Raw genomic sequence first — 144,179 nt, 5'->3', positions numbered from 1 at the left:
GTTGGTTATAACATGGTTATAACGTGGTTGGTTATAACACGGTTGGTTATAACATGGTTATAACATGGTTGGTTATAACACGGTTGGTTATAACATGGTTATAACATGGTTGGTTATAACATGGTTGGTTATAACACCATTGGTTATAACATGGTTGGTTATAACATGGTTATAACACGGTTGGTTATAACATGGTTATGACATGGTTGGTTATAACATGGTTGGTTATGACAAACTTGGTTTTAACATGGTTGGTTATAACAAGGGTGTTCATAACATGTTTATAATATGGTTGGTTATAACATGGTTATAACATGGTTGGTTGTAACATGGTTGGTTATAACATGTTCATAACATGGTTGGTTATACCATGGTTGATTATAGCATAGTTATTATAACACCGTTGGTTATAACATGGCTATAACATGGTTGGTTATAACATGGTTGGTTATAGAATGGTTGGTTATAGCATGGTTATAACATGGTTGGTTTTAACATGGTTTGTTATAACACGGTTGGTTATAACATGGTTGTAACATGGTTGGTTATAAAACGGTTGGTTATAAAACGGTTGGTTATAACATGGTTATAACATGGTTGGTTATAACACGGTTGGTTATAACATGGTTGGTTATAACACGGTTGGTCATAACATGGTTGGTTATAACATGGTTATAACATGGCTGGTTATAACATGGTTATAACACCGTTGGTTATAACATTGTTATAACACGGTCGGTTATAACATGGTTGTTTATAACACCGTTGATTATAACACCGTTGGTTATAACATGGTTATAACACCGTTGGTTATAACATAGTTATAACATGGTTGGTTGTAACATGGTTGGTCATAACATGGTTGGTTATAACACCATTGGTTATAACATGGTTATAACATGGTTGGTTATAACATGGTCATAACACGGTTGTTTATAACATGGTTATAACACGGTTGGTTGTAACATGGTTGGTTATAACATGGTTGGTTATAACATGGTTGGTTATAACACGGTTGGTTATAACATGGTTGGTTATAGCATGGTTGGTCATGAAAACGTTGGTTATAACATGGTTATAACACCATTGGTTATAACATGGTTGGTAATAACATGGTTTGTTATGGAATGGTTGGTTATAGCATGGTTATAACATGGTTGGTTTTAACATGGTTTGTTATAACACGGTTGGTTATAACATGGTTGTAATATGGTTGGTTATAAAACGGTTGGTTATAAAACGGTTGGTTATAACATGGTTATAACATGGTTGGTTATAACACGGTTGGTTATAACATGGTTGGTTATAACACGGTTGGTCATAACATGGTTGGTTATAACATGGTTATAACAGGGCTGGTTATAACATGGTTATAACACCGTTGGTTATAACATTGTTATAACACGGTCGGTTATAACATGGTTGTTTATAACACCGTTGGTTATAACACCGTTGGTTATAACATGGTTATAACACCGTTGGTTATAACATAGTTATAACATGGTTGGTTGTAACACGGTTGGTCATAACACGGTTGGTTATAACATGGTTGGTCATAACACAGTTATAACATGGTTGGTTTTAACAGGGTTATAACATGGTTGGTTATAACATGTTCATAATATGGTTGGTTAAAGCATGGTTATAACATGGTTGGTTATAACATGGTTATAACACAGTTGGTTATAGCATGGTTATAACATGGTTGGTCATAACATGTTTACAACATGGTTGGTCATAACACCATTGGTTAAAACATGGTTATAACATGGTTGGTTATAACATGGTCATAACACGGTTGGTTGTAACATGGTTGGTTATAACATGGTTGGTTATAGAATGGTTGGTTATAGCATGGTTATAACATGGTTGGTTTTAACATGGTTTGTTATAACACGGTTGGTTATAACATGGTTGTAACATGGTTGGTTATAACACGGTTGGTTATAACATGGTTATAACACCGTTGGTTATAACATTGTTATAACACGGTCGGTTATAACATGGTTGTTTATAACACCGTTGGTTATAACACCGTTGGTTATAACATGGTTATAACATGGTTGGTTATAACACAGTTGGTTATAACACGGTTGGTTATAACATGGTTATAACACCATTGGTTATAACATGGTTGGTAATAACATGGTTTGTTATAGAATGGTTGGTTATAGCATGGTTATAACATGGTTGGTTTTAACATGGTTTGTTATAACACGGTTGGTTATAACATGGTTGTAACATGGTTGGTTATAAAACGGTTGGTTATAAAATGGTTGGTTATAACATGGTTATAACATGGTTGGTTATAACACGGTTGGTTATAACATGGTTGGTTATAACACGGTTGGTTATAACATGGTTGGTTATAACATGGTTATAACACGGCTGGTTATAACATGGTTATAACACCGTTGGTTATAACATTGTTATAACACGGTCGGTTATAACATGGTTGTTTATAACACCGTTGGTTATAACACCGTTGGTTATAACATGGTTATAACACCGTTGGTTATAACATAGTTATAACATGGTTGTAACACGGTTGGTCATAACACGGTTGGTTATAACATGGTTGGTCATAACACAGTTATAACATGGTTGGTTTTAACAGGGTTATAACATGGTTGGTTATAACATGTTTATAATATGGTTGGTTAAAGCATGGTTATAACATGGTTGGTTATAACATGTTTACAACATGGTTGGTCATAACACCATTGGTTAAAACATGGTTATAACATGGTTGGTTATAACATGTTCATAACACGGTTGTTTATAACATGGTTATAACACGGTTGGTTGTAACATGGTTGGTTATAACATGGTTGGTTATAACATGGTTGGTTATAGAATGGTTGGTTATATCATGGTTATAACATGGTTGGTTTTAACATGGTTTGTTATAACATGGTTGTAACATGGTTGGTTATTAAACGGTCGGTTATAACATGGTTACAACACCGTTGGTTATAACATGGTTATAACACCGTTGGTTATAACATAGTTATAACATGGTTGGTTGTAACATGGTTGGTCATAACATGGTTGGTTATAACACCATTGGTTATAACATGGTTACAACATGGTTGGTTATAACATGGTCATAACACGGTTGTTTATAACATGGTTATAACACGGTTGGTTGTAACATGGTTGGTTATAACATGGTTGGTTATAACACGGTTGGTTATAACATGGGTATAACATGGTTGGTTATAACACGGTTGGTTATAACATGGTTTTTTATAACATGGTTGGTTATAGCATGGTTGGTCATGAAAACGTTGGTTATAACATGGTTATAAAATGGTTGGTTATAACATGGTTATAACACGGTTGGTTATAACATGGTTAGTTGTAACATGGTTGGTTATAACATGGTTGGTTATAGCATGGCTATAACATGGTTGGTTATAACACGGTTGGTTATAACATGGTTATAACACCATTGGTTATAACATGGTTGGTAATAACATGGTTTGTTATAGAATGGTTGGTTATAGCATGGTTATAACATGGTTGGTTTTAACATGGTTTGTTATAACACGGTTGGTTATAACATGGTTATAACAGGGCTGGTTATAACATGGTTATAACACCGTTGGTTATAACATTGTTATAACACGGTCGGTTATAACATGGTTGTTTATAACACCGTTGGTTATAACACCGTTGGTTATAACACCGTTGGTTATAACATGGTTATAACACCGTTGGTTATAACATAGTTATAACATGGTTGGTTGTAACACGGTTGGTCATAACACGGTTGGTTATAACATGGTTGGTCATAACACAGTTATAACATGGTTGGTTTTAACAGGGTTATAACATGGTTTGTTATAACATGTTTATAATATGGTTGGTTAAAGCATGGTTATAACATGGTTGGTTATAACATGGTTATAACACAGTTGGTTATAGCATGGTTATAACATGGTTGGTCATAACATGTTTACAACATGGTTGGTCATAACACCATTGGTTAAAACATGGTTATAACATGGTTGGTTATAACATGGTCATAACACGGTTGGTTGTAACATGGTTGGTTATAACATGGTTGGTTATAACATGGTTGGTTATAGAATGGTTGGTTATAGCATGGTTATAACATGGTTGGTTTTAACATGGTTTGTTATAACACGGTTGGTTATAACATGGTTGTAACATGGTTGGTTATAACACGGTTGGTTATAACATGGTTATAACACCGTTGGTTATAACATTGTTATAACACGGTCGGTTATAACATGGTTGTTTATAACACCGTTGGTTATAACACCGTTGGTTATAACATGGTTATAACATGGTTGGTTATAACATGGTTATAACACGGTTGATTGTAACATGGTTGGTTATAACATGGTTGGTTATAACATGGTTGGTCATAACATGGTTGGTCATAACATGGTTATAACATGGTTGGTTATAACATGGTTGGTTATAACATAGTTATAACATGGTTGGTTATAACATAGTTATAACATGGTTATAACATGGTTGGTTATAACATAGTTATAACATGGTTGGTTATAACACGGTTGGTTATAACATGGTTATAACATGGTTGGTCATAACATGGTTGGTCATAACATGGTTGGTCATAACATGGTTGGTTATAACATGGTTATAACATGGTTGGTTATAACATGGGTGTTCATAACATGTTTATAATATGGTTGGTTATAACATGGTTGGTTATAAAATGGTTGGTTATAGCATGGTTATAACATGGTTGGTTGTAACACCGTTGGTTATAACACCGTTGGTTATAACACCGTTGGTTATAACATGGTTATAACATGGTTGGTTATAACATAGTTATAACATGGTTGGTTATAACATAGTTATAACATGGTTATTACATGGTTGGTTATAACATAGTTATAACATAGTTATAACATGGTTGGTTATAACACGGTTGGTTATAACATGGTTATAACATGGTTGGTCATAACATGGTTGGTCATAACATGGTTGGTCATAACATGGTTGGTCATAACATGGTTATAACATGGTTGGTTATAACATGGTTGGTTATAACATGGTAATAACATGGTTATAACACGGTTGGTTATAACATGGTTATAACATGGTTGGTTATAACATGGTTGGTTATAACATGGTTAGTTATAACATGGTTGGTTATAACATGGTTGGTTATAACATGGTCATAACTCAGTTGGTTATAGCATGGTTATAACATGGTTGGTCGTAACACGGTTGGTCATAACACGGTTGGTTATAACATGGTTGGTCATAACACAGTTATAACATGGTTGGTTTTAACAGGGTTATAACATGGTTGGTTATAACATGTTTATAATATGGTTGGTTATAGCATGGTTATAACATTGTTGGTCATAACATGTTTATAACATGGTTGATCATAACACCATTAGTTATAACATGGTTATAACACGGTTGTTTATGACATGGTTATAACACGGTTGGTTGTAACATGGTTGGTTATAACATGGTTGGTTATAACACGGTTGGTTATAACATGGTTATAACGTCGTTGGTTATAACACGGTTGGTTATAACATGGTTATAACATGGTTGGTTGTAACATGGTTGGTTATAACATGGTTATAACACCATTGGTTATAAAATGGTTGGTTATAACATGGTTATAACACGGTTGGTTATAACATGGTTAGTTGTAACATGGTTAGTTGTAACATGGTTGGTTATAACATGGTTGGTTATAGCATGGCTATAACATGGTTGGTTAAAACATGGTTATAACACGGTTGGTTATAACATGGTTATGACATGGTTGTGTATAACATGGGTGTTCATAACATGTTTATAATATGGTTGGTTATAACATGGTTGGTTATAAAATGGTTGGTTATAGCATGGTTATAACATGGTTGGTTGTAACATGGTTGGTTATAACATGTTTATAACATGGTTGGTTATACCATGGTTGATTATAGCATAGTTATTATAACACCGTTGGTTATAACATGGATATAACATGGTTGGTTATAACATGGTTAGAAAATGGTTGGTTATAACATGGTTATAACACCGTTGGTTATAACATTGTTATAACATGGTTGGTTGTAACATGGTTGGTCATAACATGGTTGGTTATAACATGGTTATAACGTGGTTGGTTATAACACGGTTGGTTATAACATGGTTATAACATGGTTGGTTATAACACGGTTGGTTATAACATGGTTGGTTATAACATGGTTGGTTATAACACGGTTGGTTATAACATGGGTATAACACGGTTGGTTATAACACCATTGGTTATAACATGGTTATAACATGGTTGGTTATAACATGGTCATAACACGGTTGTTTATAACATGGTTATAACACGGTTGGTTTTAACATGGTTGGTTATAACGTGGTTGGTTATAACACGGTTGGTTATAACATGGTTATAACGTGGTTGGTTATAACACGGTTGGTTATAACATGGTTATAACGTGGTTGGTTATAACACGGTTGGTTATAACATGGTTATAACATGGTTGGTTATAACACGGTTGGTTATAACATGGTTATAACATGGTTGGTTATAACATGGTTATAACACCATTGGTTATAACATGGTTGGTAATAACATGGTTGGTCATGAAAAGGTTGGTTATAACATGGTTATAAAATGGTTTGTTATAACATGGTTATAAAATGGTTGGTTATAACATGGTTATAACACGGTTGGTTATAACATGGTTAGTTGTAACATGGTTGGTTATAACATGGTTGGTTATAACATGGTCATAACACGGTTGTTTATAACATGGTTATAACACGGTTGGTTGTAACATGGTTGGTTATAACATGGTTGGTTATAACACGGTTGGTTATAACATGGGTATAACATGGTTGGTTATAACACAGTTGGTTATAGCATGGTTATAACATGGTTGGTTATAACATGGTCATAACACGGTTGTTTATAGCATGGTTATAACACGGTTGGTTGTAACATGGTTGGTTATAACATGGTTGGTTATAACACGGTTGGTTATAACATGGGTATAACATGGTTGGTTATAACACAGTTGGTTATAGCATGGTTATAACATTGTTGGTCATAACATGTTTATAACATGGTTGGTCATAACACCATTGGTTATAACATGGTTATAACATGGTTGGTTATAACATGGTCATAACACGGTTGTTTATAACATGGTTATAACACGGTTGGTTGTAACATGGTTGGTTATAACACGGTTGGTTATAACATGGTTATAACATGGTTGGTTATAACACGGTTGGTTATAACATGGTTATAACATGGTTGGTTATAACATGGTTATAACACCATTGGTTATAACATGGTTGGTAATAACATGGTTGGTCATGAAAAGGTTGGTTATAACATGGTTATAAAATGGTTTGTTATAACATGGTTATAAAATGGTTGGTTATAACATGGTTATAACACGGTTGGTTATAACATGGTTAGTTGTAACATGGTTGGTTATAACATGGTTGGTTATAACATGGTCATAACACGGTTGTTTATAACATGGTTATAACACGGTTGGTTGTAACATGGTTGGTTATACCATGGTTGATTATAGCATAGTTATTATAACACCGTTGGTTATAACATGGATATAACATGGTTGGTTATAACATGGTTAGAAAATGGTTGGTTATAACATGGTTATAACACCGTTGGTTATAACATTGTTATAACATGGTTGGTTGTAACATGGTTGGTCATAACATGGTTGGTTATAACATGGTTATAACGTGGTTGGTTATAACACGGTTGGTTATAACATGGTTATAACATGGTTGGTTATAACACGGTTGGTTATAACATGGTTGGTTATAACATGGTTGGTTATAACACGGTTGGTTATAACATGGGTATAACACGGTTGGTTATAACACCATTGGTTATAACATGGTTATAACATGGTTGGTTATAACATGGTCATAACACGGTTGTTTATAACATGGTTATAACACGGTTGGTTTTAACATGGTTGGTTATAACGTGGTTGGTTATAACACGGTTGGTTATAACATGGTTATAACGTGGTTGGTTATAACACGGTTGGTTATAACATGGTTATAACGTGGTTGGTTATAACACGGTTGGTTATAACATGGTTATAACATGGTTGGTTATAACACGGTTGGTTATAACATGGTTATAACATGGTTGGTTATAACATGGTTGGTTATAACACGGTTGGTTATAACATAGGTATAACACGGTTGGTTATAACACCATTGGTTATAACATGGTTATAACATGGTTGGTTATAACATGGTCATAACACGATTGTTTATAACATGGTTATAACACGGTTGGTTTTAACATGGTTGGTTATAACATGGTTATAACATGGTTGGTTATAACATGGTTATAACACGGTTGGTTATAACATGGTTAGTTGTAACATGGTTGGTTATAACATGGTTGGTTATAACATGGTCATAACACGGTTGTTTATAACATGGTTATAACACGGTTGGTTGTAACATGGTTGGTTATACCATGGTTGATTATAGCATAGTTATTATAACACCGTTGGTTATAACATGGATATAACATGGTTGGTTATAACATGGTTAGAAAATGGTTGGTTATAACATGGTCATAACACGGTTGTTTATAACATGGTTATAACACGGTTGGTTGTAACATGGTTGGTTATACCATGGTTGATTATAGCATAGTTATTATAACACCGTTGGTTATAACATGGATATAACATGGTTGGTTATAACATGGTTAGAAAATGGTTGGTTATAACATGGTTATAACACCGTTGGTTATAACATTGTTATAACATGGTTGGTTGTAACATGGTTGGTCATAACATGGTTGGTTATAACATGGTTATAACGTGGTTGGTTATAACACGGTTGGTTATAACATGGTTATAACATGGTTGGTTATAACACGGTTGGTTATAACATGGTTGGTTATAACACGGTTGGTTATAACATGGGTATAACACGGTTGGTTATAACACCATTGGTTATAACATGGTTATAACATGGTTGGTTATAACATGGTCATAACACGGTTGTTTATAACATGGTTATAACACGGTTGGTTTTAACATGGTTGGTTATAACGTGGTTGGTTATAACACGGTTGGTTATAACATGGTTATAACGTGGTTGGTTATAACACGGTTGGTTATAACATGGTTATAACGTGGTTGGTTATAACACGGTTGGTTATAACATGGTTATAACATGGTTGGTTATAACACGGTTGGTTATAACATGGTTATAACATGGTTGGTTATAACATGGTTGGTTATAACGCGGTTGGTTATAACACGGTTGGTTATAACATTGTTATAACACGGTCGGTTATAACATGGTTGTTTATAACACCGTTGGTTATAACACCGTTGGTTATAACATGGTTATAACACCGTTGGTTATAACATAGTTATAACATGGTTGGTTGTAACATGGTTGGTTATAACATGGTTGGTTATAACATGGTTATAACATGGTTGGTTATAACATGGTTGGTTATAACATGGTTATAACATGGTTGGTTATAACATGGTTGGTAATAACATGGTTGGTCATGAAAATTATGGTTATAACATGGTTATAAAATGGTTGGTTATAACATGGTTATAAAATGGTTGGTTATAACATGGTTATAACACCGTTGGTTATAACATTGTTATAACATGGTCGGTTATAACATGGTTGTTTATAACACCGTTGGTTATAACACCGTTGGTTATAACATGGTTATAACACCGTTGGTTATAACATAGTTATAACATGGTTGGTTGTAACATGGTTGGTCATAACATGGTTGGTTATAACATGGTTATAACGTGGTTGGTTATAACACGGTTGGTTATAACATGGTTATAACATGGTTGGTTATAACATGGTTATAACATGGTTGGTTATAACATGGTTGGTTATAACACCATTGGTTATAACATGGTTGGTTATAACATGGTTATAACACGGTTGGTTATAACATGGTTATGACATGGTTGGTTATAACATGGTTGGTTATGACAAACTTGGTTTTAACATGGTTGGTTATAACAAGGGTGTTCATAACATGTTTATAATATGGTTGGTTATAACATAGTTATAACATGGTTGGTTGTAACATGGTTGGTTATAACATGTTCATAACATGGTTGGTTATACCATGGTTGATTATAGCATAGTTATTATAACACCGTTGGTTATAACATGGCTATAACATGGTTGGTTATAACATGGTTGGTTATAGAATGGTTGGTTATAGCATGGTTATAACATGGTTGGTTTTAACATGGTTTGTTATAACACGGTTGGTTATAACATGGTTGTAACATGGTTGGTTATAAAACGGTTGGTTATAAAACGGTTGGTTATAACATGGTTATAACATGGTTGGTTATAACACGGTTGGTTATAACATGGTTGGTTATAACACGGTTGGTCATAACATGGTTGGTTATAACATGGTTATAACATGGCTGGTTATAACATGGTTATAACACCGTTGGTTATAACATTGTTATAACACGGTCGGTTATAACATGGTTGTTTATAACACCGTTGATTATAACACCGTTGGTTATAACATGGTTATAACACCGTTGGTTATAACATAGTTATAACATGGTTGGTTGTAACATGGTTGGTCATAACATGGTCATAACACGGTTGTTTTTAACATGGTTATAACACGGTTGGTTGTAACATGGTTGGTTATAACATGGGTATAACATGGTTGGTTATAACACGGTTGGTTATAACATGGTTAGTTGTAACATGGTTGGTTATAACATGGTTGGTTATAGCATGGTTGGTCATGAAAACGTTGGTTATAACATGGTTATAAAATGGTTGGTTATAACATGGTTATAACACGGTTGGTTATAACATGGTTAGTTGTAACATGGTTGGTTATAACATGGTTGGTTATAGCATGGTTGGTCATGAATACGTTGGTTATAACATGGTTATAAAATGGTTGGTTATAACATGGTTATAAAAGTGGTTGGTTATAACATGGTTATAACACGGTTGGTTATAACATGGTTAGTTGTAACATGGTTGGTTATAACATGGTTGGTTATAGCATGGCTATAACATGGTTGGTTAAAACATGGTTATAACACGGTTGGTTATAACATGGTTGGTAATAACATGGTTGGTCATGAAAAGGTTGGTTATAACATGGTTATAAAATGGTTGGTTATCACATGGTTATAAAATGGTTGGTTATAACATGGTTATAACACGGTTGGTTATAACATGGTTAGTTGTAACATGGTTGTTATAACATGGTTGGTTATAGCATGGCTATAACATGGTTGGTTAAAAGATGGTTATAACACGGTTGGTTATAACATGGTTATGACATGGTTGGTTATAACATGGTTGGTTATGACAAACTTGGTTTTAACATGGTTGGTTATAACAAGGGTGTTCATAACATGTTTATAACATGGTTGGTTATAAAATTGTTGGTTATAGCATGGTTATAACATGGTTGGTTATACCATGGTTGGTTATAGCATAGTTATTACAACACCTTTGGTTATAACATGGATATAACATGGTGGGTTATAACATGGTTGGCTATAGAAAGGTTGGTTATAGCATGGTTATAACATGATTGGTTTTAACATGGTTTGTTATAACACGGTTGGTTATAACATGATTGTAACATGGTTGGTTACAAAACGGTTGGTTATAAAACGGTTGGTTATAACATGGTTATAACATGGTTGGTTATAACACGGTTGGTTATAACATGGTTGGTTATAACACGGTTGGTTATAACATGGTTATAACACTGTTGGTTATAACATTGTTATAACACGGTCGGTTATAACATGGTTGTTTATAACAGCATTGGTTATAACACCGTTGGTTATAACACCGTTGGTTATAACATAGTTATAACATGGTTGGTTATAACATGTTTGGTTATAAAATGGTTGGTTATAGCATGGTTATAACATGGTTATAACATGGTTGGTCAAAACATGGTTGGTTATAACATGGTTGGTTATAACATGGTTATAACAACGTTGGTTATAACACGGTTGGTTAAAGCATGGTTATAACATGGTTGGTCATAACATGGTTGGTTATAACACCATTGGTTATAACATGGTTGGTTATAACATGGTTATAACATGGTTGGTTATAACATGTTTATAACATGTTTGGTCATAACATGGTTGGTCATAACACGGTTGGTCATAACATGGTTATAACATGGTTGCTTACAACATGGTTATAACATGGTTGGTTATAACATGGTTGGTTATAACATGGTTGGTTATAACATGGTTATAACATGGTTGGTTACAACATGGTTATAACATGGTTGGTTATAACATGGTTGGTTATAACATGGTTGGTTATAACACCATTGGTTATAACATGGTTATAACATGGTTGGTTATAACATGGTTATAACATGGTTGGTCATAACACGGTTGGTCATAACATGGTTGGTTATAACACCATTGGTTATAACATGGTTATAACATGGTTGGTTATAACATGGTTATAACATGGTTGGTCATAAAAGGGTTGGTTATAACATGGTTATAAAATGGTTGATTATAACATGGTTATAACACGGTTGGTTATAACATGGTTGGTCATAACACGGTTGGTCATAACATGGTTGGTTATAACACCATTGGTTATAACATGGTTATAACATGGTTGGTTATAACATGGTTATAACATGGTTGGTTATAACATGGTTATAAACTGGTTGATTATAACATGGTTATAACATGGTTGGTTATAACATGGTTATAACACGGTTGGTTATAACATGGTTATGACATGATTGGTTATAACATGGTTGGTTAAAGCATGGTTATAAGATTGTTGGTTATACCATGGTTATAACATGGTTGGTCATAACACGATTGGTCATAACATGGTTGGTTATAACATGGTTATAACATGTTTATAACATGGTTGGTCATAACACGGTTTGTCATAACATGGTTGGTTATAGCATGGTTACAACACGGTTGGTTATAACATGGTTGGTCATAACACAGTTATAACATGGTTGGTTTTAACATGGTTATAATATGGTTGGTTATAACATGGTTATAACATGGTTGTTACAACATGGTTTGTTATAACATGGTTTTAACATTAAATCAAATAATGCAACAGCACCATTGCCTTTAGTCCATAGTCACATATCCCACAATTATATATTATTAGATATTATTCTTTAACATGTCAATGTTGTTGAAACAGGAGCTTTAGTGACCGTCATACGGTCTTATTCAGTGTTGTGAACGTCAGCTCTTTCAGCTGCTAGTGAGTGAGGCTGTGAAGTTGTGTGTCAGCTGGAGGAGGCGAAAACGGCACTCTTCCAATTGATACTGTTGCAAGTGAGTACCAAATCCGATAGTAATGTTCTTTTCAGTATCGATTTGTATCGCCGAGTATAATTTTTTTTTGACAACCCTAATTGTGACATTCATGGTTTGGTTCTGACATTAAACTGGCCGGTGACACAAAAAAAGGTTGTGGACTGCTGTGTTGCTCTTTCTTTATTGATTTCTTTCATTGATCTTGGTTGACATAGTTAGATAACAAATACGTAGAAAAATGTGTGTACATGTTAATAATTAATGGCGGATGAGTAGATGACATAAAAGCAACCAAATGAGATCATTTGTCAGAAGTCTGTTAAGTGGTGAAATTTGGAAGATGAATCTCAACAGTTTATTTTTGATTTTGTTGTTTTGTGGCCTGGCTGTGGCCTAGGATACTATCAAAACCAATGCCATGACAGAAAAATTAAATTCTTTGGAAATCAAGATGATGAACATTGAAAGCAAGCTGGAAAACTTCAGCTGGGACAAAAAGGTAAAGAATAAAGCTGAAGCAGACGTTTTTGGGTTGGGTTTTTTTGTGATTTTCAACATCTGGAGAAATAAAATGATGTGAAGAATCATACTTTAACACATATCTGAAATAAACATGTTTTTTTTTTCTTTTTTTCTTAGAGAGAAACACGGTCATATTCAGTGTTGGAATTGGAGTGGATTCACCATTTGGGCCCTTTGACACAGATGTAACTATGATCTACGATTACACATTTTTAAATATTGGAAATGCCTACAGCCCAGTTACAGGTAAGATTCTTCTTCACATTTTTGTGTTAGTCAAGTAAATAAAGCCCAAAAAATGTGTCATGTGATTATGCATGTTTACATTCAGTAATAACATTTGCAGATTCGTAATACTGAAACTTTTTCGAGAATTTTGAAAAAATGAAAGAGATTTAAAGATATTACAAGTGTTCAACTGAGGTGTTTCTTGCATTTATACGTGTAAAACTTGCTTCTTCAGAAAATGACAAACAATTAAAGGAGTTTACTTTTTTTTTCTCCAGGTGTCTTTACAGCACCTGTTTCAGGTGTGTACTTTAACATTTTCTCTCATTCTGGAGGTCGCCATAGAACATGGCTGCATTTATACAAGAACAATGAGGTGATCTTACACATCCATGATCACCAGTCAACTGACACAGCTGATAATGGAGAAAATGCGGCATTCCTGCAGCTGCAGCAGGGTGATACAGTGTATGTGTTTAAAGGCGGGTACACATGTCTATAAAGCCAGCACAGTAACAACTTTCAGTGGATTTTTGGTCAAACAAAACAGTTAAAAAGAGACGTACATTTCTTTGAAATTGTGTTTGGCTGCAGTGGTTCTTGTGTGTGCTCCAATAAAACACATTTAAATCATACATACAGCTGAATATGGGGTTTACTTCACTTTTGTGTTGTTAAACGATTTTAATGCTTATCAAACTAGTAAAAGACTCTTTAAATGTGGCGTGGAAATGCTAGTAAACTTGTTTTTGATGTATTTGTAACTAGTAGATGAACAATGTTATGTTTGGAAACAGTTCATGGGGAATATTTATAAAGGCCAACTGAGACATTTTTTCTACCGCTCTTTGAAACCAGGATTGAACTAAAACATTATTTTGTTCATCTCCGTCTCAGAGAAAACCAGCAACAGCTCAGAGTTACAAGATGCAATCTTGACTTATTTACAAAAGTGGCTGTTGATGTATTGCAGTTGCCAGAAAATGGCAATTCCAATATAACTGTAAAAAAAAGAGGAGTAATAAAGATGGCGTTGTAACAAAGTGACAACCAGACTGGTTTAGTATAGCTGTTGCTTCCTGTGGTGCATCTTTCAGAAATATGGCGAGCATTACATTCATGCGAGTAGCATGATTTATGCTGCTCTCCAAAGAAAAGCTACAAAGTGCACAGGCTGTGTGGATATGATGCAAATGTCAGGAAATACATAACAATCTGTTATCAGCCTCATTCACTGTTTGATACAGGGAGAACACAACTTCCAGTTTGTGTGAGTAAAATCAGATTTTTTTTCTCTTTGTCAGTTTAACAGTTTCTGTTTTGGCTGTCACTGTTCCCTGTCTGTTTTCTTACCTGGTTCTTCCTGACCTTGTACTTTCTCCTCACGTTCCCCTCTTTCCTCTTTCCCTCTTCGGACTGACAATCATACACAAATAAATTGTATTCAATTAGATGAAAAAATTAAATTAATATGAAAAAAAAATTCTATCAAGAATCATCTATCAGTGTACTTTCAACCAAAAGGCAAATAACCAAACCACATGAACATCTAATAAAAGATATAAATATTGAAACACTGATCCAACATTATTCTTGATTAACGGATCATTTGATTTTACACTTTTACCTGAATGTGGCTCCTTTTTTTGAAAAAACTTCCTTATATCCATTATGAACCTGGCTGTCTCTCTGTACACACACACACACACACACACACACACACACACAACAGGAGTTATAAGGTTAATGGGCATTCCGTCAGTTAGCTAGTTAGTATCCATTTCAAACAGGACAGTGGTAACAACAGTAGGCTACGGACAATTATAAGTTTTAGATTTTAAATAGGCTGTATACATTTCAATGGGAGCAACAGGGCGGCCAAATGTCACTGATTTTACTACAGAGCAGGACGGATTGTAGGTTAGCAAACATTGTCGGAAAACACGTTTTCAACACTGCAGGTTAACTGGGTGTAATGTTTTTCAGCTAAAAAGAAACATGGCCTGACTCCTACCTAACTATATAAAGAGTAACTTAGGGTTAAATGGAGCTAATATGTCCTGTTTTAAGCCAGGCACTTACACCTCCGCTCCGCTGCCTCTCAGCCACCATCGCGCTGGCAGAAAGGGTGCTAGAGCCAGCGTAGGGGAAAGACGAGCTGGAACAAACCATTTTGGGAGAGGGTGGTTATCTATACTTTTGTTGTTAAAATGTTACGTCTCAACCAAGTTCTGTATGCTTTTTATATTTTTAGTAGTGTGACACACACAGCAAATATTGTAAAAAAAAAAGTAAGAAATCTTTGGGGGTGCTTCGATTCATTTTGAAAAATGGGCTAAAATCGCCCCTGGTCTGTCTTATAAAAAATACACATGGACTGACTCAATTCTTTCACAGCAAAGCAATAAGATCCAGTTTCGTTTTCATGATAGTAAGATTTTGGATCAAATGCTTTCTTAGCCTAATATTTGACAGCTAACTTGGTGTTAGATATTACTGTTAGTGGTTGTATGTTAGCATTTAGTTAGTGGTTATTCTATGTATTTTATGTTAGTTGTTGTATATTATGTGTTCCTTTTCCAAAGACTCTATACTGAATTCCCCATTTTACAAAGTTTATACATACTACTTCATTATCTTCTCCTTTGTCGTTTTAACCAGGTTTCCTCTGTACAGATATTTTCTGTTGTCCTTCCTTTGAAATTCAGTGATTCCTTTAAACTATTCTCCAATTTTCTCCAAACCTTTAGTGTCCCACTCTAAAATAATCATATTGTCTTCTCTTCTGGTCCTCCTGCCTTCTTATCTGTCTTGGTTCACTTATTAACTCCCAGAGCGTGTCTTTTATACAAAAAATTTATCTAATCCATTCACAGTTTTTTCTGTTGTTCTGTTTCTGTCTTGCTGTTTAGTGTTTCAGTTGGTCCATGCAATTTATCAGATAAGCAATCAGCAAAATCATCTTCTGCAATGTAAGTGTACAATGACTTTCCTGTCAGTCATATGTCTATTTCACAAAACTTTTTTCGTTAATTCTTTACAGCTTCTATGCAACTTATACTGTGAACTTCTTTAACTTCTATTTCTATTTCCATATCTTTTCTCCTAACCTCACATCCCCCATAGGTCACCCTGTGCTGCCTACCACAGTTATCTTTTGCATTATCACAGTCTCCATATCTGTGCTCACCCCCACACTTAGAGCACCTCTGCTTCCATTTGCACACTGCAATGCTCATATCTCTGACACTTGTAGCACCTGAGGGGAGGAAGCACAGAAGGTCTAACCTGAAAGTTCATCACCCCCCCCGACTGTCTAATCTGTACCTTTGGAATGAATTCCAAAGGCACTGATAAGTTATCAGCTCTCTCCCCATAGTTGTTTTAGACGATTTCTTCAGTCAGTAATTCTCACTATCATGCATGTTTTGTTTAGGTTTCTCTAGATCGCTGCCCACTGGCATTCCTGTAATCACTCCCCACATTAATTTAGTCCCTCTAATATTCAAAAAGGTTGATTCTGTTCATCTGGACATAGTGTTTTCAGTGGGAGAAATGTTTCATCACTCATCCACGTGAACACAATAAACGTTTTAGGATTTCCTTACCTGAATGACTGAGCATGTATAAAGACACCCTCTCCCATTATCTTTGACAATTTTAGTTAGTTGCCTCTCCAAACTTCTTTTTTGGTTCCCTAGGCAAAACTACTGAGTATTAATTAATCTTACTTTCTAAATTTTACGTCCCTTACATCCATTTCTATTTTATCAACCACCCCTCCAGTTTCTTTGATCTGTCATTCACCTACAAAGTCATCCCATATAGTCATGTTAGTGACATATTCAACTCTGGTCGCTTTCAAGACAGTAAATAAAATTCTTGTCCTCTCTGCTGAGTCTCCAGACATGATCACATTTTTTGTTAAACTGACCTCCCCTAGCCCTAAACTTTGCATGTCTCTACTTGGCTCTCTTCTCGCTTCACCGATTTCCCTGCATGAAATCAAAACGTGTTGTACTATTTATCTTTCTTAACACTGATTACAGTATTAAGTTGCATTCTTACGCAATTTACGTGCCATTCAAATTACTGCATCCAGCTTGAAGTCTGCTGATAATCACATGCTCCTTCCTCTTAGAGCCCCTGCTTCTCTACACGCATTAATGAGATGTTTTTTGCCTGTTCAGTTAAACGTGAATTATGTGATAAAAATTCGTAAACCATCTCTAGGTGCTTGCTTGCTGTCCCTGTATCAATAGACAATAATGCTGACAGTGAGTGAATCACTGCATTTTAGCTTCTTACTATTCCTCACACCTTCAAGCCACTGCACACAAATCCTCTACATATACACTTGAATTAGATGTTCTTCTCCCAGTGATGATCTTATGTGGAAATAACAGTTGTTGCTGTCTGTGGCTCCTTAGACCCATCTGTGAAAATCTGAATGTAATCGCTGTAATCCCTGTGCCTGTGATGTTCCTGGACCAAATCTGGTGCTTTATGGTTGTTCTTAATATTTAACAATTCAGTTTCTGTATTTCTTGCACTACCACTGCACCCTATAATACCAATTTGGCTAACGATCCATACACTACAAATTCATACTCTGACTTTTGGCTTTATTAATTTGACATATGTTCTTCAGCAGCATCTTAGCAGCTCCCCAGCGTAGATAATATTAATAAATAATTTAATAAAGCTTTGCTTTATTACTCTGCTAAACTGATCGGTAGGTTAATCTTTAGTCAAAATACAGCCACAGAAAGCAAAACTATTTTAACTGTTTGAGTCATATCTTTAAAATTCTTTCTTCCATTTTTTTTCTTGTTTTCAGAGTTCATATCTTTATTTATTTTTTTCACTAACAATTTAAAACTTCACTCTAGTTCCCATGTTTGCTCTTGGCAATTTTCTTCCTACAACTTAACAACTTAACTGTCGACCCATCGATTTTTACTGTTTATCTTGTTCAGGGTCACTGGATATGAACAGGTCAGCAGCTTGTTGCATTGCTAACACAGAGAGACAAACAGCACATCACATCTACAAGCATTTTAGATCATTAGCCAATTAACCTAAACCTACTAACTGCATGTGTTTAGACTGTAAGAGGAAGCTGGAGCATGCCCTGGTCAGGACCTTCTTGCTTTGAGGGAACAGTGCTAACCACTAAACATCAGATGTTCAACGAAATTAGAAGCAACTCCCTAGCAGCAATATTTGCAAAAAAAAATCAATAAAAACAAATCTAAAAATACCAGCTATACAGCTATAAATGTAAATGTAGAAAATAGATGACTGAAAAATAATAATAATAGAAATGAAATTATAATTTAAGGTAACCTTATGTTACCTTAAATTAACTGACAGTGATTCTTGTCACTGATGGATGCTTTGTTGGTAGATTATCCACCCTTTCTTCCTGTGATTTTTCACCAAGGATTTAAAAACTATATTCACTAATAAAATATATGGGTTGACCTTAGCTATGTAAGGAGCACATGCTTGTAACTTGTTTTCACTTGGATATGGAGCTACTGTGTGAATGCACAAGGATCACAAGGATCCATGGTTAATCAAAACCTTGAAGTAAAGCTCTGATCCATTCTTTTCACGTTTCATTCATTCGTCGCTGTCTGCCAGAACTGTCCTAACATTAGAATGTTTTTAACTATACTATATGTTTACCTGCAATATATAAAATATTTTTATAGTATATTTTTATATAAAACCTGCAAGTGTGTACACTATATGAAAAATACTTTATTCAAATTATGAAAATCAAAACAATTCCAAACAACCTTAAACTTTCTTCAGCATTAGATAGTTGTGCTCTTTTGGCTTATTACATTTTTTGCAACACTGTTAAGTGTGAGCTGAGATACCAAAGAAGTCAGATGCACTAAAACCAGCATCAAAGGGGAAATAAATGAGTACCTTAAAACTGTCCTGCTGACTGTTACTTCTTATTTCTCCAGACATGAATACAATTCAAGCATTATTCAGTTATAAACACCTAGGCAAAATAGAAACCATGACCAAGGAGTCTCTTTGTCTCTCTGTTTGAGTATGTTTTGTAGTTACATAAAGAAAGCCATAAATAAGTGTTAAAGTCAGCAATCCCAAGCTGTTTTACCTCCTTTCAGTCAACTCAACATGGTGCAGTGCACACTGAGAAGAACATTAAACCAAATCCTTTCATAAAAACAGTTGCACTTTTTCTTGTCAAGCAGACTTCTAATAGCTGCAACTTGGAGACCACAACTTAAACTTCAAGGCAGATAATGGCATATGCGCTAAAATATAAAGTGATACAGCAGATAGAGTGATAACACTCCAAAATGAGAAAAAATAGTTTGTATAGTATGTTTTGCATACTGTGAAAAGGGATTAATTTATTAACCAATAGAGCTATGAATTGAAAAATGAGTGTTGTTTCACGCTTATTTTTCAATTTCTTGTGCTGTGCTGTTTAAAATGCCAGAACTAAAAGCCTTAGTCATTTTGTGCTCTTTGGTCAGCAGTGCTATTTAACGTCAGTCATTAATATGACATAATCTAAAATTTCAACAGCACAAAAATTCTGTCAATTAAAAATAAACAAGAATAAAAACATAGTCTGTTACATTAGATTTACACATATTTAAAAAAAACCCAACAAAAAACATCCATTCACCGCCCCATTCCCTTCCACTTACCCTTATCAGGGTCATGGGGGAGCTAGAGCCTATCCCAGCTATCAGAGGGTGAGAGATGGGGTAAAAAACTATACCCCAAATAAAACTATAAATATATATTTATAACCGTCGATTCCTACATATCAGACTATCGGAATAATACGGTGGCTGGGAAGTGCAAATCGCAACAAATTAAAAACCCATAACAAATTAAAAAACCCCGCAACAAATTAAAAAAACCCACAACAAATTACAAAAACCTGCAACAAATTACAAAAACCCACAACAAATTAAAAAACCCCACAACAAATTACAAAAACCCGCAACAAATTACAAAAACCCACAACAAATTACAAAAACCCACAACAAATTAAAAATCTTTGACGGAAAGGGATTGTCTGAAATACCGGAAGTGACGCAACGATTAGCCTAATAGGGCTTTTGGAGCGTGGCCATGATTTTTGGTTGAGGCGCCATGTTTCTGCGCCAAACAAAGCGCTAGCGAAAGAGGAGCGAAAGCACATGGATAACACCAGCTATGGTTCGTACTTGCTGTGCGGTCGGTTGTAAAGTTAGATCGCACGACCGGCAAGGGAATAAGGTTGAAAATGGTTTATCTTTTCATTCTTTCCCCACCTGGGCGCAACATGAGACAGCTCTTGTATCAGAGTCAAAGGAGCTTTCAAAGAAAAGCGTCTGGACTTAAAGTCAGCAAAGAGGTACAGAAAAAAAGACCAGACACCAGCGAGGGAGGATAAGAAGGACAGACGCAACAACATTGTCATCCCCTATGTAGCCGGTGTATCAGAGAAACTCAGGAGAGTTTTCTCCAAGCATGACATCCCAGTGTATTTCAGACCCAACAACACGCTCAGACAGAAACTGGTTCACCCGAAAGACAAAACGCCAAGACACAAACTTAACAATGTGGTGTATGCTGTACAGTGCAGCGAGGAATGCCCAGACCTCTACATTGGAGAGACCAAACAGCCACTTCACAAGCGCATGGCACAACACAGAAGAGCCACCTCCACAGGACAAGACTCAGCAGTCCATCTGCATCTTAAGGATAAAGGACACTCTTTCGAGGATGCCAATGTTCACATTTTGGACAGAGAGGACAGATGGTTTGAAAGAGGAGTGAAAGAAGCCATCTATGTCCACTGTGAGCGACCATCTTTGAACAGAGGCGGGGGTTTACGACACCAACTCTCTGCCATCTATAATCCAGTTTTGAGATCCCTTCCCAGACGCCTTAACGCCCACTCACATCCTGGGCCATCTGACCTCAGGAATTCGCATGATAAGGTGGGGCCAGGTTTCACAATGAACACACCTGAAACTCTGGCTGATTTGGACCCACGCCCAGTTTCACACCTTGGCTCAGGCGATTAGAGGATCATCAAGGGGTCCTTTTGTCCCTCTTTGGGGGGGGTTACTCCCACTAGGTTTATATCTGGGACTCTCCACCATTTGACCTTAGAACTGAAGAAGCTTCTCGGATGAGAGGTGAAACGTCTTCAAGCAACTTAAAGAAGTCCAGACGCTTTTCTTTGCAAGCTCCTTTGACTACGATGACCTAGATGACTGAGAACCTTCACAGACCTCTTGTATCAGATGTTACCAAAAGAAGGCGTCTAGTCTGGATAGCAGCTGTGAGACGAGCTGATATCCAGTTCTCTTCCATCTCCAAATATCTGTTGGTGTGCTCCAGACATTTTCATTCCGGTAAGTTATAGATATGTTCATATCACTCTTTATCTGGTCTTTAAGTCTGACGTCACTAGCATGGGCTCAAACGGCTGCTGCAGGTCCATAAATCACTGAGAGTTGAAAAACTATCTAAAGTCTTTCATCTGTAATAAAATGATCAGCGCTCTGCTCTACCATGTGTAACAATTGAGTTTATCATCCAGGCAACCATGAAAACGAAGCGGAATTTATGACATTTAACAGAGTTAGAAGTTAGCAGGAAGTTAGCTCGCTAGCTTCCATCTAAATGAGGGATTTTGGAAACAAATTCAAACGTACAGCTCTGCTATCACTTTCAACATAAATGAAGGCAGAAAACTAAACAGCAGTGACGTTTTCTAGGGTTACTGAAGGTTATATATAATGATTTGCTACGTCACCACTAGCGACACAGCTATGTTAGCATAATATAAACAGGCTAACTTTTTTCCACTTGATAAAAGTTATCGTTAGGATTCTCGGTGGTCTGGAACAAATATACAGTGGGGCAAAAAAGTATTTAGTCAGCCACCGATTGTGCAAGTTCCCCCACCTAAAATGATGACAGAGGTCAGTAATTTGCACCAGAGGTACACTTCAACTGTGAGAGACAGAATGTGAAAAAAAAATCCATGAATCCACATGGTAGGATTTGTAAAGAATTTATTCGTAAATCAGGGTGGAAAATAAGTATTTGGTCAATAACAAAAATACAACTCAATACTTTGTAACATAACCTTTGTTGGCAATAACAGAGGTCAAACGTTTACTATAGGTCTTTACCAGGTTTGCACACACAGTAGCTGGTATTTTGGCCCATTCCTCCATGCAGATCTTCTCGAGAGCAGTGATGTTTTGGGGCTGTCGCCGAGCAACACGGACTTTCAACTCCCGCCACAGATTTTCTATGGGGTTGAGGTCTGGAGACTGGCTAGGCCACTCCAGGACTTTCAAATGCTTCTTACGGAGCCACTCCTTTGTTGCCCGGGCGGTGTGTTTTGGATCATTGTCATGTTGGAAGACCCAGCCTCGTTTCATCTTCAAAGTTCTCACTGATGGAAGGAGGTTTTGGCTCAAAATCTCACGATACATGGCCCCATTCATTCTGTCCTTAACACGGATCAGTCGTCCTGTCCCCTTGGCAGAAAAACAGCCCCATAGCATGATGTTTCCACCCCCCATGCTTCACAGTAGGTATGGTGTTCTTGGGATGCAACTCAGTATTCGTCTTCCTCCAAACACGACGAGTTGAGTTTATACCAAAAAGTTCTACTTTGGTTTCATCTGACCACATGACATTCTCCCAATCCTCTGCTGTATCATCCATGTGCTCTCTGGCAAACTTCAGACGGGCCTGGACATGCACTGGCTTCAGCAGCGGAACATGTCTGGCACTGCGGGATTTGATTCCCTGCCGTTGTAGTGTGTTACTGATGGTGACCTTTGTTACTTTGGTCCCAGCTCTCTGCAGGTCATTCACCAGGTCCCCCCGTGTGGTTCTGGGATCTTTGCTCACTGTTCTCATGATCATTTTGACCCCACGGGATGAGATCTTGCGTGGAGCCCCAGATCGAGGGAGATTATCAGTGGTCTTGTATGTCTTCCATTTTCTGATGATTGCTCCCACAGTTGATTTTTTCACACCAAGCTGCTTGCCTATTGTAGATTCACTCTTCCCAGTCTGGTGCAGGTCTACAATACTTTTCCTGGTGTCCTTCGAAAGCTCTTTGGTCTTGGCCATGGCGGCGTTTGGAGTCTGACTGTTTGAGGCTGTGGACAGGTGTCTTTTACACAGATGATGAGTTCAAACAGGTGCCATTCATACAGGTAACGAGTGGGGGACAGAAAAGCTTCTTACAGAAGACGTTACAGGTCTGTGAGAGCCAGAGATTTTCCTTGTTTGAGGTGACCAAATACTTATTTTCCACCCTAATTTACGAATAAATTCTTTACAAATCCTACCATGTGAATTCATGGATTTTTTTTCACATTCTGTCTCTCACAGTTGAAGTGTACCTCTGGTGCAAATTACTGACCTCTGTCATCATTTCCATTGTCATCATAAAATAAACATGGCGGCGCGTGCACACGCAGCAGCTTCTCTCTCTCCCGAACAAACTACTTTTTCGTGTTTTTCGTCCTGTAAGTTGCAGTGTTTTTGTAAGTCTTTGTCGCGTCTATCTGTGTGCAAGCGAGGATATGCCCGAACACTTCTTCTCGACATCGGCAGTCCATTTGCACTATTTGCCTATTTTGCACCACTATGCCTTCTTACTTGAATATTGTATATTGTATATTGCATAGCTTTTTTTTTTTTTGTTATACGTAAAATTGTATTGTATTTATTTAAATTTTTACTTTTTAATTATTTTATTTGCATTTTTCTAATCACTAGGGTTTGAGAGTAACGCAATTTCTATTCTGTGTATGTCCTGTACATGTGGCAGAATTGACAAATAAAGTTGACTTGACTTGACTTGACTTGATTTTAAGTGGGGGAACTTGCACAATCGGTGGCTGACTAAATACTTTTTTGCCCCACTGTAATCTCATGGCAGGTTGCTGTAAAAGGACCAAACTTCAGCCAGGAGAGCAACTGAGAGAATTCATCCACAAGGATGTATAGGATTAGTCATTCATATACTGCTGCATAGGCTGGGCTGTAGCTACATCGTAAGGTTTTAAAAACTGAGCTTTCAAATGATTAGTGGTGATAAAAGCAGAGGGAGGCCAACAGTGATCACTGACTGCTTTTAGGAGCGCTTTGTTTGGCCCAGAAACATAGCGCCTCAAACAAAAATCATGGCCACGCCCCCTCTCGTGACATCACGCTCCAAAAGCCCAATCCGGTTGTTCAGTCTGACGTCACTAGCCGTGTCTGGACCTAAACTCCGCTGCAGGTCCATATATCAAATGATCACTATGGCATTACTGAGAGTTGAAAAACTGTCTAAAGTCTTTCATCTTTAATAAAATGATCAGCGTTCTGCTCTACCAGGTGTAACAATTGAGTTTAGCATCCAGGCATCCATGAAAATGGAATTTATGACATTTAACAGAGTTAGAAGTTAGCAGGGAGTTAGCTCGCTAGCTTCTATCTAAATACAATATAGCAGAGGTGGGACCAAGTCATTGTTTTGCAAGTCTCAAGTAAGTCTCAAGTCTTTATCCACAAGTCAAAAGTCAAGTCTCAAGTAATGTCAGGCAAGTCAGAGTCGAGTCTCAAGTCACTGGTGTAAAAGTCCGAGTAAAGTCACAAGTCTGAAATTTTGAATTTCAAGTCGTTTCGAGTCTTTAAAAAAAAAACGAAAAAATAATGTTGCAGTTATATGCTAAATGTAAATATTAGACCATGTAATTTTTAAATCTGTGTTTTTCTCAACACATGACGAAATAGTGAACGTAGAAAATATACACAAATTGTGAAATTGCACCTCTATAAAATGCAGCTCAATTAAACCTAGCTCCTAGAATAATTTTCACCGACGGTTCTGAGATAAGCTGCATGTTATTCTTGGATGCGGTTGTAGGACTGGCTTTAAAATCGCTTGACAAAAATATCATATACATTAAAAAAACTGCATCACCAACGTAGCCTGGACAACATTTGCTAGTTAGATGAAGTCAGCTATCTCATCGTAGCATATTTATATGCATATTTATAATCATACGGTTCTTGGAGTGAGTGCATACACTCATGAAGTTTAGTAACTTCAGGTCACTGCAACAAGCCCAGGTACAGTTTACCGACAGATGGGTACAGGACCTTGAAATGCACAGTGTAGAACGAAAGACCATCGTACCTATCATAAGTTTACCAGTCTCACAAATCGTCGTCATAAATACACATTCGTTAACCGTTTATTAATATAACCTTTGAGCTCAATGGTAATTAATTAGTAGTGGAAATAATTTCTGGTTCGCATTACTGAAATGTAGCAGTGACAATAATATTGTATGGTGTAATCGTACTGGGCAATTGGTGATACAAAAACCTGTTTTACCCTGTGAATAAAAGTATATGTTTTTGTCAATGTACCATGGTAATAACAGAAGCGAAACACAATATTGTGTCAGGACAATTCACTATTTATGCACAATAAATAAAGGAGCATAGCGTGACAATTTCTGTTCAGCGCCAGACTTGCTTGTAACCTATATCACCAATTATGTTAAGAAAAATGACGTATTAACTACTACAAAACTCTGACCTTTGTGGGAATGCTTGGAGCAGACTAACCTGTGAGCTGGAGTGTTCTGGGACGTTATATTTTGTCTTTGAATGGCTGCAATCCAGGCCATCCGTCGCCTCTTTGTTACTTTGGAAACATGGCTCGAACAATTTCTCTTCAACGACGTAATCCGATAACAACCGATCTCTTTACCCGTCGGCTTCCCGTGGCTGTCATGCGACCGGCTATTGCAGTTAATAATACAACAGCTTCTTGACATTTTTGTGTTTCTTTTTATCGCTGTGTGACTGATTTCAATTGAAAGCCTGCGTGCGCTAATACCTCTTGCCACGAGTTCCCAGAATCCTTTGTGGTTTTACCCCTGAATGACGTCACATTTTCAATCTCTATATAATATGCATGTTAAATTTTATATTTGGGGTGAAATATCAAGTCTTTTCAAGTAAACCGGTTCAAGTCCAATTCAAGTCCCAGGTCATTGGTGTAAAAGTCCAAGTCAAGTCACAAGTCTTAGAAAATTTTTTCAAGTCAAGTCTAAAGTCATAAAATTAATGACTCGAGTCTGACTCGAGTCCAAGTCATGTGACTCGAGTCCACACCTCTGCAATATAGCATGTCCTGACTGCGGGGTTTTGGAAACAAATTAAAACGTACACCTCTGTTATCACTTCCAACATAAATGAAGACAGAAAACTAAACAGCAGTGACGTTTGTAGGGTTACTGAAGTTGGGCTAGCTGGTATATAATGATGTGCTACGTGACCGCTAGCGACACAGCTATGTTAGCATAATATAAACAGGCTAACTTTTTTTCCACTCGATAACAGTTAACGTGAGTGTTCTCGGTGGTCAGGAACAAATGTAATCGCATGGCAGGAGGCTGTAAAACATAGGTGCCAAACTCTGGCCCGCGGGCCAAATCTGGCCCGCAGCCTAATTACATTTGGCCCAAGAAGCCATACCAAATTACTATTGGAGCTGGCCTACTGGTATTATAGAGCTAATATATATATTGTTTAGTATTAAGCTTTGCTTGTTCCATATTCAGTTTTTCAGCAAAACTTGTTTGAGTCCATAAGAAAAGATTCATTCTTATATCTAGAGGAAGATTTTTTTTCAGTAAATATTAACGTTAGCCCGCGACTTTGTTCCAGTTTTGAATTTTGGCCCACTGTGTATTTGAGTTTGACACCCCTGCTGTAAAAGGACCAAACTTCAGCCAGGAGAACAACTGAGATAATCCATCCATAATACGAAGTTAGTCATTCATATACTGCTGCATGGGCTGGGCTGTAGTTACATCCTAAGGAGCTTTTTGAGATCAAATACAAGAAAATACATAGCATTAAACATGTTAACAACACAAAAGCCATATTAGGCCCGGAAGTAGGATTCGTCGCGTCATCACTGAACAACCGGATTAGGCTAATCGTTGCGTCACTTCTGGTATTTCAGACAATCCCTTTCCGTCAAGGATTTTTAATTTGCTGTCGGTTTTTGTAAATTGTTGTGGGTTTTTTTAATTTGTTGTGGGTTTTTGTAATTTGTTGTGGGGTTTTTTAATTTGTTGTGGGTTTTTGTAATTTGTTGTGGGGTTTTTAATTTGTTGTGGTTTTTTAATTTGTTGCGATTTGCACTTCCCAGCCACCGTAGAATAACCTTAGGTAGCCAAGTTTAACTAGCAACAAAAACAAAATCTTAACCATTAGAAAAACCATAAAAAAATTCACATCAGTTCAACAGATATCATTAATTACAGCAACATTAATGAATGGTTTATTCAATCAGGATTTATAGTATATTATAGCACAGAAACAGCAATAGTAAAGGATATGAATGATAACTTATGGCCTCTGGCAGTGGAGTCATCTCTGTGGTTGTTCTACTAGACCAACGTTCAATACTGCTGACCACAGTATACTACAGAGTTTTATTACAGAGATTAAAACACCATTGGTACTGCACTGCAATGGTTTGTATCATATCAATCTAATCGATTCCAGTATATGCATGTAAATAGAGTCTTGCTCACACTCAACAGTTAGTCACAGGGTTCCACAGGGTTCAGTGGTGACATCGATGAATTTTATATTCTAAATGCTTCCCTTGGGCAATATAATTAGAAACCTGCACATATTTTTTATTGCAGGGTCATCAGATCCAGCTGTAAATATATGCTTTGTAAAATTAGAGAGGATGTTTGTCTCCCAAATTTACTAACTTATTCTGTTCACAATTCTTTTGTGAACAAAATAAGTGACAATTTTTATTGCACAATTTTAAAGCATTTCTAGGTGGTGGGAGGCTTCCACTTGGCCAGTCTCTGAATATCCTCTCAGTTTTTCGTGGATGATGTGGTTCTGTTGGCTTCATCAGGTGGTGGACTCCAGCTCGTACTGGAGCGGTTCGCAGCCGAATGTGATGCGGCCGGAATGAGAATCAGCACCTCCAGGTCTGAGGCCAAGATCCTCACCAAAAAAGGGTGGTGTGCCCACTCTGGGTCAGGGATGAGCTACTGCCCCAAGTGGAGGAGTTTAAGTATCTTGGTGTCTTGTTCATGAGTGAGGGGAGACGAGAGCTGGTGCTGTGGCTGCAGTGATACAGACATAGTACCAGTCCATCGTGGTGAAGAGAGAGCTGAGCATAAAGGCAAAGCTCCTCTCCCAGTCAATTTACATCCCCAAGCTCATCTATGGTCACGAGCCTTGGGTAGTGACATGGATACAAGCAGCAGGAATTAGCTTTCTCCAAAGGGTGGCTGGCCTCTCTATTAGGGAGTCTGCCAGAGTAGAGCTCAAAGTACTCTAGAGCGGCTCTGCCACATCGAAAGGAGCCAATTGAGGAGGTTCGTGCATCTGACAAGGATGCTTCTGTTCCGGGTATGTCCCACCGGGATGAGGCCCCAGGGTAGAGCCAGGACACGCTGGTGAAATTATATCTCTTAGTTGGCCTGGGAAACCCTTGGTGTTACCCTGGACAAGCTGGAGGAGGTGGCTGGGGAGAGGGAGGTCTAGGTTTCTCTGCTTAGGCTGCTGCCCCCGTGACCCAGCTCCCGATAAGTGGAAGAAGATGGATGGATGGCTGGATGGTGTGTGTTGTCTGGCTTCTGCATAACAAAAAACAAAAAAAAGTAACTTTAGTGGTTGAATGTTATGGGTGATTAATTAATTTTCCAGTTCATTGTTTTCCCTAATAAATAACAATATTAGTTTTAGTTTTAAAAAAGGTTTAGATAGATTTCTAAAACATTTAAGTTTTCTTGTTTTACGAGAGGTGGTCAAATAAATTTGTTAAGCACTGTTACAATGAGAAATGCAGAATCAAGTCTAGTTATAAGGTGTTTAGTTAAAGAAGGCAAGGTTTCTATAGGAGAAATACAGAAATCTGCATTTAAGCTTCTGAAATGCTTTATTGTTGTGTGAGCACTTAATTTTTCCATGTTGGACGTAAAATGCATAATTATGTAACGTCTTTGAACTAGTTTGCTCATGATAGCACTCGAGGTCAATCTCTTTATCACTGAGCTGTTGCAAATTAATAGACCACAAAAAAACAATTCTAGGAGAAAATAAATTATATTGCTTATAAGGAAAGATGATTGTGCGTCACAGTAAGTTTCAAAAGTTTTTTTAAATTAAGTTTTTGCCTCAGTGCAGTGAGCAAAATACAATGATTTGTGATTTATTTTAATACAGTTGCAATTAGTGTCGGGTATCGTAATGTGTCAAGTGGAAACATGGTATCCATGGATCCAATCCAAAGATGAACATCAAAAGCTGAAATCTGCCACTTTGTTAAATTCCTTAAATATTTCACCTGCAAATATTTGATAACAGTATGATTCATGTGTAAATAAAGATGCATGTGACAAACTTGCTTCGCTATTCTCAATAGGTCCATCATCACACAACAGCAGGCACATGACCCAAAGTCAGAGTAACTAGAGCTCACACTCACCCAGCAGCAGTCCAGAAAGTTTTCAGAGCCAAAGAGGAGATTACAAAATAACTAAGCCGTTCTCTTTCTGACTGCGATAGTCAGCATTCCTAGCGAAACTAGGGAAATGGGTTATTAATGTTGTCCCTTTTATTTCTGTGCTCAGTTAGAGATTTACTCCCACCTTGTGTGTTTTTGTATTTATGCGGAGTTTACAACACCTTGCCTGATTTTCCACAATGCATCTCACGACAGAAGAAACAATAGAGCTTGGACTCAATGACCAGGGGACAGACAATCCTGCATTTGGGGTAAGTGATGTGTTGTCTTTATCTGCTCTAAAGTTTCCACATTGATTTTCTTTCTTCTTTCGGCGCACCGGCTGATCTTGATTGATTTTTTTGGTGTCATAAGACTCCAACTCTGTCACAAAGACAAATGGAAAACATATAATAACACAGAGTCACTACTTAAGATTTTGACAATGTTGTATGTTTGCTTATATTAGCAGACTAGAGTTAAAAAAGAGCTACAGTGTGATATCCTTTCAATACAGCACTAAGAGCTAAATGTAAGCCACTCTGGAATGTGAAATCAACAAAGGGTGCATGTGTTGCCCAAAAGGAGGGATATGTAAGTGGAGCGGACTCCATGGCTGTTTGTGTATAAATGGGGAAAAAAAAGTTTAGACTGCATGTGGTGTTCAAGTGTACACAGCTGACTTTAAGGCTGATGTTTTCCTCTTCCTACCCATGGCAATTGACTGAAGAAAGAAAATTGGAACATAAACAAACTCCACTGCAGATGGGCAAGCACGTGAATCTGTCATCATCTGCAAAACTGGGCCTTGTTTATCATATTTAGCTAACCTTGTATTATATATCAAAGCCTCCTCCTTTGGGGAAAATCACATCTTCATTTCACGTCTCTCTTTTAAGTTAGTTTTATTAAAGTGCATTGTACACAACACGCATCTACAATTGTCAAAGTTTTGTTTTAGCCTTTTTGGAAGAAAGGTCTACTTATATTTTTCTCTTAAATTTTAACCTCTACAATAGTTATCTGGCAAAAACATGCTAAAAACAAGTGTTATAAGATTATTGTGTCCCTTGAGTCTGTAGGATTTATAATACATTTATGATCCTATGTGATATTTCATTTGAGCAACAAAGTCACTTTGAGAGAAGGAAAATCAACACACACACACACACAAGCACACACCCCCACACACCTTGGAAGAGCAAGAGATACACGACTAAAGTAATAACAGCTCGGACATCACCTGTCTCAACAAGGCCACTTTTCATCAGTATGTCCTCTTGTGGAACCAGGACATATTGATAAAAAGTGTACTGTGGCATCCAAACCCATGAGTAGTTATGAATTAACAGACGACCAATATCCACACTGACCGAGAAGTACCTGGCACCTGGTGCAATCAAAGCAAGAGATCCAGAGACTACAGCCAGCACAATGGGAACAATAGTGAGATGCATGGACACGATAAGCCAACTCTGGTAGAAAACAGCATTTTAACTGAGCATCTGCTGAGCTAAGGATAAAGCAACTGCCTCGTCTCAGGTATGAGATCAAGTAAATAAATGGTAAATGGCCTGCATTTGTATAGCGCTTTTCTAGTCCTTAAGGACCCCAAAGCGCTTTACACTACATTCAGTCATTCACCCATTCACACACACATTCACACACTGGCGATAGCAAGCTACATTGTAGCCACAGCTGCCCTGGGGCGCACTGACAGAGGCGTTGTGCATCAAGGATGCAAGTAAAGAAAGCCCCTGTGGTGAAGAAGAATCAGGAAAGCTAATGTTAGTCGGTCAATTGAGACAATACTAGCACATTGCTGAAGAAGCTAACAGCAGTCCACGATCACTTGGCAGAACTTGATCACCTGACCATCAGGCAACTCCTGTACATAGCTTAACGGTTGAGGTTAAACGTTAAATAAACAATCAGCTTATCTATGAATAGCTCACTTGTCTCTTTAACTTCTTGTTTTATTGTCGTCTAAATCCAATTTTAATGTATTCCAAGAGCTCTGGAGCAAAAGTGGTGTGGCACTGTATTAAAATGACCCTTTTTTTGGCTGTTTAATGTGATCAAACAGTGTTGAGATTACTTTTAATGGGAGAATGAAAAATCTAACTCAGTATATCAAAATCATCCATCCATCCATCTTCTTCATCTTATCCGGGGCCAGGTCGTGGGGACAGCAAGTTAAGCAGAGAAGCCCAGACCTCCCTCTCCCCGGCCACCTCCTCCAGCTTATTTGGCACCAAGGTGTCCCCAGGCCAGCCAAATAAGAGATATGATCTCTTCAGTTTGTCCTAGGTCTGCCCTGGAACCTCCTCCAGGTGGGACATACCCAGAACACCTCACTCAAGAGAAGCTCAGGAGGCATCCTTATCAGATGCCTGAACCACCTCAACGGGCTCCTTCCGATGTGGAGGAGCAGCGGCTCTACTCTGAGCCCCTCCCAGATGGCTGAATTACCCTTGGGAGGAAGCCCATTTCCGCTGCTTGTATTCGCAATTTCTCCAATCCTGCTGTCTATCTCCCGCTCCCTTCTCCTGTCACTCGCGAACAAGACCCTGAGATACTTAAACTCCTCTACTTGCGCAGGAACTCAAACCTGACCCAGAGTGGGCACTCTACCCTCTCCGGGTGGAGGTTGGAGAGGATATCAAAACCCAGACATGGTTTTGTAGCATATTGTTTGCCTCAGTTTTGAAAGGATGTAGTGTATAGTCATTTTATTAAGTAGCATCTTACATAATAAACAAACCTAAAAACATTATCAAATAGACTTTTGGCAGTTAATATTGAGATGTCTGTAGAGTGAAAAGCATTTTAAACATTAAAGTGAGAAATCTGACTCAGTGACTCAAAACCCAGACAAATAAAAACAATGCAGCAACAGCTGAAGATTTGTTCAGCTGACCCTGACGTGAACAGCTTACCCACATCCAGTCATATGTATTTCTGTTATCTGTAGATGCTGGGTTACAGGAAGAGAGCCACTAGATGGAAGCAAATAATAACTGAAGCAAATGTCTGAAGATGCTTCTTGCTGGAGAGGAAATGTGGTACAGATGGGTTTGCAACTGAGTGGTTGAGACTGATGGAATGGTGACATTCACACAACAAGGTGTCAACTTTGTTTGACGAGATGAGTGCAGAGCAGTCAAAGGAGCTTGCAAAGAAAGGCGTCTGGACTTCTTTAAGTTGCTTGAAGACATTTCACCTCTCATCCGAGAAGCTTCTTCAGTTCTAAGGTCAAATGGTGGAGAGTCCTAGATTTAAACCCAGTGGGAGTAACCCCCCCAAAGAGGGACAAAAGGACCCCCTGATGATCCTCTAATCACATGAGTCAAGGTGTGAAAACGGGTGTGGGTCACAATCAGCCAGGGTTTCGGGTGAGCTCATTGTGAAACCTGGCCCCACCTTATCATGCGATTTCCTGAGGTGAGATGGCCCAGGATGTGAGTGGACGTTAAGGAGTCTGGGGAGGGAACTCAAAACTGGATTATAGATGGCAGACAGTTGGTGTCGTAAACCACCGTCTCTGTTCAAAGATGGTCGCTCACAGTGGACATAGATGGCTTCTTTCACTCCTCTTTCAAACCATCTGTCCTCTCTGTCCAAAATGTGAACATTGGCATCCTCGAAAGAGTGACCTTTATCCTTTAGATCCAAAATGGACTGCTGAGTCTTGTCCTGTGGAGGTGGCTCTTCTGTGTTGTGCCATGCGCTTGTGAAGTGGCTGTTTGGTCTCTCCAATGTAGAGGTCTGGGCATTCCTCGCTACACTGTACAGCATACAGCACATTGTTAAGTCTGTGTTTTGGAGTTTTGTCTTTCGGGTGAACCAGTTTTTGTCTGAGCGTGTGTTGCTGGGTCTGAAATGCACCGGGATGTCATGCTTGGAGAAAACTCTCCTAAGTTTTTCTGATACACTGGCTACATAGGGGATGACAATGTTGTTGCGTCTGTCTTTCTTATCCTCCCTCGCTGATGTCTGATCTTCTTTTCTGTGCCTCTTTGCTGACTTTATGAACGCCCAATTAGGATAACCGCATGTTTTGAGTGCTACATATGTGTGTTCCTTCTTTTTCCCTTTAGGCTTAGAGGGAACATGTTCTGCCCGGTGGTGTAGGGTCCTAATTACTCCAAGTTTGTGTTCCAGAGAGTGATGGGAGTCAAAGAGGAGGTACTGGTCCGTGTGTGTGGGCTTCCGGTAAACTTCGATGTTGAGGTTGCCATTCTCTTCAATGTGCACAGCGCAGTCCAGGAAAGGCAAACAGTCGTCCTTTGTGTCTTCCCTAGTGAACTTGATGTTTTTATCCAAGGCGTTAATGTTCGCAGTGAAAGATTCCACTTCTTGTGTCTTGATTTTGACCCAGGAGTCGTCTACATATCTGTACCAGTGGCTGGGTACTCTTCCTTTGAAAGAGCCTTCCTTTCCAATTCCTCCATGTAAAGGTTGGCTACAATAGGTGACACAGGGGAGCCCATGGCACAGCCACGTTTTTGTCTGTAGAAGCCTTCATTGTATTTGAAGTATGTTGTGGTAAGGCAGAGGTCTAACAGTGTGAAAATCTGATCGGGTGTGAAGTTGGTTCTGTCTTCTAAGGAGCTGTCTTTTTGTAGTTGTTTTCTGACAGTCTCCACGGCCTCCGTGGTGGGTATGCAAGTGAAGAGAGAGACTACATCAAAGGACACCATGGTTTCATCTGGATCCAGGCTAAGTTTCTGGACCTTGTCGGTGAATTCGGTGGAGTTCTTGATGTGGTGTGGGGTGTTCCCCACGAGAGGTGCAAGGATGGTAGCAAGGTGTTTTGAAATGTTGTAAGTAGCTGAGTTTATGCTACTGACGTGGGACACCTTCCTTGTGGATTTTAGGAAGTCCGTAAAAGCAGGGTATGGCATCCCCTGGGTAAAGGTGGTGATATGTAAGGCAGTCAATGATTTTGTCCTTTTCAAGGTCTTGAAGGCAAGCTATAACTTTCTTTTTTCTTTTTCTTTTTTATTTGTAGCTGCTTGTGGGGTCTCGCTTTAAGGCTTCGTAGGTATTGTTGTCACTGAGGAGAGTAATGATCTTTGTGTGGTAATCTGTAGTGTTTAGGACCACAGTGTATCTTCCCTTATCAGCTGGTAAAATAGTGATGTTGTGGTCTTTGCTCAGGGAAGCGACGGCCTACTTTTCTTGTATTGTGAGGTTGGACGGAGGGACTTTGGCACTGGAGAGGGTGGCTGAGACTTTCATCCTGATTTGCTCTGCTTCTGTCGGTGATAATTTATTCATCTGTATGGCAGTTTCTGTGGCTGTGATGAGGTCCACTATGGGCAACTGTTGTGGAGAAATGGCAAAATTGAGTACTTTGGCTAATACTCTCTTTTCAGGTTCAGTGAGATTCCGGTCTGAAAAGATCTTTACCCATTTCTCCTGTCTTCAGGTGTGTTTTCTTCTCTGAGTTGTGTAGGTTCAGAATGAGGAGTGTGTGTTTTTGAAAGCAAGGTGTGAAATTTTCTGTGTTGTCTTTCTTTTCCTTTAGAGCATAGGTGTCAAACTCTGGCCCGCGGGCCAGATTTGGCCCGCAGTGTAATTACATTTGGCCCGCGAAGCCATACCAAATTACTATTAGAGCTGGCCTACTGGTATTATACAGCTAATATATATTTTGTTTAGTATTAAGCTTTGCTTGTTCCATATTCAGTTTTTCAGCAAAACTTGTTTGAGTCAATAAGAAAAGATTGATTCTTATATCTGGAGGAAGATTTTTTTTCAATAAATATTAATGTTAGCCCGCGACATTGTTCCAGTTTTGAATTTTGGCCCACTGTGTATTTGAGTTTGACACCCCTGCTTTAGAGTGTTGGGCCTGCTGAGCCTTGTCCACAAACTTGTAAACCTCTTCTAAGATTGGAGAGGGTAGAAGGGTTTCCAGTTCCTGCAGAGTCTGGCTGATCTTGATCTGGATGGCATCTATAGTGAAATGGACCTGTCTTATCCTTTCACTTAAAAGCTGATTTTGGCTCAGACAAAAACTGTAGCAGTGTACAGTGTAGCGAGGAATGCCCAGACCTCTACATTGGAGAGACCAAACAGCCACTTCACAAGCGCATGGCACAACATAGAAGAGCCACCTCCACAGGACAAGACTCAGCAGTCCATCTGCATCTTAAGGACAAAGGTCACTCTTTCGAGGATGCCAATGTTCACATTTTGGACAGAGAGGACAGATGGTTTGAAAGAGGAGTGAAATAAGCCATCTATGTCCACTGTGAGCGACCATCTTAGAACAGAGGCGGTGGTTTACGACACCAACTGTCTGCCATCTATAATCCAGTTTTGAGTTCCCTCCCCAGACTCCTTAACGCCCACTCACATCCTGGGCCATCTCACTTCAGGAAATCGCATGATAAGGTGGGGCCAGGTTTCACAATGAGCTCACCCGAAACCCTGGCTGATTGTGACCCACACCCGTTTTCACACCTTGACTCATGTGATTAGAGGATCATCAGGGGGTCCTTTTGTCCCTCTTTGGGGGGATATTCCCACTGGGTTTAAATCTAGGACTCTCCGCCATTTGACCTTAGAACTGAAGAAGCTTCTCGGATGAGAGGTGAAACATCTTCAGGCAACTTAAAGAAGTCCAGACGCTTTTCTTTGCAAGCTCCTTTGACTACGATGACCTGGATGACTGAGAACCTTCACAGACATGAGTGCAGAGCACAACCTCTGAGACACAGCAGGTTTCAAAGACAGTTGTGTCCCACTGTGGACCTAGTGATGAAGACTTTAGTGAATTTTAGAACCTTCTGGTTCTAATATGTGAAGCACGTAGAAAGAATGCTGTTGCAATAGTATAGACCCTGTTAATACATAGTGATTAAGTACACTGACAAAGCGATGGATGGATGGATTTCATGAAGATTCCGCCATAACAACAGTGTCCAATAGTGTCTTTGCTTTGTCCTTGGTTGTTTTGGTTGGGTTGTCTTTCTCTCTTTTCTTTTTTTTCTTTTTTGTTGGCGCACGGGGCGGGAATGTTGTACAAGGAGAGGTGTTAGAAGTAAAATATTGACCGAATCACTGGATGATAATGAATGACATAATGAATGAGATGAATGACATGTCCATACCTGTTTGGTCGGGGGCCAGGTTCAAAATGACTTCATCTCATAATGTTGCCCAATAGGGTGAAAACTGTGCCACTTTTGTCAGAACACAAAAGGTGAGAAAGGAGGGAAGGCATGCTAGGAGGAAGCAAGAGAGAAATAAGGCTAGAATTGCAAAGGTGAAAGTGGTGAGATTCTAAATGAAGGGACTATGACTGGTAAAAGAAGAAGGAAGCTAGAAAGATTGTATAACATGATATACAAGGTCAGACATTTAAAAAAAAGACAAGAATTAGGTGGACAAGTTCGAATTTATATTGGATTTCTTTAAACCATACAGGGTTAAAAACATACACACAGGCTCATATATATATACATACACTCACTTAGATATTTTAATAAATATGCTGAAGGTTCTCAAGTGTCTTTTGATTTGGCAGGTTTAAGGCCTGTTAACTTTTTATTAGTGCATCATGATTGAATAGAATTCGTAGTTTCTCTTTGCAAGAATGAAAAGGATTTCTTTGAAAGAACTCACTGGTTCAATAAATACTCAGATGAATTTGAAAATTTTAAGGAGGCGGCATTATTCTTAGAGCTTGACTCAGTGAAGCTCTATGATCTACAAAGTTTAACATCGTTAAACTGGAAAGATGCAGACTAAAAACGAAGCCCCTGCTCCAGTATAAATACCTTCAATCACAACTGAAGTGTATGCTTTCTGGAGAAGATTTTTAGGGTAAGATGAGACAACAATTAAGCTACAGTATCTCGCCAGAATGGCAAGAGGTATACTGGTGGTTTAAAGGTGAGGCTTTCAAACCTCCCTGTATCAGCTATCAATGATGGTGTTTTTTTCACTTAATGGTGGCCTTCTTCACATGCTCCAACATCTGTATGGACTTCATTTTGAGAGTTCAAGTGAAATGTTATCAAAAAATGAAATTCTAATCCAAAATCAAGTACCTAGGCATGCAGACTGCTTCTAGAAATGTTTGTGAAAGAATGGGTCGTTCTAAGGGGCTCAACAAATTACAGTGTGATACTGTGGTAGGATGTCCTGTGTCACAAGTCCAGTCATGGAATTTTCATACTATTATTCCACAGTCAACTGTTAGTAATATATAACAGAGTGGAAACGATTGGGAAAAACATCCACAAAGTGGTATTCCACATTACAGTTTTTTCTGAATGCTTAAACCCTAACTGTGATTCCTGTAGCACAATCTCTAAAACTATTCAGACTTATAGCAAAACCACTCACTGAGTTTGCAAAACTAAAAGCACAAAAACTGCTTTGCACTCAGTTTGCAATTTTGTAACACACACTTTGCACAACTGTAGGCACAATTCACTGCACAACACTCAATTACCAAATTTCCAACACACTCCTAGCAAAAGTATACACATGTATGGCTATCATTAACACTAATTTGCCAACTGTCTGGCACACTTTCACATGTGAAAACTTTTTTAGATAATTAGTTCACTTTGCAATCAGCCTAAGCACTATAATACAGGTAAGCTGTGTGTGCGGAGTACAATGGAGGGAGCAGAAAGAGTGAGAAGTAGAGGAGACCGAGGAAGAGGACGTGGAGGTGAAGAAGTAGGATGAAGAGGACGACAAGGACAAGGAGGAGCAAGAGGAAGACGAGGAGGGAGGAGAGGAAGATGAGGAGGGGTGAGAGGAAGGGTAGGAAGAGTAAGAAATAGAATCACTGATGACATCAGAGCTACAATAGTGGACCATGTAATCAACCGTGGAATGACCCTGAGGGTAGCTGGCCAACGGGTCCAGCCTAACTCGAGCCGCTACACTGTAGCAAGTACCATAAGGACATCTTGAAATGAGAATCGGTGAGTATAGTCACTTCGCACAAAGATTTGTAGCACTGCCATATGCCAATGAGAAACACACCAATACCATTGATGTAAAAATACTGAAATTGTTACTTTACAGAATTGCTAGATGACCAGATGCTGGGGGCAGAGGAAGCATGTTCACTGCAGACCAAGTAACCCATATAGTCATTATGGCGATTGCAAATAATCCTATACTTGGAAATAAACACTTGTGTTTGTTTTGATGTGTTTGAATAAACACCAGTACTTGAAGTTTGGATCCCTCTATGCTTATGGATCTATGACAGAAGTATGAGCTCAAACTGACATAGCCTACCTTGTGCACAGAGAAAGCAAAAGCCAGATGTGTTTTGTATTCATACCATCAGTGTGCAGTTGGCGCATTGTGTGCTTAGTAGATGATGGCTTGTGTGTACTGTTTGATACGGAAACACCATTTTTACGAAGGTGTGAAGAGTTAATCTAGCTGTGTTTTCTTTTACAAGAGAACTACAATGTTTTGATTATTGGGTGACAGGTTTTCTTATTTGTGTGAAGAGTTTTGCAAAATTAGCCAATAGTTACAATAAATGTGCTTAAGCAATCAGAAAAAACTGTAAATCACAAAGCAGCGTCAGCTGATGCTCAGGTGCATAATGGACAGAGGTCACCACTTCAGAGTCATTTGCTACAGACCTCTAAACTTTATGTAGCTTTTAGATTAGCTCAAGAACGGTGCATGGAGAATTTCATGCAATGGATTTCCTTGTCAGAGCAGTTCCATCTGAGCCTTACATCACCAAGTGCAATGCAAAGCATCATATACAGTGGTTTAAAGCATACTGGCACTAGACTCTAGAGCTGTAGAGACATGTTCTCTGGAGTAAAAATTGTGCGTCTCAATCTGGCAATGCAATGGACAGGTCTAGCTTTGGTGGTTACCAGAAGAATTGTACTTATCTGGCTGCACTGTGCCATGTATAAAGTTTGGTGGAGGCAAATTATAGAGTTGGGTTTTTCTCAAAAGCCGGGTTCAGCCCCATAGTTCCAACGAAAGGAACTCTTAATGGTTCAGCATTTCAAGATATTTTGGAAAATTTCATATTCTTAACTTTGTGGGAACAGTTTGGGGATGGCCCTTCCTGTTCCAACATGACTTTGCACCAGTGCACAAAGCAAGGTCTATAAAGATATGGATGAGCAAGTTTGGTGTAGTGTGGAAAGACTTGACTGGCCTGCAAAGAGTCCTGACGTCAACCCAACAGAACATAGTTGTGATGGATTAGAGTGGAGACTGTAAGCCTAAACCCAACACTCCAAAACCTAACAAACCTAACAGCCTAACACCCCTAAACCTTGTGGACAGGCTTCCCAAAAGAGTTGATGCTGTTATACCTGCAAAGAGTTGTGCAACACGAAATTAAATCCTATGGATTAAGAACAGATTGTCACTCAAGTTCATACAGCTGTGAAGCCAGACAAGCAAATACATCTGGCAATATAATGTCGCTATAGCTTTGTGTTAAATGAGGTTAAACTGCGGTTTATTTCTTGTTTGAGCTGCTCCAGGTTTTCATATTATTTTAGAGGACTTTGTGAATGACACTTTTCATTTTGGATTTTAGGTCCATACTAATGTTCTCTAAATCCAAACAAACTTTGGCAGCATAGGTGGTTGGACCCGTTCACTCTCAGCACCCCTTTTGTTTGACCTGACTGTCTGTTGGCATTACTATGAGGGTAAATATGTTGTAAATGTGAGAGCTTGTAAAATAAAAGGAGAGAATGTGTAGAAAAAATATGAACTTGTAATTTGAAATGCTTGCGTGTAAAAAATGTTCACATACTTGTGATTTAAATTTATAGAAAAAATATTCACAAATTCAAGGATGGACATTTTCTCAAATATATAACGAGAACTGCAAATTTTTGTATTGTTATTTGTTTTACTATGTACAACTGCAACCATGTGATCAAAACCAGTCAAAAATAGAGTCTTTGTAGAAATGGTGCACAGTGGCACTGCTTCGGGATATTGTGTTGCAGCCAGAAATAATAAAAAGCACTATCTGCTTGGATGCTGGTGAAATTGCTCAATGAGGTCCATGCCAATGCATTCAATGGGACCTCCATTACAGTTTTTGCCCGTTGCTTGAACACTATAAACCCATGCTCAGACTAAAGTAACACAACGTGAAGCTTTTGTTACCATACCTCAAACACATGTACCCATACCTTAAACAAAAGCGCTGCTTTGCACCCCAGTACCAATTATGCAACACTCCTACTCCTTTATGCAACACACCTACCCCTTTATGCAACACACATGGTCCTGCATGCTACACTCTATTTCATACATAAGACACTTCGCTCACAAAATGAAATCTCAGGGTGCCATTCGGAAAACACATGTATCCAAAATACAAAACACATCGGATAATTGCAACCACTCAAATACACACCTGAAGGCACGTACTTGCAAAACCGAACACCAATTAGCCAACTACAAAAAGCCCTCAGCGTAGCCATTTCAAGAACTTTGCAAGCATGGATGGAGGGAGAGCAAGAGGAAGAGGTAGAGGAGGAGGAGGAAGAGGAGGAGAAGGCCGAAGAGGCCATGAACGGACCCATATTTCTGATGAAATAAGAGCAACTTTGGTGGACCATGTCATCAACCATGGCCTGACTATGAGGGAAGCTGGGCAGAGAGTCCACCCACATCTAAGCCGCTTCACAGTGGCATCTGTAATACGAACATTCCGACTAGAAAACAGGTATGTCTTCACCTCCATACCTTCTGCTCTACTCAGATGGTTTTATAGCACTGTTCTACAGTATATCACATTACCATATCAAGTGTACGGGGTGCTAATGCTCCTTTTGCAGCCAAAGTGGTAGTTTCTGTGAAACATACCATGATTACTTATATTGAAGTACAGTGTTGTACAGTGGATGATACAGTATATACAGTGAAGTACTGTAAGAAAAATAAGCAAACCGATGACAATATGTGGTTGTATTTCTCTAGAATGACTCGAAGACCTTCTGGGGGAGGACGCCAACGCCTGTTCACACAACGGCAGGAACTTGCTGTTGTGGACCTAGTGAGGGCAGACAATGCCATCCGTCTCCACCAGCTACAACGGAAAATACTTGCAGACAGGCGAGTGTTCAGCAACATAGACCATGTGAGCATCACCACCATCAGACGCATCTTGGGTAAACACAGCATCACCATGAAGCAGCTCTACAGAGTCCCATTCGAGAGGAACAGTGACAGGGTCAAAGGACTTCGAGCTGAATATGTACGGGTACGTGTAACTGTCCCTTACATTTACAATAGAGTATTGGTGAAGTCCAGTAGCAGCTGAATATGTACCATATCAGTACCACATGGATCTATTCTGAGAGCTACACAGGTACCTGTGTGATGGGGTGAGGGTGCTGTATGTGTAGCACTGTAGTACAGTGATATGTTCCCCTTTTTTTCAGAGAATCTTGGCCATGGATGGAGCTGCACAGCCTCATGAATACATTTTCATTGATGAAGCTGGATTCGACCTGAGCAATGCGGCGACATTCAGGTGACAGCAATCCATGGATGGTTTTGACATGGAAGAGGATATTTTCCCCAGTGCCTAGCGGGAGAAGACATTGCTTGCGATGTTGATGAGGTCCTGTGGCCAGACCCCAACAGACGGCGGGATCCATGAGCCCACGTATGCACAATTGTCATGATTTTTTGTTTACAGTATAGTGTTTTTTCTATTACTGTATTACTGTATATATATCGGGTGGCTGTAGCTCAGGTGGCAGAGCAGGTCAGCCACTAATCAGAAAGTCGGTGGTTCGATCCCAGGCTGCCTCCTGGCTGCATGCCAAATATCCTTGGGCAAGATACTAACCCCATGTTTGCCTACTGGTGGTGGTCAGAGGGCCCGGTGGCGCCAGTGTCCGGCAGCCTCGCCTCTGTCAGTGCGCCCCAGGGCAGCTGTGGCTACAATGTAGCTTGCCATCGCCAGTGTGTGAATGTGTGTGTGAATGGGTGAATGACTGAATGTAGTGTGAAGCGCTTTGGGGTCCTTAGGGACTAGAAAAGCGCTATACAAATGCAGGCCATTTACCATTTACCATGTTTTTTTTTTGGTTTTTGTTTTTTTTGCTTTATCTGAATTCATGGTACTGCGATGTACACTATTGAGTAGGTCTATTTGCGTTTTTGGTTGTTTGGAAATGTGTCTCCTGTAAATGTGCCTTCTGAATACACAATGGAAATCAAGGACTGCAGTGTTTTATGTAAAGAAGACTAGTGTGTTCCCCCTGATCTGTAAGTGTTTGCATATGATGCAAGTATGTGTCATTTTGTCAACAGAGTTACATTTTGACAGAGGAATGTTAGGTTTTGACAGCAGAGTTTAGGTTTTGGGAGTGGAGTTTCATTTTGGCACAGATGTGTATGGTATATTTCCCAGTGTTGTGTCGTGTTTACTTGTGTTTAGAGTTTTGGCACAATGAGCGACGTTTTGCCAAATGTGTTCAAGCAACGGGCAAAAACTGTAATGATAGCAGGTGCAAAGACGCTAGATGCCAGGACCGTGGAGAGATATCAGAAGTGGAAGTGTGATTAAACGTTGGACTCCACTGGCTGCAATGGGGATGCACCACAGGGCCTCCTTGGGGCTGAGATCGGCCATCAGCTGTGGGTCCCTGCCAGCTCCCTGCTGCAAGGTGATCCTTAGCCAGCATTATGGCCAGCTTGAGACTTGCTGGCTGATGACAGCCAAACTGACTCTGCTGTTTATGCTGGGAACCCCTCCATAAGCTGCATCAGTGTCAGCATGTTCAACAGCTAAGCTTCCACCAGGCTACTCAATTGTGGAGCCTCCTAGTGTAGGCGAATGGCTAACCTCTCACCCCCATCTCCCCTTCCAGGAACCAATAGCAGTGATGCTCATGCAAGAGTCCCAGTCGGTCCATGATGATTTGCTGGATGTTGAGAAAGCAATTCCTAACAACCACCTAAAGGCTAAGCTCTAAGCTGCCACTTCTACCAGAAGCAGCAGCCACAGTGAGCATTCAAATATCCTTGGGCAAGATACTAACCCCATGTTTGCCTACTGGTGGTGGTCAGAGGGCCCGGTGGCGCCTGTGTCCGGCAGCCTCGCCTCTGTCAGTGCGCCTCAGGGCAGCTGTGGCTACAATGTAACTTGCTATCGCCAGTGTGTGAATGTGTGTGTGAATGGGTGAATGACTGAATGTAGTGTAAAGCGCTTTGGGGTCCTTAAGGACTAGAAAAGCGCTATACAAATGCAGGCCATTTTTTTTTTCATTCTCGGGTGCCCAGCACGTCTCCGCCGTGGCCTGTAAAACTTCAGGGAAGTCCTGGGGGTCCTCCCTCTTGTCCATTGGGTGGAGCGTCAATGCTCGGACTCTGGGGAGCAGAAACAGCGGTAGTGAGGAGCCAGCCCAAGCAAGCAGACATTTGAGCAGCCTTATCTGCCGCTTGGACTGTTCCTGCCGCTTGTCTAGAAGATGGCGCTGTGTCCCCACCAGGTCAGTCACTATCTTGGCTTGCACCTCCACTGGCTGAGCAGACCACGGATCCATCGGGACATGCCTAAGTTTTTGGAACGCTATAGCAACAACCCAGACAGTTTATCCAGTTTATATAATGCTTTTTAAACACTCTTTCTCCAGCCGACACCACAAAACTGAACACACTGGTCCATCCCTCCCCTAGAACTGAGCCACAAACCACACGCCTCCACAGTGACTTAAAGTGTGATGTACTGATGCCCCTGAGTCACAATGCTGTGATACAGAATGAGGGCTCTGAGGTGAAGTAAAATGCGCTTTTACTGCCAACAGCGGAGCAAACTGAGTAAAATGACTGCTGAAATATGGACAGAATGTCTGTCAAATTTCAGAGCGAAAGCTAATGTCAGGGCAGCACACTGATCAGTGTATTTATGGATGTGAGTGAAGTTGCCCCCCCCCACCTTCTTCAAATCCAACAAAAGTGGTATCAAACGTTTGTGCTACGTTTGTGCTGGTTTGTGCTGCAAAAATTTTCGTTTGTGCTACTATCATTTTAAAGATATTAATAAAAATTTCTAGAAGTCATCAGAGGTCAACCAGCCCCCCCACATTAATTAAATCAAACAAAATGGGTGTCAATCAACTGTGCTACGTTTGTGCTGGTTTGTGCTGCTAAAATTGTCGTTTGTGCTGCTATCATTTTAAAGATATTAACAAAGATTTCTAGAGGTCAACAGAGGTCAACCAGCCACCCCATATTAATGGAATCAAACAAAATTGATGTCAAACGTTTGTGCTGGTTTGTGCTGCAAAAATGTTTGTTTGTGCTGCTAACATTTTAAATTTTTAATAAAATAACATCTTGATGCGTACTTAATCATCCAGGTAAGTAAATCCCAAAAGGTTGATTCTGTTTATCTGGACATTTTCAGTTGGAGAAACGTTTTGTCACTCATCCAAGTGACTTCTTCAGTCTCAGCTGACTGCAGGTTTCCCCAACCTTATAAACAGTACACATGTGAGTGAAATTGGCCCCCCTACCTTCTTCAAATCGAACAAAATTGATGTCAAACATTTGTCCTGCAAATTATTTTGTTTGTGCAGGTTATGTTTCCCTAAGAGTGAGAAACATAACCTGTGAGAGAGAGATGTTACATCTGTCTTCACTTGCAGCCCAGTCATAGAAGCGTTGGAGGTAGTTCATAAGAGATTACAGGATCACCCCAACCTCAGCAACAGGACCACTCTCAGCACTGATCAGTTGTGTTTGCTTTTGGAACTGTGTCTTAATTCCACTTCCATTTTGCATAAGGGTCAGTACAGGCGGAAACCTAGGTGTACCATGGGTTCCCACAGGCCCCTGGTCAAAGTCACCAAACCAGTTCGTAAGCAGGTACAGGTGTGGCCAGAAGGGTCCTCAGAGGCACTGCAAGACTGCTTTTCCACCACAGGCTGCTACACACGACAACACCACAGACTTTAAGGAATATACAGAAAGTGTTACTGCCTACATCCCAAAATGCATTGATGATGTCACAGAGACCAGGTGTCACGGGTTGCTTAGAGGATCCACTCGCAGGACTCATGAGTAGCGTTTAAACAGAGACGGTTTATTTACAGATCTTCACCAAGTGTATGTACTATATACAAGACGTGAGGGGCAGGGCTCCAGGGAAAACAGGGAAATCACACACGCGCTCAGTTCAACCTCTCTCTTCTCTGCTAGCGACCAGTCACTCCTTCCACACTCCACATGGGGAAACACGGGGAATCTAGGAACAAAGAAACACTCGTTAAGTCTCTGAGACGGAGGCACAGGAAACTTGAGCTAGACGTGTACTGACTAGAGCCTTCACAACAATCCAGCATTGAACAGCTGATCTCCTCCTTCTAATATACCAGCTGGTCTGATGAGGCCCAGGTGTTCCCAATCCAGGAAGGCGTGGACCGAGGGCGTGAAGCCGCCATGCGTTCCGCCCCTGCAAAACAGGGCAGAGAAGAAGAGAGGGGGAGAGAGAGGGAAAAAGAGAAGAGAAGGAGGGCTAGGAGTGGAGAGATTCTGATCAGCACCTTGCCGATCCTCCAGATCTTGACACCAGGCCTATCACTGTCCGGGCCAATCAGAAACCATGGCTCACAGGTCAGGTTTAAATGCTCCTAAGGTTGAAAAATGCAAGCCTTCAGAGCCGGGAATTAGGTGAGCCAAAGAACAGCAAGGGCAAACCTGTCACGTGGCATCAGCTACAGCAAAGCTTCAGCGACAGCAGAGATACTTGAGGCAGTGGCAAGGAATACAAACCATCACAGACTACAAGCCTACTCTGCAGACCGTGGTGACACAATCCCCAGACAGTGTGTGGAGATCCCTTGCCAAAATCAGTACTGTCGTTCCCACATGCCTCAAAGCCTCCAACATCATTACTGTTCCCAAGAAGTCATCTACCTCCTGCTTTAAGGACTACCGTCCTGTCAAACTCACCTCCATCATTATGAAGTGCTTTGAACGGTTAGTCATGCATCAAATCAAATTATCGCTTTCGTCAAAATGCTCAAGTGATGATGGAATTTCAACTGCCCCTTACTCAGTCCTCACGCATCTCAACACTAGAGACTCATATGTCAGAGCGCTGTTCATAGACTTCAGTTCAGCCTTCAGCATCATCATTCCCCAGCAGCTCATTCACAAACTGGATCTGCTGGGGATCAGCACCTTGCTGTATAACTGGCTGCTAGATTTCTTGACAGGAAGACAGCAGACAGTACGGGTCGACAGCAACAACTCCAGCCCAAGAACACAGAATACGGGGGCTCCCCAAGGATGTGTGTTGAGCCCCCTTCTCTTTACTCTGCTGACCCACGACGAGATCTACTACAGGGGTGAAGTTAACCATCTGGCAGAGTGGTAAAGCAACAACAACCTGTCCCTGAATGTGGAGAAGACCAACAGCGACTCTACTTCCTGTCACGGCGGGGTGCGCCGATGTGTGTGGAAACAGGACCCAAAAGCAGATGATGACGAGGAATTGTAATGATTAACAGAAAGGTGAACCTTTAATGCGATGACGGCAGGGAAATGAACCAAGAGACCAAAAACAAACAGGCAAAACACTAAGAAACAAAATACTAAATGGTACTGAGACCAAAACCTAAACTATGACTGTGGTGGAAAAATAATAAACAAAGACCATGACTAAGACTGTGACCCTGGTGAGATAAACAGACGAACCGACAATGGCATGAAGAAAACAAAAGGCTTAAATACAGACATGAGGTGATCAGGGGAAGTGGGGACACATGGGGGAACAGCTGACAGACAAACCTAATGACAGGACCAGGAGAGAAAGCTAAATACAATGAACAAAGAACACATGACATTGTCAAAATAAAACAGGAAATACTAACAACTAAACATGACAACACAACAGACCCAACACGTGATGAATAAATACCAAACCCCAAAACATAGAAAACCCAGGAACAATAACCAATAACTGCCTAAACTAAAGGCAAAATAGGAAATAACACAAACTAATAACATATCAAAAAATAAAAGAAAACTCAGAGTGCTGGGTCGGAGACCCAGCCTGTGACAGAGCCCCCCCCTCAAGGGCGGATTCCAGACGCCCGAAAACACCCAGAAAACAAAACCACAACAACCCACCAAGGGCGGGCGGCGGGGGCCCAGGACGGAGGGCCAGAAACAAGGCCACAAAAAACAAAGAAACGAAAACACACAGAGCAAACACAACAATGGCACAAAAAGTCCAAGACCCGACTTCAGGAGGGCGACCATGAACCCGGCAGAACAGGAGCGAATGGCGAAGCGGTTCAGGTGGCCGCCCCGGAGGCCGACAACAAAACAAAAGACAGTTCAAAAGTTCAGGAGGCCGACCAGGAGGCCAACGGTCCAGCAGTCCAAAATCCATGAGCTCAGGGGGCCGACCCGGAGGCCAACGGTCCAAGAGCCCAGAAAACAGTTCAGGAGGCCGGCCAGGTAGAAGGCACCGGTGGCGACGGAGCAGATCAGGAGGCCGACCGGGCGGGAGGCAGCGACGGCGACCGAGCAGGTCAGGAGGCCGGCCGGGCGGGAGGCACTGGTGGCGCAGCAGTTCAGGGGGCCGTCCATGACGGCGGCGTAGTTCAGAGGGCTGTCCATGACGGCAACGACGTCCAGTCATCGGCCGGACAGAACGTGCAGGACGAGCAGGCCGGACAGGATGTGCAGACCGGACCGGACGTGCAGGACGAGCAGGCCGGACAGGACGTGCAGGCCGGACAGGACGAGCAGGACGTGCAGGACGAGCAGGACGTGCAGGACGAGCTGGCCGGACGGGACGAGCAGGCCGGACGGGACGAGCAGGCCGGACGGGAAGTGCAGGAGCAGACGAAGCTGAACACTCGGAGGCCGGACCAGGCGGAGCTGCAGAGGCTGAGGCCGGACCCGACGAGGATGAAGACTCTGACGAAGCTGGACCCGACGAGGATGAAGACTCTGACGAAGCTGGACCAGACGAGGATGAAGACTCGGATGAAGCTGGACCAGACGACGATGAAGACTCTGACGAAGCTGGACCAGGTGACGATGAAGACTCGGATGAAGCTGGACCAGGTGACGACGAGGCGGCCGCAGGTGGCGGCTGAACGGTCCCCTCGGACCCTCCAGCTGACGAGGCATGAGGCTGGACGGGCTCCTCGGGCCCTCCAGCTGACGAGGCAGGTTGCTTTTCAAGTTGCAGCAACACACAGTCTATAGTGGGTGAAATGAGTTCGTATGAGTTCTCAGACTGAGGTGTGGCAGAACCAGGTGAGGCGTCGTCCTCAGGCTGAGGCGTAGAAGCAGCAAGCAGTAGCGCAGCAGGTGGTGGTCCTGCAGGCGGCGGCACGGGAGCCGCAGGAGGTGGCGCTGCAGCCACAGGTGGTGAAGCAGAAGGTGGCCAGACGGGCTCCTCAGGCCCTCCAGCTGACGTGGCGTGAGGCTGGACGGGCACCTCGGGCCCTCCAGCAGACGAAACTTGAAGCCGGCTGGGTTCAACTGAACCTCCAGCAGACGAAGCACGAAGCTGGCTGGATTCTCCTGAACCTCCAGCAGACGAAGCACGAGGCTGGCTGGATTCTCCTGAACCTCCAGCAGACGAAACATGAGGCTGGCTGGGTTCTCCTGAACCTCCAGCAGACAAAACATGAAGCTGGCTGGGTTCTCCTGAACCTCCAGCAAACGAAACATGAGGCTGGCTGGGTTCTCCTGAACCTCCAGCAGACGAAACATGAGGCTGGCTGGGTTCTCCTGAACCTCCAGCAGACAAAACATGAAGCTGGCTGGGTTCTCCTGAACCTCCAGCAAACGAAACATGAGGCTGGCTGGGTTCTCCTGAACCTCCAGCAGACGAAACATGAGGCTGGCTGGGTTCTCCTGAACCTCCAGCAGACGAAACATGAAGCTGGCTGGGTTCTCCTGAACCTCCAGCAAACGAAACATGAGGCCGGATGGGCTCCCCGGGCCCTCCGACTGACACTGAAATTGGCTGCACCAGCTGTACCTCCGTCTCCAAACCGGCCTGGATAGCAGTCCCACAGCAGCTTAGCTGAGCCTGATGGCTAGCTTTTCCAGGGCAAACAGTCTCTGTATAGCCGGGCTCATTAACCGGAAAAGTAGTGTCAGTTTCCATAACCTCCGGAGAAAAAACATGAGGTGCCAAGATATAGTCACTCACTTGTGTTTGTGTAATGGAGCGTCGGCGGCGCGCACGCCGCTTTTTCTTAGGAGTGGAAGACGGCGGTGAAATAGGTGGAAGTCCCTGGTAACTCCGAGGTCCCCCGAGAGCCAGTCGAGTTCCCCGGAAAGAGTGCTCGTGCTCCGGAATGAGCCACGGCTTCCACCGGAGCTCCTCCTCCAATAGAGCGCAGTATATCGACTGACGCTCGTCGTGATCTAAATCAACGGTGTCCAGCGCTTCCTCGTGCTGGACCGTGGCAGGAGTATGGCGAGACTGTGATGAGGGCGTGGAAACTGGTGAGCTGAGAGGTGGTGACGCTGTGGCGAATCTCAGCGAACCGACACGAACACACTCAGGTTCCGGAGGCAGCAATGGAGATGACTGATTGTGGGGTTGTTGTGACTGGTGGGTGCTGGAAGCCATTTCCTGACTCGACAGTGCCTGGGCCTGCAGCATCTCCTTTATCCTGGTAAAGGCAGCAACTATGGCAGGTGAGTCCGGGAGCTGGAGAAGGCGGGGATCCCTCTCCATAATAGCTTCAGCAACGTTAACCATTACCTGCTTGCTCTTTAAATCGGGCGCTGTAAAGATGCGGTCGAGGATCACTTGGATCCGAGCAGTCTCCTCCAGACACTCGGTGAGAGCAGCATCCGCTGGGTCCATACTGGTCGGTTCGTTCTGTCACGGCGGGGTGCGCCGATGTGTGTGGAAACAGGACCCAAAAGCAGATGATGACGAGGAATTGTAATGATTAACAGAAAGGTGAACCTTTAATGCGATGACGGCAGGGAAATGAACCAAGAGACCAAAAACAAACAGGCAAAACACTAAGAAACAAAATACTAAATGGTACTGAGACCAAAACCTAAACTATGACTGTGGTGGAAAAATAATAAACAAAGACCATGACTAAGACTGTGACCCTGGTGAGATAAACAGACGAACCGACAATGGCATGAAGAAAACAAAAGGCTTAAATACAGACATGAGGTGATCAGGGGAAGTGGGGACACATGGGGGAACAGCTGACAGACAAACCTAATGACAGGACCAGGAGAGAAAGCTAAATACAATGAACAAAGAACACATGACATTGTCAAAATAAAACAGGAAATACTAACAACTAAACATGACAACACAACAGACCCAACACGTGATGAATAAATACCAAACCCCAAAACATAGAAAACCCAGGAACAATAACCAATAACTGCCTAAACTAAAGGCAAAATAGGAAATAACACAAACTAATAACATATCAAAAAATAAAAGAAAACTCAGAGTGCTGGGTCGGAGACCCAGCCTGTGACACTTCCTCTGCAAACTGAGAAGCACAAGTATGACTCCTGCAGGAAAAAATGACAACGGGTAGTAAGAGCAGCTGCACCTGCCTCATCTGGAAGGTGCTCTCTATTACAGGTGACTCCACTCATCCCTTCAGCAGCGTCTTCAGTTTGCTGCCATCAGGAAGGATACTGAAGAGCCTCCGGGCCAGAACACACAGACTGAGAGACAGCTTCGTCCATCGAGAAGGGGGGGCCCAAGGGTACATCTTTCACCATCCTACAATGCTGTGATTGTAGCCATTCCCCACTTTCTGTGAATGGTACTCATGGCCATTAATCAGTAGGCTTTGATTAGTTGTCATTGATCAATGGTCATAAGAATTTGCATACTAACAATCATGGAACTAACCCCTCAGCCCATTGTTCATTCAGTGGTGCTAGTTTCCTTCACTATGCAAATGTGTACTGTTTATAAAGTTGGGGAAACCTGCAGTCAGCTGAGACTGAAGAAGTCACTTGGATGAGTGACGAAACGTTTCTCCAACTGAAAATGTCCAGATAAACAGAATCAACCTTTTGGGATTTACTTACCTGGATGATTAAGCACACATCAAGACGTTATTTTATTAAAAATTTAAAATGTTAGCAGCACAAACAAACATTTTTGCAGCACAAACCAGCACAAACGTTTGACATCAATTTTGTTTGATTCCATTAATATGGGGTGGCTGGTTGACCTTTTGACCTTTACCTTTTCATTAATATCTTTCAAACAGAAGCAGCACAAACGACAATTTTAGCAGCACAAACCAGCACAAACGTAGCACAGTTGATTGACACTCATTTTGTTTGATTCAATTAATGTGGGGGGGGGGGGGCTGGTTGACCTCTGATGACCTCTAGAAATTTTTATTAATATCTTTAAAATGATAGCAGCACAAACGAAAATTTTTGCAGCACAAACCAGCACAAACGTAGCACAAACGTTTGATACCACTTTTGTTGGATTTGAAGAAGGTGGGGGGGCCACTTCACTCACATTATTTATGGCTAGTTAGCTAACACCTTTACCATTAACTAAAATAGTCATGAAGGATTTTCATGTCTGTGTTGGTTTTCTCATTAATCACAGTAGTAATGTACTAAATAAATATTTGAAGGAAACTTACAGTGGCTCTCTGTGCTCTGTGGCTGTGAATCCACCATGGCAGACAAGACAGTGGGGAATGAGACTACTTGGTCTTCTTTTTCTTTGATTGGCTGACGCCCAACCTTGTCACACTCTCTGTGGTTTTAGTCATATTATTAAAATCTTTGATCCCTTTGTTTCTTTTCTCACCACTTATCTTGCATCCACACCTTTATACAGGGAGTGCAGAATTATTAGGCAAATGAGTATTTTGTCCACATCATCCTCTTCATGCATGTTGTCTTACTCCAAGCTGTATAGGCTCGAAAGCCTACTACCAATTAAGCATATTAGGTGATGTGCATCTCTGTAATGAAAAGGGGTGTGGTCTAATGACATCAACACCCTATATCAGGTGTGCATAATTATTTGGCAACTTCCTTTCCTTTGGCAAAATGGGTCAAAAGAAGGACTTGACAGGCTCAGAAAAGTCAAAATTAGTGAGATATCTTGCAGAGGGATGCAGCAGTCTCAAAATTGCAAAGCTTCTGAAGCGTGATCATCGAACAATCAAGCGTGTGAATGTGTGTGTGAATGGGTGGATGACTGGATATGTAAAGCGCTTTGGGGTCCTTAGGGACTAGTAAAGCGCTATATAAATACAGGCCATTTACCAATCAAGCGTTTCATTCAAAATAGTCAACAGGGTCGCAAGAAGCGTGTGGAAAAACCAAGGCGCAAAATAACTGCCCATGAACTGAGAAAAGTCAAGCGTGCAGCTGCCAAGATGCCACTTGCCACCAGTTTGGCTATATTTCAGAGCTGCAACATCACTGGAGTGCCCAAAAGCACAAGGTGTGCAATACTCAGAGACATGGCCAAGGTAAGAAAGGCTGAAAGACGACCACCGCTGAACAAGACACACAAGCTGAAACGTCAAAACTGGGCCAAGAAATATCTCAAGACTGATTTTATGGACTGATGAAATGAGAGTGAGTCTTGATGGGCCAGATGGATGGGCCCGTGGCTGGATTGGTAAAGGGCAGAGAGCTCCAGTCCGACTCAGACGCCAGCAAGGTGGAGGTGGAGTACTGGTTTGGGCTGGTATCATCAAAGATGAGCTTGTGGGGCCTTTTCGGGTTGAGGATGGAGTCAAGCTCAACTCCCAGTCCTACTGCCAGTTTCTGGAAGACACCTTTTTCAAGCAGTGGTACAGGAAGAAGTCTGCATCCTTCAAGAAAAACATGATTTTCATGCAGGACAATGCTCCATCACACGCGTCCAAGTACTCCACAGCGTGGCTGGTAAGAAAGGGTATAAAAGAAGAAAAACTAATGACATGGCCACCTTGTTCACCTGATCTGAACCCCATTGAGAACCTGTGGTCCATCATCAAATGTGAGATTTACAAGGAGGGAAAACAGTACACCTCTCTGAACAGTGTCTGGGAGGCTGTGGTTGCTACTGCACGCAATGTTGATGGTGAACAGATCAAAACACTGACAGAATCCATGGATGGCAGGCTTTTGAGTGTCCTTGCAAAGAAAGGTGGCTATATTGGTCGCTGATTTGTTTTTGTTTTGTTTTTGAATGTCAGATATGTATATTTGTGAATGTGGAGATGTTATATTGGTTTCACTGGTAAAAATAAATAATTGTAATGGGTATATATTTGTTTTTTGTTAAGTTGCCTAATAATTATGCACAGTAATAGTCACCTGCACACACAGATATCCCCCTAAAATAGCTAAAACTAAAAACAAACTAAAAACTACTTCCAAAAACATTCAGCTTTGATATTAATGAGTTTTTTGGGTTCATTGAGAACATGGTTGTTGTTCAATAATAAAATTATTCCTCAAAAATACAACTTGCCTAATAATTCTGCACTCCCTGTATATTACGTTGTATGGGGTATTTTCATGACAGGCTATCAGGGGTTCTGACCCTACACTATTTTCTCCATCATAGCATAACCAGATGTACAGTAAGAGAGATTCTTGTGGCCTCTCCAGAAGATAAATAGCTGCTCAATCCCCTCCAACCAGCATTTGCACTTGTCTAATGGTAGCATTACACTCCCAGTAGCTCACATTTCCCGACATCATATTTCCTTTCAGCAGCACAGATGCTGGGAGAAAAAGCCACATGGGTTTAACTTACCATCTGGGGCCAATCACTTAAAGGCCAGTTTAGTAAGAGTACCATTTTTTTTTTCATAAATTACTGATAATAAATAGCAAAAAGAAAGCACTGATAATTGCATGGAGGGTGTCCATGCAATTTTAGAAGGAGCAGAAATGCTATTGTTTGGACATTTTTCTGCTTTTACATAGACCAGCAAGGGCATTAGTAAGACCAAATGGCATCACCAAGTATTTAAAATGTCCCAAATGAGTGGTAAAAGTAGTTTTCCACTCATCCTTTTCTTTTATGTTTATAAGCATTACACAGATCTAATTTTGTAAAAACATTATGGTGCCTCAAAAGCTGAACTGAACAGAAGTAATCTGGTGATTTGATTTAACCTCTGGTAACCCCCAGCAATCAGAAAATGGCCTAAGAGTCTTACTCTTCTTTTAGACAAAGAAAAACTTCATAGGAGGGAAAGCTTTAACACTTTTTAAGCTCTCCCAATTGATACCAATCACTGTGGAAGAAGTGGGGTGAATGGCTATGGTCACTGAGGCCAGAATTACTTGTCACAATTACGGTGCACATTTGGTCTATAGCTGCTCCATGAATAAATGTTGCACATGCTTGTGTTGGCCCAAAGACAAACCTTGTTTAGATAAAGCCATATAGGTATGGCAGCTGAGTCTCTTGAGTCCAGTGTTTGGCCAGATAATTCTGTCGTGTTTTGCAAGAAGTTATTAGCAACAGATAAATACTCAGATAAGATAGGGGAGCTGTTACTGGCAGGCCAGAGGATCCCAGGGACAGTGGAAGAAGAAAGTGGTGGAGACTGGACAGGCAGTTGAGTAAAAGGGGAATATGTCTTTTGTAAGCAGGCAAGCAACTTAAAGAGACAGGTAAGTGAGACAGTGAACCTGAGCTCAGTTTTCCCACAAAGCACAAGCATTGCATTTCACCAGGAAGTCACAGACAAACAAAAATTCAGGATTCATAACTGCCAAAGCAGGGGCAAAGCAAGAGGATCACAGAGCCACATTACTACCATGCATGTAGTAATGCCATCTGGCAGAATATGGAAGCACAATACTACCGCAAGCAGTTAAGGAAATGGAATACAAGCTCCAACTGGAGGCAGCATTTGTAAGGAAAAAAAAGCAACTCCAGCTGAGAAAGTAACACTTTCACAGCAATTTGCAGGAGCACTTATTAAAAGATTTGAGTGTATATTGGCCTTTTATGTAAAAACATACATACAAGCTCAAATATATACATACATTAAAAAAAAATCCTAAATAAATTCAAACTTGTGCATACAATTAATTGGGATTTAAAGTAATTAAAATTTCAAACAGTTGCTGAAATGATGCAGAGGAAGAAATGCATTGCAGTGGATTAAACTAATTATTGCTAAATTAATGACTAATTAATGACTAATGACTTTTGCTGTGCTTCTCTTAAAGGACAAAGACGACGAACAGCCACAGCTGACAGCTGATCCTGGGGAGTCTCACACAGAGGAAACCCTAGAAGAGACAACAGGAAAAAAAATAGATTTAGTTTACTCCCTTAATGACAGGCCACCATGGTACCTCTGCATTTTGCTTGGCTTCCAGGTAAATCTATCTTCTGACTTGTTTAATGGATAATAATAATAATGGATTGGATTTATATAGCGCTTTTCAAGGCACCCAAAGCGCTTTACAATGCCACTATTCATTCACTCTCGCATTCACACACTGGTGGTTTAGCCCAGTGTCACAGCAGAAAACTGTATCTAACCTTGCTACTACTGCAGGAAAACATTCTGCTTTCATTTATTGAACATCTTTGATTGGCTGTAGCTCTGGAGGTAGAGCCGGTTATCTACTGATTGAAAGGTTGGTAGGGCAAGCCAGCCTGCTCAAGTCTGCGTGCCAAGGTATCCTTGGGCAATATAGTAAACCCCAAGTTGCTTTCCAATACATTCACTGTGAAAGTGTGACTGTTAGAAAGACAGCACTTAGGTGCAGAAAAAAAAGTGCTTGTGTGAATGGGCGAATAAGTGCTTTGAGTGCTCAAATAGAAAAGGGGTATATAAGAAACAGTCCATTTACTCTTATAATGAAGCCTCTTGATGTTAGATCAATGCCAAAGCAAGGAGACAAACCTACATACAGCTCTGTAAAAATAAAGTTGCATTGGCTAAACCAATTCTCATTTACATCTACAGCAAATGCGAGGTCAAATTAGCAGTCATTATTCATAATCCCAAATTCCACATCCTTCTCAATTTCTTTTTGAGACAATTAAAAACTTTCTATAACTCAGTAACTTAATGATAGATATTGCACCATCAGCTTCCTTTATCTGCAGTTTAGTGCTGGACAGTTAGGAAAGTGGGCTTGTCAGTGTTTTCCAGCTTTTTAATACAGAGAAAGAGAAGTGTAACTAAAGCTGAGGTAAATGTAGTTGAAATTATAACTAGAAGATTTCCATAATCCTGACAAGTTGATGGTAATGTCTTTTTTGTTGTTGCAACATTTGCGAACTAAAAAATAAACAATAATTCAAAAAATGACATTAATGTAGTTAAAGAAAATGTCTCACTTTAAAAAGGGGTGATAATTAATGTGTGTTGGCAACAGTATGTATTTACTCACAATAAGGTCTGTCAGTAACCCTAACCCTGATTCTTTAGTGACTCGTTAGCGACTTTAGTGTAAAGTCGCTAACATGTGAGTGCTTGTATGTGTGAGACGGTTCTAGACATGAGCAGAAATGAGTAAGGGGGATTTTGAGTAAAAAGGGAGGGAAAGCTAAATATGACATGTAATTTTCTTTACATTTTTAGTTAAACTATTTTAAGTCGTGTCAAAACATTTTTGGAAATGGGACTTTATTTTATTAATAACATACCAGAGTGTGGGTAAGACATGCAGCAAAGACTAGAATGTCAAGAGTTAATTTCATGGCTGATTAGCAACAGCATTTCAATCATTCAATAACATTATTTACAAGACCTGCAATATGGTTAAAATCCAAAGTGTGGTCATAAGTTAGTAGTTTAGATATTTTCAAGGTTATAATAATACCAGTTTTCTTTCAGGCTGAGTGACCTTGGTTGAACCAGCGACAAGGAAAATATGATCATGCTGTAAAAATATATTAAATTTAAGCTCCAAGGCTGGCATGTTGAAATGACCAAAATGTTGGTGACTTTATTTTCTCCTGTAGCATATTATTGATTTGTATTTATTTGAAAATAATCTGTTAGCATTTTAGCATACATATATATATATTAGGGGTGCAACGATACACAAAATTCACGGTTCGGTTCGGTTCAATACTTTGGTGTCACGGTTCGATATTTTTTCGATACAAAAAAATGTTCATGCCTTTTTAATTTCTCATTTATTAAAATTATAAATATATATTTTAACTCAAAAGTACAGTTTTTAAATTTAACCCTAACCCTTGTGCGTGTTTTTTATTTTGACAGCGAATGCGCACCTGCGGACCACTTATGTGCACCCCTGGTTATATAGCTCGTCATATTGCAGCCACAGAAATTCTTTTGTCCATGAAACCATAAAGCTGCACTTTCTTTTTGCCTTATAGTCTGATTTGTCATAACTTCTCCGTTTTGTGGTAAGCTTTTCTTTGGCTGTCACTTCTTCACCCTGACCTGTCTTATTTGGCTCAGCAGAACTAAAATATATATCTGTCTGTGAAGGTTCTCAGTCATCCAGGTCATCGTAGTCAAATATATATCCTGCTGCTTTTACACACGCACTCACATAAGCTCAGCGATTCTCTGCGCGATCAACCTCTCACATGTTTAAGCTTGCTGCGTGAGATTTCACTTGTCATGTTTGCATAGTAAGCTAACAATTAATAAGACGATGTCAGAAGAATTGGTGCACAAATTATCATCACTCACAGATCAGTGCTGTCGCTCTCTATACACAGTTTGCGCGATTGCAAAGTGAAAGCAAAAAAACAAGCGCAAATTCAAACGCGATTTCAATATGTCACATATTGACAGTGGCTCACCGATGCCAATGACATAATTACCCAGCTACATTTCTGAAAGAATGCAAAAGCATTGACATATATTTTTCCTTCCTACAATAGCCCGACGGGCAGGGCAGAGATAGATTTTGGTAGCCCGACTGAAAAAAATCGCTAGCCCCGGGACGTCGGGCTAGCGATATTGCGAGCCCTGTATCTGATTGAGGAATCACTCATCTTTGAAAAGAGAGTTTATTACAGAGAAATGTCTCTTTCCAAAATAAAAGCTATACTATCCGCTTCTTCTGGGCTATATTCTCAGCAGCATATTGAACATATAAGGAGAATCATGTGCTAACAGCTGTCTAAATGACTCGGCTAAAGTTAGTAGCATGCTTGCTTGTTTTTTTTCTGCTTCCACTTGTCTTTGCACTAGGATGATGTCGGCGTAAATGTGCAGTCATATTCGTCGTGTTCCCACTAGTGCTTTCAGGTTAATCTCGTTGAAATGACCTTAACGCCACAATATGGCAAATCTCCGTTAACGAGCTACCACCGATCGCCCCGTGCATGGGGCTAGACGGCCAACACGTTAACGAGCTAACACACTAGTTCCCACCAGAGATGGGCAGTAACGCGTTACTTGTAACGCGTTACTGTAATCTGATTACTTTTTTCAAGTAACGAGTAAAGTAAGGGATTACTATTGCAAAATCAGTAATTAGATTACCGTTACTTTCCCGTAGGAACGCTGCGTTACTGCGTTACTAAAACCGTGATTTTTTTTGCGAGAATGTCTCATGACAGTGACGTAAGCAAGTGCGACGTTGGTGACAGCAGCTGTGTGCAGATCAACAATGGATAATATATCGAGTGCGGGAGAGAGTATGAGCGTGCAGCGTTTAAAGTGTGGAAGTACTGACCTTACTTTGAGTTTGATTCCATAAAAAGTGACAAAAACATTAGCGTCCATCGTGCGTGGGAAGAAAACTTCTTTTTACAGCGAAAAAAACCCCTAAACTTCCGAGCAAGCACCGAGTAGCTACGACGTGATGGGAAACTCACAGAGACACTCGCGCGGATTCTTCAACTGACCGCAGCACACCTGCACCAGGGTAACCCTCCGCCTACCCTGCTCCTGCTTTACAGGTGAAAATAGAGCAAAAGGACCGCTGAGTCTTTGACTTTATTTATTTTCTGCTGTGTTTTACTTGCATCTGTTTGAAAGAGTGAGTGAAAACACAAAAAATATTTTATTTTATGTGCTGGAATGTGTAGAAAATAGGTTTAAATGTTAAACTAATTTATTCAAGTCAGAGAATGTTGCATATAATTAAATGTTTTGCTTGATGCATAAAGTTAAAAGATTAAAACTGATAAAACAAGTTAAAAAAAGAGACTTTTCCATTTGATTACATTTTGTATGATGGATTATGTAGAAAAAGTAGAATTGGGCTGAAAGATCTATCACTTTATCACCTCTTCAGGTTGTAAATCGTGTTTTTAAAAAGTAACTAAGTAACTAAGTAACTAAGTAATTAATTACTTTTGAAAATAAGTAATCAGTAAAGTAACGGGATAACTTTTTTGGGGGAGTAATCAGTAATTAGTTACTGATTACTTTTTTCAAGTAACTTGACCAACACTGGTTCCCACCCATGTAATTGAGCATTGCATGGCACATCCAACATACTGTTTTACTTTAGTCCATGACTCGCTTACCTTCAGGGTCATACGTCACATGAAAACCAAAATAATTCCAAACGCCAGATCTGAATGAGGGTGGGGGAGGTCCATGTTGCAAGGAGAGCTTAACTTCTGTCTCGCTAGCTTGCCCTGCGCTCTTCCTTCTGACGATGCTGTCTGTGTTGAGCGCTCAGTGAATCTACGTTCGACTACTCCGCCTAGGCTGCACTGTCGAGCCTTGGCGGAGTAGTCGAACGCAGATTCACTGAGCGCTCAACACAGACAGCATCGTCAGAAGGAAAGTTGATAAAATAAATAACAAATGTTGTATTGTTCGATACATATGCGTACCGAACCGAAAGCACTGTATCGAACGGTTCAATATCGATACGAATATCGTTGCACCCCTAATATATATATATATATATATATATGACCACTCACTCAAATCTTTTAATAAGTGATGCTGAAGGTTCTATTGTGTCTTTTAACTTGACATGGCAAAAGGCCATTTATGTTACTGATTAGGATTGACCACAAAATATGAATGTTGGGCAAAATGTAAAATCTTTTAGGTTTATACATCTGGAAAGAGTAACTTCTACCAGCCTATCTCATTCCACAAGGAATCCTCACTGCCATAGAACTGATATCTCCCTGATTGTTGCAGGTTTGGAAAATGATTAAAACAAACAATGCCCGTGTTTTCCACCCCTGTGTGAAGTATAGTAAAGCCTTGAATGTCAGCTGCAAAGACATAAAAGGATATGACATTTTTGCTAATACTTGTGGCATTACCTTCTTTTGTCAGCATTGGTGAAACACCAAGGATACCCGCTCCATTGCCCATATTATTTATTTATTTATTTTTTTTACAAATCACTTAACATTTTCTGGACGACATTGTAGGTTGTGTTGATAGGAGAATTAGCTCTGACCACACCGATGGTGTTGTCAATGACATATAATGTGTTTTGTACTTGGCTGCAAGCAGCCTTAGTGAGTCCAGATATATGTCTGTGCATCACTCAAATTAGATTAAAGTGTGAGACATCTGAGACTGAACATATCCTGCCAGCCAGGCCGTTGTGTTTTGATGTAGCAGATACAAGATTGTTATTATTCTAGCTGACCACACTAGTTCTGAGTTACAAGAAATAGCCTTTGTCATAATGATTTAAAGCAAAGAAACACTGATATAGGGAAACTCTTATTGCTTACTGAGTAGAGAACATCAGATAAACTGGTATTACTGTTTTAGATTTAGACATTTCCTCAATTACACTTGGCATTTGATCTGTACGCAGATATTTTGAGATAATGACATCCAGTACAGTCTGGTATGAAATTAATTCTCATCTATGTCATTGCACATTGTGACTGTTTTTCAATAAAAAACAACAACACAGCAAGCATTAAAGTCAAATAAAAAGGAGTTTTATGAAGATAAAAACATAAATTAATCTGTATAAAAAGAAAATATGTTTAATCCTTTAAAATCTCTCTATTATTCCACTTTCTGCAGCATTACATTCTTGCTTTCGGTGGCATCATTGCAGTTCCACTGATCTTGGCTGAACCGCTCTGTATAAAGGACAACAACATTGCTAAAAGTCAGCTGATCTCCACCATATTCTTTGTGTCAGGATTGTGTACGCTGCTGCAGACGACTGTTGGAAACAGGTAACACCCTTTTATGATTTCAGTGAACCAAAGCAGACGAAAACACAAGAGTTCACACAAGAATTTCCACTTGTGTAATATCTTTTGGCACTAGCTTTGCAGTGCGCAAACTGAGACAATGCCCCACCTAAGAATGAGTGAGCGTTTTATTTGTTTGGCACACCTGATATTGGGGAAGCATTTCTTTGTTCAGTGAGGATTTTTGAGGATTAATATAAGTCTTCCTAAAACACATCCACAAAGGATCTAAAGTAACAGCCCAGCTCCTGTAGTGGTTCATGTGAACTTAAACTGTGGGTTAGTTTATTGTGGGGATCTCTAGAACAGCTGTCCCCAACCCCCGGGCCTTGGACCGGTACCGGTCCGTGAGTCGTTTGGTACCGGGCCGCGAGAGTTGAGGCTCAGGCGTGAAATGTATAGTTTTCAGGGTTTTTATCGGTTTTCAGCGTTATTTTGTTATTGTTTTTATCGTTTACTCGGTTTTCCTGGGTCTTTTCACGTGTGTTATGAATAAATTTTCTTTTTTTCGGTACCAGTACTAGTTTTATTTTGTTGTATTTATCCGCGACACCTTAAAGGCCGGTCCATGAAAATATTGTTGGGCATAAACCGGTCCGTGGCGCAAAAAAGGTTGGGGACCGCTGCTCTAGAACATCTAATGTCAGTAGTAATTAATTGCCTAGCTAGGACACTTTCTGAAAGAGAACAACTTCACTTTTCAACACTTTGACATATCACTTTTTATTATGGTTATTATGATTCACAAACAAGAATAAAAACAGCAAATGATAGTTACATGTTTTGTTATTTTGCTGTTAGATATAAAAGTTACAATACCTTGCAAAGGCCAGGGGTTTGTTTTCTTCCAAGAACTCCACTGATTGGATTCCGATTTCTTTCTGAGTTTATTATAAGAGCCAGTTTTCTCATGCACATTCTTTTTCTTTAAGAATGTGGCGGTATGTGTCCTACATGTAGCATTCTCAAATCTTTTAGCGGCATCCTCAGTAGCAGAGTAGTTACTTAGTTAACAGATAATGATAGCTGATATGAAATTTATATCCAACAGGAAGAGTCTGTTAAATAAATAGCAGCATTGCCATTGGTAGAGCAATCAAATAAAACTGCTTGGGTGAAAAGGAGGATGTTTTTCATAGTGATGTGTCGGTCGTGAACGAAATGGCTCTAACAGCCGACTCTTTGAAGTGAATGACGCTGTCACTACCCGATCCTTACCAGAAACCCGATCGGTACCCCGCATGCGCGAAAGGTGTCTACTTCCGGTCGAAGCATTTTACGATAGTTACAGGTCAGAGTATCTGTTAAGATGTTAATAATAACAAGTATCTTTTAATGTCACGGTTCTGGGTCCGTTGGACCCAGTATTTTGAGTTTATTATGTTTTGGTTCACTTTTGCATCATGGATTATTCTTTGTTTCTCTGGTACTTTGTGTTTCAGTTATCTTGGTGTTTTGGATTGTTTCTCATTCTCTTGTTGTGATGTTTATTATTATTATTATTATTATTATTATTAGAGTTTCATGTTTCTATTATCCATGTTTTAGGAATGGTGGTTTCATGTATAGTACAGTTCCATGTTTCATTTTCTGTCTCTGTGTTGAGTCCATGTCTCTGAGTTGTGATTCATGTTTCCTGTTTTATTGTGAAAGTCTTTGTCTTATGTTAGTGTGTGCAGCTTTGTTCCCCATGTCTCGTTAGCCCTGATCTCTTCCAGCTGTGTCTCCCTTCTGTGGCCCATTTCCTCATTACTACCCTGTGTATTCCACCCTGCCTCATCTGTGTATCTACCATGTCTCACCCGTGTGTTCTCCCTGCTGTCCATCATCATTCTTCTCTGCTCATTCTCATTCAGGTTTGTGCTTTGTAGTTTTAGTTGTTTCCCAGTTTAGTTCAGTTCTCCGTGTTGCCGTTTGCCTCTCCTTTTGTGTTCAATAAATCACCTTTTACACCTTCACGACTGCCTGCGTGTGGATCCTCCTTTTCCTCCTCCACACGGCTCTTCTCACTTGCCGTGACATTTAAAATGTTTCCGATAATGAAACATTTAATATAATGTAGACAAAAACAAAAAAATAAAAAGATAGTGACAGATCGGGACTCCTAATCCTTACTGCGCATGTGCAAAGTCGGACCATACAAATCGGGTCTACCCAATCCGTACCGCGCATGTGCAGGGGTTTTCTTCTTCTTCTGTTCGTTTAATGGCAGTGTACTCCCAGTGTACGAGGATACCGCCACCTGCTGACTGAGCGAATGAACCCTATTGTAAACTGAATTAGCGTCATTACAAACGTGTGTTAAATTTGATTTAGTGATAATCGAGTGTGTTTATGCTTGTCTGTGTGGAGAGGATTGTTGCAAAAGTGATGATAATGTCCGCTATCACTGTCAATTGCCAGTAAACACTTCATCTGGTTGCTGAATCTTCACGTGACATATTATAAAGTCTGTATTATTAACTCTGTCATTAGGCACCATTCTTCTTATTTTACGGCGCTGTTGTTCAATCGGGGAACACTCTCTGTTGAGGAGAAAAGCAAAAATTTGTTGCGGATACGGGTTATCCATTGTTTAAATGTCCCGGTAGTCGAAAAGGAGGCAGAGCTGTTGAGAAATGCTAGGAGCTAACTGGGTGCTAACCGTATCATTCAAATATATTGAATGTCGCAATGTTGGCAAAGAGAGGAAGTGACGTAAGATTTGCACATGCGGGGTACAGATCGGGTTTCCGGTACGGATCGGGTAGTGACAGACGCAAGCCGGATCTTTATTGGGAGCCGTGGGTTGTTTTTTTTTCTTTCTCTCACCCTTTCTCTCGCACTTTTTTCCGCTTCACTCAGCACGCGAGTCTTGTGCTTTGTGCTGGGAAGAGGGGGGAGGGGCGGTAGTTACACTCACAGAACAGAGCCCGAGGGAAAGAGAGAGAAAGAGAGCCAGAAACACATTAGAAAGGTGTAGTGATCACCCACAACTATTTTCAGTTGCAGATGATAAAGGATTCAGAAAGTTTATTCATGCAGGCCCATATGACAGAGAATGTGCATCTTCTTTTGTTTTCATATTTTTTCATAATTATATTTAATTGTGTGTTTGCAGTGTTTTGTGTTGTTTCACTTTAAATTTGTTTAAAAGGAAAATGATGAAAATTTAAATAGTTAAAAGTTGAAATGTGAATAGTTGGTTTTTGTATTATATGATTTATTTATTACATTTTATGTGGAGTGTATAAAAAAAACCCTGAAGCACATACAATTCACAACAGAAGTGCTCCAGGATGCTAGGGGCAGTGTTGAGCTTTTGTTACCTAGTGGCTACACAAGCCAGGAAGTACCAACGACTTGGTGTGTGGTAGTAACAGGTAAACATTTTTTAAAATTATTTGAATATATATGAATGCCTGTGTATAAATACACAAACAATACACACATGCTTTCAATTGTGTAATTTAAGTGATCTAGGTAGCTTTGGAAATTCAGTTAACGCTAGAAGTGTGTTTTGGAGTTTGTATGTGCTTTGTCTCTAGGGGCCACCATATATATATTTATATATATTTATATATAAACATATATATATATATAAAACTACAGGGTTTTATTTACATTAGTAATTCCTTTTGTGCATAATTTTATATAGTTGTTAATAATAAATAAATTAAAGCAACAAAACAACCTGAAGAGCCGGTTGGGAGCCGAAAGAGCCGGCTCTTTTTAGTGAGCCGAGCTGAAAGAGCCGGTTCTCTAAAAAGACCCGGAAATCCCATCACTAATTTTTCAGTTTAAGTTTCAATTTTATTTCTATAGCAGATTTAAAAGACCAAGGTACATCAAAGTGCTTCACACAAGAGCCGCATTTGCGGGGTTACAGCAATAGAGTGACGAAGAAAATACAGTTATCATTACGGAAAAGTTTCAGATAAGTGGTATGGCACAAACGCAAACTGAGTAAAAATTTTAAATCGAATTTGTTTCAAAGGCTAGCTTAAACAAGTGGGTTTTTAAACGTGATTCGAAGGATTGAATGGATTCCAACGCATTGACAGTTTTTATTATCGGGCTACAGAAAACTTAAAATGAGCTTTGCATATTAGCAAGATGGCGGCGCGCACGGGTGCAGCGGCTCTTAGCTCTCCAGTTTGGTGCTAATTTTTACTTTTAATGTGGATATTTTTGAATGTTTGCAACACCACCATCTCTTACAGTCGCCAGAACCTAATTGACCTAGGTTTTAAATATAGTTTGTCTGTTTCTGGCGAATATCAGCGAACACACAACATCCTGGTGGCGATAGCGAGACCGCCAGGGTCACTGTGGATGGTCTGCCCGCCCAGCAAGCGTAGAAGGCGACGGGGGAAAGAAAGCAGAAGAGGGGATGCCGGTCGGGCTCAGATGCTAGGCTACGCAAATATTCACACCGGCCAGCACTTCCGAGCCTTTTCCTATCGAACGCCAGATCCATCACCCACAAACTGGACGAATTGGAGCTACAGATAGCCAACACAAGCTTTGCACGTAACTGCAGCATTATTCTTATTACGGAGACGTGGCTTCACCCGCTGATTCCCGACGCTGCAGTCGAGTTAGCAGGCCCCACGCTACACCGGCATGACAGAAACAGCAACTCAGGTAAAAGCAGAGGAGGGGGGCTATGTGTTTACGTGCATAACGAGTGGTGTTGTAACAGCAGGATCATTCACACACACTGTTCTCCTGATTTGGAGGTTCTGGCAGTCTTGTGCAGACCTTTTTACATCCCGAGGGAGTTTACAGTAGTTATTGTGATAGCTGTTTATATACCGCCGGATGCTAACGTTAGCACGGCTCTCAGCCTCTTGCTCAACACCATAAACAAACAAAGCGACTTTAACAAAGCGTGCCTAAAGACTGTGCTTCCTAAATTTGTCCAGTTTGTGAACTTTGCTACGAGAGGAGAACACACTTTGGACCATGTCTATTCAAACATCAGGCATGCTTTCAGAGCGACACCCCTCCCCCACCTGGCTGGATCTGACCACCTCTGCATGTCCCTCACCCCCACCTACACCCCCCTGCTGAGAAAAACAAAGCCCCAGACAAAGACAATAAAAACCTGGCCTGAAGGAGCCCTTTCTCAACTGCAGGACTGCTTCTCAACAACTGTATGGGATTTATTCTCCAGCCACAACCTCCAGGAGTACACGGACACTGTACTCTCGTACATCAGGAACTGTGTTGACAATGTCACCGTCAACAAAAGGGTCAGGGTGTTTCCAAATCAAAAACCCTGGATGAATAGCGAAGTGCAATCCCTCCTAAAAAGCTGCAACACTGCCTTCAAGTCAGGGGACAGGGCTGCGTATAGGGCGGCCAGGGCAGACCTGAGTAGAGGCATCAGGAAAGCTAAGGCTGTCTATAGGAGGAGGATTGAAGATCACTTTGCTGACAACGACCCCAGAAAAATGTGGCAAGGGATCAATCACATTACCAACTGCAGAAGCAATAACCAGGCAACATCTAGGACTGATGCCTCACTGGCTGAGGATCTAAACCGTTTCTTCGCCCGCTTTGAGACGACCAGGCCCTCAGCTGCCACACCACTTCCACCCGCCCCCAGCACTGGCACACTAACACTTAGGGAGCATCAAGTGAGGTGTGTTCTAAGGTCAGTGAATCCCAGGAAGGTGGCAGGTCCTGATGGAATACATGGAAAGGTTCTCAGAGCATGTGCTGACGAACTGACCGGAGTCTTCACTAAAATCTTCAACCTTTCCATGTCATCAAACACCGTCCCACCCTGCCTCAAAACCTCCACCATCATCCCCATCGCCAAGAAGACAGCTGTGGCCAGCCCAAATGACTACAGGCCTGTTGCACTTACGCCTGTAGTGATGAAGTGTTTTGAGAGACTGGTCTGTCAGCACATCAGGGCCGGTCTGCCTCCCACTCTGGACCCCCACCAATTTGCCTACAGGACAAATCGAACCACCGAGGACGCTATCTCCATAGTGCTCCACACTGCGCTGAGTCACCTGGAGCACCGAGGAAGCTATGTGAGAATGCTCTTTCTGGACTTCAGCTCAGCATTCAATCATATCATCCCGGAGATCCTGGTCCAGAAACTGTCTCACCTGGGACTCTCCACCCCCATCTGCCTCTGGATCAAGGACTTCCTGACAAATAGACCACAGTCTGTCAGACTCGGCCCCCACCGGTCCAGCACCATCACACTCAGCACCGGGTCTCCACAAGGATGTGTTTTGAGTCCCCTCCTGTTTACGCTCTACACATCCGACTGCTCCCCTACCCATCTCTCAAACACCATCATAAAGTTCGCGGATGACACCACAGTGGTTGGACTCATCTCAAGGGGGGATGAGTCGGACTACAGAGATGAGGTCAACAGACTGAGTGAGTGGTGTTCAATTAACAACCTCCAACTGAACACAACGAAAACTAAAGAACTTATCTTGGACTTCAGGAAGGGCAGAGCAGACCCGGCCCCACTTTACATTCACGGGAACTGTGTGGAGAGGGTACACTCCATGAGGTTTCTGGGCATGCAGATCTCTGATGACCTCTCCTGGACTGCAAATACCACGGCGGTGGTTAAAAAGGCCCAGCAGCGTCTCCACTTTCTGAGAGTCCTCAGGAGGAACAACCTGGAGGAGAGGCTGCTGGTGACATTTTACAGAGCCACCATAGAGAGCATCCTAACGTACGGCATAACAACATGGTATGCAGGGTGCTCAGCTGCGGACAGGAAAGTACTGCAGAGGGTCATCAACACAGCCCAGAAGATCACTGGCTGCTCTCTGCCCAGCCTGGAGGTCACTGCAAACTCTCGGTACCTCAGCAGAGCTGGCAATATCATCAAGGACTACTCTCACCCCAGCAACCAACTGTTTGAACTATTACCGTCAGGCCGACGGTACAGGTCACATAAAACCAGGACAAACAGATTCAGGGATAGCTTCTTTCCCAGAGCTATCACCGTAGTAAATAAGCACAAAAACAATTGAACCTATTCCATACCGTCACTGTCATTATATTATGCTGCTATTCATACTGTCATTATATTAATGATGCTATCCTGTATATATTGTACATACTATTGTTTGAGTACTTATGATTGTTTTTTTTGTACTTTTTATATTTTACATTTATATTTATTATTGAAACTTGCACCAAGGGAGTGGCACTCCAATTTCGTTGTACTCTGTACAATGACAATAAAGGCTATTCTATTCTATTCTATTCAGGTTACTGCCAGGACTTGCTGGGAAGTCCTACCAAGGAGGGGTTAACATTAATATCGCACTACAGCCAAATCCTTTGTTTAAAGAATGAACACTATGGGTGTATTTTATTTAGTTTGAAATTTTTTCTCTGGATGTTTGAATTAGTTTTAAACACAAACTGCATTCTCACTCTTCATTATGAGCATATGGCACGGGGAAAATAGGTACATAACTATGACACGAGTGTAGTCTAAACTAAGAGGAAAGAAATAACATTTGATTTCGTTCCCAAAAAATACATTACAGGACTCTGTAATAACAAAGCCCTTTGGCAGATTACAGTATAATAAAACCAATGGATTGTACACTATACTATACATTTGCAGATAGGTTTTACAAGCACTAACTGATTTGTAAAATGCTGTAAATTAAATTAAATCAGAAAAACACTGTCATATCATAGATAGACTAGAAAATAAACAAACGATTGATCGATACAGGTTGTCGTAAGCTCTATGCAGACAGGTACACATACCACCAAGTCAGATAATGATTGATGGGCTAAGGGAGGAAGACAGGATGAATTGAATGTCACATATTTTGACAAACTTGAAATATCAGGAAAGGGATTCCATTTGTGATAATCAACTGCCAATTCCTAAAGTGTCTAAATGAAGAATGAACCATGGTTCCTCCTCAGCTATAAATAATAAGTCCGCCTAATCTGTGCAGCAATTTATTTTGACAGTTAAATGATTATGTGTGGAGAAAAACATCAGCATGATTATTGTCCATTTGCCACTTAAGGTTAAAGTTAACTTTTAGGCCAATCTTATGGATTGTTATTTCATGAGATTGATCTATATACGTATATACCTGTGTGAGAGAGTAAAATCAGTGTAGTTATTTTGAAAAATAAAAATTATCTTCAGGTTTGCTTTGAGTATACAAAGTCAAGCGTAATCAGAAGAGACTTTACATCATTTGGTCAAGTGACCTTTGACCTTTAACTTTAAAATTATTGACTTGCAGGTTACCAATCCTCCAGGGTGGCACATTCAGTTTCATCACACCAACCCTGGCAATTCTTGCATTACCCAAGTGGCAGTGTCCTGTGCCAAATGCACCTGTGAAACCATTGGTGCAGTTTCATAATGGCACCAGTCCGCTACAAATGGAAAATTCAGATGAGGTCTGGATGACAAGAATGCGTGAGGTATGTTCACTTGTGTGGTTAAAAAAACAAAACAAGGTGTGTGTGGGGGGGGGGTATAAATAAGCAAAGAAGTGAAAAATATGTTGTCAAGACTTAACATTTAAATGTGAAGTTGAATTCATTTTAAGTCCCTCGACAAACAGGAAAAAGGACAGTGTGAAGAACCCAACGAGAGAAAAGCTACATTAAGATAAGACTTTATTGATCCCACAATGGGGAAATTTCTGCGTCACCTCAGCTCGGGTACAGATATCAGAAGGAAATACAAAAATACAAATAAGTACAATCAATGAAGATAGATAGATAGATAGATAGATAGATAGATAGATAGATAGATAGATAGATAGATAGATATTTCTCATCAGAGGCTGCACAGTACATACTATTTAGAAACTGTGGCTAGCTGTCAATGTGAAGTTCTTTGTTAGCATGTGCTCAAATTACACAACTGCTTGAATTCTGCTATTTTTAAATCGCTAATAGACAGTCTGTTTCAATTTTATCTGTCCTAAATTTCAGATTTTGGGTCAAACCAGTGAAAATGTCAGACTTTTAACTTGAACTGTTTTTAGAGTTTCATGTTCTAAAACTGAGTTCTGCAAAAGGCCTAAAACTTAATTTTGAAAGGTTAAAGTCAAACGAAAGCATTATAATGGCAAAAGATGCACAGCATTTAATTTTAGATATGAAACCTTTATGTTGGCATAGGGAATGACATTACGTCCTTATTGTCTTATCTTCCACAGATCCAGGGAGCCATTCTGGTATCCTCTCTCCTTCAGCTCACACTAGGCTTATCTGGGCTGGTGGGCCTTGTGCTAAGATATATTGGTCCTCTGGCTATCGCTCCCACCATCAATCTCATTGGTCTGTCACTGTTTACTGAGGCTGGAAAGAAGTCTGGAGGCCACTGGGGAATAGCTGCTCTGTGAGTTAAAATCCTGATTAGCTTTATGTTGGAAAATATGTTGAAAGAAGTCTCTAAGCTCATCAGAAGTGTCTACCAGTCCTAATTCTGTCTTTATTATATCAAAGCATATAATTCTAACTGGACAGGAAACCCATATTCACACGTTGCTTTACTTGCCACTTGCCTCTATGGTTGCTGTCAAAAGACATAGACTCACCGTGGACCTGAATGTTTTGGTAATACTGAGCTTTCCATAATTCCTCTGAAGTGAATGCTTGCAAAGAAAGGTTTTATGTTCAAATTAGACAGAAATTAAGTTGACCATAGTTAACACAAGTATTGTTGGAGGAGTGAGGCTCAGGCATTCAACCCCAAATAAAACTATACCAGCTGTTAAGCACAGAGCTATAACAACGTACTGCAGTGTACCAGTGGAAATGGTACAAAACACAGTGGACTTAATAATTACAGTGGCAGACTACTTCAGAGTTCTTCATTATAGCTCGAAAGCATCAGTTGTAACTTAGATACAATTGGGTATTACAACAGGGCAATGACCCCAAGCACGCATGGGCTGGTGTAATGAACTGGTTGTGAAATGGATAAACCAGGGCAATGGTAAGCTTTTGCAACACCTTTCTCAAAGTCTTAACCTTAAACTACAAAAATGTGAACAATGCTTGAAAGTCAGGCAAGAGCTACCAAAACCATCTGTGGAATATGCAACTTGCTAAAGGACATTTGATCAAATATTAGATGTAAGACAGATTTAAATGCATCACACATTTATATTTGAGCACTTTTTGTACATACGGTTCATAACTGTAAGTTTATAAGTTTCTTAAGTGTGCTTTCAGGAGTGTAGCTTGCAAATATCTGTTGCTGCCATCGGGCTGTCTCTCATTCCTTGCAATTCCATTAAATGTGCCAAGGGAGCGTTAGCTCACCTCTGAGTGGGGGGCCTCCACATGTTAGCCTATCTACATGATTGGTGGGTCAGAGTACGTGCAGAGATGCAGCTGGCTCTGTCTGTGTTAAACATCCAAGCTCTGGGTTTCTCTGTGAAATTTCAGAGGAGCTTCCTAACCTCAAACCTGCAGAACATTTTCCTCAGGCTGGAAATATCTTTGATTTTTCCTTTTTTTGTTTGCCAGTGGCTACATTTGATTGTGACACATTTCAAAATGATCTTAAAGATGGTATCTGTCATTGTCATAGTGCCACTCACACTGTTAAAAATGATGTTACAGTTCTGTACTCTTTCTCACTGTGGGCATTGTATCACCTTTAGTTGAGGGTGACAATAACCACACCTTCTATGCTAGCTCTCTGCCCCTGAAGGGAGTCCAGGATGCTGCACCAGTGCTCTCAGACTCGGAGGATGTCACTTTCCAAGGTGGTATGCACAGATGTCTCTGTGCAATGGTGTATCGATGAGAAGAGTCTGAAATGCAGTGCAGCATGAGCCACATACCAGTGCTTACCAGCACTCAAGCATTTTCTGTCTCTTAAGAGCCACCCATGTTACAGGCCATCTGAGGCTCTTCTCTCTGGAAGCACTCTTTGTAGAAGCTCAGGTATGGGATATATTTGGCCAGGCGGAAGTAGATCTTATTGCCTCCAGGGCGAACACTCTCTCCTTCTGTTCTATGCCATACCTGGCAAAGAACAAAGACCCGCTCTACCTATGAGAGCAAGTCACCTACTAATCATGAGGTTGGTGGTTCGATCCCTGCCTGCTCCTTGGGCAAGATACTAACCCCAAGTTGCTCTCCGATGCAATGTGTGAATGTTAGATAGAAAGCTCTTGTGTAGAAGAAGCATACAAAAAGAATTCTTTTATGAACGGGTATGAATCGGTGAATGAGTCAGTGTATAGTGCTTTGAGTACTCAGAGCAAAGTAGAAAAGCACAACATAAGAACCAGTCCATGGGAAGACGTGCTCTTAAATGCATATCCGCCAGTAGAAATGATACTTCCAGTTCTAGAAAGCACTTTTATAGTTGGGCGCTGTTTTGATTTGAGGTCCTCTCTCTCCTCCGAGCTGATCATTCTGAAGCCAGTCTCCTCCTCTTTGGTAACTCCCATGACCCCTGTGTACTTATATCCATCTTTTCTGTGTGCCAATAAAGGCTGTGAAACTATTTGATTACCTTTTCCATTGGCTCTGCTTTCTGGTTCACCCTTGGTATTTAATCACACAAATGATGCAAACCTACAAATAAAACAACAAGAAGCCAAAAGAGCCTGACAAACATGAATGCGGACATTTTGAAATGGACACTGAGAGAAATCAAAACACCAAACCAAAATCCTAAAATAGAAATAAAAATAAAATCTTCAAATACTAGAACCACCATGAACATCGACCATTAACCAAGACTGAAATATGGGGTCAAATTCAAAAACCACAATCAGTCTCAAGCATCATGACATTAATTCTATATTGACAAATTTACCCTCATTTATTTTTAAAACATAAATGCCTACTGTGTTAATCCACATCTCCAGCTAAGAATTGTGCCCTGTCTAGTGCTACCCTGTGAAATCTGTCTTCATTTAACATTTCTATCTTGAGATAATGCAGACTAATCCTGTTATATAGAGAGATATTTGTGGGTTTTAAAAGGTTGAGCACATCCACCTCCTGGTGCCATATATGGATAGTAATCAGTCATATCCTTCATAACTTCAGCAGTCTCTCTCTGGCCCTCATCCATCAATAGAAGTGTCAGTCCATATCCTGCAGCTTGTAGAAGCAGACATGGACAGCTTATTTGTAAATCACCTCTTTACTTCTATCTGACCAGTATTCATGCACAGTATGACATCTTTCATCACATTTAAAGTGTTACAAAAACATATCATTTTCAGGTGTCAAGTACCAGCCATGCCTGTTGTGTAAAGTGGCATGTTTTCACTTGCCCTGACCTCCCTGTAACAGTGAACCATGCCCTGCTGTTGGGGGAAAACTCTGTAAAAAACCCAGGAGAAATAAAGACACAATGAGACAAAGTTACTTTCTTTATCAAACGTGTACACGGGTGAGCTGCTAAGAACAACTCACACCATGCACAGTGGCTTGGTAATTTTTATAGGAAAGACAGTGAGAACAGGATAAGAAAATACAAAACAAATAAAATAAACAACTCCATATGTGGCGCTAGTCTCGTCAGCAGAGAGCTGGGAGAAGGCTGTGAGAGATAAAACAATCTAAAACAATATGTCCCAAAACAGTATGTCTTTGCTGAGAAAGTCTAAAAAGATAATTCTAAACTAATCTAACCATAGGCAAAGGGCAGACAAAAGGCATCTTTGTACATTTAAAAGAAGGTAAAGAAACATAGAATCATTTTTCCTGTAACATTCCCTCCTGTTTTAACTTATTTTAAATGTATACAACAATTGTCTATGAAGGTTATTTATTAAGTATCTTAGGCAATTTTTTAATTTCCAAAATCTTCAAAATGTCAGCATAGCAGAAATGGCAGTCATTTGGTCTAAAGAATAAAACAAAAGAAAATAATAAAAAGAAAAACATAGTAAATGAAAATCATAGTAAATGAAATAACAAGTGGAATAAACAAGAAAAAATAATAAAACTACAAAAAATAAAGGATAAAAACCTTATATTTTAAAACGAAAACTTACAAAAAATAAAAGGATGAAAAGTAAAATGAAAACTTTATATTTAAAAATGATGAAAACCTAATATGTAAAATGAAAACTTCAAAAAATACAAGGATGAAAACCTTATATTTAAAATGATGCAAACCTTAAATTGAAAACTTTATATGTAAAATAATGAAAACTTCATATTTAAAATGAAAACTTTATGTTTAAAACTGAAGACTTCAAAAAAATAAGAGTATGAAAACGTTATAAAAATGAAAAACTTTATGTTTAAAAGTCAAGACTTCAAAAAAAATAAAAGCATGAAAACTTGCATAACCTACTAATGTTTTAATCAGTGCATGATCACTTGACAAGTCATTTTTAATCACCACGTCATTTATTAGCAGCTAGTACAAGTTCTCCTCTAACAGAATTGCAACGGGATGTTGTTCTTCTTCAGGCACGGCAACATAAGCAGTCATTGTAGTTGTTATCATCTGTGAAATCATTACTCTTAGGCATGGCAACACACACAACACTAATATGAGCAGTGCTATCATGATGAGACCTAGAAGGAAAAATGGCTTTGCTACAGCAGCCAGCCATGAACCGCTGAACAGCCAGTCCAGCCAGCTTTGTGCTGTAGCTGCTCCATGTGTGTTCAGTGACATATTTTTGCAGAGCGGTCAAATTCTGCAAAGCTTCATAAATGTCTCCTCCAGTTTCGTATCCATCAGGGATAAAAGTGCAACATGTTTCCCCGATCAGCTTGCAAACTCCTCCTTGTGATGCTGTTAGCAGGTCTAGTGTCAGTCTGTTCTGCAGCACCATCGTTCTGATGGCCTGCTGTTCTCCTGCTAAGGCGGTTCCCAGGGTCTTAGTCAAGTTGATGTATCGTAGCAGAGCATATCGGTTGATTTCCACATGATCCCGCACCTCGGCAACTCCAATGCCGGGGATCAAGCTCTGTAAGAATTTCACTCCTCCTCCCCAGATGCGAAACTCTCCCGGCACTCCAGTGTCCACTGTAATGCCGAAAGAATTGGGGGAGGCGATGTCCACTTCACGTCTCTGCCGGCTGCTTGGGTGATGTGCAACACTTTGCATGAAGAAAACGTGATCTGATAATTCCACCAGGGCGCACAGACCTCCCCAACCTTCAGGGAGTGACAGATAAGCCTTGTTGCCACATAGGAAGTACCAGTCAGCCAAAACTCTGGTTCCTCTGCTGCTGGGTGCCGTCCGTGCACATCCTGTCTGGTACTGAGTCTTTGTTTGTAGTGGCATTCGGTAGCTGTAGTCGGAGCGACAGTTTAGGCCCATCAGCGTCGTGTTACTGGCACAGGTGGCGTTGATTGAACAGGCCATACACTTCCTCTCGTTCCTTGGTGGGCAGAAAGTGTATATGTGCTTACATAGGTGAGTAGGCAGCTCCCCCACTGCCCGCGAGCCATTGTTCATCACACATACTGGCAGTTGTGATGCGTTCAGTTTGTTCAGTAGAATTACATCAGGCAGCGGGTCTGAGACTTGGGGCCAGGTCAGTAGGTATGTCTGTCCGGAACAGTTCACATTTGTGAGTGATGATGACCTCCAGGTTGCTTTTGCTGGGATGCTGTAGTTGGCTTTGGACCAAAGAGTACCGTAGCCTGGATGTGTTGCCAGGCCCAACAGACACCAACTGCGATCTTCAGGTATGCTGTACGGCCACAGGCCAGACGTCTGTGAGGATAGGGGCATATGGGTACATGCATAGCAGTCAGTTTTGTTATTCAAATGAGCTGTAGTGTTCATAAACTGCCACCAGAAGTTAGTGGCGTAGCCATGGGGAAACTTGGTGTACTTTCCTTTGTCATACAGTGTCTGCCTTTTCTCCATATAGCGTGACTTGTTGTCCCTCATGGAAGCAAAGGTGAGGAGCCCGGCCATGGTCAGGGCCGCTGCAGTTGATAAGAGCCACCACCTCATGACGACGGAACACACCCTCCTGTCGCGAGTAGACCCCCCGGCCAGGAAAGCTGACCCCTCCACCGGGCGAGATCACAACAAGTAGGCAAGCCTGCCGTCAGCTGTGTTTAGATGGCTTCACTGACACGCCTGCAGTGACTCTGATGGATCCAGGATGGTCGTTCCGCAATTTTGCAAGCGGTCGGTGTAGTGAGGAGGACTTGGTATGGCCCCTCCCACCTGGGTGTGCTCCAGTTTTTCCTTTGGAGCACCTTGATCAGAACCCAGTCACCGGGCTTTAGTCTGCAAGACACTGGAGAAACATCATCAGGTTGTTGATTATGTACAATGATCTCTTTGTTTTCTAACAGCTTAGACATCCATTCTGCTAATGTGTTTTCTCTGATTGCTTTGTCTATTGGTTGACTGGTAATAGGCAGTGGAAACGGCCTGCCATGAATGATTTCAAATGGAGTTAGTTTATGGGAGCCTTGTGTTAAGCGCATCCACATTTTCACTAAACCCAAACATTCAGGCCACGGCCTTCCTGTTTCTGCCATGCATTTCCTGAGCCTTTGTTTTATAGTGCCGTTAGTTCTCTCTACAAGGCCTGCGCTCTGAGGGTGATAAGCACAGTGGTGTTTTATGCTGAAACCGAGTGCTTCAGAGACCTTAGTGATGACATCATTTACAAAATGAGTGCCGTTGTCTGACCGTATCAAAGCTGGGATGCCATATGTGGGTATGAAGTGATTGCACAGGCACTTTGCTACTGAAATTGCATCTGCCTTTTTCACTGGATAGATTTCCGGCCACTTTGAGAACACGTCTATAACCACTAGGGCGTATTTTGACCCTTGACATTCGCTTAGTTCAATAAAATCCATATGAATTGTGTGAAAAGGATGAGGCGGAGTTGGAAAACGGCCTCTTTGTGGTCGCAGGTTACCCTGAGCATTATATTTTTGACACGTCATGCACGTTCTGACAAATTGTTTTGCTGAAGTTTCAAAATTTACAGTGTAGAAATGAGAGTTGACAATACAGGGCATTCCCCCCCGATGACAAATGCGTACAGCCATGAGTCACTAATGCCGCCATCTTGTGGAGCGATTTTGGCAACACTGGCTTGCCATAACACATCATTAAATCGTTTGTCAGAACTGCGCCGTGTTTTAGCCATTTTGCCTGCTCTGCTGTGCTTGCTGCTTTTTGTTCATTTTTCAACACATCCAGTGGAATCTGATGTGTGTTTACTGCCATCAATGTGATGTTTGCCTGTTGTGCCGCCTGTTTTGCTGCTCTGTCAGCAAAATTGTTGCCTGTAGTAATGAAAGAGTCAGTAGGCGTTGTAAGAGGTTGGCATGCTGGTTTGCCAGTTGGTGTAATCATTCCTCTGTTATGCCAAATTTTTTGCAAAATGATGCACAGCAGAGAAAACATACTGGCTGTCTGTATGTATGTTTATTAGTTTGTCTTTGTGTATTTAGCTTTCGCGTATCACAGCTATCAGCTCAGCGCTCTGTGCAGGACATGAAGAAGAAAGTGGTTTTGCTTCTATTATTTTACTATCTGTGGTTACTGCGTAACCTACACAATTTTGGCCTGTGCTGTAAGGTCAAATGCTGTTCTCCTAGCTTCCACACTTGCTGATCATAAGGTGGATCTGGGCCTGGAGTTTGTTTAAATCTCAGAATGTTGTGATACTCGGTCGGTTTCTGGCACTCAGGTGTAATACCAGAAAAGAATGGCATGACGGGTCATATATGCATTTAATAAAGCACCTGCGGCCACTTGCTGTGTGTACTAGTTCTAAAAGGGCAGTTAATTGTTGTACAGTTGTGTGGCCTGAAGCTGACTTTGCAACTAATTTGTCCTCTACTCCTACAATCTCGTGGGAAGTGACCTTCCTCTCCACGGTTCTAGCAGGCGTTGTCTCTATGTTATCTGCTGTTTCTGCGTGGCTGTCTGCATCCTTAGTGTTTGTGACTTTGCTCGCCTCTCTGTTCCTGATAGCCACCTGTGGATTAGTGTTTTAGTCTATTGTCAACAGTCAGCCTTATTTTGAAGTTACAGAAAGCTTCTTCTTTTTTGTTTGTCTTGGTTTGGGAGAATAGATGCAACACTACATTTTCACTTAAGGCAGTTTTAAATAATTTCTAGTTTTTCAAACAATTCATGGATCTCACACATTTCAAACTTTCAAGTTAGGGTTGTTTCCCATTTATACATATATATATATATATATATATATATATGTATATATATATTTAACTTTGCATAGCTCACAGCTCTAAACCTAGGCATTTTTCAATCATATGCCTAATCACTATGTGTCACTGTGACTCTCAAGTATTGTCACAAGTTCGTTTAAATTCGTTTCCAAAACCAACAAAATAATCAAACAAAAACAAAAAACATAAACGTGTCAGGACACAAAAGAAAAAAGAAAAATGCTGCCACCCGAACAAGGCAGAAGTCTCCATATGTTGGCTTGTAATAGCATGCAGCTTGTAACATGGTAGACTAATGTGCCTGTGTTAATTCAGCTCCATATTATTGTGTGAAGTTGCACTGGGTTGGGAGTGGTTTTGTGTGTGTCACATTTTTGGTGAGCCAATGGCTGGAATGGGGTTGGACTAATTAGAGGCAGGTGTACTTGATTGCACTGATACACTGGTCTTCTTATAGCCCACACTACAAACACTGCTGTGTTGTTTTGTCTCTCTGTGCAGTCCAGGGCCTATTATATGCCACAGCCTAAAGGCAGCAGAGTTGCAGAGGCTTGAGTGACCACTGACTATATGCTTGCAGGGTGGTGGGTCTCCAAGGACAACTTCTAACCCTGTTAAAGGCAACATGTGGAGTGCAACTTGGCTGTGTGGCATAGCTGGCTCTGGCCTTGGGACTGTGTGTTTTTATACAATTCTTAAGTGGGACACTGGACTGTTTTATCCTTTATCTCTTGATATATTTTTTGTCAATAAATTATCTTTTAGAATTTTATTGACTGACATCTTTTTGCCCACGACTGAGACGGTTGGTCAGACCTAGAGTCTTTCTTTGGGTGTGTTACAGCAGCTTCTGCTCTAAAAGAAACAAATGAATAAAAAGAAAAGAAAATGTGGAACATGCTCATCAGCTTAGCAGTGTCTACATATTTAATTCAGCTTCTCAATCCTGTAGTTTTAGCTGTTGTCTACAGGGTTTTGCTTATTGGTTGTTATTATAGGTGTGCTCTATATCTCAGCAATGTGTCATTCTAGGATGATAAGTTTCAAGCTGGTCAAGTGCCTCTATGCACTTCATTAGTTTAGTTATTCTCCGTATTGTCTTCATCTCACATGTCATTACACTGAGTTTCAGCAAACCTTAAGCTTGATGCAGACTACTGCTTAACAATTATTCACCTCACATCATAACCGATTAAGGTGCCTCTTCATATTAATATTATGTCATTGTTAATATTATCCTCTTTGTCTTATATGACAGCAATAGCATATTATAATATTTTATCAGTGTGTACCATTATACTACTACTGAGCCAATTTGTTAGTTAGGATCATCTTATTCAGCAAACAGATAATTTAGAATTCATCCAATCTGCGGTCACATTTGTTCTCTCTGTTGCATGGCGGACCAGGCAGTTCTATTATAATATATTATTTATATTTCATTTTGTATCCATCAAGGGCTTCAGATGACCTGCAGAATCATCCTTTTCCCAAGGTGGAGACAGTTACCTTTTCACACACTGTCCTTGGCTGAACAATGACACAGCCTTAATATACCTTATTTATTTTATTAAAATATTTTCGTGTGAATTATTTGCTTTATATTCATTTTATACATGCTGGGCATGGTCATCATGCCAACTGTGTTTCATTGTTAATATCACTTTACAGGTTGTTATCCTTGCTATTATTAATTTCAAATACTCTAAAGATAATTTCTACTGTAATTTTCCCTTTGTTCATCTTTATTTCGTACTTTTTATATTTATATCTACTCAGTGGGGTCTGTTTTCAACCCTTTTAAACTACTTCAGACTACCTTGATCTCTAGTTTTCACTTAATAAGGGATTATTAAGTTCTTCCTGATATGGGTGGTGCTGCAGATGCGGCTGCAGGAATGAGTGATGGCTTTCTAAAAGGGTTGTGGGAACTGCACAGTGTCTCGTCTTCTGGTTTTACTAAACTGGTAGTTGAGTTCTATTCTTCTGACTGTTTATATTTTGTTTTCTTAAATCTCTCAGTTTACAGACACTGTTTTTGTCCGGCGTCTGGACTTTTCTTTTCTCACCACTGCTCGTCAGCAGGAGTGAGTTTTAATTTCACTTGCTTGATTACCCATCTTATTTATGTATTTACTTATTTTTGTTTAAGTAATATATACACGATACAGCTGCTATCACCTTCACTGGTATTAGAGACGAGAGTGGTTGCTCACACGCCCTTCTACTTTCGGACTATTTCCAAAAGCGGTGTGAACTTTACGAGACGGAACTCGACCGTTCTCTCAACTCACCAGCACGTCAGTGAATAGCAGTAAAAGAAAAACACAGTAGGAGCAGCTCAGTCTCTTATTGGACCGTGAAAATTCAGCTTGCTCCATTAATTAAAACAATACACACACACACACATTCACAGCTTCGACGCGCGCGACCGGAACCCTTATAATAAGGGGAGCTCCCAGAGCTACTTACTCCCTAGACCCAGTCTAGACCCAGCTGGGGGAGCTACCCAGAGCTCCAAAGCTACCAGTCGACGAGCTCCCAGAGCTACCAGTCGACGAGCTACGCTACCAGTCGACGAGCTTCCAAAGCTACCAGTCGACGAGCTACTTCCGCTATTTTAAATTCCCTGAATTCAAAATGCGCTTTTACGCAAGATTGTGTCAGTGTGTCTGTATCTACCTGGTCAGTGTCGCCGGGTCTGGTCCACCTCGATCGGGTCCCACCACCGTGGGTCGCTTTCTAAGACGTTGGCCAAGACTCGAATTTAACGCTCTTGGTCTTTTATCACACACCTAGTATGTGAGCTGTCGACAGGCGAGCAACGTGGACTGGTCACGGAGATGGGACACGATGGAGGCGCTCCGGCTCCGAAGGACCAAGAAATGTTGGGGGAAAACTCTGTAAAAAACCCAGGAGAAATAAAGACACAATGAGACAAAGTTACTTTCTTTATCAAACGTGTACACGGGTGAGCTGCTAAGAACAACTCACACCATGCACAGTGGCTTGGTAATTTTTATAGGAAAGACAGTGAGAACAGGATAAGAAAATACAAAACAAATAAAATAAACAACTCCATATGTGGCGCTAGTCTCGTCAGCAGAGAGCTGGGAGAAGGCTGTGAGAGATAAAACAATCTAAAACAATATGTCCCAAAACAGTATGTCTTTGCTGAGAAAGTCTAAAAAGATAATTCTAAACTAATCTAACCATAGGCAAAGGGCAGACAAAAGGCATCTTTGTACATTTAAAAGAAGGTAAAGAAACATAGAATCATTTTTCCTGTAACACCTGCTAAAAAGAAATTCCACAAATAGCTGGAAGCAAGGGCCAAGCCTTTGGGGAAATTACTATGATTAACACATTTTATCCCATTTTCTTTTTTCCTATAGCACAGTGGGTCTGATTCTACTGTTCTCCCAATATCTCAGCAACGTTGATGTTCCAATGGTTTCTTACAAGAATAAAAAATGGATGGTGTTCCAGTATCCACTCTTCAAGCTGTTCTCTGTGAGTTGTCAAAATTTCCAAGTCTAATATGTTTCACTTGCTTTCCGTTGTGATAAAAAAGATCAAATTAAATGATGGGACCCCAAAAAAACAGTTTCGACCATCCTAACCTTGCTTCATAAAAAATTTAATGAAAAATAAGTTGTGAAATCATGTGGAGTCAAGTCAAAGTCTGCCAGTCAAGTTAGACTTGAAAAAACTAAATGTTGTCTATTTGTATAATAGACAACATTTGTATACTGAAAACAAGTTTACAATTTGACTTTTTGTTAAACACTAGTATGTTGAATCTGCCTTTTAACTCTGTGTAGGGATGATATTGCCTCTACTTTTAAACATTATTATGGCAGTCTATAGTGCTGATAACATTACACTGGGAAAAAAATCTTTTGAAAAAATCGTTTTGAAAATAGAAAGAAAAAATAATATAATTTATTTTTAAGCTGTTGTTCTTTCCTCTTTCATGTTCATGCAATGGGATACCTTGAAAGTGTCTGTGCTCGGCTGAAACACAATCCTTTTGTGGCTCCCAAGAAGACAGCAAGCATCAAAACTTGGCATGCTTTCAATAAACATTTTTCTAGAATGAGATCTGTTTCATATCAGCAGCTACATCTCTGCTGCAGATAAAAGAAAATTAAAAAAAGTTTTGATGACAGCATCATCCATGGCTTTCTTTTTAAGCTACTAAAAAAATAGAGATTTAAAAGAATGGCAAAAGATCAAATGGTGGGTAGAAATATTTCCAGAAAAGTCTGAAAACACCAACAACATCTAAATGCCTGTTGATATTAGAGTAAACAATGCTTAACTGCTCTAGCTATTCATCAGTATTCATTATCATAAAATATGGTATTTTTCTTTCTATCTAAGAAAAGATTGTGTACACATAATGTGTACCCACACATAATGTGTACCCACAAACAAAAGTACACACAATCTTCTGTCAAGTCATATTCTTTTTTAGGCTATCATTATAATGGATATGATACTTGGTAACTGAAATCTTCTAGAATTAATTATCTCAAGTTTACCCATGAACTTTCCATGAATCCCACTCAGTTATCTTCATTCATGGATTCTACAGATCAATGTATCATGATGACTTTAAGGCAGAAATTTAGATAATATAATGAGCTCATTCTGCTTGCATGTTTGCCTGACTATGAGTTATGCTTTCACTTTCCTCGATATGTCCTAAATAAAAGCATTCATGTGCACAGTTCTTTTCTCCCATGTAATCCCTGTACAAATGCGATGATTAAAAAAAACCCACTGGAGTCCCAGACAAACTGTATGCACATGTATTCAGGCTCATATTTATGACAGCTGCAGAAGTACATCTACCAAATTGATCAATAATGTGATCGTGCTTAAGCTGTCACCACCATCTTACATTTGACGAAGGGGTGTGGATGGAAAGGGCTGGTTTATTGGTTTTAAGATAGATTCACGTGGAACATCTTATCACCTCAAAGTGTTACTGAAAACAAATTCGGACTTGCATTTTTTGTATTAGTTAAATTTTTTGTTTTTCTGTTTTTGATAACAAATTCCAGGTTTTGTTTGGCATGTGTGGTGGCTGGCTTATCTGTTTCTTGCTGACCATTTTTGATGTCCTGCCTTCAAAGTCTGATAAGTATGGCTTCTCAGCCAGAACCGACATAAACCTGGATGCTGTTACAAACTCTCCATGGTTCCATGTGCCTTATCCTGGTAAGTGAATAGGTATCATACTTCAAACAGTTCTTTTATTTTACTATATATATATTTTTGTTTACTTTTTTAATTTTCTTGAACACCTTTCCTCAGAAATCTTTAATTTTAGTAGTTGTAATACCCTTATTAGGGAAACTACTTTGCTTCATAAACATATAAAGTTGCAAAAGTCCTGTAGTAACTGCATTATTAAAGATCTGCCATTTATTGCTGTATTACAAATAAAGTAAAAATTCTTAGAAGTTATGTTACCATTTGGCTTGCTTGCTTCTCATTAGGCTACTCTTGATAAACATGCAAAACTGTGGTTAGTTAACCCTTTAAGACCTACCATAGAACCAAGTCCGCCAGAGCTTATATTATATTTTTACATGCTGTAGTGCCATGTTTGGGAGCATTTCAAGTTGCTATACATCAATACAACCATTATAGCCCAAATTTTAATAATATGTATGCATTAAGTGCATAGTAATTGTTGGAAAAAATGTTGAAAGAAGTTTTTGCTTTTTTAACATATGAGTCATTCCTACTATTCGGTGCCATTTCAGTGTGATCACTCTTCATCAAAAAATACAAAATTTTGAATTATTTTAACATTTCATCTAAAAGAGGGATTTTCAACCTATAAGAAAAATGTATTGGTCCAGCTAAGGATATTATATTATAATATTTTTTAAAATCAAAGTCTTTACCCATGACGTGCCAAATGTCCACCCTGTTACAGGACATTCAATTTTCTATTAATAACTGTTTTGAATACACAGTTATAGTAATATTTACATTTTCTAAAAGCTACAATGTCCCTTTTTAAAATCTGCAAGGAAATTTCATGTTACAGTGCATAGCAATAACAGGGGTGACGGTAACAGGGGGGAGATTTTATGCTAAACTTAGCCATTACTACTAGTATGATGAACAACAAGCTAGTACATGGTGACCACTGGGAACCATTTTTAACATGTTTATTAGCCATATTATAAAAATTACAAAAAAAAAATTGTTTCCACTATTAATAAGCGTAACAGGTTGGACGTGTTATGCTTTGCCACATTACAAAATCTTGCTAAAACATTGAAAAAAGGGTTGATTAAAGAGTGGTACTTACTCGTCTTCTTCTTGAAAGTTTTCCCTCCAAAATATGTTACATCCGGGAGTGTCATGTGACTAAAAGAATAATCAGGTGATGTGTTCTATGGAATTCTTATCAGAGTAACAGGGGTGACAGTTGATTCAGGGACACAACATTTTTTAAAGATTTTAAGTATTAAACATGCATTAATAATAAAAAAGAACATTTGATGAGGAACATTAGAAATAAGCCAATCCAGAAATGATGAAAAATCTAGATTTTTTTTTTTTTTTTAAGTTATATTTGTAACTGAAGTCGAGCAAGCATGACTGGGGACATAGTACTTTATTGACTCGTGCTAAAATAAAAGTAATTTACTTTTAATGTATTTATCCTGTGTATATATCAATGTGTTCTATGGTAGAGGGGGGTTAAACATACAAGAAAATGGTTTAGAAATAAGCATTAGACAAGTTTTACACTAAATATACCATATTATGTCATTAGGACTCAAATGGCACCGAATAGTAAGAATGACCCATATAATACAGAAATTTAAGAGGCTTATCCCTCAAAACTGTAAATACAAAATAGTTGCACAAAATAGTTTCCAACCACAGGAAATTTATTTTGAGTGTCTTCATAGTTTTATTTTTGAAAGACAACAATTTTTATGTACTGCAGGAAAAACGAAAATAAATATTATAGTGCAAATTTGCAAAAAAAAACAAAAAAAAAAACAGCATATGCATCAAAATAAACTATTTCCAGCAGTGCAATATGAGTCCTAAGCATCCCAGAAACGACACAGAAAGTCATAAAGTCAAACATAATTTTTAAAAACACCAGTATAGGCTTACAAGGCCCTGATGGTAAAAAACTACATTTCCGAGATTATGACGTCACTCCCTGTTTCGGGCAGGTAATGGCGGACATGTGATAGTTCTATTCCAGCGTAGGAAGTGTTACGAACAGCTGATCGGATCGGCAATATTATGTTTTTGTTGCTGCAAGCGCTTTTTATGCAATTTTTGCAAAGCTACATGTGGAAGGAAACTGTGACCTAGGAAAAGCTGATGGCATAAGATGTAAGTACAACTCCTCCGGTTTCATATGCAAAAAAAAATATTGCGCTAGCTTACGTGGTTGCAGTTCTACCAGGATTTAAAAATAGTTATGCAAAACAGAGCGTGCCTGCTCCGACCGGCTTTAAAGGGTTAAATGTTGCACAATTGCTGTTAACTGATTCACACATGATTAGATATGAAACTAGACATTTATTTATGATTGATTGCTTAATGCGTATCTGCTAAAACCTTGGTATGTAAGTGAAGAGTGACAGATTGATTGACTGTATCATTCAGGGCATAACACCTTGTGCCAACAGTCAGTTTGCTCTGACTGGTAAGAAGTCATGTGGGATTTGACTGCGGAATGTCTGTTTTGTAGTTTGAAAGAACACATGTTTGTAGAGGATTGGGACCTTTTTTAAAAACAAAAACAAAAAGGAGATCAAAGCAAAACAATATCATTTTGTAACAGGAACAATATATAGTCCAGGTAAGGGTATAAAATGCATTTCCCTGTTGGAAACTCACAGGTTCAGCTTGATGTCAGTATTTTTTTATTCAATAAACATGCTGGGAAAGTCAGCTGTAGGACTTTAGTTGTTTGCACCTGTGGCGTGGGTGTGGTCCTTGGCCAGCTGCAGAGGAGGGGTGACGCAGTGAGCTCCCGGGGCGGCGCAGGGGCGGGGTGAACAGGTGTGCTGGGATCTGACAGTGATTGTGTCTCTTTATATGTTGGCAGTGACAGACGGAGACGGAGGTGACAGCAGAGAAAGAGAGCGCGGGAGTATATGTGTCCACGTACAACCCCGAGTTTAATAAAAAGTTCTGCATTGTCAAAGTCGCTCCGGCTGGTATTTCTTGGGTCCACCGTTACACTGGTGCCGAAACCCAGTCGTGATGTCCGGTCCCCTGCCGGCTCCCCCTGCTCCCCCGGCGGCGCCGCCGCCCGCGCCGCTGCTGCAGATCTTGGGCCAGATGATGGTGGACATGGCGGCGATGGCGGCTCGTCAGGCGGCCACGCAGGACCAACAGTTGGCGTTGCTTCGCCTGCAATCGGAGCAGCAGACCGCGGCTCTGGGGCAGCTGCTGGGGAATGCGGCCGCGCCGGCTCCCGCCCCTCCGCTGTCGGTGACGTTGCACCGGATGCAGGATGGGGAGGACCCGCTGGTTTTCATCGAGGCTTTCCAGGCCACGGCGGTGGCCTGTCGTTGGCCGGAGGAGGAGTGGGCCGCCCGGCTGCTGCCGCTTCTGTCGGGTGAGGCCCAGACGGCGGCGCTGAGCCTGCCCCCCGGCTCGCGGGGGGTGTTCGAGGACGTGTGCCGGGCGGTGCTGGATCGTTTGGGGCTCTCCCCAGAGGATTACCGCTGTCAGTTCCGGGCCAGCAGGATGTCGGGGGGGGGAGCGGCCGTTTGCCTGGGCTCGGCAGCTGGAGGATGCGGCAGCAAGGTGGCTGCGACCGGGCCCCTCGGCTGGGGAGACGCGGATGCTGAACATGGTCGTCCTCGAGCAGTTCGTGGGAGGCCTGCCCGAGGCGACGGCTCGTTGGGTTCGCTGCCACCGCCCGGCGGATTTGACGGCGGCGGTGACGCTGGCAGAGGACCATCTGGCGGCCGACCCGGTACCGGGCCGTGAGGAGCCGCGGCGGGGCGCCCGTGTTCCGCCGCCCAGGCCACCGGCGGCGGCGTCGCAGAGGAGAGGCGGCGGCCCTGCGGGAACGGAGCAGGCAGCAGGGTGGAGCCCCAGGAACCCGTTCCGGCCGCTGCTTCCCGCCGGAACCCCGGCGGCCACTGAGGTTGCCCCGGAGCCACGGGGAGCCGCACAGACGCCGGGGCCGGACTGTTGGAAGTGTGGGCGGCCGGGGCACCTGCGCCGAGACTGTCCGCTCATGGAGGTGGGGCAGGTGTTCCGCGTTGCCGGCGCTCCAGCGCCCGCCCCCGGTCCAGGAGTGACGTACCGCGTGCCGGTAAGGTGTCAAGGGGGTATTCGCCATGCTTTGGTGGACACGGGCTGCACGCAGACTCTGGTCCACCAAAGTTTGGTTCGCCCCGGGGCATTGTTGGAGGCTGACTGGGTGGAGGTTAAATGTGTGCACGGGGATATTCACAAGTACCCAGTAGTGTCACTGTTGCTGAAATTCAGGGGCAAAACGCATAGAGTGAAGGCGGCGGTTAGCCCGCGCCTGTCGCATCCCCTTATTTTGGGTACGAATTGGCCGTGGTTCCACAGCTTACTGGGGCAGTACGCGGGGATGCGATCGCGGTCTGTAAATTCGTGTGACGTTTGCGCGGCGCTCGGCGGTGACGCGGGGTCGACCGACGCTGACTCTGGGGGGGAGGAGGAGGCGGGGACTTCCACGGAAGCCCCGCCGCCTCCCGTTGTGTACCCCACGGAAGATTTTCCACTACAGCAGTCTCGGGACGACACCCTACGCTCAGCCTATGACCAAGTGATGGATATTGATGGTCGCTCGGTGCGCCCCGACGCTGCGCGAACGTACCCTCATTTCCAATTGCGGAACGATCGGCTTTATAGAGTGAGCCGTGACACTCACACTAATGAAATCCGCACACAGTTATTGGTGCCGCAAAGCCGCCGGGAAATGATTTTCCAGGCGGCTCATTCGAACCCCATGGCAGGGCACTTGGGTGGCGAGAAAACTCTGGAGCGCATAATGGCCCGATTCTATTGGCCGGGCATTTGGGCCGACGTGCGCCGCTGGTGTGCGTCGTGCCCCGAATGCCAGCTGGTTAACCAGCCGGCCGTGCCAAAGGCGCCGTTGCGCCCATTACCGCTGATGGAGATCCCGTTTGAGCGTATTGGCATGGATCTCATCGGGCCATTGCACCGGAGTGCACGCGGCTATCGCTTTGTGCTGGTCCTGGTGGACTACGCAACGCGGTACCCGGAAGCAGTGCCGCTACGCACCATTTCAGCGAAGAGTGTGGCGCAGGCACTGTTTCAGGTCATCTCCCGAGTCGGTATTCCGAAAGAAATACTGACTGACCAGGGCACGTCGTTCATGTCGCGCACATTGCGGGAACTGTACGAATTACTGGGTATTAAATCTATTCGGACCAGCGTCTACCACCCTCAGACTGATGGGTTGGTGGAGAGGCTGAATAAGACTTTAAAATCCATGATTCGTAAGTTCATTCGCGAGGATGAACGCAATTGGGATCGCTGGTTAGACCCTCTGTTGTTTGCAGTGCGGGAGGTGCCCCAGGCCTCCACGGGATTTTCTCCCTTCGAGCTGTTATACGGCAGGAAGCCGCGGGGGGGTGCTCGACCTGATTAAGGAAAACTGGGAGGAAGGTCCGAGCCCTGCGAAAAGTGAAATTCAGTACGTGCTGGACCTGCGAGCAAAGCTGCACACACTGGGGAGGCTCTCACGGGAGAATTTGCTCCAGGCCCAGCAGCGGCAGCGACGCCTGTACGACAGAGGGGCTAGACTCAGGCAATTTTCACCGGGAGATAAGGTGCTTGTGTTACTTCCTTCTTCCAGCTCTAAATTGCTCGCCAAGTGGCAAGGACCCTTCGTGGTCACACAGCGAGTGGGGGACGTTGATTATGAAGTGGTACGGTCGGACAGGGGCGGGGCCACGCAGATTTACCACCTCAACCTCCTCAAAGCCTGGAGGGAGGCGGAGACCGCTTCTCTAGTGAGCTTGGTAAGAGGGAGAGATGAGTTGGGGCCGGAGGCGCCAAAGTCTAGCATCCCCGCCTCCCTCCATTGCAGTGACCATCTCACACAGGCCCAGAGGGCGGATGTTGCTGCATTGCAACAGCGCTTTGCCGACGTGTTCTCCCCCTTGCCCGGCCGTACTTCTCTCATAGAGCACCATTTTGAGACGCGGCCTGGCGTGACGGTGCGTTCACGGCCCTACAGGCTGCCGGAACATAGAAGGCAAATTGTTTTCCGGGAATTGAAGGAAATGCTGAGGCTGGGAGTAATAGAAGAATCACACAGTGCTTGGTGTAGCCCCATCGTCCTTGTAGTAAAGAAGGATGGGTCTATACGGTTCTGTGTCGATTATCGCAGAGTGAATGAGGTGTCACGTTTTGATGCTTATCCCATGCCCCGGGTCGACGAGCTCCTGGACCGGTTGGGCACCGCTCGCTTTTTTACGACTCTGGATTTAACCAAGGGCTACTGGCAGATTCCCTTGTCTCCAGAGTCCCGGGAAAAGACGGCCTTCTCCACTCCGTATGGGTTGTACCAATTCGTGACGCTTCCGTTCGGCTTGTTCGGCGCCCCTGCCACTTTTCAGCGCCTCATGGACCGGGTGCTGCGGCCCCACGCTGCCTATGCTGCCGCCTACCTAGACGACGTCATCATTTACAGTGACACGTGGGCGGGGCATGTGCGGTGTGTGGCCGCAGTGCTGGAGTCCCTGAGGCAGGCGGGGCTCACGGCCAACCCGAAGAAGTGTGCGGTTGGACGGAGGGAGGTACAGTATTTGGGGTACCACTTGGGGAGCGGGCAGGTGCGACCTCAAGTGGAGAAGACGGCGGCGATTGCATCCTGCCCGCGTCCCAAGACGAAAAAAGAGGTGAGACGGTTTCTGGGGCTGGCCGGCTATTACCGGCGGTTCGTCCCAGGGTTCGCGGACCTGACCAGCCCCCTGACTGATCTCACCCGCAAGGGTGCCCCAGATCTGGTCCAGTGGACGGAGCGGTGCCAGGCGGCGTTTGTGCAGGTGAAACGGGCTCTCTGTGGAGAGCCGCTGCTGTTCACACCTAACTTCTCCCTCCCTTTTTGTCTGCAGACTGACGCCTCGAGCAGAGGGCTGGGGGCCGTTTTGTCCCAGCAGGTGGGGGGAGTTGACCGGCCGGTCGCTTACATCAGCCGGAAGCTCACGGACCGCGAGTCACGGTACAGCACCGTGGAGAAGGAGTGCCTGGCAATCCGGTGGGCGGTCGACTCCCTTCGCTACTACCTCCTGGGCCGCCCGTTCACCCTCTGCTCGGACCACGCCCCGCTGCAGTGGCTCCACCGCATGAAGGATGCCAACGCCCGGATCACTCGGTGGTATCTGGCCATGCAGCCCTTTAAGTTCAAGGTGATCCATAGGCCGGGCGCGCAGATGGTCGTGGCCGATTTCCTCTCTCGCTCGCGGGGGGGGAGTAGGTTCGGCCGGATGGGCCCCGGCCTCAGTCGGGCGGTGGGGATGTGTGGCGTGGGTGTGGTCCTTGGCCAGCTGCAGAGGAGGGGTGACGCAGTGAGCTCCCGGGGCGGCGCAGGGGCGGGGTGAACAGGTGTGCTGGGATCTGACAGTGATTGTGTCTCTTTATATGTTGGCAGTGACAGACGGAGACGGAGGTGACAGCAGAGAAAGAGAGCGCGGGAGTATATGTGTCCACGTACAACCCCGAGTTTAATAAAAAGTTCTGCATTGTCAAAGTCGCTCCGGCTGGTATTTCTTGGGTCCACCATTACAGCACCTATCATCTGCTGTTTACAGATGGTACAAAAGTATCCATATTACTGAGTTCAGATATTCCAATTGTGGCCATAGGCATATAAAATCAAGGATGAAAGCGTACAAACTGCGTCTACTCCTTCTTTTCTTCTGAACGAATGGGTCACTCTCAGGAGCTCAGGGAATTCCAGCATGACACAGTTATAGGATGCGACCTGTGCAACAAGTCCAGGCTTGAAATTTCCTCGTTATTAACTATCCCACCGTCAACTGCTACTGGTATCATAACAAAGGTGAGGTGCATAGTGTATATATGACATCAACCTTCTGGCCTCACTACAGACCTCCAAAGTTCATGTGGCCTTCAGAATAGTGCAGTGTATATAGAAGAGCAATTTATAGAGAATGTCATGGAATTGGTCTCAATGGCCAAACAGCTGCATCCAAGCCAGTCACAACGCAAAGTACAGAAGGGGACAAGGTCCCATAATTTGTACGTTGGTCCATGAGTCCTGACCTCAACCTGACACCTTTGGGATAAATTAGAGCAGAGACTGTGAGCCAGGCCTTCTCTTACAACATCAGTGTCTGACTTCACAAATGCACTTCTGGAAGAATGTCAAAAATTCCCGGAACACTTGAAGCTGTTATAGCTGCAAATGGTGGGCCAACATTATATTAAACCCTTTGCATTAACCATGGGATGTCACTCAACTTGATGTGTGTGAAGGCAGATGAGCAGATTAGCAAATACTTGCCGATACTTGCCAAACAAATACACAAAATTGTTTGAAATGATGGCAGGAAAAACACTTGCCTTTTAATGATGTCCTGTTGTGAACCCAAAGAATTTTGACAGCACATGATAGTTTTTAATGTTAGAAGTTGAAGACTGAAAGCAGTATTAACTGCAATAGTGCAGACAATGATAAAGATAGTGAATGTTAAATAAGTTTAATTAGCATGTTTGGGTTTTATTGGGTTTAGCTGGTGATAATCTGAAGATTTTGGTACAGTAGAAATAGATATATACCTTTTATACCTTTAATCAATGGAAAATTGCTCAGGAGATTGCTAAAGGAAGAGATTTCCCCAAATATCAAGGAACTGAAAACAAAGTTTTATGTTGCAAATTCTCAAAGATGCTGGGAAAATCATCTTTTCAATAGCTAAAAAAGTCTACTGGCGAGCCAGATTTAAAAATAAATGCATCCTCTAGTGCAGCGATGGGGAACTCCAGGCCTCAAGGGCCGGTGTCCTGCAGATTTTAGATATCACCCTGGACCAACACATCTGAATGAAGTGATTAGTTCATTGCCGGGCCTCTGGAGAACTTCAAGACATGTTGAAGAGGTAATTTGGTCATTTAAACCAGCTGTGTTGGATCAAGGACACATCTAAAACCTGCAGGACACCGGCCACTGAGGCCTGGAGTTCCCACCCCTGCTTTAGTGCCTGTTGTGTTAAAGTTGTGACAATGTTGTATGTAATGACAAGGATTTTAAATTTGATTCTGGATTTAACAGGGAACCTATGAAGAGAAGCCAGTTTGGGTGAAATATGCTCTCTTTCTAGTCCCTGTCACTACTCTCGTTGCAGCATTATGGATCAACTGAAAACTTCTCTGAGAGCTTTTAAGACATCCTGATAATAACAAATGACAGTAGTCCAGTCTAGAAGTAATACGTGTATTTACTACTTTTTCAGTATCTGAGACAGAATGTTTCTAAATATTATAGATGTTGCGCAAATGAAAGAAACCACATATCTTGGTCAAAAACAACTCCAGGATTCCTGCCAGTGTTACTGGAGGTAATGCCATCCAGAGTAAGCATCTGGTTGGACACCATATTTGTAAGATTTTTAGGGTCAAGTGCAATAACCCTAGTTTCATCAGAATTTAGAAGTAAAGTGAAATTAGACGTCTTAGAACTCTTTATGTCTTTAAGACACTCCTGGAGTTGAACTAATTGGTGTATGTCATTTGGTTTACATATCCAACTTTTTCTGTATTTAAAAAAAAGTATGCTATGCCTAATGGAATAATACTACCTAATGGAAATGTGTACATTGACACCCAAACTCAAGGACTTTCTTGACTCAAATGACAACGGAGAGGTCTCTGATTCAACACTGTGGGAAACATTAAAAGTCGTAATGCGTGGTGAAATTATTTCCTATAGCTCAGGCCTCAAAAAGGAGAAGATGAAGCAACTTTCTGAAATTAATAGTGCCATTCCTCGTCTAGAAAGGGCTTACCAGAATTCTAAATCACCTGAGGATTACAGAGAGATATTAAAACTCAAATACGAATACAATGCAATTATGAGTGACCAGGTTACCAACCTACTACTGAAGCTGAAACATAAACATTTTGAGATAGGAGACAAACCCGGTAAATTGCTAGCGCAACAACTAAAAGGAACACGAGCTTCGAGAGCAATTCACAAAATAAGATCTAAATCTGGTGCTTTTCTAACAAGCCCTATAGAAATTAATGAGCACTTCAGAGAGTTCTATCAGGAGTTGTACTCATCCCAGCTGAATGTAACACAGTCTGCCTTAAATGACTTTTTTGATTCTCTCAGTCTGCCTAGGCTAGATGAAGCTGCCAGAGATCAACTCGATTCGGACTTTACATTGCAAGAAGTGGTAGCTGCTATTAAGTCATTTGCATCTGGGAAGGCTTCAGGCCCTGACGGTTTTGGCATAGAATTTTATAAGAAATTTTGTGATGGTCTTGCTCCATTCTTGCTTAGGATGATGCGTGATTCTAAAAACAGGGGCGTACTACCCCAAACTCTGTATGAAGCAAATATTTCGTTAATCTTGAAGAAAGGCAGAGATGACTCAGATCCTGCTAACTTCAGGCCAATTGCTCTTCAAATTTTTGATTGAAAAGTGATAACCAAAATTTTAGCAACTAGACTGAACAAGTACTTGACCTCTATTATTCACCCCGATCAAACGGGATTTATCCCTGGCAGACTTTCTTTTTTCAATGTTAGAGGTCTTCTCAACACCATCTATTCTGACCATGGTAGTTCGGCAGGAGCAGCAATTTTAGCTCTTGATGCACACAAAGCCTTTGATCAGGTTGGGTGGTTTTATATGTTCGAGTCATTACGGAAGTTTGGGTTTGGTGAAATATTTATATCTTGGGTAAAATTTGTATACGCAAATCTAACCTGTTCAGTTCTCACAAATGGAGAGAGGTCGGCGCCATTTCCTTTGCAGCGCTCTGTTCAGCAGGGCTGCCCCCTGTCTCCTGCTCTATTTGCTCTGGCATTAGAGCCCCTTGCGATTAAGATAAGAGCACATCCAAAAATACAAGGGCTCTTGGTCAGAGGGGTTGAAACTGTTATTAGTTTGTACGCAGATGATGTACTATTATACCTGCGTAATGCAGAAGACTCTGTACCATCCCTTCTTAATCTGGTCACCTCATTTGGCAAAATTTCAGGATATACAATTAACTGGGTTAAAAGTGAACTTATGCCTTTATCTAAAACCGGTTCACCGAGTTTTCTTTGTAACGTTCCATTCAAGATAGTTAACGACCATCTCACATACCTTGGATTAACTGTTCCTAAAGATCCCAAATTAATTTTTAGCTTGAACTTTGCTGAATTCTTGTCAACATTAAAGCATAACATCGAGTCATGGAAAATTCTTCCCCTATCTATGGTTGGTCGTATAAATTCCATAAAAATGGTCTCTCTTCCTCGATTTCTGTATCATTGCCAAAATCTTCCTATTTATCTCACTTCCTCTTTCTTTAAGGAGTTGGACTCAATTATTACTTCTTACATATGGAACAACAAGAATCCTAGGATTTCAAAATTACATCTACAAAAATCCAAATTGGAGGGAGGTCTGAGTTTACCAATATTTAAACATTATTACTGGGCTGCAAATCTAAGAGCCTTGACCTTCTGGCAGCAGACATCCTCAGATCTTGGTGATTTCAACATCCCCCTTTGGGTTAAAATGGAGGCTGGCATTGTAAGGGGCTCCTCTCTAGAGGCCCTGCTTCTCTCAAAAGTAGGGAGGGCTGAGAGTCTTAAGAAACTGGGGTTTGTTCCGAAACAATCTGTGCGGATTTTAAACCAAGTTAGAGGTTTTTTTGAACTGCCAAACTCCTCTGTGCAGGCACCAATATGTGATAACCATGCCTTTTTGCCTCCTTGGGATGATAAATCCTACTATGTTTGGAAGGAGAAGGGCTTACTCAAATTCAAAGATCTTTATATAGATGGAAAATTTGCATCATTTTATCAACTTAAGCAAAAATTTGATTTACCGCATTCACATTTTTACCGTTACCTACAAGTCAGGCATTTTATGCAATCCAATATGAAGAATTACCAAGATGTTCCACATGAACATAACCTTTTTAAGGTGTTCCTGAGCCCTCCTTACTCCAAACATTTGATTTCTACAATTGTACGTTTGTTTGATGACAGCATTGAAGTGCAGACTACGAGGATAAGAGACGCTTGGAGGGAGGAATTGGGCATAGAAATATCAGAATCAATGTGGGACAAATGCCTATCAAAAATTAATTCCTGCTCTGTTAACAGCAGACATCAATTAATACAATTTAAAATTGTCCATCGGCTACATTATTCCAAGGTTCGACTACACAAAATTTATCCTTCAACTTCCCCCATATGTGACAGATGTAAAACATCAGAGAGCACATTGGCTCACGCTTTCTGGCATTGCCCCTCATTGACCAATTTTTGGTCCAAAATATTTGATTGGTACTCTAAAGCTTATGGGATTTCCATCTTACCCAATCCAGAAATTGCAGTTTTTGTGCTGTGTACGTTCCAGAACTATCCCTGCGACTGTGCGGGTGCCAATCGACCTCGGAATGATGATTGCGAAAAGACTTATTCTAAAGGAATGGAAGTCCGCTGCTCCTCCCTCCTTCAGTGTCTGGCTCAATGACATGTTATCAGTCATTCAGCTGGAAAAAGTTCGATACCTGCAAACACCTGCAGCAAATGTTTTCTCAAAATCCTGGACTCCGTTTTGTTCTCATCTTGAGAAAGCTCACGTTGTATAAACATGTACCATGGCACTGCAATTTCCCTGTTTATTACATATTCATGACATTTAATTTGTTATGGATACTGGTAGTTTCTGATTTTAATGTTTTCTTTCTTTTTTCTTTTGTCTTTCCCTATTGACTATTATTATTGTGCTATTTCTTGTCCTATCATCTCAGCGCCTGAGCTGTATTTGTTTGTTGATGGAGTTTTCTATGCTGAAAAAATTAAAATAAAATATTGGAAATGTGTACATTGTAAACAGGTCCAAGCACTGAACCATTGAAACTCAATAATTAACCTTTGTGTGTGAAGAGGACTTGCCATTTACATGGACAAATTAAAGTCTGTTAGATAGACATGATTCAAACCACTGCATTGCAGTACCTCTAATACCTAAAGCATGGGAAATTCTCTGTAATAAAACATTTAAAGTGAACAGTATCAAATGGTGCACTGAGGTCTAGCAGGACAATTCAATTCAATTTTCTTTATTGTCCCACAAGGGGAAATTAGACAAGCACACAGATGAGTCCATTGTCAGAGGGCATTAAAAGTTCATTTGTAACGTTAAATAATGCTGTTTCTCTATTGTTTCATAGCTGAAACTCTTCAGTTCTCTTTACAACTACTTTTTCAATAATTTTTGATATTGGGGTAGGACTTTGAGTAGTCTTGTGGGAATGGGCTCTAAAAGACATGCCGATGGTTCAGAGGAAGTAATTACTGAAGTTAAGTAAAAAAGATCAATTAGGGAAAGAGTCAATATATAAATATAATCTAGTAAATAAATCAGAAGTAAGGCTACATTAAAATATGCAGATGAGATGCTGACTTAGTCTGATACTATGGTTAAATTATACATCTTGCTGAAGGCTGACGACAGCTTTCCTATTTTAGATGGAAGCGAACAGGGGTGAACCTAAAGGGGAGCATGGTGTGTATTTCAAGGTTTTCGTAACATTGATTGAAAGTAAAGTAATATAAAATACTGTCTCAATTAAATTGCACTAATAATTAAAAATATAAATATTAAAGCTTTTTGCACAAACCAATAAAAATATACATGGGCCTGTAAAACTCCACTGACCTGAGGGATTTTAGGTTGGACCATGAATTATTGTTAATATTAATTAACGTCTACAGCATCATAACATCTTGTTTTCAACAGCACAAAAACTTTGAAGAACAGAGCAAACTTCAGAATGCTGATATGGTTGTGTCTCTTCATTCACTCATTCACTTGCACACTTTAACGCATTGCAACACATGTACAAAAACTCATAAAACCTTCCAAAATGAGTAAAGATTTTTAAAAAAAAGATACTTTAGTTTATACATATATATCTTATTTTATTTGGGTTTGACTCTACTTGAAAGTGTTTATAATTTTTTGCATTTAAGAAAATGTTCTCTTTAAAAAAATTAATTTAAATGAAATGTAATATGACATGTGAATGCAAGTGAGCTCCAACAGACCAGGTGTCATCATTGCCGACATGATTTAAAGTATCCAGAGTGTTAAAATAAGTTAAACAATTAAAAAGCACAAAAATGGTTTGATCAAACTAAACTAATGGGCACTCAAACTACAATTTTTTACTCAGGCAAATAAATAAATCTTCATGTTTATTAAAACTGACAATGACTGATTCATCTATTACGTACTGTAGCCACTGACATGATTTCAGTCTTCCTGTTCCTATAGTTTAGGAAAGCTTAAGTATGCCTCCTCTGCATCCACAGGCCAATGGGGTGTGCCCACAGTGAGTTTGTCATCAGTGCTGGGTATGATGGCCGGGGTCTTGGCATCGACCATGGAATCTATTGGTGACTACTATGCTTGTGCTCGCTTGTCTGGTGCCCCTCCACCACCCATACACGCTGTCAACCGAGGCATCGCCGTAGAGGGTATTGGCTGCATACTTGCTGCTCTGTGGGGAACTGGAAATGGCACCACTTCCTACAGCCAAAACATTGCTGCACTGGGCATTACAAAGGTATATACAATCTCTTATCTGGTTGTAGATCTCTTGAAGAAGGCAATTTGTAAGATTTTTAATTCATTTGATTCAAAACATAACAAACATTTGGGGGACTTTTAAACCTTTAGTCCAAAAGAATAGTAAAGAAAAGACAGGAACGCAAGGAGGAAGACATGGGGCCTTACAGTATATGGTTTGCCTGTTAAACCCAGTGTGCTAAACTGGTACCCTCAAGTGGTTTATCAATCACACACACACGAATTCATATGTGACAAGACAACTCTTTGTCATTCCCAAGGAAAAATGGAACAATGGAACCAATTAGTAGATGACCCTGTATTTTATCCAAATTTCCTGAATTTAGAATGGTCTTGTAACCCTGGCATGTCCTGTCTTGTAATACCATCCGAGAAACATGGACTCCGACGACCATGTTCCATGCACATTCATGGTTAAATAAAGAGTAAATCTCAAGTGGTCCAATGAAAGTAGGAGAGTCTGCAAGATTGAATCCGTAACAGAACATGCTTGGTGGAAAGCCAAAATCTTTTAACCTGTTAAGCAATAGGGTTTGGATGTCTTGCAATGATCGGCACTTTATTTATTCTGCTCATTTGTCCGAAGCAGAGCTACCTGTGTCACCCTCCAGAGCCGCGGACATGTGCAGAAATTGTGTTGCACAGACAGTACAGAACACTCTCCTTCCACAGAGGGAAACGAGGGTGGCTGATCGCCTAGTTGCTGATGATGTCAGGGAGTTATGGGCATATTCTTCCCATGCTATCTGGGAGCTCCAGGTGGAAGGATTCATGGACACTGTGCATCAGAGGGAGGCCTCCAGCTTCTGGTTTATCCTCTCCACCTGGTCATAATGTCTGCAGGTAAAACCCAGAAAAAAGACTAACCTGGGTTCCCAGGGCAGAGCAAAACTCTTTTCACACCCAGGAGGTAATTTGAGGACCACAATCCAACAAGATGTCCCAAAGAATTCTCATGCTGAGTCATTACTTGGGCATCCAGTGAGGATACAGTTTGGGTAAGCTGATGAAGTAGGCTGCTTTAGAAAAGTATAGTAAGGATGACTATGTTATCTGGCGAGCGGGGAAAGGCCAGGGCAAGGCCTCCCAGGTGTAGGAAAAGATCGGAGGAGTCCCGTGGGTGGAGAGCTGCAAACCTTATTTTTAGCACAAACCTGGCAAGCAGACACATATTCCTGGACATCATTCTTGAGAGAGGACCAGCAGAACAGACATTGGATGAAGGTTATTGTCCAGTCAGTGCTGGAATAGCAAGTGAACCAGACCATATGCCACCAATTACAAATCATGGATTCAGTCTACCACGTCAGAGACTCAGGCATCTGAGGGTGATGTACTTCTCCATGGCCTCCTGTTCCAGCTTGGACAGACTGTACAGTCTCAGACTTCATTTTTTCCAATAATTTATGAAAATATGCTCCCCTCAAAACATGCTCTTCCCATATATCTTGTTCTGTTGATATGTGGAGCAGCAGAGCTTTGTGTTTTGCCAGCTGAGTTTCCTGCTGGACAAGCCGGCGACAAGAACACAGTTGAGTCCACTGAGCTCATTTTTGGCTCGAGCATTCTGTCACACAGCCAGGACTCAAACACAGACTCAGAATGCAGTTTGGTGAATTTATTGACAGTGATGTGAAAAAACGTATTTACAGTGTCTTTCAATAAAGGGAAGACATCCAGAGTTTCTATATACAGAATCCAAGCTGATGGGCCGATAGATTCCACTCCATCTTTAGACTTGATAGTGAAACAGTTTTCTTTCTCCAACTCTCATGCATAAATCCAAAGAGAGAAGGATGACATTTACACAGGTGAACAGATTTACGGAACAGGGATGAGTATCTACCACTAAGAGTTAAACGATCAAGCATAGACACAAAAAACTGATATTCTGTCTCCACAAAAATGTCCAAACTATCCTGGACAAGCCCCCATTTATTTTACGACTCAGCTCAAAAGCCACAACATAAATTTGGAGACTAATACCAGAATTTCACAGAGGTTTTATTTTAAATTGCATAAGAAGGTGGCTAAAATACTGTAGCTGGTACCACTAAGACAAAGACTGGTGAGCCTTTATGAAAGCCCACTTCAAGTATGCCTTTATCCACACCTGACTAGGTGTGATTGATTAGCAACAGCTGAACACTCTTGCACTGCCACTGCAAAGAGATTAGGGGCTGCAGAGGGGCATAATAATGTCCTCCATATTTGAAGGGAGCCAACTGATCACCAGATGAGGAGCAGGTGAGTTGATTACCGTAGGTATACCAGGCTGGAGTGCAAAAAACAAGAGGATTCTGCCTCTGAAATTAAGGTGTGGTTACCACACATGCACGCCCACACACATATAGGCACACAAACAGTCAAGAGGAATAAGAGAAAGCCAAGTTGGAGAGAAAGAAAAACTGGCAGGACTACCAGGAGGACAGAAGGACTATGACACAGAGTGTGCATCCAGATATATTACAATGAACAAATCTTTCACATTACCTACAGACACTTAATTCATTGCCAGGTAAGAGTTAAACATGTTAATATACATGTCTTCACACCAGTTTTGGTAGGGTTTCCTAAAATGGCTGTAAGACTACATAAATTCTGAAATTCTGAAGTGCAATTAGTCACATATGTCAATCAGCTTTTGTGGTAATTTGGCATGCATTTGAGTAAATGAAGACATTTAAAGGCATAGAGGAGCAAATTTATAACTGAATTTCCTCAGACGACTGTCCTCAGAAGTACTATCTGTAGTTTTGTTACTGAAGTTGCTACATTAAGTTGTCTGGTCTAAACTAACCCCTCTAACTCTGGTGAGACACACACAGTATCTATTGTGTACTTGGATAATTTGTCACAAAGAATTTGAACACTTAAATAATAAGTGACTGCAATAAAGATTTCTTAAATTTTGTATTCATTTTATTTTATTATTATGCAAGAAAACATTTTTAGGATACAGATGTTATTGTCATTAAAGTATCTATAAGTAACATTCATTCCTCACTTAATATGATGTCCTGTGCCCTGTATTATCTGGGCATATGATGCCCCTACCCCATAAAAAAATGAAAGGAGAGAAAACTAAATTAACTTTGCAATGCACAAATAATGTTGATTCATGTCAAACAATGGTGATTCATCTGTCTGAGAGCTTTGGTGGTGATATATGTACATAGCCATTAATATAAATACTAGCTGCATATTTGTAGTTGTAAGAAGAGAGTTTGATGTTAATTTAGTATTCTAAAATATTCACTGAAACAGCCTAAAAATAATAATAACACATACTATTAATGGCCATGTGACTGAAATATCTGTAAATATTTTTCCATACAGATGGGTGGTTGGAGCAGTTAACAGCCTTGGCAGATCCATACTATATACAGAAATAGTTCAGTAGAACTGCGATTATACAAGTAAGATTTTTTATAAGTTATACATTTGTATTTTAGTGGATAACTACCGTTTTAACTTTTGGATGGACTCAGTGGAAGCAGAGATAGTGAGCAGGGCAAGCAGGGTGAAATATGATTTTATTTGACCTTTAGATTATGGTCTTGTGATACAATTAATGGGAGAGGAAGGCTATAGACACGAATGATTTAGTTATATTGCATTGTTGTTGTTGTTTGTGAGTCTTACTGTTTGTGCTGCAGACTAAACTACATATTTAACTGTCACAGCTGGGGAAGCAGTCGTGTGATGTATTGAAGGAGGACCCAAGTTGCAGACAGTGGTGGTGATGTGAGGGAATTTTATTTACAGTGTGGCAAGTGGCAAACAGGAAATGTGGAACAGGCTAGACAAAAACTAAACTGGGAAAACTAGAAACCAAACCTGAAATCATAATATACGGAGACACACGGGATGAGGAGCAGAGAGACGTTGAGAACACCAGATTACGCAAAATAACACAGACGAACCCATGGGGTGCATAGGTAGAAGCACACTATAAGTACAGACACAAGGTAATCAGGAAAGAACACACAGGAGGAACACACAGCTGAACTTAATGGGCATGACAAGACACAGAACTTCAAAGTAAAACAGGAAATCATAAACAGTTTTACAAACAAACTCAGGAACACGAACACAGCACTGGGAAAGCACACAGGCAGGAATAAAAAAAACACTAAGAATCAAAACCCTGAGAACTATTGAACAAAATACCAAAATCAGAATAAATACTAGAACACAGGACAATAGGAACAGTAAACACAAAACGCTGGGTCTAACGACCCAGGACCATGACACTGACAACCATATACAGTTTAACTGATGGAGCAGTCACTGTTATTTTTTTTTTTAATTTACAGAGTCAAAGCAGCCCTGTTTTGATTCATAGCAGAAGTTAAAGCTCAGATTTTGTAAATTGCTGTTGTAAGTGCCAATATACACTCACCAGCCTGCAGAAGTTCTAATCAAGCATCAGAATAGGGGTAAAGGTAATTCAAGTAGTTTTTTACATGGTTGTTGGTTTCAGTATTTGAGAAATGGATGATCTACTGGGATTACTACTGAACAGTACTTATCTTGGCCTTGTTGATGTCAGGTGTCAGAGGAGAATGGCCAGGCTGCCTGAAGTTAAGAGGGCAAATGTAACTCACTAATCTTCTCATATGCAATTACTCAACACTCAACCAATGTGGAGACAGACAGAGAGACATTGTACACACAATCACACTCCCCAAGCGTACTCTAAGAACCGGGTCTAGGTACCCTTGCCCCTGGAGGGGGAAACTGCACCCAGACCCAGGTGGTGTTACCCTTTTCCCTGCGGTGGGGAGAGGCAGACCGCCCCGACTCCGCAGCAGCAGGGAGGCCCCACACTCCAGACCCCAGTCGGACGGCCAACTCCTCCTCCTGGCCCCCCGCTCCAGCAGGTCGGAGAGAACAGGGGTGTGAGAAGACTCCAAACCTCCCTCCGCCCGCTCCTATGTAGTGTTGATGCATGTGTGTTCTAAGGTGCATTTAAAACCCAGGAGGGCATGGAGCTACCTGCCAGAGAGCAACAGGTAAGCGCATAGCCCCTCCTGATAGCCCTCAGTGTCTACGTGTTTTTAAAATGTACACCCTGAGGGTCTTAGTCAGAATAGTATTTCTGAATACACATCACTTCAAATCACATGGGTTAGTCAAAGTCAAATGTACTTATATAGCACATTTAAAACAACAGCTGTTGAGCAAAGTGGTGTACATTTAAAACAATCAAAAGAGATGACAAAAAGCCAGGGAATAAAAGTGGTTTACACCACTTTTAGTGGGTTACACCAACCAAAGACTTCATGGGGTCCCCATATTAAATGGGATGTTTCCAGCAGGGTAATATACTATGTCCCAACGCACAAAAATATTTTTAAACTGTTCCTTGAACAACTTGACAATGACATCAATATACTCTATAGGTACCATGTGACAAAGTGGGTGAGAGTACCACTTGTCCATATTCTTAGTTAACATTCTTGTTTTGATTTAACCATATTTCACATGTAATCTGCAATAGGCAAACATCTACTATCCCGGGTTTGTTTATGTTTTGCACTTTTACAGATTATATAATATAACATCTTGGTTTAAATCAATTCCTACAAGTTTGTTAAGTTAACATGTTCTTTATTTCAACTGTTAATTTGTATTGTTTAGAACTTACCTTACCTACCTGTCTTCCAGAAACAAAAGGAGGAAATGTAGTTTTACTTCCTGCTTTATAGCTTCTGGGTTCATCTGAGGTCACAGGAAGAGACCAAGTGCGGGAGGGGAAGAACTCTTATAATTTAATAAAGTTGATTTTAGAGGGTTTATGAAGAAATAGATTTATTGTTGTAATATGTATTGATTACACCACAGAGTTCATGTTGCCAGTAAAGAGTAGTAGTAGAGGTTTGAATATAATTATGTTCATCTTACCTACCGAATGGAATAGTCCAGAGGAGAAATCGTTTGGTTAAGTGGACTATTTAAGCAGAACTCGGGTGTTTGAGAAGAAAGGTTCAGGTCAGTGTAGCTGTGTGCAGTTTGACCTTAATTTCTGTTGATTTAAGTTCAGTTATGTTTATTTGAACTGAGTTAGTTATAGAGTTGAGTTTCTTATTTGTTTTTTTGTAAATATTATTTGGGTCACAAAATGGTGAATAAATCACTTGCTACACTGGGCAGCATCAGTCTCCTGCACTTCTTTGACCGCTTAAGTCAAGTCCTACCACACACCATTTAAAAAGAACACCTTTGGGAGATTTTCACCAATTACTGAAAGGGACCAAAACCAAGTTTACTTTTGACTACTGACAACATTCAAGATGGATTTATATGTATTATGTATATATGTTTGTTTGTGCATTGGTTAATGGTAATCTAAATCCACTTGTATTCATGTCTTGTTTGAAAGTGCAGGTTACTGTATTTTCAATTAAAAAAAATTGCGATTAGTATGTACACACCTGTTAAAAACATGTACACCCTGTCTTATCACAGGACAATTTCAGATATAGTTATTATTTAATATTATGGCATCGAAACGCTTAACCACTCTTCCTGTGTTGTCATGTCACATGTCCAGTGAGACCCAGAGATTCTTCCAACATCCTTGCAAAAATAATGATGGTTTAAGTTTTCTTGTGTACACCTTACAGTGAGTCCCTGTGCTCTGTTTTTATGTTAGGTTGGTAGCAGGCTGGTCCTCCAGACTACTGGAATTCTGATGATCATCCTCGGAATCTTTGGAAAGTTTGGAGCAATTTTTATCACTATCCCAGATCCAGTCATTGGGGGCATGTTCCTTATTATGTTTGGAATGATTGCAGCAGTTGGGATATCCAACCTCCAGGTAAACACAATTAATTTCACAGCATATCAAATTGCATTTGTCTTTTATTTGGTGCACCTTTTTTTTTATTCAGAGTAACTAGAGCATAGCTTAATAAGATGCCCTAATCCTTAACCCCTTCAAATAAAACAACACTGCTAAACAAAACACCATCTCTATTAAGGCTTTCTTGGACTCACTGGTTCCACAGTGAGCGGTGTTGTTAAATCTATCTAGAATACAGGCAAAAACAGAAAATAAGGATCATGTGTGTAATAAAAACTTTATTTGCTTTTTATTGTCATTAACTTGTCTACCATTTGGCACTTTAAGCAACCTTTAAGAAATCTGCTGCACAAAAATGTCTCAATATTGTAAAACTGCTTTGATGTTAGATATTGAGCTTGGCAGTTGTTAGCGCACTGTAAGTGTAATCCGTAATACATGAAATTCAATGTAAGTACAGTAATATGTGATTTCAAGGTTAGGTTGAGTGAGTAAGGGTCAATAGTAATCACCTTTCCCGTATCAAGCTATTTCAGTTTGATTACAGCAAACATATTGGACAAACATACAGACAAGAAGATAGTAATTTAATGATATTCCAAAAAAGGTTTTTGAGTGTTTGTTTTTCAACCACAAACATATTTCTTAATGCCTAAATGAGAACTGAAAACTAAACACTGTGAATTTTTAGCTGTTATAAAAGTCTCCGACTTTGAGACTAATTAATAGTTGAAAAACATAAGTGAGACGGCGTTTAAGGAAGTACTTGCTAGAAAATACAGTAAATGCAAATACCTTAACTGAATTGTTGCACAACTGTATTATTAGTTCCACCCCTCTATGGTATTTTTTGGCTAAAGAACTTGCTCTATCAGTTTTTGTAAAGATGAAAAATGACGGTGTTTTCCCAAGCTATATTTTGTAGCTATTTCGTTTTGTACTGTTGTAACACTATTGTGTATCATGTTTCATTATTATAGGCAGGTAATATAGTCTTATACATACATCCGCACACACACAGATATATATATATATATATATATATATCTACACTGACCTCACTGTGACCCGTGTTAACCTGTCATGACCAAATAAATGTGAATCCCATACCAAAATAGAATTTGGGTCTCTTTTTTTCCTGATTATTCCTAATCTCATTTTAGTGAACTCCCACAGCAGAAATGTCAGCTAGCTGAAACAGATCAACAAAATAATGGCTTGCATCTGAGAGTCAATAAACCAGTTTTAGCAAATTTGTATCACATTATTTCTGTCTCTCTTTCTTTCTTTCTCACCCTATTTCACACACCATCCTGTCTTCTTTTCTCTCTCCAGTATGTGGATCTTAACTCTTCACGTAACCTCGTCATCCTGGGCTTTTCAACCTTCAGCGGTCTGGTTCTACCCACCTGGTTTCAATCCAATCCTGGCATCATTGACACTGGTTATTTTAACACACACACACACACACACACACACACACACACACACACACACACACTTTTAGGGCTTTAAAATCAGTATTTGCATGAAAGTATAGAAATACAGTTAAAATAATCTACATATTGACTGTGAAACATAGTCTGTCAAAAAGTGTGTGTGTGGTTTTTTTTAATGTCAAGTGGTACCATCCAACCTGTGAAAACACACTCAAAGTCTTCTTTGCTTGAATTTACTGAACAAATTAAAATTATTATTTATTTATTTATTTTTTAGTTTACTTTAGTTTTACTCCAGAGCTTCCCAAAGTGTGGGGCCCGCCCACGTATGGGGGCACGGTATGAAAAGGAGAAAAAAAAAAACCATGCTTGGACACTGCTAGCACAGGTGCCCACACAAACACAAAGCAGGAGATGAAGCATCGCTGAATATGTTTCCAAACCAACTTCATTCTAAGCCAAAGACTAGAAAATATGGTGAAGCATATCTGCCCTTTGGTTTCACCTGCACAAGTGGCAAGGTAGGTCTCCACTGCAAAACTGCTTTTCCCTTCGTTGGGAGCAGCGCTGGGCTCTTCAAATCACGGACGCTCTTCAAATCACGGACAAACAATATCCCACATTCTTGATTTTTAGTTCACAAACACTTGTTGTAATGACTAAACTTCTCCTGACATTTTGGAGATGTTAGCTATTTATACAGTAAAGTTACAGTGGGATACAAATAATATCAGACAGATCCTGCCACGATTTGTTCCCTCAGTTCAAATCACAGACAAACAGTATGGCACAGTTGTTTATGTTTTTAAACCCATTTTGCACAGAGAGGCATTTATTGAAAAATGTATTGATAGCAATGTTGAATATTATAACACAGGGAAAAAAACAACTACACGTAAAATAATCACACCGTGACGCCTCTGCCTTTCTAAATAGAGGGACAGTAACTGCGTGTGTGTAAGCGTGCGCATAGTCAATTTAACAGTAACAGTATTTTGTCTCTATCTGCAATTCATCTCACGTAAACAATAACGTGGCGCACAGTGTAATGTGAAATAAAGCACATACCTTTGACGTTGCGTGACAAACTTTGTATTCCTCGTCCACACGTAAACGCAAAAAAGGAGTTTTAAAAAATCTCAGTTTTCGGTGATTCGAAACATCGTTTACGTGTGGACGAAACAGCTACGTTTTCAAAAATACCCGTGTAGGTGCGGACGTTAGCGTAAAAGAGTTAGTAGTTTACTTTCTTTCTACCTGTAATTTATTGCAAATTACTTGTATTTGCTTAATTGTTTACTAAATGTTTGAGGTGTGAAATAAACCGCAATGGAGCAAAATATGGGTGTGTGTGGTTGGAGGATGTGTTTGTGCGTGCACGCACGCCCGGGGGGGCACGAACATTTTTCTTGTAAAACAAAGGGGGGCCCAGCAAAAAAAGTTTGGGAACCGCTGGTTTTACCTGATTCACATGTGTTCTTTCAGTACGACACTCCGTTTTGGCAGGCTAACGTCAGGACTTGGTTCAACTTTTTAAATAAAAATCAGGAGTTACTTCCACCGAAAGGTTGAGTGGAGCTATTTGACATAACTTTTTAAAGTAAATCCACAAACCTTTTTTTCTGTTGAAAGAACATAAATTACTCCAGTAAACTAAAAAAAAAAAAAATTTGTTTGTTGAATCTAACTAAATAGTATTCTAAACCAGCCAATAGTGAGGTTTCATTTTTTGAGCTCATCCTTGAGCTTGTGTGCCTGTTTGTGTTTTATTGTTTTTGTGTGTGAAGTTTAAACTACTTTAATTTCTGGATTACTGAGCTGATTTATTATTTTAATATTGAGTTTGACTCCTTGTGATATTGTTGAATCTTTGATATCTAATTCCAATATAACATGATGTTCTTATAATAAGTTTCTGTTTTGGCTCATAATTTCTTTGTTTTCTCAGTATCCTGAGCTTTTATGTTATTTTTCTGGTTCCTGTCTAGTTTTCATGCCTCATTCTGTGATTTATTGTTGTGGTTGTTTCCTGAATCGTTTCTTCTTCTGTCTCACTCCTCTGCTTTACATCACTGGAGTAACACTGCTCCTTTGTCTGTGTTTTCATGTTAATTTGACTCATCTTTTCTCTCTGTTTAGTATTTTATGTTATTTTCTTTTTTCCCCTCTTGTGTCCTGTGTTAGTTCTGTGTGTTTAGTTTTACCTATGTCTTGTTCCTTTGCAGTCTGCATGTAATCAACTCTTTTTGTATATATTGTTAAAGCATTAGTTGTGTTGCTCCTGTGCAGCTCTGTGTTTTCTTGCTTATTGCTTGTCTTAATTAGTGATGTGTCGGTTGAGAACGAAACGGCTCTTAGAGCAGACTCTTTGAAGTGAACGACGCAAGCCGGGGTTTTCTTCTTTCTCTCACCCTCTCTCTTGCACTTTTTTTCCCGCTTCACTCCACACGCGAGCCTTGTGCTTTGCGCTGGGAAGAGGGGGGAGGGGCGGTAGTTACACTCGCCAGGCACAACAACGTCACATTAGAAAGGTGTAGTGATCATCCACAACTATTTTCAGTTGCGGAAGATAAAGGATTCAAAGTTTATTCATGCAGGCCCATATGAAAGAGAATGTGCATCTTCCTTTTGTTTTCATACTTTTTCATATTTATATTTTATTGTGTTGTGGTTTGCAGTGTTTTGTGTTGTTTCACTTTAAATTTGTTTAAAAGGAAAAAGCTGAAAATTTAAATAGTTAAAAGTTGAAATGTTAATAGTTGGTTTTTGTATTGTATGATTTATTTATTACATTTTATGTGGAGTGAATAAATAAAAGTCTATTTACGGTGGCCCCTAGAGACAAAGCACGTACAAACTCCAAAACACGTACGAACTCCAAAACACGTACAAAACACAACAGAAATGCTCCAGGATGCTAGGGGGAGTGTTGAGCTTTTGTTACCTAGTGGCTACACAAGCCAGCAAGTACCAATGACCAGATTTGGTGTGTGGTAGTCTTGTCCTTTAGCGGGCAACCAGCGGCGGTACCAGTACGCTGCTGTAGGTGCTGCAGGTTCTCTTGCTTGACCAGCGATTATCTTCCACGCTTTTCGATCTAAGGCGATGGTTCTTACAGGTGTGTGGTAGTAACAGGTAAATGAACTTTTTTTTTTTATTATTTGAATATATATGAGTGCCTGTGTATAAATACACAAACAATACACATATACTTTCAATTGTGTAATTTAAGTGATCGAGGTAGTGTTTTGGAAGTTCAGTTAATGCTAGAAATGTGCTTTGGACTTTTGTTTATAGCCAATATTAAAGACTCATCATTTGTTGTTCAAGTCAGCCTTCTATGTCCTACATTTGGATTCTGTGTCTATACTCTGTACACCTTGCTACAGTCGACCTCACTGACTGAGTCATTAACTGAGAAACTGTTGTCATTTATATATGTATATATGTTATTCTTAGGGCAGCACGGTGGCACGGTGGTTAGCACTGTTGCCGCACAGCAAGAAGGTCCTGAGTTCAATTCCACCATCAGGCCGGGGTCTTTCTGTGTGGAGTTTGCATGTTCTCCCCGTGTTTGCGTGGGTTCTCTCCGGGTACTCTGGCTTCCTCCCACCGTCCAAAGACATGCAGCTTGTGGGGATAGGTTAATTGGAAAATCCAAATTGTCACTAGGTGTGAATGTGCGAGTGAATGTGAGTGTGAATGGTTGTCTGTCCCTATGTGTTAGCCCTGCGACAGACTGGCGACCTGTCCAGAGTGTACCCTGCCTCTCGCCCTATGACAGCTGGGATAGGCTCCAGTGCCCCCCGCGACCCTGAAAAGGATAAGCGGAAGCAAATGGATGGATGGATGGATGGATGTTATTCTTAGGACATGAAAAAAAAATCAATCCTGTACATAGTACAGTCCTCCAAAATAGTACAAAGTATGGTTAGGGCCTATCAAGCTATAAATATGCTGCAGAACTAACCTGCTCGGAAGCAGGTTATAGCTCAGTAGCGTATAAAATCGCTGCTCACTGACCAATCAATTTTCCAGAAATTAGTTTCAGATGCATAGATAGCAAAAGTTGTTTTAAGAGTAACTGATATCATTGTCTGCAGCAACTGTGTCACTGCTGTATCATGTTATTAATGTCTTTATATTTTAAATAGTTTTCCTTTCGTTTGTGAAATCAGACACTTTGTTGATAAAACAAAAATCTGACCATGTTTCTAATGGTCATCTGGTTGGTCATATGCCACGTCTTTCATGTGAATGTGTGCATAGCTAGATTAGGAAACCTTGGGCTTACTGAGCTAATAACCACCTTCATGTGACTGCTTAACACAATTGGCAGGGTAAGTGAAGCCAGGTATTGAATATCATGTGTATGCTGAACTTGTTTCATAGTACATGGCCCAGCTCTGGCACCCCGATGCCCAGGTATCACATGACGAGTGCAGAGAAAAATTCAAGCACAAAAGATATCTGATACCTATAGAGACAGCAAAGAATGTAGCTTGCTAACACACTGTACTATTTTAGCTTATTCAGCCTGGTTTATAATAATTTATTTCACAGCATAATATCAACAAAATAGGACGATAAAATACACAAGATGGCACATGCACCTGCTCTTTTGTCTATTTAAGCCCACACAACCCATGTCTGTTTGTTATGGCACAGCGCTAGTTTGTTACTATGCATCAATGAGCATTAAAAATGTTGGAAAGCAGCAGTTTCACGTCATTTTCTTCTCAGTTCAGTACACAGTAGCCACTGTACCATGACAAACTCTTTGTCTGTACCCACACTGGGTGTGATCTATCATTTATTTCACCACCTCCTTTATGATTTTATCTAACAGGAATCACAATAGAAAGTGCTCTAAACATCTGGTGCATAATTGAAGAAACTAAGCTATGGTGCTTTAATAACATTTATAATTGTTCAAATAGTTGTGCTGTGGGACACTTTTGTAAGATTTCTGCTTGAGATATTACACAAGTTTGACCATTTTATTTTTTATTAATCAAAACAAAATCAGTAAACAATGACAAAAAATAAAACATCCAGTGACATAGTCCTCTTACGGTGAATTCCAGGCTGTGTTCCCACAGACACTTAGAGATTACCCTTGAAAAGATGCAGTAGTTTTGCCAGCCTAAGCTCCTAATGCCAAGGTGTTCCAAAATCCCACAGGCCCAGATGGCAAACATTTTACATTTAGTCTTTAGGCTAAAGGTGGCAAATTGTCTTTTAGACTAAATGTGTTTTGGGAATCTTTGGTTTTACCTTTATGTACTTAGGACAGAAAAACATTCAGTTTGGAGTCCAGTCTTTTAAGGCATGTTTTATATGGGTTGAATAGGATAAAACCAGCATAACAGCCAGTAGGGGGCACTGATAAGGCTCTTGAGCTTGATTCTTTGTACATCCATGCATGACTTTTCTTCTTAGCACAAGAAGGAGGCTGGGTTGGAATCACATTTATTTAAAGTGTAAAACTGTAGATGTTGTCGGCAGCTTTGAGAATAGAATTTTAAGGGCTTGGCTTGGTTATATGTGACTTTAGCTTCTTTGGAAAACTTCTACATCTAGGGATGTGCAGATTGCAGAAAACATCAGAAAAGAACCTAATGCTTGAAATATTTTTGGGGGGTTTCTTGTTTGTTAGTTTTTAACAATTACTCTAGATTTCATTTGTAAAAATATAGTTTTTTCTATGTTATACTGGAATTTGCTGATTGCAGATATTGCCAACTTCAATCAGGTCTCTGACAATTTTGCAAACAATTTAAAGAAAAAAAGCACTGCAACTTCGTAAGTATTTGTAATATGGTAATCCCATCACATACATCTTATAAAGGTTTCACAGTGCCTAGGTCAAATCTATAAAACATTCCAAGGGTATAATCATAGATAACTCTAGGTTTACTTGCACTTCTGTTTATGTAGTGTGCACAAATTCTTCATTGACATTATTGCCTATTGGCCTATTGGTAAGAGGAATGACTAAACAGGGAAAAACAATAGTGAAAAAGCAGAAAGGGGAAAAATAATAATAATAAAGCTAAATGCGAAAGGTGAATAGGGTAAAATTGTTTTGTAATACTTTAAATGTTTTTCTACATTACATAAACATAATAAAATATGCATTCATATGCAACTGATAGATCACTCTCAGCTTACACTAATGCAGTCATCAATCCAAACATTAATCTAATAGATGAAATTACACAATGTGAAATAAATATGATCAGTCAGAGATCTTAGAAGTAAGAGAGTTATAGATCGTCACAGGTTGACAACTGATAAGTACATTATTTTGATGACATTTTGATTAGCTGATTCATAGGCTTTGTGACCACCTCCTATGAAGCGCCATCAAAAGAGCAATCTTCAAGATTAAACAGTTCTTCTCCGCAGACATGAGACCTTGATCCTATGTGTCATGTGATGCTAGTGTCTCCCAAGAAAGTGTTAATCCAGAGTGCAATACTGGGCATGAGGGCTTGTCTGGTTTTCTCTGGTCTAGGCTGCTTACCTCCCAATCCTCTTGGCTTGCCCCCATGTAACTGGCTGTAATCTGCCCAGCTCAGATAAAGCACTCTTGCTCCAAAGTCTGTCCCCAGCCTCAACATTAGCTGATAGCACCAGACAAGAGGAAACCTGTCAATGCTCTTTGTAAACAAACTCTTGCTCATCCCGACGTCTTTCGATGTACAAGCTGTTGGATTTAAAATCAACTCTGTGGATGCCTTGAACTTTTGACTGCTGTCGTTTTGGGCAGGAAATGTGTGTGTGTTCCTTTGTGTGTATATGTTTTGGGATGGGTTATTTGAACAAGAGTTTATTATTTGAACGTCAGCGCTGTTTGCAGTTCTTGATTCAATTCAGTACAACTTCATTATGCAGTTTATTGCCTGAGAAGGATTATGAAAGCACGGCCTTGGACTTGCAGGCATTTCCATTTTGAATGGCCCTCTGTATTCCACCATGTGCTCATGGTCACACATGCCACATGAAAAGCCAACTCTGACTCAGGATTTTAGAGTATCTTAGTGGTCTCTAGTGATTAAAAACGGTGCCCCTTGGTCAACAGAAACCTTTACAAATCCATATATCTAAACATCCGTGGCTCTTTTGTCAATGTCACAGGACACTCTTGTGAGGTGCTACAGGCAAATTGTACCTATGTTACCACTTTGTGTCAACAATGTGGCTTTTATTAAACTACCAGCAAATTTGCTCTTTTTGTCACGGTCCTGGGTCAGTGACCCAGTGTTTTGAGTTTCTTGTGCCTCTGAGTTTTCTGTATTATGTTCTTAGTTCTCGTTGTTGTCCTAGCTTGTTCTTTAGTGTAGTGTCTTAGTTTGGTGTTCTTGTATTCTGTTTAGTTCTCTGATTATTTAGTAGCTGCCCTCTGTGTTTCTTAGTTGCTGTCTCCCCTAGTCTAGTTTGCATCTGTGCTAATTCCTGTTTTACTTTGAAGGTCTGTGTCTCATGTGAGTGTATCCTACTTTGCTCCCTTGTCTCATCAGTTCTGATTTCTCCCAGCTGTGCTCTCCTTCTGTGTCTCATTCCCCTCGTTACTTCCCAGTGTATTTAAACCCTGTGTTTCTCTGAGTCAGTGTCGTGTCGTCCCTCATGCTGTGTGGATCGCCCTGTGTCTCTCTGTGAGTTCTTAGTTTGTTGTTTCCCCAGTTTAGTTTAGGTTAGTTTAGTTTAGTTTAGTTTGTATGTTTGTCCTACCAGCAAATAAAGCTGTGATTTTTGAGTTCATCCCCTGAGTCTGTGAGTCTTGCATTTTGGGTCCAACTCCTGCCTGCCGCACAGCGATTCATGACACTTTTAGAATGCTACTACATGTTCTGTTTCTTATTATCCACTTCACTTAAAATGTCTCCATGTAAAAGATTAATTTACATCAGTTCATCAGTTACAAAAATATATGTATTTTTACTATTGGCATCAGATAGTAGCTAGTTTTACATTGACGTTGTCCCCTTCTAGGTCATCTCCTTGTGCACCGCTGCACCATGTTTCTCCAAACTGTTTTCTGGAAGTCATGTCCTTCCTCTATACCCCAATCCTAAGAAAATAAATAAGGGTTGATATGGTACAAATCTTAATTAAAAAAAAGAGTTAAAATAGGATTTGGTAGGTGGGGGAACCCTAAGGTCCAGTGTAATGGGGCAGTGCAGCAAAAAGAAGTAATCAGTCACACATACTGTCACATATACTGTGGTTAATACATAAGCAGATTTTACATCATGGCTTTATCATCATGACTTCCTGGCCACTATAAAATTATTATAAAGGCAGACTTTTTGTATGTTAATAAAGAAAGCAATCACCTTAAAGTGGACATGACAGTATCACGGCAAAATGTGCAACAGACACGCCAGTTCGCCATTTTATACTTTGCCTCTCCAAAGCATGAAATGGAGACGCATGCAAAGTTGCAGTAAGCTGCAGAACCAGCAGAGTGAGATATTTTATTTCAAACTAACATTGAAATAATCATGGGAACACATTTTAAACAGACATTATTCATATGTAAATACATATTAGCCAACTAGCTTTATCATTTCTGTCGATTAACGACCCAAGAATGTAAATCATACCTTTCTGTGCTCACTACTGACTTCCTGACTTTAAATATATTATCTCCCCCTGTTGGTAATGCAGATTCTGCATGTGTATCCAGTTCTCGATTTGGACCAGCCTGTCTATTACACACTTTGCTGTGGTTGTGTATTAATGTGTAATAAACCATGGAGCCCAACTTAAAATACTCTAAGATTTAGCACTATCTGTGAATGTTGATTTAAGAAATAAGTATTTAGAGTTACAATTTTTAGAGCATGCGTAGCACCATCTTGTGCCAGTACAGAATGTGAGATCACTAAGTTGGTTGGTTGCTGCTAATAGTCTTGCATTAGCTAGCTAGTAACAGAATTGATAACTCAATAGAAAACAGGGAAACTAAAAGTAAAAAGCAGTCTCGGGGGTGTCACTTTTAAATCGCCCCTGGCTGTAGCAATAACTTTTATGTTAAAAAACTAATTTGTTTTACAATCAACTTTACTCTCTGTCTCCTAAGCAGTAAGTTGTTCTTTATTGTTGGCTAGCTGCACTGTAATGGGAAAATTCTCCTGCTGACTGTAGTGTTAGAGTTTGTCGAGCAGTTTAATAAATGAAGACTATGTGCAAAAGAGCTTGTTTGAGTCAGGCTCACGGTTGATTCACCACACAGACAAACTGTCCGACACTGTCCCCTCTGTGTGTGATTTTTGTTGTTAGGTTGAGTGGACAGACTGAGCAGTTCAATCAACTGGCAGATATATGTCTACAAGATGCGATCAGTGCTATTTTATGCAATAAAATAGTTTTTCTTCTCTTAAAAGCATATCCAACCAGTTTACTACTTATGTAACCGAGGACAAGGGATGAGTAAACGGGGCAAAGAAATAATTGATCATTTATTTATTACATAAGTTAAACATACAAATTCCCAGTCGTTTCCAGACAGGACTTACAACACATCCTGCCGATATCCCAGCTGCGCATGAGACTTACCACACAAACTGTGCGAAATAACACTACAACCCGTCACACCCCGCTTAGTGACACTGCAATCGTGGCACACACTGCAAACAATTCGGGTCTCAGCGCAGCTGGGAATCAGTGCTATGTATGGCCTGTGATCTGAGAGATAAAGGGAAGTGGCACAAACAATTAAAATAAAAAAAACAAAAGAGAGGTTAGTCCACCCTTACAAAACTTACTCTCAATCAATAACCGCCTCTACGGCTGGACGGACTAACCAAAACAAAATTACAAATCAATCAAAAGAACAAAAAAAAGGACAGCAGAGACAGCACAGCTGAAAAACAAACAACATTATCAATTAAAATATTACCCAATAAAATAGCAATTTTATAAAACCATTCAAAATCATGAAACTAAAACAAACACTCAATATACCTACAATATTGATCAGTTTCCCTGCGCGCAGTCGATCTAGGGCTTGATCAATTCTTCTATTAAAATTCATGGTCACACTAAAAAAGTCCAATGACACATTAAAAAAATAGGCACATGCAATAGCAAAAGATCCAAACAAAAAATGGCAAAAGTCTCTTACCGACAGTATACCCACTCGCACCTGAGTGAATTAATTGCCTCTGGTTTTTTCCACAGAAGAGCGCTGACTTCACCCCACACACCCACTACCTTTTCACAGCTCTTCAGCCAATCACCTGGCAGCGAGCAACAAACTGCCAGGTGACACTTGTTACAACCCTCCCCTTCAAAGGGCATCGGCAACCCGACGATGAGCTGAAAAGAGAGCACACTTAAAATTTTGCTCATTTTATAATGGATTGTGGCAATTTAAATGGGTTTGAGTGCTGTCCAGCAGTCTTCCTCATTGACCTACGAGACCCTTGCGTCAAGCTGGCAACATCTTCCTCCCCAGGTTCTAGGTCCCCAGAACAATCCAAATGGGGCACCCCCACATGTGTGGGACTCAACGTCCCTTCCTCCAACACTGCAGAATCGCCTCCATCTCCCTGTTCTGTAAACATCTGTTCCACTTCATCAACCATACTGTTATTTGTGGCCAACATTCCGGTTAGATCATCCTGTTTTGACATTTGTAGGCCACTATCTTGGTCTCCATCCAATTCCCTGATTGGAATGTTTCTCAACTCAGTTCGATGTACTTGTCGAAGTGGACCAGTGTGCCCAGCAGGAGCGACTGAATATACTACGCCATGACCAGGAGGAGGTCGCACTACTTGAAAGGGCGTGGGATCCCAAAAATCTTGAATCTTATTGCGACCTCTTACAGAGTGGTTTCTCATATACACCAAATCGCCCTGCTCCAAATCAGGACTAGCACATTTAGAGGAATTCAAATCTCTCTGAACCCTTCTCCTTTCTAACCGTTGCTGCACAACATCATATGCAGCAGCCAAGGACTTTTGGTGTTCCTGTACCCACTCTTCAAGAGTGACGTCCTCATCAACTTCACTGCCAGCACCCAACCAAAAATCCACTGGCAACCATGGCTCTCGCCCGAACATCAAATAATATGGAGTCATACCAGTTGACTGATGTACTGTGGTGTTATACGCATATGTGACTTGGGAGAGATGCCGCGGCCACCGGCGCTTTTGTTCAGGAGGCAGGGCACGCAGCAAGTCATGAAGTGTACGATTAAATCGTTCACATTGACCATTACCTTGTGGATGATAGGGTGTCGTCCGACTCTTCTCTATCTTATAAATTTTACACAGCTGTTGCACCAAAGCGCTTTCAAAATTTCGCCCCTGATCAGAATGTATACGGCTTGGAGGCCCAAATAAATGAAACCAATGCTTCACTAAAGCCTCTGCCACTGTACTGGCTCGCTGATCTTTTGTAGGGACAGTCTGAGTATATTTAGAAAAGATGTCAGTCATTACCAAAATATTCTCTTTACCATCAGTTGAGGGTTCAAGTACTGTAAAATCAATTGCCAAAATTTCATGAGGCCGAGATGCAGAAATACTACCCATAAAGGTTTTAATCTTTGGCACAACAGCCTTAGAAAGAACACACCTTTCACAATCTCTGCACCATCTCTCAATATCTGCATACATGTGCGGCCAATAATATCGCGAGCGCACCAACTGCAGTGTACGCTCAACCCCTTGATGGCCATGCTCATCGTGGAGTAAACGAAGGACGCGGCCCTGTAAACACTGTGGCAGCACCAGCTGGTCAACCTCCCTCACTCCATCAGGAGTATGAGTGCAGCGATACAACACAGACTCCCTTTGTTTCATCCGCCCCCATTGACGGACCAATTCCCTCGAACCCTTACCAAGACCATCTCTTTCCTTTGAATCTGGCAACCTGGCCACCTCCCAATACTTTAAGAAGGGACCAATCACAGGGTCTTGTTTCTGTAACGTACAGAGATCAGAGAAAGAACAACCAGGTAAAACGCTTATCTCTGCCTGAACACTGGGAATCATCTCACACTGCACTCCAATATCATTAGATAATGGACCATCCAATTCCATTACAGTTCCATGTAGGCGGGACAATACGTCTGCATTAGCATTCTGAGCCCCAGGCCGATATTTTATGGTCAAATCAAAAGCGGCCAGCTCTGATGCCCACCTCTGTTCTGTGGCACCTAGCTTTGCCGTGGACAGATGGCTTAGTGGGTTATTATCTGTAAATACAGTGCAACGATGACCCAAAAGATACTCCCTAAACTTTTCAGTGACGGCCCACTTGAGAGCTACAAGCTCAAGCTTCATGGAACTATAATTTCTCATATTCCTCTCTGTAGGCTTTAAGCTCCGACTGGCAAAAGCTATTGGCCGCAATTTACCCTCATACTCCTGGGAAAGCACTGCCCCTAGACCCCCATAGCTTGCATCTACTTCCAATGTAAATGGCTTCTGAAAATCAGCAAAAGCAAGCACTGGTGCAGAAACCAGAGCAGCCTTGAGCTGATGAAAACTTTGTTCACACTCCAAATCCCAAAAATCCAATAACGGTTTTGGGGGGGTCCTACCTTTTCTACCTGGAGGGAGGAGTGCAGAGACCAATCTATGCAAGGGAGCAGCCATGCGTGAAAAACCAGCTATGAATCTCCTATAATAACTAGCAAATCCTAAAAAGGAACGCAGTTCTGCTAGATTGCTGGGCGTTTTCCAATCCCGCACTGCAGCTATTTTATCTGGATCAGTAGAAACTCCTTCGGCAGACACCACATGCCCCAAATATTTCACTTGCCTCTGGAAAAACTGGCACTTGGAGAGTTTTACTTTAAGCCCCTCTTTATCCAGACGAGAGAAGATTTCTTCCAACCGCTCCAAATGCTGTTGCACGGAGGATGAAAAAACAATCACATCATCCAAATACAAAAGCACCGACTGATGTCTGCAATCTCCAAACAAACGCTCCATCAGGCGCTGAAATGTACTGGGTGCATTACACAAACCAAACGGCATGCGGTTGAACTCAAACAAACCAAATGGGGTACAAAATGCAGTTTTAATCTTATCCTTCTCAGCCATTTCCACCTGATTATAACCACTAGCCAGGTCCAAAGTGGAAAACCACTGAGCACCAGTCAAAGCATCCAAGGATTCTTCAATCCTTGGCAGAGGAAATGCATCCTTTCTGGTCTTGGCGTTTAACTGTCTATAATCGACACACATGCGTAGACTTCCATCCTTCTTTTGAACAAGAACTATTGGGGATGAGTACGGACTACTACTTTCTCTGATGATGCGAGCTTGCAGCAGCTGTTTGATATGATCCCTTGCCAGTTCATACTGAGACGGAGGGATTCGCCTGTATGGTTGTCGCACTGGTGTTTCATCTATCAAAGGAATTTCATGAGTGATCAATTTACTACAACCAACATCCAACTCATTCTTGGCAAACACGCCGCTATACTTCTGCAATAAAACTTTTGCTTGCCATTTCTCGCTCTCCTCAAGACTTTCAAATTCAGGCAAATCCAATTCCGCTGCATTGTCTGCCATTGTATGACTGGAAATATAAGCTGTACAACACTGTGAATTTACAGAGACCTGTATTTCAGAGTTACCCTCTGCTAGCACACTGGCCAGTTGAACTGTAGCAATCACCCGACGAGGTGTCAAATAGACATCAGTTTTACCAACATTAGTAACTGGAACAAAAGCCTCCCCTCCTTCTCCCTTTACCAATGAAGGAGACACCAATAGGCCTTCCGGGAGAAAACCATCATCAGGCCCGAGGGGTTCAATCAAGAGGTCAATAGGTGTATTCACAGGCATCTTTGGACAGGTAACAGGAACATAACTTTGCGTTCCAGCTGGAACACAGAAAGACTTCTTACCCTGTACTCTAACACGATGGGGTTCAGGAGAATTTGCCATGGCCTCCATCATTTGGCAGTATCTCAACGCTCTTCTCCAACCACGTGGCGCAGTCTTCAAAACTGGAGCTTCCCAGAGGTCAGAACCATATTGTTTACACAATTCAGAGTAAAGGGGGTTCAATACATTCATTCCTAACACACCAGGTACAGATATCTTTTTCTGTGCCATGTGGCTATCTGTTGGATCTCCCACAATCAACACCCCTCGACGAGGTAGGTGAATTCCCAGGATTGTAACATCCAACTCAATATACCCAGAATAAGGAATTTGTAGGCCATTAGCTGCTTTAAGTCCCAACCAACCACAGTCTTTAAGCTTTTTATCACTGAGATGAGAAAAGTTATTTTTAAAAGAGCTTTCTGTGATTGTTGTGACCATGGACCCTGTGTCCAGCAAACATGAAATAATAACCCCACCCAAATCAACCTCCCCTTCCAAGCATTCACCAACTAGATGACCGAGTTCTACATTACTGGAGCCTTGCAACCCTCCCACCAGTGTGTGGCTCTGTGCACTGGTGGGTACTAGTTTTCCGCCGCCCCAGTAGTTTGGCCATCAGCCCTAGCTGCTCTTTCATGCTGATTTCCATCAGAATTGGGTAATGTCGGGCAAAATCGGGCAATATGTCCAATTTGCTCACACCTAAAACAAATGGGTTTACCATTCACCGTCCTTCTACGTCGAGAAGTGTGATTGCTAGAAGCAGCCACCTCCTGTGGGTTTAATGCCTTAATGACCAACTCTAATTGTGTCTGTTGGGCTTTAAAAAGGGACACCAACTCAGCATATTCTGATGTTCTAGAATCGACACTTTCACAAGAAGCTTGCATATCTGCAGAGACTGAAACAGACTGATTATATCTAGACCTAAAAGGCTGATTCTCATACTGTGCCATCCACCTGGTCGCTTCGGCTCTCGCCTCACGAATCGTCCACTGTGGGTTGGCATTAATCAAATCGCTCAGCCTGATCCTCAATGTCAGATCTCTAACACCATCACAAAATTGATCACGCAGATCTTTTGAAGCTTTTCTTGCGGCTTCCTCATCCGTTTTAATAATCTGGTCCATTAAGGCCATCAAGGAATGAGAAAAGTCAATTAAGGACTCGCCTTCTAATTGTTTACGATTGAAAAATCTGCGTTGCAAAGAAATGTGGGAATCTAAGCAACTGTACATTTCTTTCAGTGTATCAAAAATTTTCTCAACATTTTCTTTCTGTTCCTTTGGCAAAAACTTTATCTCAGTGCGTGCAGTACCCTCTAAATGGTTAAAAATGATTTGAGCTTGCTCTTTTTCTGTTCTGCCTCTCGTGCGCACAAAGTCTCTCATTTGCTCAATCCACTCATCTAGAGTCAGTGAGCCCATATTGTCCAACTTCCCTGAAAATGTTGGCAACTTTCTATCCTGTTGTACGTATACCACAGGATTGGGTCTCACAGTCTCTGATTCACTTCCTGTAGCTCCTGTTGATGTAGAGGGCCTCTCTGTACCCACAGATGCTGTTTTCAAGTCTCTAAGTTCATTCTCCAACTCCTGTATACGTTGGGCCATTGTTTGTTGCTCGCTTCCCTCCATGATGGCAATCGAGACCTGGCTGCTCCTTCTCTCCAATCTTACAAACCTGTCCCTGCTGTCCTTACAAAATAACAAAACAAAATGGCCACTCCCTTGAAACCTGTCGACAACGCCAAAATGTAACCGAGGACAAGGGATGAGTAAACGGGGCAAAGAAATAATTGATCATTTATTTATTACATAAGTTAAACATACAAATTCCCAGTCGTTTCCAGACAGGACTTACAACACATCCTGCCGATATCCCAGCTGCGCATGAGACTTACCACACAAACTGTGCGAAATAACACTACAACCCGTCACACCCCGCTTAGTGACACTGCAATCGTGGCACACACTGCAAACAATTCGGGTCTCAGCGCAGCTGGGAATCAGTGCTATGTATGGCCTGTGATCTGAGAGATAAAGGGAAGTGGCACAAACAATTAAAATAAAAAAAACAAAAGAGAGGTTAGTCCGCCCTTACAAAACTTACTCTCAATCAATAACCGCCTCTACGGCTGGACGGACTAACCAAAACAAAATTACAAATCAATCAAAAGAACAAAAAAAAGGACAGCAGAGACAGCACAGCTGAAAAACAAACAACATTATCAATTAAAATATTACCCAATAAAATAGCAATTTTATAAAACCATTCAAAATCATGAAACTAAAACAAACACTCAATATACCTACAATATTGATCAGTTTCCCTGCGAGCAGTCGATCTAGGGCTTGATCAATTCTTCTATTAAAATTCGTGGTCACACTAAAAAAGTCCAATGACACATTAAAAAAATAGGCACATGCAATAGCAAAAGATCCAAACAAAAAATGGCAAAAGTCTCTTACCGACAGTATACCCACTCGCACCTGAGTGAATTAATTGCCTCTGGTTTTTTCCACAGAAGAGCGCTGACTTCACCCCACACACCCACTACCTTTTCACAGCTCTTCAGCCAATCACCTGGCAGCGAGCAACAAACTGCCAGGTGACACTTGTTACACTTATATATCACACAAGAAACTGAAGCATAACTGATAATCCTAGAATGCATGAGCATGTCCACAGGGAGATTTTTTTTGTTCCGTGGACATGCTCATCAAAAGGAGCGAGCTGAAGTGGTTTGCACATCTGATAAGGATGCCTCCTAGGTGTCTCCTGGTTGAGGTGTTCTGGGCATATCCCACTGAGAGGAGGCCCCAGGGCAGACTTAGGACAAACAGGAGAGATTACATCTCTTGGCTGGCCTGAAAGTGTCTTGGTGTTATTCCCCTGGATAAGCAGAGGAGGAGGCTGAGGACAGTGAGTCTGGGCTTCTCTGCTTGGGTTTCTGCCCTCATGACCCTGCTCCTGATAGGCGAAAGAAAATGAATGGAGGGATGGATGGATTTCATTGTACTACTGTACTATGTATGACTGTGCAATGACAATAAAGAGTTATCTTAGATGAACATATCACTGGATGGTAGGATTCCTGATCGTGCTTTGGTAAGAAACTTAGTTATGTTTGGATGTGCTTGGGTAAAGAAAGTATTTTATGGCATAAAATGGTACTGATCACATCTAGTGGACATCTGCTCTGCTAGTTAATTGCCCCTCTCAGTTTACCCACCAGACAAAGAAAAAACACAGGAAGGACAGTATCAGACCACTTTTAAGTTTGAGTTCACCTTGATTTACTTAATCTCTGGCTCTTTTCACAGTGTGCTTTTTTTAATTCTCTCTTCCTTTCATTAAACTCAACCAGTGGTGGCAGGCAGCCACTTCCTTCTTGGACTTTTCTTCCTGTTAAAAGGGGTTTTTCCTTCCCACTGTTGCCAAGTGATTGCTCAAAGTGATTGCTCAAAGTGATTGCTCAAAGTGATTGCTCAAAGTGATTGCTCAAAGTGATTGCTCATTTCATTGTTGGGGTTTTCTCTCTATTATTGTAGGGCAGTGGCTATCAAAGTGAAGTCCCCAGACCTCTAGGGGTATGCAAGGTGCAGATTGGGGGTCTGTGAAAACACATAGTGTCACCTGGCGCATAGTGGCACTTAAAAACATGTGCCAGTGACAACAGTCCCCTCGAGTTTGGCTTTATCGAGAATGTTGATGGAAGACCAAAATGCATTGTGTGTCTTCAAGTGCTAGAAAATGAAGCAATGAAGCCAGCCAAGCTAAAGTGGCATCTCATCTCAAAGCATGAGAGTTATAAGGGGGTCCTTGGAAATATTTTACCCCCTGTATGGGGTCCCTGGCCCCTAAAAGTTTGAGAACCCCTGTTGTAGGGTCTTTACCTTACAATATGAAGCACCATGAAGCCACTTTAGTTTTATTTCTATAGAACTGAATTGAATTAAACACTTTCCATGGCGTTATTGGTTTTGTCACTAACTAGCTAACATAAACTAATGGGAATCTATTAGCAACCAAACAACCTAGTGACATCACATTCTGTACTGACCCAGATTGCTTCAAAAAGTCAGTCCATTTTTAACTGTATCCGGGAAGTGATTTGAATAGTTATTTGGAAGCATTATCTAGCTTGTCTTTGATTTCAGTGGTCAAGGGAACATACAAGTTACTTATACAAAATATCCTGTTAAATGTGATTTTTTTTAAGTTTTAATAAGGTTTGATAAGATTTAAAAATCCTTTCTCTTGGCACTATCAAGTTTTTAGCCTAATGTGTGAATACAATTAATTAATTTGAAATAGACATTTCTCGGTAAGCCATAACCAGATAACCTCACCAAGTTGATCCACTCTCCAGTTAAAAATTTTATATAAACAAGAGCACAGTGCAACTCCCAGTGAAGAGCAAGTTAAGATACTTTAATATATTCATTTATTTGTGTCTATGTGAAGTCGAATGTTTTGAAAACCTCAAACAAAGAAAGTTTTTAACTGTCAAAAAATACCACAAACAGTTTACAGGCCACTGATAAAATATAAAATATCTCAGACAAATCCATCTCAGTCAGACATATAGGGATTCACCCGTTTGCTTCTAAGATGCTTGAATACAACCAAACACCACACAAAAAAAAATGTGTATGGTAAACTCAGCAACCGTGGTAAAAGTGCATACCAGGCATTCTGGCTTCCTCACACAGTAAACTGAGTAAGAGTGAATGCTGTCTGTCTCTCTGTGTTGGCCCTATGCTGGACTGGCATGTCAGCTAAGATAGGCTCCAGCACCCTTGTGATCTAAACTGCATAAGAAGTTAAGGAAATGGGTGGATGGATGATTAAGCCTTGATTTAGTTTTAAAAAGAATGAATCCTTGCCTTCATATGGAAGAGGCAAGCGCAACGATAATCTTGTACAAGATTTATAGTTCTTTTATCTTTGGCTAATAAAGGTTAACGACTTGTTTTGTTTGTTCTTGTCTCTAAAGGAATAAAAGAGCTGGACCAATTGATTGTAGTGCTTTTTACCACACATATGTTCATCGGTGGATTTTTTGGATTCATACTGGATAACACCATTCCAGGTGAATGACAGAATACTTGTGTTAAAGACAATCAATTATAAAGTAAGCTCTATCATCTAACCTCATCCCATCTTTTTCAGGTACTGACAAAGAGAGAGGTATCAAGAGCTGGCAGGACAAGGTGCAAGATGGAAGCAAAAACATGCATGACCAGTCATGCTATGATATACCTTTCTGCAACAAGGTTTTGAAAAGGTTTAGATGTTTCCAGTGCCTCCCCTTCCTCCCTTCTTACAACACCACCCAGTAGGAGGCAACCATGTAATGATGTGGTAGCTCAGTGTGCAACATTAATGTTGGCCTGTTAGCCCCATTAGAACAAAGAAGTCTTAATTGGATGGAATATTCTCAATGACAAAATAAGTGTACATGACACTTACCTTATTTCTTCAGTGCTATTACGGTTCATTTTAAACTTCACTGCTGACAGTGTTTTCACAGTGTCACCTTTCTGCTGAAGTTTCAGTTTCCCATTTTTGTTGATCTGGTTAATTATTTCTAAAGAGTTGAATCTTTGAAACAAATAGAAGTGTTTCACATTACAGAATTTCAAATTCACATTACAGTGTACATAGGAGCTTGCAAAGAAAAGCGTCTGGACTTCTTTAAGTTGCTTGCTCATCCGAGAAGCTTCTTCAGTTCTAAGGTCAAATGGTGGAGAGTCCCAGATATAAACCTAGTGGGAGTATCCCCCCACAGAGGGACAAAAGGACCCCCTGATGATCCTCTAATCGCCTGAGCCAAGGTGTGAAACTGGGTGTGGGTCCCAATCAGCCAGAGTTTCGGGTGTGTTCATTGTGAAACCTGGCCCCACCTTATCATGCGAATTCCTAAGGTCAGATGGCCCAGGATATGAGTGGGCGTTAAGGCGTCTGGGAAGGGATCTCAAAACTGGATTATAGATGGCAGACAGTTGGTGTCGTAAACCCCCGCCTCTGTTCAAAGATGGTCGCTCACAGTGGACATAGATGGCTTCTTTCACTCCTCTTTCAAACCATCTGTCCTCTCTGTCCAAAATGTGAACATTGGCATCCTCGAAAGAGTGTCCTTTATACTTAAGATGCAGATGGACTGCTGAGTCTTGTCCTGTGGAGGTGGCTCTTCTGTGTTGTGCCATGCGCTTGTGAAGTGGCTGTTTGGTCTCTCCAATGTAGAGGTCTGAGCATTCCTCGCTGCACTGTACAGCATACACCACATTGTTAAGTTTGTGTTTTGGCATTTTGTCTTTCGGGTGAACCAGTTTCATCAGGGGGTCCTTTTGTCCCTCTGTGGGGGGATTCTCCCACTAGGTTTATATCTGGGACTCTCCACCATTTGACCTTAGAACTGAAGAAGCTTCTCGGATGAGAGGTGAAACGTCTTCAAGCAACTTAAAGAAGTCCAGACGCTTTTCTTTGCAAGCTCCTTTGACTACAATGACCTGGATGACTGAGAACCTTCACAGACATACAGTGTACATTGGCATCAATAGGCAGAGGTCAAGCTGCTGCGGCTTTAAACTGTCATCGTGCTTCTGAAACTATCTTTTAGACTGAAAACCCAGTGGAGACATAAAGCCGCTGATTCTTTAACATAATCGCACTTACCGAAAACAAACACTGAAACAATATTTGTGCTAATTGGTTACTAGTTTGTTTTTATATTATGTTTAATTAATTAATTATATGGATGGTTGCAATTAAAATAGCAATTTATAGGTAGTGCATTTATAAACATTAGGATGTTTTTTTTGTTTGTTTTTTTTGCAATATCGCTGATGTTTGTGTCCTGCTTCATTTTCACTGTTTCATTTTGTTTGAACTTGAACAGGTTGTATTAAAATGTGACGAGTTGAGATTGTTGCTTATTAATGTTTTTTATATTAGTGATTATTTTATAGCTTTTTAAGAGTAAACAGTTAATTACAATGATCATGAAGGAGCAAGACCCACAAGCAGGACACCCAAAAATCCAGATCTTTAATCCAGAAAGCTGTACACAGGAAGGCAGAGGAGGCAAACAAATCCAAATATGGCAAAAGTAAAGTCCAAAAAACAATCCAGATGTTCAGACACACAACAAACAAGGAGCAACAAGGAAAAAATTGTGGGCATACAAACAACATACTAGAAATACTAAAATATATGCAATGTTTGACCAAATCATGGTAATGGCAACTTTAGTCATGTTGCAGAATTCGTCATACTCAAATTCAATCTGCTTACTACAGAGAGTAAAAATAAACACAAATCTATATAGGTTTATAATGACAGCTGAAAAATAAATCTTATAATAGTTAAAACAGCTAACATACACATGCACACACACTCACAGACACTCAGCTTTTGACTTATTGAGTCGTTTTTTGAATGCAGGCACAGCTGTAACTTACCTCAGGTCAGCAGGCAACTTGTTACAAATATAGGAGCACAGTAACAGAAACCACCCTCACGACATGTAGCTCTAATTCGGGGGACACCTGATGTTGTTTAACTGGGTTGCAGACAGTGAGCAGTAAGGCAGCGAACGTTTAGTTCATAAAGTTGAAAATTAACTTTTTGAACTGGGAGCCAATGAAGTAGTTAAGCACTTCAGCACATGTTCAAATTTCCATGTACGTGTAACGACTCTGGCAGCAGACCTTATTATCAAAACTGTGATCGCTGTTCAAAATGATGCCAAGGTTTCTGACTTCTTTGCTGTGTTTCAGAGGCAGGAAAGATAAATGTGAACTAACTGACTACAAATAATTCTGTTCTAAAAAAAATTCTATAAAGTTTCTAGACATCCAGAGTTAATGTCATCAGTGCAGCTTATTAGTTTGTTAAAAAAAAAAAAAAGGTTAGATCATGTTAGGAAAAGGGTTCAGGTTAGGTGAAGCAGTGTCATGTGCATAAGAATGATGGGATATATTGAGATTTTTTATGACAGCACCAAGCAGGACTATGTGAAGGTTAACGTGTAACAGACCGGTGATAGACCCAAAGGAAAATCCTTTGAATTTTTATTTGAGCAGTTCCAAAGCTACGAATTAAAACACAAAAACGTTTGCACTTTTGGTATGATGAGTACCAGTGAAAAACATGACCTGACCAACTCTTAAACCAATTGACTTGTGAGCTGAATAAAAGGTCTGCAGCATTTTATTTCTGCCATCTTTACCTTTCCTTTGTTTCTTCCAGGAACTTTAGGTGGATTATGTATATCTACATTTCTGGCAAAATCAATATAATTAATTATTTGAGAAATTGCATCGGAGAAATTATGCAGCATTTAATGATATGATAACAGTACTTGTAATGTGTGCTTTGAAAGTTCGCTGATAAATATGTCACCTGTGATGCCATTGATGTAATGCTCGTTAATTAATCGGTTGGTATTTGTTTTGACAAGACAAATAAAACACACAATAATGATTCGAGAGAGCAACATTTTGAACATTTGTAAATGTGACATCAAGGCGTTTGGAAACAATTAGAGCAAGTGTGTGACCTTTTGTATGAATGGGTCCATTCACATGCTATTTAAAGTCAAAACATTCTAATAAAGGGATTGTCTGTTTTATATCACTTTTCATTGTTGCTGTTGTCAGTGTGAATATTTATATCCCCTGAACTAATGATACATCAAATTATGTCAATTAGGGCAATTTATTCAAAGGAGCTTGCAAAGAAAAGCATCTGGACTTCTTTAAGTTGCTTGAAGACGTTTCACCTCTCATCCGAGAAGCTTCTTCAGTGCTGAGGTCAAATGGTGGAGAGTCCCAGATATAAACCTAGTGGGAGTATCCCCCCACAGAGGGACAAAAGGACCCCCTGATGATCCTCTAATCGCCTGAGCCAAGGTGTGAAACTGGGTGTGGGTCCCAACTCTCCACCATTTGACCTCAGAACTGAAGAAGCTTCTCGGATGAGAGGTGAAACGTCTTCAAGCAACTTAAAGAAGTCCAGACGCTTTTCTTTGCAAGCTCCTTTGACTACGATGACCTGGATGACTGAGAACCTTCACAGACATAGGGCAATTTATGTTGTATATTTGGAAAGAAATCCATCAATTTCCTCTGAACCATGTCTAAGGTTAGGGGGATGATATTTAGTGACGAATACAGCAGAATATAGAATTAATTAATAAATCTGAATATTCAAAATCTTGAAAATGGCACAGATTAACAGTTAAAGATTCCAGTACTTCTCCTGTGCAATATTCAATATGCACAACTAATTGTGAATTAGTGGTTGATATTTTAATCGGCGCCAGGGGCAGAGACATCCAGTCCTCACCAACTACAAAGGTCAGAGTAGGATTATAAGAATTAATGTGTAAACAGAAATATTTATTTTTTTATCCCAGTTAAAAGTCAACTTCCCTCATGTAGAGTCCATTGTTAGTTGGCAGAACTTTACTGAGTTAACAGCAATAATTGCACAGCATCTAGTTTTTAAGAAAATATGCTACATTATTTTTTAAATGCTAAAAAAGATATTAAACACGTTATGCTAAAATGTTAAAAACAAAGAAAATGGGTTGAACATATGTGTAGCAGCATTTACAGTAACCTTTTACATGCATGTCTGTCTCACAGCATGCTGCCCAGTTACAGAGACAGGGGAACTGCTGAGGCAAAGGTTAATTGCTTTAAGATAAACATGGAGAGCTTCTAGAGCCAATGATTAAGGCAGGTTTATGCAGCATAAGAGACTCCCATCAGGGTCTCACAGTATAAACATGTGCTTAAATGCTTAAATCTTTTTGTTAGTGGATTCAAACATAAAGCCCGAGTACTTACAGTATGTGTCTGCACTTCTTTTTGGCTCTCGGGGGAGGCGGACGCACTTTTTCTCCTCTCCTCTCCCTTATCTTTCCTGCTTAGCTCTTATGTCCTTGTCTAGTCTTGTGTTTTTTTGTATTACTTTCCCTGGAACACTCTCTCACAGTCTGTTTCTAAAACCTAAAGAGAATTATGGATTTGATCAACTGGTCTCTGAATGCTATTGACACACTTTACCCTTTTGTGTTACACATTTCGATGTTTTTTTCCTCGCTACCTAGCCTGACCTGTCTCCCCAATGTGATGTTTGTGTATTGTACGTACGGTCGGCAAGGTCTGTCATCTCGGTTGTGGGCAAAAGGCCTGCAAATGACAAATAAAGGCTATTTCATCTCTCATCTCATGTTTTGGTATTTCTGAATTCTTTGATGTTTATTTTTGACTGATGTTTTGTCTTCACCCCTCCCTGGTCTGAACAGGAATCTTTGAAATCTCTTCCTCTTTCAGAAATACAACCTATGATACATTCTACAGTAAGGACTGGCATTGCATCGTTTTCTCGTGTTGTTTAAGACATTTTTGGAGATCTGACATTTTGTGTGATGTTTAATATTTCTGATCAGGCGCATTACAAAAAATATCCATAGCACTCAGTAAAAAGAATGAAATTCCAAAAAGCAGACACTCATTATCCAGCTCCAAGCACTATGAACAGAGAATAGGGATGAATGACAGTTACTAGTGTAGGATCAATTAAAGGGAGCTCATGGTGTGTAATTTGTCACTTCTTTCAGAACATTGGTATCTAAGGCTACGTCCACATTAGCCCGGATAGATTTGAAAATGTGTTTTCGTTTTCAGTCATTTTCACAGAGTTGTGCGTCCACATTGCAATGGCCGAAAACGCTTATGTTCCAGTGCAGCGCATGCGTGAAACGCAAGAAGATTCGACCTGCCTCATTTCTGTCTGCCTTTTATTTGCTTTCCGGCTCTTTGAAATGTTGCGGCAGAATGTCGAGGAAAAGCAGCAAGTATTTTTTTGTTTTTTGCTGCTGCCAGTAACACAAAAGTACAAAGTTGCAAAAGTGAGTGAGAATTAAAGAATTTGAAGAAAAGCTTTCTGGAGCATGTACAAACTGATATTAATCTGTAATAGGGCTGTCAAAATTGAGAGCAAACAAAACGACTGCTGTATAATGCCCTCCGCTATCTTAGTTTAATTGGTCACATGACTGCAACACATGACTAAAGTGTGTCATCGTTTTCAAAAAGTCTCAGTTTTTGCTGTCCATATATGCGAAAGCACTGTTTTCAAATGTATGTGTTTTTTGCGTTTTCCTTCAGCGAAAACGCCATCTCAGTGTGGACGGGACGGCAAAACGGAGAGAAGACGATGCGTTTTTAAACGAAAAAGCATTAGTGTGGACGTAGTCTAAGACAGGTGTTAAAAGTAGTGTAACATGTTTTACCAACAGCTTCAGTGGCATAGCAAGTGCAAATCAGGTCACACACTGTGAGTACCATATGTAAAAGCCATGTGGCTAGCAAAAGTGCCAAGTTTGTCAGCAAGTCACCTGGTCAAGGAATAAGCCAGTGGCACAGATAGATATTTAAAATGGTGGGCAACCCTTGCAGCTACACTGGCGCAAAGCTAACATGATTACCAAATCCTAATCAGGATTGAGTTGAATTGACAGATGTGAGCATTCATTATGTGAAGAGACACCTTCAGCCACAATGTTCCAAACGTGAGGCATTACAGAAAGTCTGTCAGGGTATTACCTGCCCCAGGGTTTATCAACCCTTTGAAACGTGACCTGCCTTGAATGCATGCCATCTCTGAGCTCAAAGGTCTCCTAAATGCAGGAGAATAGTAAACTAAGCCTGTCTACTCTATGCAAGCTTGCATTAGTAGTAGGGTCATTAAGAAAGTGAGATACAGGTGCTCGTTTGTGGGTTTAATTTTTTTTTTTTTTAATGTAGGGAGGGGAGGGTGTGTGTTTTGCTTGAATCCCACCATGGAAGTTAAAAAAAAAAGTTGTAAAGTAAAAGAAATGTACCAGTAAAAAGTACCAATTTTTTTTTTTTACAAATAATTTTGTTTTATTAAGTCCTAAAATTAAGAACATTCAGAACAGAGATTTTTAAGAATAGTTTATTTCAAACAAGAGAAAAAAAAAGAGAAAAATAACAAAGGCTGCATGAATATGTCTACACAATGTTTATGTTCAAAAACGAGTAGGATGAACTTTACTCTTTTTTTGTTCGTACCCCCAAGTTAACTACACAGACCAAAGGAAATTAATCTGCAAATACAGTATAACCAAGACCAACAGATCATGGCTTAGGGTAAAAGATGGTGCAGGTTAGTTTCTCCTTAGTTAAACTACTTTATACAGCTTTACTCTAAGGTACACCATACTGAACTAATCCAATGGAGGCCAGAAGATTGGAAGCCATTATTTATTAGTTTTCCCTGAGCCTTAGTGATTTTGCAAAGACTGCAACTGGTCATTATTAATAACATGCTTGTTTCTATGTCACCCATGCACCATGCCTCGCTAATTTATTTACATGTTACTAAATATAATGTAATATTAGAATAAATGCATGTTTTCTTATGGCTATAATGTAAAAGACATGAAAAATAAAATGCTCATTAAAATTTCGATTCTGAAGTTTTGATGTTCTGTCATTTCCTGTTTAATCTGGGAACTACTTACCTTATTTTATTCCTGTCAGCTCTACTTCCACACTTTGTTCTATTTCCGAAAGTTTTCTGCCACAACAATGTCTAGTCAGACAATCCTCGCTTCAGTATATATTCAACCCTTTGACCTTCTTCCAGCTGCCAGGTTGCCTTGTTACTCTTTACAGGTAACCTGTCCATCCAGTTTTGCATCTTTTTGTTTTTGTAGTTTGATTTTGTTTTCCCTTCAGATGTAATTTTTATTTGTGTATTTTTTATTTGTTGCTCATGTTTCACTTGTATGACCATTGTATGATTTGTTGCCTGACAATAAAGATCTGGATTGTGGATTTTGATTGGCCTCTAATATCCTGTGTTTAAGTGCTCCACTCATGCTGAAACCATTTTTAATAGAGGTCAACAGGTAACCTGATCCTGGTCCTGGTATAGAGATATTCAAAAAACGAATTATAGCAATGATTCATTATATTACAACTCGACTAAATTTATTAGACATTAGTGAATCATATGTAGAGAATCAAAGTGGTCCATTGTCTTGACAAACATCAGTATATTGGCTTATATTCCAGCTTTAAAGTCGTTCCCTAAAACTTGTCCTTAGCATTGGTTAAGGATACAAGTTCTGATAAATTAAATAAATAAGAACCACCTTTACCTGTTAATCAATAGTTTTTGTTGATTTAGGTAGGTGTACTTTTTTGAGCATTAAGTTAGTATTAGATAACTATCTCAAGCAAATCAACACGAGTAACCTATATTTGGCTTGCAGGTAACCTACATTTACTATATATTTGTTATATCGCATACATTAGTAAAAACTGCACTTGTAATGTTTGCCATTTTTCCTAGAAGATCATTTTAAATAAAAAAGGGCATTTCTCTCTTTTTCCATCACATTCCAAAGCGATGTGGAAAATAACAAAGTGATTGTCAGTTGCAATGTTGATGTTGGACGTAATTATGATAATACAGGAGCAACACCAACCCAGAGATATCAGATGCAGCAACCTGATGTCCCTTTTTCATAAAATCCTAGACAGAATCCATACAATAACATGTACCACTGGCATTGTTGTTGTTGCCAAGCAGTAGACGTTACAGGAAAAAAGAATGATCTAAGTTTTTTCAAGAACGCTTTTTCCCTTGACGGGGAATTTGCAAAATATTTTGGTATATTAAATTTCTGATGGCTGATACTGCTGAGCTCAACAGCATGGTATTAGATGAATGTAAATACAAACAGAGCCCCTTTCTGAGAAAAGTAACAAAAGTAAACCTTCTTATTCCTTAACCATCATTAAAGTAATGTAAAGACATTATCTTATTTATTGTTAAATAATTTCATATGTGTTTTACTGCAAAGGACTACCTTCATATGTTTCCTGGCAATGTGGTCTTGCCCATTTACAGTTGTCTCCTACCTCTGTGTATTTACTCCTTTGTCAATTCCCAAATTGCTTATGCATAATTCCTCTCCTCTAATTCTCTCCTTGTGTTTAGTCCATCCTGCTAACTGTGTGAGTGCAGGAGGCAAGGAAGGGGCACAAAGAGAAAGGAGCAGAGGCATCAGACATTTAATGAAGTAAGACAGACTTTCACACTTGATTTCTGAGTGGTGTCAGTAAAATTTAAGCTTTGACACTTTTTACACAGTTTTACATGAATAATTTAGCCTACAGATGATCTCGTTTGTAACAGTGGTCATGACATATAATTTTCTTTTCTATATAAGGTCATTTTTAACTAAATGTGACAAGTTAATGTAACTTCTTATAAAACACATAAAAAATTGTGAAGAAAAAGTAACCATCTTAAAAACATGAAAGGATCAAATATTTTGATCCTTTTTATTTATGGATCAAAATATTTATGATCAAATATTAAATAATAGTTTAATAAAATCCATCTTTTTTGACCCTATGCGACCCATATCCGATCATGGTATGACAGTGTGAACAGCACAAATCTGATATTTTCAAATCCAACCTAGGTCACTTTCCTATGTGGTACTGAATCCGATACATATCTGATGTTTTAGAAAGCAACTGCTGTTTGAACGGTCATGTCACATTAAATCCGTCTTTTACTTCACTGACACAAGACAGACGCTAATTATCAGCGCTGGAGAAGACAAACAAGATGGCCATTGTTAAAGCACGGGCTCTCTATTTTCTCAGTGTCCTTCTTTCTCTAATAAATTTGTCAAAATTCTGCCGGTTACGACTGTGCAGACATTGATAGACTGCTGCAGCAACACCTACTAGCTCTGTAGCTGCCATTTTTACTTCCGTAAACAGAGCGCGCTGTGTGTGACGTCTTCTTTTGCTCAAGCGGGCCACTTTGAGGGCCGTGAACCGTTCACACTAGAGCGCGTTTGCTGTCACATTTATTTGTGGTCGCAAAAAATCTGATTTGATCAAAACATGGGAATTGAGCATTAAGACCTGCAGTGTGAAGATTGCCTTAAATTGGCCACATGCAGGAGAATGGAGGCCAGAGGAGACATCCTCTCCTTACTTTCTCTCTTTTAGTCTTAGTCCCTCCAGAAAGAAGTTGAGAATGGAGGAGGTGAAAAAGAGACATAAGGAGAGAGAAGTCAAGATAACAATAAATGATGAAAATGAGACATTGCAGCTTCCTTTTTTTTAGATAGATTGAAAGTTTGATCTCATATATGGTCATTTTAAATAACTGAAAACAGCATTTGACTAAAAAGAAGGTGTTTCTGTGGTGTTTCTCTCACCGTGGTTTGTACTCTCTTGCAGTTTGGACCTCCTCATTTAAGTCTCAAAGATACAAAGAATTATACCTCATCCAGCAAGCCTCTCTCCTCTTTGGGATATATTTTAAGAACCAAGATATCCTTCAACACGGCATAACAAGATTGATTTATAGGTAACAGACAGGAGGACAGAAGAAAGAGCAAATGAGGATGCACAAAATAAAGAGGCTCTCTGTCTCTCTTTTCCTTGTACTTGATCCCTGTAGGTCTGCTGCTGTTATAAAACTGCCTGTTTTCCCTGCTTCCTGCTCTACAGTCCTTCACGGATTTGCTATTTACTACATTAACACCCCGGGTGAAAAAAGATGAAGTACTGAGAATGCTTTGATAGAGCTTTAAGTCCCTTATTTATATTTTATGTCTCTGCTAATTTCTGTTCATGCTAGAGCACTTTATTATTAACACATGCTTGTGTTAAAATTAATTCATGTGTGTCTGTGTCTTTTTGTTTCCTATACCAGCAAGGCAATGGTATGCACTCTTACCAGCGATTTTTATTGGTACACCACCACAGTGGTGATTGAGGGGCAGATTTTTAAGTTTAATTCAAGGCTTTAATAAAAAAACAATGCAATAACTGTTTCAGAATTACAGACATTTTTATACACAGTCCTCCATTTTCAGAGTCACAAATATAATTGGACAGACTAACATAACTGAAGTACAAGGGTTATTTTCAATACTGGGAAGAAAATGATTTATTGTCAGTTTAAGTTTAAAACCCGTGGACATTAACTTGTCAGTTTGCTTTGGATCATTTCCTATTCCTGTGAGGTGTTGTCTAATCGGTTTTACCTCTGGCTGAATCTAAGCAAAGAACATAAATTCATCCTTCGATCCTGTTCTTCCTCTCTCTGAAATCATTGAAGGCGTCTTCATTGCAGAATTTGACAATGATACTACCTCCAGAGTGTTCTTGATTTGATTTCATGTTGTGAATGCATTTTATTTTTTATTTATGATGATTTTCATCAGTTGTCTTTTGCGATCTTTCAGGTCTTTTGGTTTCGCTGAACTGGCCAGCAGTTCAATCCTTTTTCTTAAGTAAGAATGTTGACATGGTCACTGCTGTGTATAAAAATAGCTGTAATTGGTAAATATATTTACCAATTACAGCTATTTTTATACACAGCAGTGGGTTAGGGTTAGGGTTAACCCTAACCCTATTAACTATAGTTAATGCATTAGTTTTAGCAAATTCCTTAATTTAAAACTGAAAGTCTGCCCTTCAGTCATCAGTCTTCATTGTTTGATTTAAAAGCCCCCTGTGTTAGTGTACCGAAGCAAAACTACAAAAAAATGGGTTAGGGTAACTCAGCAGTTAACCCAGAAAGCTAAGATTTGTAAGTCCACAACTTTTTTATCCACAACTTGGGGTGACGCATGGCTCAGGGGGTTGGGAAGCTCATTTGTAATTTGCAGGTTCGATCCCTGTCCTGGTTGTTGTGTCCTTGGGCAAGACACTTCACCTACTGCCTACTGGTTTTGGCCTGAGGGGCCGATGGTGCGATATGGCAGCCTTGCTTATGTCAGTCTGCCCCAGGGCAGCTGTGGCTACAACTGTAGCTTGCCTCCACCAGTGTGTGAATGAATAGTGGAATTGTAAAGTGCTTTGGGTGCCTTATTATTATTTGAAACAAATCAAAAGAGACAGCTTTTTACCATACTTTTCAATTCTTAGTTACTTAGAGCACTTTGAAGGACACTAAAACATTCATACATTCATACAGTGCAGGGTTTCGTATGACATACAGTCTGTGCAGCCCCCTGAGGCAAATTTGTGATGGGTTTTTACACCTTTACACCTTCTGCAGTTTTGATGTTTGCGTGTGTGTGTGTGTGTGTGTGTGTGTGTGTGTGTGTGTGTGTGTGAGAGACTCTCTATTGATCATCCACAGTCTCTGAATTTGATTGAGTTTTCTTCTCATTTTGATCGTCAACATATTCTATCACTATTAATCATAACCAGAAAACGGCTGAAAATGTTTTAGCTTTTGGGGGGATCAAAAATGAAGGCCAGATTCATTAATCATTTAAACCAATTTTAGGCCTCATAAAGTGATCTACTTTATCTAATCACTCCTGGCTCCAGAGAACTGAAATGCCTATAATGCCTTCAATTTAACTGCTACTTTGCTCTGCATCACATGCTGATCTGTCTGGCAGACTGACTACAAGGCATCAGATATGGATGCTGTTCCAAGAAATTTTTCTAAGGAATTATTTTTGTTGTGGAATTCTTGACAAGGGAGAGAGAGAGAACATTTGAATTAATTCATCAGAAGGAATGTGGTAGTAATTGATTTTCCCAATGGGATACTTTATGACGTCCATGTTTATGATAGAAACTATGTTTCACACTGAATATGTAGTCCACCTTCTTAATTAAAACAACATTCTGAAACTATACAATCACTGATGATGCATAATCAGGATCATGACTATAGTGTCACTGGTAAGCAGGACTGGACTGGGACCAAAAATCGGCCCGGGCATTTTGACCCACCAAAAATGTGACGTCATTCACGGGTAAAACCGCAAAGGATTCTGGGAACTTGTGGCAAGAGGTACTAGCGCATGCAGACTTTCAATTGAACTCAGTTACACAGCAATAAAAAGAAACCCAAAAAATGGCAAGAAGCTGTTGTATTATTAACTGCAATAGCCGGTGTTGTGCCAAAAAGTGATTGTCTGCCAAAAACTGATTTCCGGTATTTGCCAAAAACTGATTGCTCGTATTTAAATTGCTATAAGTAACTTGTTGGGCTATAATATGTGAAACATATGTCAAATGCATCCCTCATGGATGACATAAAGTCATCTCTCCATCTCCATCTCTCTCTCCTGCTCTTTTATGTCTCTCTCTTGCTCCATCTCTCTCTGCTGCTCTCCTGTCTCCTCTGTCACAGACTTCTCCACTTTTGATGATAAATCAGCCTGGTGCAGCATGTAAGGATTGGCACAATTTGTTAAGATTTTGAGGAGTTTGAGAAACTAACCTTAAGCATAAAATAAAATTTACTATCAGTAACTTCATAGCACCCGCCCAGCAGTATATAAACTCCATCATGCTAGCTAGTACGCAGTACCAGTTATTCTAAGCGACTGTAAAAAGTCAGCACAACGAAAACAAACTACAACTAAACTTGGTTTATATCTGACACAGATAGACAGCAGGTCATAACTTCTTACCTGAAGTTCAGTTCCTCTGCCACTATGACCGGCGGCCGCCTCGGGTCTCTCCTCCTCTTGCCTCCCCTTTCCCTTATCCACCTGCTGGCCTCCACCACTTGCTGATGTTGCTAAATCTGTGGAAGCTATGCCATAGCTACCGCCAAACAATTCAGTTATTTTTACACATTTGGCAGCGTCTGCCTGAAGGGCTTGTTTCTTTTTGGCCCTAATTTTTTCTGCACCTCCTTTCCTTTTTTTGTTCTCCATTTTCTTTAGTTCGTCTATAAGATTGCTAAACAAGGGGGAGGGTGCATCCGACCTCCTTGGCTGTAATTGGTCCAGCCCAGAGTCGATCATGACCAATTGGCCAAACCTTTCATTATTTATACCCTTCCAAAAAAAAAAAAATCGATCGGCCCATAAAAACAAAAAATCGCCAGCAGCCCACCGGGCAAATGCCCGATGGCCAGTCCAGCTATGCTGGTAAGCAAGTGTTCAACTCCTCAATGTATCAATTTTCCTGGCCACTTATCCAGCGAACTCCAAATAACATCAATTAGCACAAAGGCACAAGACATAACTTTTTCTTTCATCAAACTGTGTTACTTAGAATACTGGCACTGACCAGCCTGGCATTTTCTGTTGCTCACATCTGTTCCACACAGATTTAGCAACACTCTGGATAACAACATTGCATTTAATATAACACACTAAAAAGGCTTATCAACAGTGTGAGAATGATCATCGAACAAAAGAAATGCCTTCTGGTGTATCATTCTTCTAACAGTGTGGACCGTCTGATCACCACACACTCAAGAATCAAGCTCTGCGACAGGCGGTTAGAATCGGATGATCCCTTTTTGGAAATGGTCCAACTCTGGGTCATCGAGTTTGAAGCTCTTAGGAAGTAGAAAGTGATAATGATGGCATGCACTTTGCCACTAGTAGAGTTTCAGACCCAAAACATTATTATATAGAATAAAAATACAAAAATGTACAAATAAAACAGCAAAAGCACCACCACCACCAATAATAATAATAATAATAATAATAATAATAATAATAATAATAATAATAATAATGCTCGGATGAGAGGTGAAACATCTTCAAGCAACTTAAAGAAGTCCAGACGCTTTTCTTTGCAAGCTCCTTTGGTCTACAAAACACTTTGTTTCTAACACATGGACTTATACACAAGTGTCAGCACTTGTGGCATTCAGGGCCCAAAGCAGTCCTTGGGAGCAACCTTATCTAGAATTTCCAAATAGTGGACAAAGTGCTCTACAACCCGAGTCGCAATTGCTTCCAATCCAGCTTTTGACTCAGAGTGATTAAACAGCATTTTGTTATGGTCAGTTAATTTATTTGAAACTTCTTTTATGTGAATTAACTTCCCTTGTTGCCCAGATACCCCATTATCAAATTTGCATTTGTTTACTGTATATGAACGGCTATGGTCAATTTTCCAAACTAGTTTCATTCCTTGGGGCAACTAGTCATTTAAAGTTATGTAAATTCAGCATTCTGATTTATGCATTGCACTGCATAAATCACCAAAAGGGAAATGTGGTTACGATATGTGGTCATAGCCAATAACATATCATGACAATCTTTTGGGGAAAGTAAACACCACGAAACTGATTTTCTCACAGTCTCAGTTATTACAATTAGTTATCTGCATTCAGTCTTAGCTTCCAGAAGTGTGTGTGTGTGTGTGTGTGTGTGTGTGTGTGTGTGTGTGTGTGTGTGTGTGTGTGTGTGTGTGTGTGTGTGTGTGTGTGTGTGTGTGTGTGTGTGTTTTACAGCAGCCTGCTGTTAGGGAAGTAAGTTACTCTCAGGAAGTTATGGGCATAGAGGCAGAGCCAGTAATGGTGTGTGGTAGCCATGGTCACCGCAGACTGAAGCGTGGCCATTCCTAATGACATAAGAGTAATCAACCAAATGCATTGACGATTTAGTCTATGGTGATTTCTCATACTGAAATAAATTAACAAAAAAATCGAATAATTCAATAAATCAACCTTTTTCATTGTCACACTTTAGGACTCCCGTTTAAAAACCTTCCAGTTTACTGCCTTATGAAGATGATTTAGAGAACGCCTTATGCTGAGCACTTATTGGCTACTTTTCTCTCACTCTTTGCCTCATCTTCCTAAACTATTTCCGCCATATGATCATGGACACAGGGTCATCTTATGCAGATCAAATAAAGGTTTCAGTAAGAATGAATATCATTCTGTAACTACACGTTTACTATCCTATAAAGTCTGACATCCTTTAACAAAATACCTAAGTACCTCCAGCAGCTGAGAGCTCCCACTTGAGCTCTCAGCTGTCTGTCAGACCCAGTTAATGTTTTCTATTTTCTTAGAAATGTGATTATGCCTGCTCTCAACGTAGGTTTTTAGTGGTAAAACCTTGTTGGATTTAGACAAAAAAGCTAAATCAGGATTATTTCCACTTTACCAGTAAAAGACAATATAAGATAATACTGCAGAACACTCATGCTAACACGAACCAATGCAAAATGTTTTTTATAAAATTATTTTAAAGAAGTCATAACTTAAACCAGACAAAACAAATCTGTGTGCAGTGTTGGGGAGTAACAGAATACATGTACCGCCGTTACGTATTTAAAGTACAAAATATGAGTAACTGTATTCCGTTACAGTTACCGTTTAAAAAGGTGGTATTTAGAATACAGTTACTTTGTTGAAATAAACTGATTACAGGACGGTACTTTCCTGTTTCATATTGTGGCGGGTCAGGACTGTTTCGGTTTTGTTTGACAGCTGTGTTCTGTTGTTCCAGGCGGCAGCGTTACGGTTGCCATGGTTACAGAGTGACTCTCTCTCTGCGTGTTTCCTGGGTGAGAGAGCCCTTTTTGTTGTTGTTGTGCTAAGCTAACAGGCAGAATGCTACAGATATAGCTCTAAAGAATGTAGCATCATAGGCAGTGTAGTCTGTGCTGCAGGGAGAATGGACTGCCATACGCGTTATGTGTCTGTGAGCGAGGGAGGAAGAAAAAGGAAAAGTACAAGCTGTCATCGAGCAGAAACGAGAGCTGGAAGCATGTAAATATAATAATAACCACTGCAGCCAAGAAGAGTGCCTGACGAGCCCAGTTGTAAGTAAGCTATTAAGACTCGACTGTACACTGTGCTCGTGTTTTCCTCCAAAAACAATAAGTTCCGTTGGAGCAGCCTTTCAACGCCTCTCTCTGTCTCTCGCCAGCAAAGTTGACCCACACAACAAAGTAAAGCTATTTTTCGGCTACGGAACCCACGGCATTAGCCAGAGGTCCCTTTACTACGGTTCGGAGCCGCGGACCTTCAGTAATAGTAATAAATCACACAGCAACAGTACATTCACGTAGTTGTAAACAGCATGATAATATATTAAGTAATCCAAAGTATTCAGAATACGTTACTGTCATTGAGTAACGTAACGGAATACGTTACAGAATACATTTTGGGGCATATGTTCTGTAATCTGTAGTGGAATACATTTTAAAAGTAACCTTCCCAACACTGTCTGTATGCAATCCCAGCTCAGACTTTAAATACCTAAAACCAAAGGTGGTGACTTTAACCTGCATGGACTCATCATTTAAACGGATCAGAATTGAAAAGTTCATGACCTTAAGGTTCAAGATCTCAATAAATTAGCCACAGTGGATGAAACATACCCCATCTGTCCTCCGACAAACAGTTGCATTTACCATAATCCC

General features: G+C 40.6%; 2 protein-coding genes, 1 long non-coding RNA gene and 1 pseudogene across 4 annotated transcripts; 3 read left to right on the top strand and 1 right to left on the bottom strand.

Moving 5' to 3' along the window:
* Positions 1-13,669: 13,669 nt before the first annotated feature.
* Positions 13,670-14,743, top strand: LOC146705083 (uncharacterized). Its single transcript, XR_014921682.1, has 3 exons — positions 13,670-13,857; positions 13,998-14,126; positions 14,387-14,743. It is a non-coding gene; the product is annotated as an uncharacterized LOC146705083 (long non-coding RNA).
* Positions 14,744-41,784: 27,041 nt separating this feature from the next.
* Positions 41,785-43,419, top strand: LOC146705082 (uncharacterized). The gene is made up of 2 exons (XM_085465168.1): positions 41,785-42,943; positions 43,125-43,419. Exons 1-2 carry the CDS (start codon positions 42,548-42,550, stop codon positions 43,218-43,220), a joined length of 492 nt encoding a protein of 163 aa, XP_085321294.1. The 5' UTR covers positions 41,785-42,547; the 3' UTR covers positions 43,221-43,419.
* A 13,123-nt stretch (positions 43,420-56,542) lies between these two features.
* On the top strand, positions 56,543-127,631 carry LOC146705080 (solute carrier family 23 member 2). The gene is made up of 12 exons (XM_085460983.1): positions 56,543-56,575; positions 56,896-57,048; positions 62,637-62,794; positions 71,062-71,245; positions 71,992-72,173; positions 83,348-83,465; positions 85,025-85,181; positions 99,547-99,800; positions 106,485-106,649; positions 107,970-108,078; positions 126,941-127,036; positions 127,117-127,631. Exons 1-12 carry the CDS (start codon positions 56,543-56,545, stop codon positions 127,284-127,286), a joined length of 1,779 nt encoding a protein of 592 aa, XP_085317109.1. The 3' UTR covers positions 127,287-127,631.
* LOC146705081 (uncharacterized) lies at positions 75,173-83,239 on the bottom strand (annotated as a pseudogene). The gene is made up of 2 exons (XR_014921283.1): positions 82,635-83,239; positions 75,173-78,031 (listed from the first exon to the last, which is right to left on the bottom strand). The product of XR_014921283.1 is annotated as an uncharacterized LOC146705081 (transcript).
* Positions 127,632-144,179: the final 16,548 nt, after the last annotated feature.

Source organism: Copadichromis virginalis, linkage group LG7, assembly GCF_057382275.1.
Source record: "Copadichromis virginalis isolate Kocher_CV1m ecotype Utaka linkage group LG7, C_Virginalis_male_GT1.1, whole genome shotgun sequence".
Lineage (NCBI taxonomy): Eukaryota > Metazoa > Chordata > Actinopteri > Cichliformes > Cichlidae > Copadichromis > Copadichromis virginalis.
This window is presented reverse-complemented; position numbering and strand designations above follow the sequence as displayed.

Bases quoted from the DNA above. Each gene is read 5' to 3' on its own strand.
- LOC146705080 (XM_085460983.1), top strand. From the start codon at position 56,543: ATGGAATACAAGCTCCAACTGGAGGCAGCATTT. The intron at 57,049-62,636 runs GTAAATCTATCT...CACTTTCTGCAG, and splicing joins GCATTTTGCTTGGCTTCCAG to CATTACATTCTTGCTTTCGG. The intron at 71,246-71,991 runs GTATGTTCACTT...TATCTTCCACAG, and splicing joins GGATGACAAGAATGCGTGAG to ATCCAGGGAGCCATTCTGGT.
- LOC146705082 (XM_085465168.1), top strand. From the start codon at position 42,548: ATGATTACTTATATTGAAGTACAGTGTTGTACAGTGGATGATACAGTA. The intron at 42,944-43,124 runs GTACGTGTAACT...CCTTTTTTTCAG, and splicing joins TTCGAGCTGAATATGTACGG to AGAATCTTGGCCATGGATGG.